General features: G+C 46.3%; 1 protein-coding gene across 1 annotated transcript; it reads right to left on the bottom strand.

The window, feature by feature from the left end:
- Positions 1-39670: 39670 nt before the first annotated feature.
- Positions 39671-140901, bottom strand: LOC138513018 (transcobalamin-1-like). The gene is made up of 9 exons (XM_069627733.1): positions 140766-140901; positions 110836-111024; positions 81370-81519; positions 79182-79331; positions 78767-78942; positions 74418-74607; positions 64890-65079; positions 54789-54904; positions 39671-39922 (listed from the first exon to the last, which is right to left on the bottom strand). Exons 1-9 carry the CDS (start codon positions 140839-140841, stop codon positions 39849-39851), a joined length of 1311 nt encoding a protein of 436 aa, XP_069483834.1. The 5' UTR covers positions 140842-140901; the 3' UTR covers positions 39671-39848.
- Between the last annotated feature and the right edge of the window lie 3278 nt (positions 140902-144179).

Below are 144179 nucleotides of genomic sequence, written 5' to 3'. Positions count from 1 at the left end.
CTTTGTGGATGGAAGTAGGGGCGGCTTCTATTTGCTTTTAGTCCCTATATATTAGTTGGGAGAATTGTTGCTCCTTATTTTATTTCATTGGGAGGAGTTGCCTGTTTTTACGGAGTAAAACTAGCTGGTGGATCAATTATCTGTGGTGGTACATGTGCATTTAGGGAAGGGTATGTTTAGGGTAGATAAGCATACTGTTGGGTGTCCTGACCCACGTTTGGACTATTATGCTGCAACAGTTGGTGCTGTGGGCTTAGGAAATCCAAGAGGGCGGAAAAGCCCAAATTTGCGCCAGAATCCAGGAGAACCGCACAGTTTTTGCGCACACCAGAATGGTCGCCTAACCTGCCACCCACCAGTGCGAGCGTGGTGGGCCAGAAGCGCCATGAGTGAAACGTGGTGCCAAAGGAAAAACAGCAGTGCCTGTTAGATCAAAAAGCGCTTTGAAATAACCTTTGTTTCTCTGAAATGCCGGCTAAAAATGCCTATTTTAAACATTGCAAGATATTCAAAAATCTCACTGAACACCAGCAGACATTTCGCAGGATGTAGTCTTGTGTGCGTACAAAATCTGGAAAGATGAAGAGCCCAAAACAATGTTTATAACAAAAGTGGCTGAGCTGTGGATGTCAGCAGCTGAAGTGAAATTGGACTTAAAGACACTAAAATCTAAATGTTTAAAATAAATGAGTGACTTAGTGTTGAGTGTCACATAGTTTGCAACTGTTAAATGTCATAGTTTTGAACTTAGAATCAGCGTTCTAGCTGCATGTGTAAAAATTGTAAGTTTGATTTGGATGAAGAAAAACTGGGAACAAAAGTGACATTTAGCTGAAGCCTGGCTTAAAGAGATTGAATTCTGCCTGACAACTACCCCCGACGGGAGTTGAAACTTGCTCAACAAATGTTCCCAGGCCTGGCCTGCATTCTCCTGCCCTCACCAAAAGGAGATGACACCTCCCTGATTGAATCAGGGGAGGAGCACCTAGGACTGGAGGGAAACAGAACAATGAGCCTTCATTGGCTCAGGCAAATGTTAAATTAGGTGGGGTCGTAAATGGCTTCCTCTTGAGAGAAACGGGGAGGGGCATTGCCTCTGTGAGCAACTTGAGTTGGAGGAAGTGGACAAACCAGAAATTCCACCATGTGCTTTGGGAAACCACACCCCTATGGGCCAGAGCATAATTTTAAAAAGATGGATAATTCATAGTACGGACTTGTCAAAATTATATAATTAATATCATTATTCTTGTGATTTTTCTGTGCACATTTTAAGAGGTATTAGGACTCTGTGGTATGTTCATGGGGATAGTAGCGGAAAATTGGTTGTTACTCCAAATGTATGTATGTTAAAAATCTGACACCTTATCATGTGATACCCATATTCCTTGTGCACATTTGTGTAAAATCTGGAAAAGTTTAGAGGTCGTTATCTGGATGAAAAGGGCAGAATTCTGTCAGAAGTGGACACGACATCTTACAAAGACAGGGATCGGATGGTTTGGTGCTACAGAAAATATGTTAACTGGACATATAATATTACAAAAATGGTACATAGATAAATATGTATTTGGATCAAAAATAGATTTGTGTGCAAATTGACCAGGGGTGGACCCTCTGACCCATAAACTACCTCATCACGATGACACTCCATTTCCTTCCCCCAATCAAGGGAGAGAGAAGAGCTTGGCCAATGATAAGTTGTGTGGGGCAGGCTTAGTTATGCCCACGCACACACCCACTTTCAAAACACATAAAAAGAGACTGCTTGGACAGGCGAGATTTTCACTTTCCACTTTCTTGCGACGCATTTTGCCGGACCAGACAATATCCAGCAGGACCATCTCCAGAACCAGAGACCAGACCGCTGTGAAGTACAGAGCAGAGCTGACCCAGAGAGCTGTGACTCCAGAACCACTCGCCAGGAGTCCAATCCAAACCTGATCAGACCTTGACGGCCTATTTCAAATTTATAGTGTGAGTACTCAGCCAGAACTGTGCAACCCATCTCTTAGCTTAAAATAATGTAATTCAAACCATTTCCACCTATCTAGAACTGCATCATAGAATTGTGTGTCCATCCTGTTGATCCAAAACCTTCCACAGCGCATCTGTCATTCTGAAACTTTAATTTCATTTCTGAAAATCTATCTCCACAAAATCGTCTGTATCTTTGGAACCGTGTGGGCTAGGGGGGACGAGATTTAACTTGCATTTGAAAGCTAAGATTCTAAACCTTCCAACAAGCCTAAACTTTCTACTCCTGATAGTTTTTCCGTAATCACGCTCGACACATTCGGAAAAATTGCCGCGAATTGAAAGATTAGCTCCTGTCAAAATAGCTGCTTTTGCTTGAACTGCTAAAATTCGTTTTCAACCTACTAATCCCTCATTGAGTATTGCCAGTGTGACTTGAACTAACCTTAAGTAGCTATCACCTACCCTGAATCTCCTATAGGGAATTAAAATCATTTTTAGCATATTTTAACTTCTTTGCAAACCACATTTAAAGTATTTTGCCTGTGTTTTAAAATCATCCCTGTGATCTAAGCTTGCTAGGGGGGAACTGAATTACATTTGATTGTATTCCTGAGAACTGTGTGCTCTCCTTTCCATCTTTTTATATTGCATAAGGGGGGGGGTGAATTTCCAAAAGGGGAAAAGTGATTACATTGTCTTTTGTTGAAATCAAATCAAGGTTATTCCTGTGTTGCATCTTTTCCATAATTGTTTTTCCTTGAAACCATAAAAGCATTCTCAGTTACCTTATCCTCCCTATACTAACTCTTAAGTAATTGAATCAGTGTGCTAGTGTAACATCACCCATTGTTGATCACTGTCATCTGCCTAAGTGTGATATCAAATATTAATTTATTATAAAAGTGTGATATATATATATATATATATATATATATATATATATATATATATATATATATATATATATATATGTTGTTTAATTTTTCCAATAAATCGTTTAAATTGCCAAACAAACCTACTTCTTGGCTCAGTGAGGTCAGGGGGATTCAAAGAGAGGGGTGTTATATAAGGGTTATTCATCCAGAGTATAACTTTTCATAAAAATATGTAAATAAGGGCTTCCCTTGGGCGTCCCAGACGAGGCACTGCCTTAGTGGGACTGCTGAATTGAAGTCACTTAACAATACCCTAAACATAAAAGCAAGAGAGGACGGTTTATAGATTGGGCACTTTGTGGTGATAAAATGTAGGTTCTCTGATGTTCGGTTATGATACATTTTGTTATTGGGCATAATATAACTCAGGTTTTACAATTTGCAAGGCCTCTGGGCACTTCTGGTAATACATGGGTTCAGTTGGTTTTACTTTGGGTGGGAAGTTAGTGGAAGTAAATTGTGGAGATCAAGGTAGATGTTGCTACAGAGTTGACACCTGCAGGTGGGAAGAATAGGTTCTCTCTGTGCGGATAAGCTTGTATCTGTTTTTGTGGTCATAGTGTTCAGTGAGACATGGCATAGACATACCCCGAGAAGGGCATGTTTAGTATCAAGTTTGAGTTTGTTTCATGGCCCAGTTGGTATCATTCATGCATTGCGTGTGCTTTGAGATAGTTGTCATGGGTATTAGCGTGGAGTGTGTTTGTGCTTGGGTGCACACAAACCCTATCACACCCCTCCACCCTTTCCTTTAAGGCCTCTTGCCTGGGCCATCTAACTATCTAGGGATACATGGAAAGGAAATCAATGTTGGACTGCTTGATCCGGCCTTGCATTCCCTAGTGAATGAGTAGGGCTGGAGGGCGAAGAACCATCAGAGGATACAAGAATTGGTGTCGTTGTTCCTGGCCATTTATACCAAGGGGACATGATCAGTGGCTAATTTGAATCTGCAACTTGTTAGATAATACTGAAGGCTATGTATAGCCCACTTTACCGCTATACATTCTAATACAACCTCCAGATAATTTGTATCTCTGGGAAGAGCTTGCAGCTAATTTACTATATGGCCTTCTCCTCGCCATCTGGGACCTATGACAAGATTGCCACCAAGTACCACTGAGGGGGCATCTGTCTGTAGTAAAAGCTCATTGGAGAAGTCAGGCATGGCTAACAAACAGCATTTATGAACCTTTCAAAAGCCATTTGGGCCTCTTGATACCAGTTGTCAGGGTTGGGACGGGTCTTTGCCAATTTGTCAGTTAAAGGGGCTGCCAGTTCCGAAAAGTTAGGGATGAATCTTTGGTAGTATCCCACCAGTCTGGGTGTTCTTTTCTCCACCTCTCTGTGTTGGGGCAACACCAATCCATTCCCTACTTGGAACCTGAGGTATTTGACGGATGACTGGGTCAGGTGACACTTTGCTGGATTGGCCATTAGTTGGTCCTTTCTCAGTTGGTCGCATACTGCTGTCAGATAGTTCAGGTGGTCACTCCAAATTTGTCTCTATACAATGATGCACTCCAGATATGCCCAAGCAAAGGTTCAACAGGGGGTCAAGGGCGACCCATGAGATGTTGTAAAGTAGTGGATGATCCATGGAGGCTAAACGGTAGGACTGTGAATTAAAGGCGCTGTTTGGGTGTTGAAATCGCAGTTTTTCGCTTAGCATCTTTATTATGGGGTACCTGCTATTACTCTTTTGTAAGGTCGAGCATTGAAAATAATTATGTGTGCCCAATGGTCTCATCTAGCCTTCTATTCCAGGCATGGACTATGCATTGAACGTAGAGATTTCGTTTAGCCTTTGGACATTGGTACAAAACCTTTAGCCATTGTCAGGCTTTGGCATCGGTATGATCGGAGAGGACAACTCACTTTCGGATCTTTCAGCTGTACCTAGATCCAAAATGTTCCTCAGTTCTTCCTTGTCCATTTTTTCCATCTTTTTCCATCTTGTTCTCGGAGAGTCAATGCTCTGGGTTGCTGTTTTCTTGCCAGGCTTTCAGCCTGTTGACATGATAGATTTGCAATGGTTTTCTTCTATCGGGCTGCTGAACTTCATATAGACGTGAGACACAACCCCTGTGTTTACGTATGGCCCATGCTACGTGATGGGGAGTAACACCATGAATGTGTCCTCTACTTGAAAGGGATGTAGTTTGACCTCTCTGCTGTATGCTTTCTCAGGATACGCTTCCATGTCTGGTTAAACCTCTGCACCAACACACACATTCTCAGGATCTCGATCTTCATGAGGTCCTTCATTTCCCCCATCAGGTTAGACATGAAGCTACTTCCTTGGTCAGTACGTATTTCCATCAGGAAGCAGACTTTGGTGACTAATGGAATAGGCATGCTGAGAATAGGCTTGGTGTTGTAACCCCTCTAGGAAAGCCTCTGGGTATCTGGTATGGTAATCCAAGATTACGAGGATCGATTTGTTCCCTGCCAGGGAGGGCTCCACGGGCCCCACTATGTCATGCCTCTCCAGCAAAAATTGGATTTTGATCATGGACAATGTTTGGAGCAGGGCCCTGGCAAAGTGTTCTGGCTGATAGTGCACACTGTGCAGAACTGTTTGACCTCCACCTCTGGGCCAGGACTGGTTTTGGCAAACACCCTGGTAGACTTCCTGTTTGAGAGGGGTACCCTTCCCCTCTTGACAGAGTTAGGCCACTGACTCTGTCACATATGTTACATGTATGTTTAGATTAACATTATAAAAATACATTCAAATGTTAATCTAAACGTGTACATCTCCCAGGGGTTGACACCCCCACCCCTATCCCCTGCCCATAAGAACGAGTCATCACTGTACAGATTCACAAAAGTATAACACATTTTAAATTTGTCTCTGCCAACTAAGAATTGCAAAACCTTACCAAATGCTACAGTATGTCAGTTATTCACTGTTTTGAGTGCCCTTGCGGGCTTAGATACTTTGGGAAGACAATCATTGTGCACATCACAGAACATAGGTTGTGCATCAGGTGCTACAACATGATGGTCCCCCAGCGGAACATTTTCTTGAATGAAAGCACTCGGAGGACAATCTCCGCCAGAGGGTTGCAGACATGGGGCCTCACTACGAGTTTGGAGGTAATCATTGAGCTATTAGCTCCACGGATGCCTCCAAACCGGGCTCCTTTACCGGGTTCCTGCAATGGGGACTTACTGGCTTACTCCGACATAGGAGGACCCGGTAAGTCCTCCTTGCGGGAACCATTCCCCATTCCCATTGAGGCCCCATAGGGCTCAATGGGAATGGGGAGGGAGGTAACAATGGGCACGTTATGAGTGTCCCGTTGTTACCTCCCTCTTCCCCTCGCGGGACGCAGAAAAGATGTCTGGTTTTGCCAGACGTCTTGTCCGGGTCCCGCGATGGGGAGCTCGTAATACGCGCTCCTGGAATGAAGGGGGCGCCCCCTTCATTCCGGGAGCGCAAGCCTTATAATGAGGCACATGGTCTGCAGTAACCAGTGGCGGCAAAACCTGGATCAGGCCCTCACATTAAAGAACAGCAACGTATGCACCTTATACGTGTATACACTAATAGCCTGAATGATCAATTCAAATGAGCGCAATTGTTATGTTGAATATTCAGCAGTGATCTGCCTCTAACCTCTGGTAAACCCTACAGCGGCGTGTAATGCTCAACTTCTCAATCAGGTCAATTTGAGCCATTCTTGTGGCTTCTTTCCGCCTCTATTAGATCGTCAGTAGTTACTCTCTACTAGGGTCACAAATTAGGTCAGGCTCAGCATGGATTGAGCAGCACCCCAGAGCAGTGCTTGTCAATACAAAGTATATTGATAAGTATGGGCGTCTATCTGCGACTATATATCCTATTTGTTCATTGTGCAATATTTTGTATCATGATAGTGAAGATAATAGACACCAATACAATATCCTATTTATCAGCAAAAAAACATGCCTGGCACATTTTTCAGGATACAATTGATAATCATTCCACTATTTTTTGCTCTGCTTTGTAAACGATCCATTAAGACAGTGGATCCTTGCTCCTTACATGATGATGCTTGGTATGACAACACCATGTCATTGTGTACATTTAAACAGACCAAGCACTTCATGACACCCATGAGATTTGTTGGTGCTAGCATGTAGTTCAGGCATATGGTCCAAAGGAACAGACCCTTTGAGCTATGACTAATGGACACTATGCGCATCTAGAAGCTGTACGTTCACTGTTGACAATAAAAGGATACATCATGTACAGTGAGTTACACCACAACTATCTATGTAGTCCAATAACCAGCGCCTTTTATCTTTCAAGTTAGCTTTGTTATTCATCTGTTTAGCAAGTTGTAAAATAATAAGGTTCACGATTCAGAACATCAGAAGTTTTCTATTTTTTGAAAACCTGTTCAGTTTCTGTGATTGTGATGTTTTTTTTCTGTGTGTTGTAGTTCATCTATGTCATTAAGTAAATTATGTATGTAGACTTATGAAGACCATTTTCTGCTTTTCTAAACGGTCTATATGATATATAATCTCCCTGTTTATATTTTGTGCACCTCTTTAAAATGAATTCTTGGTTCTTGTGAACTTTAATGAAAGTAAGTTCATTACAAAAATAAGTATGTTTTTTCTTACACCTATCGTCATAGGTAGAGACAGACAAAGAGAGAGATCGAGCGACAGACGGAGAGAGAGAGGGAGAGAGATAGAGAGAGAGAGACAAAGAGAGAGAGAGGTAGGGAGAGGGAAAGAGAGAGAAAAAGAGAGCAAGCCTTTATGCATCTTCTGACACCTGTGATACTCAATGAGGTGACTGGATGCCTGTGGGCCTATTTGGGAATTTTCACAGAGGCCAGCAGGAGTGACTATCCTTTGTTGGAATTTGAGCCGCAAGGACTGGTTCTTCTGAAGGAAGGATTGGCAGTTAGCTCAGGAGACATTTTGTAGCCAGATGCGCGTTGTCATTGCTGTCAGAATATTGCAGAGTTCCATTTCAAGAGAGACCATATACAGTTCCAAGAAGCATGCATTGAAGAGACTATCGCTCCTATGCTCCGGCAGACAATAGTCGCATGTACTCAGGAAGAAGCTGGGTAGTCAGCTATGCAACCGACACATATGTCATCACATTGAAGAGATATTTGCACTCATTAAAAGAGCAATGTAAAGAAAATAGCATTTGTCAGAAGAATTGAACTGAATTTAATTGATATTTTATTTCTATCGCTCGTCTACAAGTGTTTCAGTGCGCAACAAGTCAAGGGATGGGAACAGGGGAGAACAAAACAACGATCTTACTAGGCCCAGTGTCATTGAGAATGCGCAAGTGCATGGGAGAGAGGGAGGGGAAAAGTGCATGGAAGGGGGGAGAAGTGGAAAGTGCGGAGCAAAGGAGAAACAGATAAATAAATAATAAAGGCAACAAACAGTGGTAGTGCAGCCAGCAAGTGGCAAGTGCTGGGTTTAAGGCAGCAGACAGGTTAGGTCTTGATAAGTGCAGGAAGGAAAAGCGGGGGTGGGGGGCTGTATGGGTACAGATACAGACCCCAGTGCAAGGGGTGGTCCGGAGGCAGTGCGGGAGGGTGGCAGGGTGAGCAGGTACCTGGGCCCGGAGGACAGAGGGTGGCCAGGTGCACGGTGCCAAGAGAGAATAGATCAGCAGGCGAGAGGGGGAGCGAAGGCAGAAGCAAAGAGGAAGGTCTTGAGGTGCTTCCGGAACTGGAGATGATTCTCCTCAAGTTTTAGAGTGGCAGGGAGGCTGTTCCAGAGGGAGGCCCTAGCCGAAGACAGAGATCTATCCTTAGCTTGTTTCTTTGAAAAATGACTGACCCTGAACGAGTTAGAGGTAGAGGAGCAAAGAACTCGAGAGGGGAGGTATTTGGTCAAAGATGACCCCATGTTCTTAGCCTTGCAGGTGGGGGTAGGTGGAGGGCCAAGGGAGGCCGGCCAGAGAGGGAGGGGGAAGGATGGTGGAGGTGTGCCGATGAGGAGGCTCTCTGTCTTGCTGGCATGCAGACAAGGATCATTGGCAGCACAACAATCTTGAATGTCAGTTAGGCAATCAGAGATGAAAGAGGGAGAGGAGGTGGCTGAGGGCGGCCTGAAAATGAGTTGAGTGTCGTCAGCGTAGCACTGGAAATTTGAGCAGAATATGGCAATGCAGTGGGCGAGAGTTGTCAGGTATTGGTTGAAAAGCCAGGGCGAGAAGTTAGACCCCTGGGGAACACCACAGGTAGAGAGGGAGATAGATGATAGGAAGGACCCAAGTTGGACCTGGGAGGGTCGATCAGAGAGGAAAGAGGTAAGCCAGGCCAGAGCCTGATCAGTGATACCCAGGTTATCACAGAGACGGTTGAGCAGGTGTCGAAAGGCAGAAGAGGGATTAAGTAGGATGAGGACAGAGGGAATGTTAGAGTCAAGGTTGGAGAGCAGATCTTCATGGATGTTTAGGAGAGCAGTTTCCTTGCTTCTGGCAGCTCTGAAGCCAGACTGGTGGTCATGGAGACAGCCAACAGAATCGGAATGAAGGTTAAGCTGAGAGATGGCCAGCTTTTCCAGGAGATTGGCCAGAAAGGGAGTAATGGAAATTGGGCGATAGTTAGCAGGACAAGAAGTATCAGCTGTGGATTTCTGAGAAGAGGATGCACAAGGGAGTGCTTCAGAGAGGAGGGGAAGGATCCTGGGGCAAAGGAGTGGTTGCAAAAATTGGCAAGGGCCGCAACAATGGTGTCAATGTGGTCCATAATGGTTTTAGAGGAACAGGGATTGACCTGTTTTGATGAGGCTTTCATAGATCGGACTTGTCCAGGCGACCTCATGAGGGGAGAAAAGAGGAAAGGACGAGAAGGAGGGTGGGGGGGTGGGTGAAGGAGGGTCAGCAAGCACAGACAGAGAGGGGAGGGGAGGGGCAGGGGAGGAGAGGATGGACAGGATGTACTGGGTTTTTTAAGATAAAGTGACAGGCAAGGGCATTTTTAAAGAGCCTGGGAGGCAACAGGAGGGGTAGAGACTGCAGCAGGGTTGGCCAGCTCCTTGCAGATATTAAAGAGTTCTGCCGAGTTGTTAGATGCCAAAGAGACACAGGCCTGAATGTGGACTCTCTTCTTGGTGAGGACAGAGAGTCAGTATTGCCTTTGGAGCAGGCGACAGGCTAGTTTGTCAGAAGATGAACAAGAAGCCCTCAATTTCCTCTCAGCGACCCTACACTTATGTTTAAGTGTAGCTAGGTCGGAGTCAGACCAGGAATTGCACTTGGCTTTGGACTTCAAACGGATCCTCATGACAGGGGCAAGAGCATCAAGAGTATCAGAAATTGAAGAGTAGAGCAGAGACAGGGCTGTGTCAGGATGTGAGATAGCTAGAGGTGGAGGGGTGGAGAGAAGGTGGTGGTGAAAGCCTCAACTGACACACGCTTCATGGGCCAGATGTCCGAGAAGGTAGGTGGCAATGTTGGGGTAGGCTTGGCTTGGGGGGAAGAGAGGGAGAGATGAGAGGAGAGGAGGGAATGATCGCTCCAGGAGAGGGGAGTGGTCAGAGGGATGGAGAGGGGGAGGTCAGAGGAGATCAAGACATCGAGTGTGTACCCTGCAGAGTGAGTCGGGCCAGAGGAGAGGATGGACAGGGAGATGGAGTCGCAGAGGTCACGGAAGAGTACAGAGTAGGAACACAGAGAGTCTAAATGGATATTGAGGTCACCGAAGAGGAGGAGTTGAGTGGTGGAGGCTAGGAGGGAGGAGGAGAGGTCTGCCCACTCAGAGAGAAATGAGGTGATTTGACCAGGAGGCCGGTAGATGGTAGCCACAGTAAGAGAATAGGTAGGAGAGCGAGAGAGAGCCTGCAGACAAGGCATTCAAAAGAGGAGTAGGTCTGGGTGGGAATGATAGAGGCAGGAATCCACTCAGAAAAGATCAGGGCTACCCCTTCTCCCCCCCACCGGACCAAGAGGATCTGGGTGCAGAGAGGATCTTGTAGCCATCAGGGAGGAGATTGTCAAAGCTTGTGACAGAGCTGGCCGTGAACCATGTCTCAGTAAGACCAAGGATATCGAGGTCTAGTTCTTCAAGGAGGTGGCAGATGTCAGAGGAGTGTTTGACAGCAGAGCGAGAGTTGAGAGTGGCAATATGAAGAAGGTTGACAGCCTTAAAGACCTTCTAGGAAGGGGTACAGATCAGAGGTACACCCTGCGGAGGAGAAAGAGCCGTAGGAGGGGCAGAGGAGGAGGAGAGAGAGGGCAAGGTAGCCAAGGGGGGAGAGGAGGGAACAGCAGGAGATGAGAGGAAATTGATGAGACGGGGGAAGCGCTTATCAAAGAGGAGGATATTGGTCTGAGGGCCTTGGACCATGACAGTACCATTAAGGTAGAGGTTGACAGCAGAGCTAGAGTTGAGAGTGGCAAATAGTGAAGAGAATAGTGTCAGCAGGGGCTGTTGTGTGTGACCCTGATCACACTCAGCAGGGGCCGTGGCGCAGGTAGGCCACACTGCTCTGATAAAGACACAGACACAGTGGTCCCTTTACAGGTCCCCACTCGCAACTGCCTTGCGGCAAGCGTGGTGCCATATTTATCACGGCACACAGTGACGTGCTATGTCACTGCATGTCGTAACACCAGATCACACTCCTCCCTTTTTATACAGAGACAAAACTTCCAACAGTGCTCAACATAACATTTGCAGGTAACCAAACCTCTTGCCAGTGTTTAACATAATGTATGCCATTAGTTGCCAACTGGGTAATCTTTCTGGTCCCATGATTATCTAAAGCTTATGTGTTTGTATCATAGTCTTGCAGGTATACCGGTTGGCACCTGGATTCACGCAGGGGGTATCTATCGTTGTTCCCTTACCATATCCGGCCCATCTCCTACCACCTCACTGGGGGTTCCTGTCACCAGGTCTTCAACTCTGTCTGGAGGCGTCCATTCATAGCTGCCATTGTCACTGTTGCTCATCTCTAGGTGAAGGGAATGGACACTTGTTCTTCTTCTGTGCCATTCACTTTCTAGGTGTGGCGACTCAGACAGTTTATGGAAGAATCTGGAGTTTCTGGTGACCTGTCCTTGACTGTCTGCTGTTGTTACGTGGGATCTGTGTACTTCAACCACTCTGAGTAGTTTAGGTTTGTGGTTGAGGGACATCTCCCCCCAGGGTTCCCGGGGCGGATTAGCCTCAGGTCTCCCACTGCCAAGTCATAGCCTTGGAGGCCTTGGCGTGTGTTCTCTCTCTCTAAATCATAATTTCTCTATTCACACACACTGCCTCGTTGCTTATGGTGCCTGGGGCTCTTCCAGCTTTGGAATAATGCCTCTGCAGGAGCCGCTCCCATTGAACAGTGTGGGTTGGTGCGATATTGAAGTAGAAATTGAAACAGGGCCCTCCTTTTTTCGCATAGACCTTGACTATGGGTGATCCAGAAGATTTTGTTTAGGGTGCGCAATATTCGCTCAGCCTCTCCGTTTGCTCGTGGCCATGCTGGGGTGATCTTTCAGTGTCTAATTCCACATTCTGTTAGGAACTCCTCCAACCCCATGCTCTGAAATGGTGGTCCGTTGTTGGAACATACCCCTTTTGGGAATGCCTGGCAAAGATTTTCTCCATCACAGGCACAACGCCGTGCAGGGCCATAGATGCATGAACTCCACCTCTTGGTGCGGGGACCATTGGACCACCATCACAAGGAAGTGAGAGTTGCGGTGTGTGGAGCCGAAGTCCATATGCACACAGTCACAGGGTTCTTCGCACCGTGGCATGCATTGTATTGAGGGCTCTTTGTGTTTCTGGGCCATTGCCTGGCACCATATGCATGCTTTTATGAATTCCTCCACCTTTTGTTCGAGAGCGGGGAACCATACTTTCAGCCGGAGGCAGCTTTTCGTCTTCACTGCTCCTTGATGCATGGTGGGCAAGCCCGATTACTCTCTCGATAAGTGCAGTGGGCACTACCATGTGGGAACCCCTCAGGAGGAGAGCGTCTTCCATGAATGTTAGCTCATGTTTTACTTTCTAGAGTTGTTCTAGCATGGCTTTGGCCTCTAGAGTCTTATTTCCAAGGTTTTCTAGGGCTGGTCTTCCACTGCCTAGACACTATGGCTTTTTTCAGGAGTTAGAAGCAGCCGTCACTCATTGACGCTTCTCTCAGCTCGTTGACTTCCATGGATTTGGGTATGGTTTCGGCGGTAACCAGCCTTACAAATTCTTCAGTCTCCACGATGCTCTCTCAGTGCAGTGCTACTCTCCCCTTTGGATGTCTGGATAGGTAGTCAGCTACATTATTTGCCTCTGGTCGGTATATCAGATCCACACCGTACTCTTGCAGCACCAGCAACCATTTCTCAATATGTGATGGGGGGTTTTCTGAGCCGCCTGTCATGATGGGGATTAGTGGTCTATGGTCCGTTATGACTTGGACCGGCTTCCCATATATATATTGATAAAATGATAGCATCCCCAGAGCACTGCCAAGGCTTCCCTCTCTATCTGAGAATATCTCTACTCTGTTGGAGAAAGGGCGCAACTTGCGTATGCAAATGACCTTGGGGGTTTCATCTTAGCCGGCCTGGGTGAGCACGGCTCCCAGTCCAAACGAGCTGGCGTCAACGGAAATTTCAATGCTTCTGCCAGGGTCGAAGAAAGCCAATGTGTAGTTAATTGTCTGATAGAGCTGCATTGATGTCTTTGAACAATTTCTGTTCTGATGGTGTCCATTGCCACGGTGTGGACTGGTTCTGAGAGGGTCGCCAGATCCCTTATGAATCGGCCACAGTAAGTGACCATGCCCAGGAAGCTTCTTATCTCAAAGACAGTTTCTGGTGCCTTGGCCTCGCCTATGTCTCTTACTTTTGGCGGGGTCAGCTGATCTTCCTCCCTTTTGGAATATGAATTAGCCAAACTCTAATTTCCTCTTCGGAAATTCACATTTTCCGGGGTGGAGCATTAACCCCAGTGGTTGTATCCTTTCCAGCACTGCTCCTAGGCGTTTAAGATGTTCGCTCTCAGAACTCGCGAAGACCAGGATGTTATCACTCACATTCAATGTCCCTTGCAGTCCTGCTAGGGCTCCTCAGATGGTGTTCTGAAACACTTTAGCAGCTGAAGAGATCCTTAAATTTAGCCTTTTGTATCAATATAGGTCAACGTCAGTTGTGAACGTGGTTATGTATCTGCAGTCCTGGTGGAGCATAAGTTGCCGATATTCAGATCCAGCTTGGAGAAGAAAGTAGCGCCTTCCATATCTGCCACTATTTCATCGATCGTCAGTCAGCGTTACGTGACGCTCCCTCTTGATGGACTTGTTTAGGAGTCTCATGTTAACACAGATTCTCACACTGTCAGGTTGCTTTGGCTTCTGGGTGATGACTTTTAGGGATACCCAAGGTGTTTGTACTCCTACTCGTTCAATGATGTCTAGATCAAGGACATTTTGGATTTCTTTTTCAACTCGTTCACCTAGATGGAACAGTACTCGCCAGTGTTTTAGCACAACCGGTTGTATGGTCTCATCTATGTGGAGGCACAAGGGCTCCCCTGAAATGCATCTGATGCCTGTGAACACCTCATTGAACCATTTCACCAATGCTTCCACGTTTTCCACAAAGTCTCAGAGTGCAAACTGAACCAGCTTGAGGGCCTCTGTTGCTGCGCACCCATATAGAGTCTGGCCACCCACTTTGGACACATAGAACCATGCTCTGAAGGATTTCTCTTCGTATTTCACCTGGGTTATGAATGCTCCCTCTAGAGGCAACGGGGTCTTGCTTCCGAGTGTGAATATTTGTTCTTTTGTTGCTTGAAGGGGTGGTGGGTTGTGCAGTTTTTGGTAATGGGCTTCAGCCATCATATTTACCGATGCGCCATTGTCCAGGAGTACCGGGATGGTCGTGTTCATTATGGTCACCGAGCACTTCGTCTGGCACCTGCTTTTCCACCGATGCTCAGTACTGCCGAAATGAAAAAGACATCTTCGTCTTCCTCATCACCCTGTTGCAGTCCTTGCACTTCCTATCTTGGCTTGTTTGTGCCGGCCCTCTTGGGCGTTATTTCCCCAAGGGTACTGCGTTCGGTGTTAGTGCTCTGCAAACTCGTGCAAAATGATTTTGATTGCCACACCTGGTACACGTGTACGCCTTTGCAGGACAGTCTATGTCGTGAGGAAGGCCATAACCAGATTGCGGGCCTTGAGCTGGGGTGGAGCTAGCCTGCTGTTTTCTCTGTCGCCAGCTGCCTCTACCACCTATGCTCTTTGTGGGGCATTTTACTACTGCACACACTTCCTCCAACTTAACAGATTTCAATGCTGACTCCATTTTCGAAGCTCTGATATCAGCCAATTCGTGAGAGTGCACTAGTTTTAGGATTCTGGGAAACGTGATTCCAGGCTCTCTGAGAATCTGTTGACGCAGCTTTACAGAATAACACCCTGTTATTATTTGCAGTCTTATTTCTTCTTCTTCGTTTGTCCAGGTGGATGTGGCTGCTAGCTGCCGCAGACGGCTGTGGTATGCATCCAGGTTTTCGTCACTGTTTTGGATCGCTGTTCTCATTACAAACTTTTTGTAGTCATTGTTGACCATTGGTGCAAATTACTCTGACTGAGCTGCAACCGCTGCACCATACGAGTCATTTGTCAGGCACAGTGTTTTAAATAGTTTGTGGACTGCAGGGCTTGCTGAGTAGACCAGCGTGCAGTGGAGTAATTTTGCTGAAAATGTTGGGGGGGACATGACAAATGAAAGAAAGGGGGACAGTGGAGGAAGGGCGAACAGTGGCTATGAAGCATAACACTTAACTACTACACCGCAAGAGTCCATTGCTGACGCTCTGTAATAACTTCCATAAGACTGGTGGTGTATCTTTAAAATTACATTCTAAAGACATGCCAGTCTTCTGAAACTCATAACACCATAGTTGGTCTTTAGAATTCACTGCATTGACAACAGTAAAAAAGCCTGTGCCCCCTCTACTCAAAGAGGGCCTGCAAGCAAGCGGTAGTGTGCTGGTGTTTGATTATTGCCACTGGGGCAGTGACTCAAACAAGCATATATACATAATCCAAAATGGATGCCTGCAATATTTTTAAACAGCTAATTAGGTTGCTTATTCTGATTTCACTAATTACTTGCAACTTTTGGACTCTAAAATTAAGGTATGTTTTCCTGTGTTCAAATGACCCCAAGCAGTAGCGTACCGAGTGGGAGGCCAAACCGGGACAACATTTGTCAGTGGGACACCACTCCCGTTCGGCACCTCAAAGAGGGTGCATAATGGGAAAGGTGTCCCACTGGCAGGACAGTGGGCCTCATTATATGTTTGCTGGTCCGGTTACAACGGTACCGGTAAACTTGCCGGTACCGCTGTTACCGGACTGGCAAATTACGAGTTCTGCTTGCGGGTGCCTTCCCGCCCGCCAGGTCTGACCTGGTGGGCGTAACGGCACCTGCGAGCAGAGCATGTTGGATGCACCGGCACCATTCACGAATGGTGACGGTGCATCAACCTCCCCATTCCAATTGAGCCCTATGTGGCTCAAATGGGAATGGGGAGCATATTTTTCTGGCGCCCGCAAATGGCCAATTACCGGGTCTGGCGGGGCCGTAATGACCCAGTAATTGCCCATTCGCGGGCTCTGGAAAACAAATGATGTATGGTGTACAGTTATTTTACTATGAAATGCTAGTTTATTATGTAATGTGGTTTGCTTCCAAGGCATTGCCAGAAATAAATATTTAAGCACCTGAAATGTGAAGCAAAACATATCTATATCAACTAAACCTGGGAAGATCCCAAGACAGTTGCGTAAATTGTCCACATCCCAGTTTCACCATTTAAACAAAGTGTGTGATCCTGGGCAATTCATTTAATCACATTGGGCCTCATTACGACCCAGGCGGTAAGTTACCGCCTGGGTCGTACCTTTACCACCATGGCGTAAACTACGTTTACGCCATGGTGGTTGGCGGACTTACCGCCCCATTCCGAGGTTGGCGGGGCGGTAAGTCCCCAATCCCCATTTACCCTTCCCCATTCCCATTTTTGCCCCATAGGGCATAATGGGAGTGGGGAAGGCGTTAATTACGCCACCGTAAATTACGGTGGCATAATTAACATCAAGGGCCCTCATTAGGACCCTGGCGGAGTGGGTTTCCGCCAGCGCTAATCGCGGCGGACCCGTCCGCCGTACTACGAGTTCCCTTAGCGCCATGGAGGTTTTCTCCGCCTGGTTTTGCCGGGCGGAGAAAACCATGGCGCTAAGGGACCTCGTTGTTAATTACGCCGCCGTACTTTACGGCGGCGTAATTAACTCCTTCCCCACTCCCATTATACCCTATGGGGCAAGAATGGGAATGGGGAAGGGTAAAATGGGGATTGGGGATTTACCGCTCCGCCAAGGTCGGCATGGGGTGGTAAATCCGCCAACCCCCATGGCGCTATCGACGGCTTTCCGCCGTGCTTCGCGGTGCATTTAGCACCGCGAAATCCGCCAGGGTCGTAATGAGGGCCAAGGTCCCTTAGCGCCATGGATTTTAACACCTGCTAAAAGCAGGTGTTAAAACCTCCATGGCGCTAAGGGACCTCGGAATCAGGCGGTAAGGGTCGGCGCTGTTTACGCCGCCGTAAACCCCTTACCGCCTGAGTCGTAATGAGGCCCATTGTTTTACCTGAAGCTCTGTATGTGATTCTTATTAACTTCAAAGCTTATGTTAATATATCATGCTATTATAATAAAAAAAAGAATGTCTATAGAGTTGCATGCCCTAACAAGTTGAAACTGATTATGGGTGACAATTGTTTCGGTATAGAAAGAGCATGTACTGGTGGAGTAGTGTTAGGACCCTGTGTATGCGTAGTTCTAGGAATCCGAGATATTAAACATGGTTCTTGGAAGATCAGTCTGTGTACAACGTCCCATTGGTACATTCTATGCATCGCTGGATTAAACGCTGTGGAGGCCCCTAGGTATTCGAAATGTTCGCCCCCCGACCCCGCCCCCTCGCAAATGATGTCCTAATACGTTTAAAATGTTGGATATTTCGGGGTAAAATTATTGCCAAATTGTGCCTTTTAGCACGTATTGTACGGGCTGGTTACGTGCTGTCACTGCTATTGCACTTTGATAAGTGTACGTTTTGTCAAACGTATGTTGCAACCAAGTACTTTATTTCACTGCCTCGATGTGTTGAACTCCATTTCAGTGGCAATGGCATGATCATATTTTAAGACTCGCCCATTGAACAGTTCCCACTCTGTGGTTGTCTTCAAAACGGACCTTACTATATTGGAGCTGCTGCGTATGGAGTAGATTGCAATGGGCCTCATTACGACCCAGGCGGTAAGTTACCGCCTGGGCCGTGACTTTACCACCATGGCGTAAACTACGTTTACGCCATGGTGGTTGGCGGATTTACCGCCCCATTCCGACCTTGGCGGGGCGGTAAGTCCCCAATCCCCATTTACCCTTCCCCATTCCCATTTTTGCCCCATAGGGCATAATGGGAGTGGGGAAGGCGTTAATTACGCCACCGTAAATTACGGTGGCGTAATTAACTCCATGGTCCCTTAGCGCCATGGATTTTAACACCCGCTAAAAGCGGGTGTTAAAACCTCCATGGCGCTAAGGGACCTCGTAATTGGCGGTAAGGGGTCGGCGCAGCTAACGCTGGCGTAAACCCCTTACCGCCAGGGTCGTAATGAGGCCCAATATGTTCATTATGCTGCTCTTTTTTTAGTTATGCGTATAATGCGCACATTTCTAATTACAATAATTATTGACATTTGACACTGAATGTGCATACCAAAGATTTGCAAATAATCTCCACATTAGAACATTTTTGCACTCTGCAGCATAAAATCTTGAAAATGGTTATTTGAATAAAACAAAGGCCCTCATTACATGTCAGGCGGTGGACCATGGTGCTATTAGCACCATGGTCCATGCCGGATTCGGCCATGGTGGATGGCGGAATTACCGCCCCATTCCAAGGTGAGTGGGGCGGTAATTCCCCATTCACCATTTGCCCTTCCCCATTCCCATTTTTGCCCCATAGGGCATAATGGAGATGGGGAAGGGGCTAATTACGGCACCGTAAATTACGGTGCCGTAATTAGCACCAAGGTCGCTTAGCGCCTTGGACTTTAACGCCTGCAAAAAGCAGGTGTTAAAGTGTGAATCGGGCGTTAAGGTATAACGGCGCCGACAGCGCCGTTAAACCCTTAACGCCTGACTTGTAATGAGGGCCAAAATCTCGGAGCGTCTGTTGACACATTGGGGGTCATTACGAGGTTGGAGGTAAGGGATTACCGGCACCGGTAAGGGTGCCGATGCCGGTAATCCCTTACCTCCGTATTCCGAGTTCCCATTGGAGGTCCTTCCTTACCTCCTGCTTTTAGCAGGAGTTAAGTACGGGACCCGCAAAGGTACCTCAGAGGTAATTACGCTACCATAATTTACGGTGCCGTAATTACCTCCTTCCCCATTCCCATTGAGCCCTATGCGGCAGAAATGGGAATGGGGAAGGGCAAAAGGTGAATGGGGAATTACCGGTCCCTCCAACCCTGGAATGAACCAGTAATTACTCCATTCACCATGCCGGATTTGGGACGGTTTCGGAGGCAACCATGGAGCTAATTACTCCATGGTTAGCACCAAACCCGGAATGAGGCCCATTGCATTATTTAAAATATCCTTGTCATGAAGACAACTTTGCAAAGCACTACGAACAAAGACACACATTATACCACCATTCTGCAATCCCTTCCGCGACCTAAAAACGGATATGGGCCAGGCGTATTCGGTGATAACATTGCAGAAAAGGTGTTGTAGGAGCTTAGGCTCGGCCACTTACCAGATGTGGGTCGTATGTCCGAGTACCAGCGGTGCAGTAAACCCACCCAGGCAGGCCACACAAGGGAGGCTTTCACTGCGGCCCCTCAACCAGTGGGCCCGTAAGTAGGAATCCTACTGTAGGATGGCCATGGCCGAGCCTGGCATTGGTGAAGGCTGATGCCGCCAGCACTGTCAGGGCCTCTGATGACTTGACTACTCCTGCTGGTACTCATGCCTGCTTGCCCATGCGCACCAGCCAGGGTGTATCTTAGACTCACTGAGTCAGCGTTTGAGCCCTGACTGGCACGCATGGGCACGCAAGTAAAAAAAAGAAACTGAAAAAACTGAAAATGCAAGTAAGACTCGGCAGGAGGGCCCACACGCGGACACAGCGGGAGACAGACCGATATGATTTTGAAAAAAAGTTGCTATTCAGTGAGGCTGCCGGATGGGTGTGTCCAGCCTTGGGGCAAAAATACAAAATCCAAATTAAGTACTAGACGGTGCCGGGACCCCTAAAAGGTCTGGGGCCCACAGGCCGGTGCTACATGGCCTGATGGGTAATCCGGCACTGATTATATGGGTTATGATATGGATGACATGGCCGATGATGTCAACAGATGGTGTAGATGAGTTAGGATGTTTCCTGGAGGAGACTTTCTTATCACAATATAAAACAGGCTTGACTGTTGTGAAGAGATGTTTTTATCTAGTCGACATATGCCTTATCATCACAAGCTTGCCTTTCATTATTAATACACATCATGGCCCTGATTCATGGAATTATTCGCGTGTAAAACAGGGATGTGTGTGCCATTCTGCCTGCAAATCCCTTTTTGACGAATGGGGATTTGTGGGCAGAATGGCACTCAAATTCACGTTTTACACGCAAATAATTCCATGAATCATTGCACCTGAAATGTGAAAGTAAGAAAGTCCATTTGAACCAAGTCACACATTCCAGAACACCAGCTAGTAGCAATCACTGGAAGTTCACATCCAGTTCTGAGCAACAACTGGAAGGCATTGTGGGTATACAAATTAGCTCAAATGCAAACCGTTTTCTCCAGAAAATTGTCTTCGTCTAAGAGGGCAGTGCTTCTTTATACATAGATTAATAAACCTAAGATAGACATTTGCAAGGCTGCCAGGACATCTATATACTTGGTTTCACCCTTATTAGGGATCATCAGTTCAGTATGACAGTCTTGTGGTTGGAGCATTTGGTTTTTCTAGTTTGCGTTTTCTGATGTTTTTTAACTGGAATATTGAATGGAAACACAATACTACCATGCTGATGTATTTATTTATGTATTCTCCATTGCACTCCTCTCGCCTTTTCGTTTTCTAATGACCTATTTCTGGCCTGTCCTACTCTTTTTGCTTGTTTGTTGATTGTTGTATCTATTTCTTCCCTATGAAGGTATTTGGGAGTATATGCTCCCCACATCTAGAAGTACCACTGCCTGAACATACCTAAAAAAAACATAAAAGGCAAGGACAGGACTCCATTTGTGTTTCTACTTCACCAGATCATATTTTATTTTTTGTGACAATGAAAACAGAAATCTCCATAATGTTTATCAAGTGTTGAAGGACATCAAAGTTAAAGATAATTATCTTCTGACATTTTTTGGAGAGCAGTTGGATTGGATTCAAGATGAAACTACAGTTTTAAAGTTGGGCTCGCAAGGAGTTTATAATCTGGTTGAATCAAATAGATTTGTGTGGCAGCTGGCATTTAAAACTGGTTTGGGATACTTTCAATAGCAAGAAATGCTCAAAGAGCATTATAGTATTTGAATAATTATATCTTTTGTGGATATTTGGAAAATGCAACGTGATCTAATCTGAGGAACTATTCCAGTTACCAGTCCAAAAGAACAAGATCAAGAAATGAGAAAGGTGTTGCAGAGGTTATGTCTCTTTACTGAACTGGAAGAGTGTGAATTCCGGGACAAAAAGAACAACAGAAACCTGAGCAATCCAGGTACTGGAGGGATTCGGAGGGATAGAGTTCCTAGGACGCTGGCAGTGCGCCACACCTGATGACCGTGAGGTTTGCAGGAGCCTACTGGTGCACAGCAGTGTCCAGAGAAAGAAGGAAAGCAGTAGGCAGCCAGGAGCACCATTAGAGATGCAGGGAAACCAAGATGCCAGAGAAACCAAATGGAACGTCCGCCATCCCAGGAAGCCCCGGCAACGTGCCAAAACCCTCAATAAGGCAAAGGGTGACAAAGGGAGAACCAGAGGCTGTGCAGGGCAGTTTACCAAGAGTACGCATGCAGGTATCCCTAAGCCCCTTTGCAACAATAATGCTTGGGTGGCACAGCATGGGCAGAAAGCCCACACACCTTCTCCTCCTCATTGTAGTGGTGGAACAAAGCCTGTTGATCACCAGGAAAGCGTTGAGGATCCTGAGTACCATAAAGAAAACTTGAGAGGGAGAGGCCCTCCCAACAGTGGCCGGGATAAACCCATTAAACAAGATACAAGTCATCTTCCTCATGGCAGTGCTTAGCAGGGAAGTGAACCAAGTGGCCCAGCTCAAAGAAGAAGGGAAACCAAGGTCTGGGACCCGAAGCAAAAGAGTGATACGAGCCATCTAACGTATGGAAGTACTTGGCAGGGAAGTGAACCAAGAGAGCCAGTTCAAAGAAGAAGAGAAACCAGGGATTGCAGACCCTCCTAACACTCAGAGACCCACAAGGCTTAGGCAAGGGAGCCGTTCCCCGGGCTGTTGGTCAGGAGAAGTGAGACATTCTCCTGGTCCACCAAGAAAGGATTAAATGTAAGTTTTCTATCAGGGGAAGGGAGCCATTCCCTCTGATAACGTGTGTTGAGACTGGAGCTGATAATGAGATACCAGGAGAAGGGAGTAATTCTCCTGATAACCCAGACCGGCAGGAAGATCTGCAAGGCCTGGAGAAGGGAGCCATTCCCCCAGGTATTGGTGAGGAGAAGGGAGACCTTCTCCTGACCCACCAAGAAAGTATTGCATGGAACTTTGCTATCAGAGGAAGGGAGCCATTCCCCCAGACAACATGTGAGACATAAGACTGTTATAAGATTTTGGAACTGTTTCAACTAACCAGCAACCATAACCCAGGAGAAGGGAGTCATTCTCCAGGGGCCAGAACAGAACTGTCATATTCTTTAGTTTCTAGTGTAAGGTACAGAAGTAGGGTTTTCTTGACCTAGGACAGTGGACACTTTTGAGTTGGCAAGCCATCCTGACAGACCTTATCTTTAGTTGAGGCAGGGAATCTGCACCCCCCGTTAGGAATAGGGATAGACAGGGTTTCACTTCTTGTTTTCTTCTTTAATACAAGTCTTTAGACCCAAACATGCCACCTGTGTGTCAGTCTCCTTCTTCTGCACCCTTGCACGGTCTAATAATCAAACGTTAAAGCTGTGCAAGTATAGGAAGTTACAATGTCAGTGGGCCTCATTATGAGGTTAGAAGGGCATGGCTACCCCCAAACTCGGGTCCGGCTCTGGGTCCTGCGAAAGGGGAATTACCGGGCAATCTGACCTTGGAGGGCCCAGTAATTTCCCTCTCGCGGGACCCGGTGCCGGTACGCCCCCATAGGGCTCAATGGGAATGGGGAGGATGGTAGCAGTGGTACCATTCATAACGGTACCGTTGCTACCATCCTGTTCTGCTTACGGGTGCCGCTCTGCACGCCTGGTCTGACCAGGCATGCAGAGTGGCACCCGCGAGCAGAACTCGCAATGTGGCGGTAGAGTGATAACAGCGCCGGCAGCACTACCGGCGCCGTTATCACTCTACCGCCACTGTCGTAATGAGGCCCGGTGTTTGAAAGAGGAGATTACAAATTCTGATGTCAGGCTTACATGCTGCCTTCCTGAAAGGTTTCCAGGCAAAGGTCCTTCCTCTTTTGCTACACGGTTGGACGGGATAGGAACATAAGCTGTGAATATTTTAAATGTGTCCAAGATATGGTATTTCACTCTATACTGGGAGTTCAACAGAGCATCCTTGTGGACAGGTTGAGAAGACAAACACATTTGTCATCAATAAATAGGTTGGCAGCTTTAGCAGCTACTTGCTTTACTGCAAGCAACTGAAGTTTGATGAAGAGTCTCTGCTTTGAACAACATACACCACAGTATATTTCCAGCAATGCTTTCACAGTCTCCAAACTCACAAATCGAGCCCTGGAGAAATAGTGTAATTTACTTTCTGTGGTGTCCCTCATTAAATGATGCCTCACTCTAATTTGCTTCCACGAGTGCCAGTTTCGTTGTTGCCCCGCTGTCATTTTTCTCCATTATAATTCTGTAATTTTGCTCCTTGGTGTCCCAAATAAATTGTTGATCTACTGTGATTTAGCTCCTTACTTTCCCCTTTTACCCGTGTCCCAACTATGATTTGCTACATTTGTCCCATATTGATTATTGTTGGCCTGCTGTCATTTGCTCCCGACCTGTAATTTTGCTTCCTGGTGAAACCACGTTAAATGTTGCCTTGGTATGATTTTTCTTCCTGGTGCCCCACAGTGATTTCCTCCGTGTCCCACATTAGTTATTGGGCCTCATTACACGGAAGGCGGTAAGGGTTAACGGTCACCGGTAATGGTACCGGTGACCGTTAACACTTACCGCCTTACTACGAGGTCCCCTTGCGGGTTGGTACTTTAACGCCTGCTTTTTAGCAGGTGTTAAAAACCAACCCGCAAAGGGACCAGGGTGCTAATTACGGTACCGCAATTTGCGGTACCGTAATTAGAACCTTCCCCACTCCCATTAAGCCCTATGGGGCAAAAATGGGAATGGGGAAGGGCAATGGGGGAAGGGGGAATTACCGCCCAGCCAACCTTGGAATAGGGCGGTAATTCCCCTTTCCTCCAAGGCGGTGCCGGTATTTTACCGGCATGGACCAAGGTGCTAATAGCTGTGATTATGCTCCTGTTACCCTACTTGAGGATAAATACCTCCTTTTCTGAAGACTGAGCCTTGAAGGTAAAGGAACAGTGACTACCTCCAAGAATCTGTGTTATAACAGTACTTCCCTTGTAAAGATGAGACTGCAGTCAAAGGTAAGGTATGTAACTTCTTTACTACAGGTTCCAGGTTTCAGGTTGTAGGTAAAAGGTAAGTATATAAGGTTAAGGGATTCAGAGACATCCCCCAGCACCCTCACTATCAGACAGCTCACTTCCAACTGACATTCACAGAACACTAACAGGGAACCCCACAGTCAGCATTCCATGTCCCAACATTCCACAGGCATTCCAGCAGCTCACATGCTTACAGCCAGACACGAGGGGAGAAGTATGTCACAACAATCTGTCAGACCAGTCTACAATGTACAACTTCCAAAAACATCCCAGGTTACCACACAGAAATGCCACCCCATGGACACGGGATGAAATATACAAGTTGAGGAAAGGGACAGAAAAGCAAAGAAGTGTTTTTTTCAAGACACCAGAAAATAAACGGAAAAGGATTGCACTATCCCTAACAACCCACCAAAGGTACCTCATTAGATGCCTTACTGCTCCAGGTACTGATGGCCCTCATTAACTGCCAATAAAACAGCGGATGGAGGGCCACTTCAAAATAAGAGATGCTACACTGAGCCCCTAAAGACCTTTATCTATGTCTACTGGGCCTTTTTAACCAGACGGAATAACCAGAAATCCTTCTCTCAAGAATGAAAACAGTTTACATGAAACATCATCCCACCACCAACTGCCAATTGGGCGAAGGCGGCCAAATGACCACAAGAAGAATATTCTCAGTCTCTTCAAAGATTAATGCAAATAATTCCAGGATCCTGGAAGACGACACCACCAAGCAAGGAGCACCCCAGGAAAAATAGACAACATGGAGGGCTACAAAGTAAATACTGACTGCTCAAAACCTGTTCTATAGCTAAACACTCCTCATATATCTATGACCTTCTCTGAAAGGATAAAATATACCCATAATTCATAACAGAGACCTGTCTCACACAGGACTACTCAGCAGTTATAAATGAGACCGTTCCCACAGGTTATACGATTAAACAAATTCAACAGAACTAAGAGGAATTGCACTTGTACACACATATTCTACTGATGTTAAAACATCTCCACCTGACAACATATAGGACTGTGAATCAATTCTCCTACTCCTGTCCCGCCTTGTACAAGTCCACGCTGAGCTTCCTTCTCAGCTAAAGACCGAATTCATATAAACATATAAACACTTCTTTCACAGATAACCTGAAGGATGCACTCACTGACCTTTCGGTAGACAGCCAACACCTCACCTTATTGGGAGACTCCAGTATCTGGCTTGCAAAATCACTTTCTGCTGGTATTTATGCTGGTTATGGAGTAATTTGGAGCTTGACAGTTGACAGAAGATACCCCGAGGAAGGAGACCATGTAGCCTTTGTGCCAATTCCATAAAGACCAGCAGACACATTCTGACTGCCTTTGAGAAGGCAGCAGCATATTATCCCAAGGGTTATGAGCGCTTTTGTACATCACCACGAAGCATTAAATCTGACCAGTTTTGGTCTACGATTGTGTTGGCAGAATCCCTGGTGATTACTACTGCTGCAATGCACGTCCGGGAGAGGATCCAGCTCTTATTATTCCACAAGAGAAAGGGAATAAAAAAGGATTTTTAGGTTTCTCCTTTTAAAATTATTAGGTTGATCAGATCATCGGGGTCAACAATTTTGTGATTTAACACAATGATGGATTTAATGTGTTACTAATAGCGCAAAGTGATCTGAACTTGTTTTGGATGTTTGCATAAACCTTGTATATTTAATGTTTTTATCTTTTATATGTGCTGATGTTTTGTTAAATTAATTCATGTTGTATACATGCAAAAGGCTTATTTTTCTTTTCAGCCATATGCATTAAATACAACATTTATTTTTGGAAAAATCACTTTCTGCAAACCTTGGAGCCACATAACAAAAAACACATTGGATGGCATTTGTTGCAGCAAGATATTCACCACGGTCTCATCCCCGGTTATCCTACCTTTGGGAGACCACCTCTCAGTCCCTTTCTGCATCTACACCTAAGCACCACCACTATCAAAGTTGACAAAAGCCCACCGAATTCAATCAGATCCTCCAAGGACATCAAATTGGACATGCTGCATGCAAGACTTTAAGGCCCCAAACCACAGCCCGCAATAGGAATTCAGAAAGTATCACCCGAATAACTACTGATTGACATTCAGACCAGGATATCAGACACACCTGACATTATGGCCCAAAATAGGTCCTTCATATTTTCACAGAAGGTATAAATAGCCAATGGGGCCATCCCTAAATTTAATTACCTCCGGCAATAAAGCCAGAGCTTTTAGAAAATCCAGAGACAAAAGTTTCTACCAACAGATAAACTGACTTCCTGTCGACAGCTCCGGACCTTTAGAGCAGTAATGGTCAAAGCCTAAAAAGCCCATTAGGCTCACCAAATATGCAATACAGACAAAAGGAAACATTCAATGGTATCCATAAATTAAAAAACCCTGCAACACATCACCAATGCCATCTCAAGAACTCTGCGACTCCATTGCAGCACAATTCAGAGAAATAATTTGACAAATCCAGGACCACATTGATGAGAAAGTTCCAACACACTAATCCCAGTAATGGAAACAACACTGAGCAAACTACCTATTCCAGCACTGATAGCCTTTTGTCCTTCTTGATTCATGACATCCTAACCAGGGTCAATGGTAGCAACAAAGGAGGCTCTCTGGAACACCCAAGACCCCTAATGACTACAAAGCAATAACTAAGGAACTCAGACGAGCACCCTTCTTCCAAGCTCTCCTGAACACTTCCATCTAGCAAGGAATCGTCCCGTGTATTTTTAAAATTCCCTCCGGCAAAGCTTTACAAGAAACAATAAGCTCTGACACAATAAGCTTCTGTCAGTGAAGTGAAAATGGATTGGAATTTCACCTATTTTGATTCACCTGTGATAATTTTGCAAACCCCTACTGGCTGCGACAACAGTCAAAAACCTCAAACATTTAATGATAAGCATTTAAAAATTGAACCTTGGGTTAAAGCCACGATAGGAAGCATCTTCTCTCAACTCAGTCAGACCAATCACTGCTTACCTGACATTTGAACATAGATTCAAGAAGTGATTGCATTAGTACTATCAGGATTAGACTATGCCAATAGCTTCTACTTTGGGCTCCCAGAATCCACACCTAACAGGCTACAAAGAGTCCAAAACGCAGCAGCTAGACTTCTGAGATTTCAAATATATGCACATATAACCACAGGCCTCGGAAGACTCCACTGGCTTCAGATCAAATGGAGGATTAATTTGAAACCCCTATGCTTATCCTTCCATACCTTGCACAACCGGGGACAGGAATCCATCACAAGGAAATTCACCCACTACAAATCATTGCAACCTCTTTGATCCAGCAGTGCAGCCTCAGTAATGGTGCCAAGCTTCAATTGGAAATGCCACAGAGGATCCTCCTCCTTCCTCTCAATCGAAACCTGGAATTCAAGAGAGGAAAACCACCTGACCTTCAGAAAATCCCATCAAATCTGGCTGTTAAACTGCCGATAGTCCAAGACAGCACAATAACAAAAAAACAACAGAGGTCAAATATTGCTACCAGTGACCAAATTGAATCTGCCCAGTTATTTGAACATGCCACAAACCTACACACAACTCGCTAGTAAAGGAGGCAGGAGATTGGGCACATTTGGGTCAGCCTCCACCACACCGATTAAAGTAAAATGAAACAGCAATAACCCTCATCAACAGGAACAACAACCAAATGCTCCAAAATTGGACTAGCAATCTGAACACAATGGTCACCTCTCAGCAGCCCTTTCCCCTCAGCTCTAACCAACTCTCATCTCCATCTCCCTGCCCCTTGCACTACTTATACAACCAACTCTCGCTTACAGTAGTATGTTGCCTACAAACACATGTCATTAACGGAGTAACACCACTGTTCACTGCTTTAATTCTATCACCCCACTCCCACAGAGCAGCATTTAATTAGGTTGTCACAGCCCTAACTTCAAACAATCTATCTTGGGCTCACCCAAATACACATCCAAAGTTTCATGACCACCACCCACCTAGAATCGCATCAATACTCAAGACTCAGATACTTCTGGCCTGCAACCATCAACACCACAGAATTTGCATCTACCTTTCTCTCGATCCCACTAACAACCCTCCTCTGCTCTTGGAGCGCCTTTGTGCAGCAAGGTCACCAAAATGGCAGAGGTGTACATGCACAACCGATGACCCCCTCATAAAGATGTTTATTTGGAAACAATACTTTCTTCACAGTTTTGTAAAAATTATAATGAAAGCATGATTAAATCTGCTGCCATTTAAGTCCAGATTTTACAAAAGATTGATAGGGGACATCATGGACAAGTCAAATAAATGTGCAAATTGGGGTTTGGTATGTAGATGATTTTGAGCAATTCCTCCAATTGAACTCTGACTATTTTGACATCTGCTGAAAGAGTCTGACCATTCCTTCCAAAAGGGCACATCAAGGGGGGCATTACATGCTCAGAAATGTCAGTAAAACCAGTGGCATTTACAAAAGACCACCCATTTTAACGTTTTTCTCAATACAGGTCTGGAGGTATGTACTACTGGCAGCATTCCGGATGAAGAGTGCCATTGTTAAATTCCTCCAAATTACAGCTTGGATATCGAACTGCAAATCTGCCAATGAAGGTGAACGCTGACTGGACAAAAATAGAGGGAACAATTTGGAAATGGGCCCTCAACTTTCCTTCAGGTGTCCCTATGGCAGTCCTCAGATTTGAACTTTGCCTGTGATCTTTGCAAGCAATTGTCGATTCGCAATCTCTGTTATTTAATAAAATAATGAGCCCGGTAACATGTTACCTCCTTAGTACTCTGAAGAAGGTTTCAAATAACAAATCTATTCCCATTTTAAACAGGTGGGTATCGAAATGTGTGGATATATTATCTTAACTAGAAACGACAACTGAAGATCTACTTACCTGTTCATTGAAAGTGTTACAAGACGGGATTCCCACCATTGAGAAAACTTATAGCTATCAACTTTTTAAGCACTGTACACAAATTGATAAGCCTTTGGTTACCATTTTTCCTTATCAAAATTTCACAGTAAGGTATTGAGGTATCAATTCTTGAGGCTACGCCTTAATCTATTATCTACCAATGAGGTGATAGGCGCTCAAATAAGATCCCTCGACATCTTAGAATCTTTAGATTCTGCCAAGATCCTGCTGTTGTTGAAATATTGGAGCATATCTTTATAGATTGTCCAAAAACGTATGATATTCGTTGTCTTCATTTTTCTCATTATGTACATAATTGTGTTATTCTTTCTTCTTCCCAATTTTGGTTGCATATTCTCAGTGGTAAGAATATTTCTTTAACAATCTCAGATTTGCGATTTATCTCAACTCTTTTGGTTAATCCTTGATTTTAGAATGGCATAATTCTGTTTGGCTTTTTTGTACCTTGTTTGTAATGTACATGCAATTTGCATAATCTGCATTTCTTTCTTGTACTTACTCTTTTGCATTCAATGCTACTGTGAAAGGTTGATATTTTAACCAAATCACTAAAATAAAAAAAATTAAAAAACCTGCCAATGAACACTTGTACCCTGATCCCTGTCCATATGCCAAAGGCAGACATAAACATTTAATAATGCCCCAAAATCAAGTTTTGTAACCTCTACAGAAGGGTAGAACAAGCATTTCCTCTTCAATATAGGGAAAAAAGGTTTGTCACAGGGACACCGTAAGGGGGTAAGAATGATGGCCACCCACTGATCATCTGTCCCTTGTATTCCAGAAAAGGATCAGAATGGACACTTTTTTTGTGAATGTATAGCCGTGGTAAGAGCCACCATTGTACATTGTTCCTTTCCAGCTTCAGTATGAGAGTGGGAATGGATTCATAAAATGCAGAAGTGTGTGTTCACAAAAGGACAGTGATATTTATGTAATAGTGAGGATTTTTGGAATTAGAGGCCCTAAGACTAGACAATGCAGTGCTTATCTACCTTCTATGCACAACACATTGTTACTTTGCTTTGGCAGCTTAGATGGATGCCTCTCTTGTAAGGAGGCTACAGGGTGATATCCCACCCACCCTAGTGAAGAACTGGGGCATGTGCTTTTAGTATGTTAAAAAAGGCTAATAGCAGCAAGGCTGACTTAGCTTCTCTGTGTATCATTGTTATTATATACTTTGTACCCCCTGCCTTTTATGAAGGTGATATGGCGCAGATGGTAGTAAAATTCAAATGATGTTTTCAAAATAGTTTTTAATCAAAATGTAACTGTTTTTTTCTCTGACACTACTTAATTCCATTTACTATAAATAAAGAAATAAAATCAACAATTGCTAAAGAAAATATTATGGCCTCGAACTTAAGCCTTTAGCATCGCCACACATTTTAGAGAGAGACAAGGTGACTGCGTCGTGTCTCAGCGGCATTAAAAACATGTCATTTATTATTTTCATGAAATGACACAAATGGATGAATATGAACCAAACCTGGAAAGAAGGGAGTGAAGGAAGGAAGCACGAGGAGGAAGGTCAGTGGAAGCGATGGAAGCGATGAGGGCGAAGAGCGAAGAGTGAAAGTGCGTGCAAGAGAGAGTGTTGATAGAGCAGGAGGGAGAAAGACGATTTAAGACGATAGGTGTAAGAAGCGAAAAAAAACAGGGCTCAAGTCAAGGGTACACGTGGGTGGACGAAGTTCCCCACATCTAAATTGAGAAATATTAAATGTCCTCTTTGAATTTATGAAATGAAGCCGAACTCAGTCAGGTTTGCAGGCCGGACACTTCACCACTGCACTATATAACCTGAAAAAAATAACAAACAGCTAAACGGGGTCCCCGGGGGGAACGCCAAGCGTTTCCCCCCGGGGAGGTTTTTGGCGCTGCACACGGCCAGCGAGTGGCCGTGGGGGGCAGAGCGCCTCCCCAGGGTATTTAAGGGGCCAGGGAAGGTTCGGGAGGCCGGTGACGGTTGGACTTGGCGATTGTTCGGTCCTGTCCTGTCGCCTGCTCCCGAGCCTTCCCTGTTAGCCGTGCTCTCGGTGTGTCGAGTTAGTGTAGGTGAGGTGGTGTATAGTGCTGTAGTGGGGGAGGCTAGGCATAGTCAGTTATTAGAATTGCTTTTTATTGAATGTGTATTATAGTCGGGGCTACCGTACATAAGGTACCCCCCCCTTACCGGTTACTCTTTCCTTTCTTAGGCTGCTCGTGGCTGGTTTACTGCATCAAGGCGGGGTGTCCGTGTTTAAATACATCGGGTTGGGAAAGCGGTGTTTACGGGAGCGGAGCGCGTTAGTTCAGTCAGCACTCGCTCCTCCCAGTCGCGGGTCCTCAGTGTTCTTGGGGTGCTCTCCGCCAGCGTGCAGCATATCATAAAAGGCAGAACAAGCTGGGGGGAAGTAATTAAAGCTCTTATCCCACCGCGGGTGCCCGCTCCTCTTTGTGTCTTTTGGGCGCGCGGTAGCTGTCTATTGACAGAGGGGGGAGTGCAGGTTTCTTAAAGGGCCCGTTTAAGGCGGTTCCTTTTACCATATCTTGAGCCTGTGAGCACAGTTTTTGGTTTTTGGTGGGGTGGGTGGGCTATTTCTGAGTTAGGGAAGGGGCCTAGCAAGGAAAGGGTAATTTTAGGGGGGGGGGGATATATTAAAAAATAAATTAAAAAAAATTATAATAATAATAAACTTAAATAAAGAAGTAAAGAAATAATAATAATAATTTTGTGTTAGGACAACAATTTTGCTGTATTACATCTGGGTATTATAGAGTTAATTAACTCTTTACTTGGATATTACATTTTTATCCCATTTTCTTTCTTGGTTTCTCATTGCTAGGGGTATTGATGCACGGCTAGGTGCTGGCTCGGGGGCTTAGTTAGCTATGGGAGCTACAAGGGGCATATTTGTAGTGCACATTCAGAGTATTGGTGCACGATGGTGGGCCGGGGAGCCAGTAAGAAGGGGCTGGTTGATGCTAGGGCTCTGAGGGAGGCCCTGGAAATTATTAGCAGGGCATCTAAGGCCCAATTGGAAGGGGCGGTAGGGGAAGTAACGGGAGAAGGGGAGGCAGGAGGGGGTAGGCCGCAGCGTAGAGCTGCGGCTGACGGGGCTCTCGCGGCAGTGGTGCCTTGCACCCCACGGCTGGGAGAGGCGAGGTTTGGGAATCCAGGCGTAGGAAGATGAGTAGGGAGATAGACAGGAGGGCGTCTGGGGGAGAAATGATTTCGGGTGGGCAGCCGTGGAGGGAGGGAGTGAATGATAGCCCTAGGGAAGCTGGGAGTGCGCAAAAGGAGGTGGCTCAAGGGAACCACAGCGGGACCAGTGATGGGGCGCAGAAGGGGGTGATGGGGAGGAGGGGAAGAGGGGGTAAATACCTGCAGAAGAGTGCATGTGGGAGAGGAGGGAGAGGTCCCCATCAATGGAGGAGGTTAGGGTTGGGCGCGGAACGGCCCCCCCGGGTAGGAGGAGTGAGGGCGGAGGGCGCTGCGCAGCCCCCGCTGGTCAGGTGGAGGTAGAGGGTTTTAGAACGGCCCCTCCTCAGTCAGCGCATGGAGAGCCTAGAGGGTGCAGCACGGCCCCTAGCAATGAGGACTCCAGGGTGGAGGTCGGAACGCCTCACCCGAGAGAAGAGGACCAGGCAGGGGTTTCCGCGGCCCCGCCGAGAAGACATCAAAGGAGTGGCGGGGCGGACGCCCCGGGCTCGCAAGAGGAAGATCAACTCGACTGGGGCACAAGCTCACATCCACAATGGTATTTGAGGGGTGATGAAGTTGGTTTGGAGGATTATGTGGGGCAATGGGAGGTGGAAGGTTATAGGGCGGTAGGGGAAAGGGGGGAGGAGAGAAGAAGTTGGTGGTGGGATCTGGAAAGTCAGGTGCAGGGTGGTCGGGGGGCAAGAGGGCGGGGGAACTGTTGGCTGGGTGAGTCTGCTGACATGTTTTGTCCCCGCAGTAGGAGCCCTCTAAGAAAAGAGATGAGGAGCATTGGTGTGGACGCCAGACCGCAGACAGCAGGCGTGGAAAGAGGTGAGCGGGAAAGGTAATGGTCATCTGCATGGCAGAGAGGGGTCACAAGAGGGGGGACAGGAAATAAAGGGTCTGGATTGCAAGGGATAAGGAAAGACATTGGGGTACAGGCCATTGGAGCCTTGGTGGTTGAGAAGGGCATTTGCTTAGTGGAGGTCCAAACGGACAAGGTGATGGAGCCATTGGTGCTCGAGGGGCAAGCTGGGAAAGAAAAGGAGTTGGAAGTGAAAGGAAAAGAGAAAAAACTGCCATACATTGGGATAACAAAACCGTTGGGGGCGCACTTGATGGCAGCAACCAGGGAGAAGATTCAGACGGGGGAATTTGTAGATGTTTTTAAATTGCTCCATAGGGAAGTGAGAGCTAAGGAGGGGTCTAAAGAAGAAGAGAGGGAACTGGCTTCGCGCCCAAGGGTCCCGGTGACTATTGAGAATTGGACGTCGGCATTTATCATTTATGCCAGTGTTTATTGTGAAAAATTCCCGGAGCGTTGTGTGGCCCTGCTTAAATATATGGACGTAATTAGGAAGGCTTTCACGAGTTTTGGGGGTTTTGCCTGGGTAAGGTATGATGAGGAATTCAGAGCGAGAATGGCGGAGGACAGTCAGGCGGTCTGGAGGGAGATAGACATGGATCTTTGGCTGCAATGGATGGCCCCAACGAGGCCTGCCCCGACATTCCACACAGCAAGTGGGCTGCCGGTGCCTTTCCGGCCCTTTCTTAGTTGCCCCGCACATGAGGGGGAAAGAGAGGAGGCAGAGGGCATTCCTCAGCAGCATGTTGGGCGTTTAATAAGGACGGCTGCACAAGGACCCTGTGTAGGTTCAGGCATGAATGTAGCAAGTGTGGAGGAAAGCACCCTCTTACTCAGTGTTTCCAACAGGGAGACAGGGGGAGGGGGAGAGGTTCAGGTAGAGGGGTTGTGGGGAAAAGCTTCTACGCCAATTAAAGTGGGGTTGCTGCAGAAATGGTTACAATTTTATCCAGACAGGGAAGGGAAGGGGCGAAGATTTTGAGTGAGGGGTTTTGTCAAGGTTTCAGATTGGGGTACCAGGGCCCAAGGGTGCGCCGTTGGGCTGAAAATCTGAAGTCAGCCAAAGAAAATGTTGAAGTGGTAAGACAAAAATTGAGCAAAGAAATAGCGGCGGGAAGGATTGTAGGGCCATGATGATCTGCCGGGTGACTTGGTTATATCTCCACTGGGGGTGGTGCCCAAGAAAGCTCCGGGGGAGTTCAGATTGATACACCATTTGTCATGGCCGGAGGGCATGTCGGTCAATGATTTCATTGCCCCGGAAGAATGTGGGGTTGTGTATGCAAGTGTGGACCAGGCGGTGGAGCTGGTAAGGAAAGAAGGGCGAGGGGCCTTCATGGCCAAGTGCGACATTAAGGCGGCCTTCAGGTTATTGCCGGCGCACCCGGAAGACTTTTGGTTGTTAGGCTTGCAGTTCGAGGGCCGCATATACATAGACAAAGCCTTGCCAATGGGGTGCGCAATTTCCTGCGCTTTGTTTGAACGGTTCAGCTCTTTCTTGCAGTGGGTTTTCTGATTTAATTCGGGTAGAGAGAGTGTGCTGCACTATCTGGATGATTTTCTGTTCATTAGCGGGGCAAAAAGAGAGGGGGAGTGCAGGGAAATGCTAAAGTTGTTTCAGGAGCTGATGGAGGAGTTGGGGGTGCCTTTAGCTGAAGACAAAACAGAACGGTCGGCAGTGGTGTTGACATTTCTAGGAATTGAACTGGATTCAGTGGCCATGACCTCACACTTGCCGCACGACAAGGTGAGCAAACAGGTGGTACTGCTGGAGAAAACGGTAGGGGCCAAGAAAATGATGTTGGTGGAGATACAGAGATTGGTAGGGCATCTGAATTTCGCATGCAAGGTGGTGGTCCCAGGGAGGACGTTTTTTAGGAACATGGCGAGGGCTATTGCGGGAGCAAAGTGCCCACATCATCGGATAAGAGTATCGGGGGCAGTGAGGGAGGATCGCAGAATTTGGCTGCGTTTTATGGAGAAATTCACCGGGGTGTCAATGTGGTTGCAGGGAGATCCGGTGACATGGGAAGTACAGATATTTTCTGATGCAGCAGGAGGTTTCTGAGTCTTTTGGGGGGGAAAGTGGTGTGCGGAGAAGTGGCCAGCTCGGTGGTTGAAGGAGGGAAGGAGTATAGCATTTCTTGAATTTTTCCCCTTACTGGTGGCATTGGAGTTGTGGGGGAAGGACTTGCAGAACAAGAAAGTGAATTTCAATGTTGACAATGAATGCGTGGTCCATGTGGTAAACAGGCAGTCAGCAAGGGATCAGAGGGTGGCAAGACTCATGAGAGAGTTTGTGCTGTGCTGCATGGAATGGAATGTGGTGTTTAAGGCAACACATGTGCCAGGGAAGGATAATGGAATCGCTGATGCATTATCTCGTTTTCAATGGCAGAGATTCCGTGGATTGGCTCCAGATGCGGATCAGGAGGGGCAGCAGATTCCGGAGGAGCTGCGGAAGATAGGAAGATGAGAGCGCTGGCTTTGGTGGAGGGTTCATTGGCTGGGGCATCTAAGGAGTCATACAGGAGGGCCTGGGAGGATTTTATTGGAGGGGGAGCGTGTAGTTGGAAGGGTAGATGGGATGCGGAAGAGCGGAGGAGGGATGATGTCATGAACTTCCTCCTGAGGTGCATGGACAGGGGCTGGTCAAGAGCAACTATAGCAGGGAAGTTAGCTGGGATTGCTTTCTACGGGAAATGGTTCTGGGATTTTCAGCCGAGTGGGGGGAAATGGCGAGTAGGATGTTGGAAGGATGGGCAAGGGAGAGTAAGAGGGACAAGGACAAGAGGAGGCCGATATCAGCTGAATTGCTGCAGAGGTTGGTTAAGGCAGTGGGGGGAGTTTGCTGGTCGGTATGGGAGGGGGAGCTGTTTGCGACCTGTTTTACTTGGTTATTCTTCGGGGCTTTTCGGGTTTCGGAGTTGGTGGGGGGAAAAGAGGGGTATGGGGGATTGCAGTGGGAAGATGTGCAAATTACAGAATTGGGTTTGGACATCAAGATTAATAAGTCTAAAACGGACCAAAAGGGAAAGGGTTCTTGGGTTTTGTTGGGTCAAGGGAGCAAGGATTTATGCCCAGTGCAGACAGGCAGGTTGTGGAAGGAGCGGCGTGGGGGTAAGACAGGCTTGGTGTTTAAGCATGAAGATGGGACTCCGGTTTCAGCGGCACAAGTCTTGGGGGTATTGCGGAAGGCTCTGGTAGTGGTAGGAGAAAAGACAGGGGATTTTGGTACACATTCATTCAGGATGGGCGCAGCATCGGAGGGTAATAGGTTGGGTTTCTCTGAGGATAAGGTGAAAAGTTTGGGGCGTTGGAGGTCTGGGAGATACAAGGGGTATGTCAGGGAGTTTCATAAAGGGGAATTTTGAAGGAAGGTGGCAGAAGTTTTGGTTGACAACAGCATGTTGGGAGAATGTATTATGGTAGTAATTTTGTAATTTCTTTTTCAGATGCTGTGCGAAAGGCGGGGGAGTTGGCGCAAGTGTGGATTGTCGGCCATTCAATTGTTAAATGGGCTGGGAAAGAAGTGGAGAAAAGGGTTATGGGCAGGCAACTGGGGTGTAGCTATAAGGATGTGGTGATAAAATGGCTCGGGTTAGGGGGTCTGCGCTGGGACCAGTTGCTTCCTATGTTGGCAGGGTTGCGGGAACGCTTCGGGGCTCCAGAGGTGTTGATTATTCATGCTGGAGAGAATGACCTGGTAAGGGATACGGGGGTGGCTCTGCTAAGGAAAATGAAAAGGGATTTAGTCTGGGTGCGGGAAATGTGGCCTCAAGCAGAGGTGTTGTGGACTAAGTTGTTGCCGTGGAGAGTGTGGAGGGGAGCGAGAAGCGAGGGAGCGATAGAGCGGGCTAGAAAAGGGATCAACAGAGAGATGGTTAAGTTTTGTGCCTCTGTGGCGGTGCAGGTTATGGAACATAAGGAAATAGTGTATGAAGGTTTCATGATCTTTAGGGAGGATGGTGTACACTTGTCGATTTATGGGAACAATCGTTATCTGGCGGACCTGGGCTCTTGGCTGGGAGATTGGTTAAAGAGTTGGAAGTAAAGTAAAGTGGTGGGGGGGGTGGGGCAGAAAGAACATCTTGGGGGAGGGTTTTTCTGGTGCCGGGGGCATGGCCCCTTTTGATGTGGGGGGAGGGAAGCACAATGGGGGAATGACACGGGAAAGGATGGGGTGGTGCTGTTTGCACAAGCGGGCCACCCCGGTCGAACAGGTGTTGAGCCTGGAGGGGCATGGCCCCAGGGAGAAAGCGGGACACCTGGAAAAGGGGTAAGGAGACGGTAGGATCCAAGGGACAGTTAGGGAGGAAATGGTTTTATTTAATTATTTAACTGTTGGGGGAAAATGAAAAATGTGTAATTAGTTAAATGGTTGTTTAAATATTTCGTTAGTCTGTAAGGCCATGGTGCCAGGTAAGCGTTTAATTGTAAGCTTTGGCCTGTCACATTAAAGCGACCTTTTCCACTTTTAAATGAGTCTGGGTTTTTGTGCAGTAAACCAAAAGGGGGGCCCCGGGGGGAACGCGAAGCATTTTCCCCCCGGGGAGGTTTTTGGCGCTGCACATGGACAGCGAGTGGCCGTGGGGGGCAGAGCGCCTCCCAGGGGTATTTAAGGGGCCAGGGAAGGTTCGGGAGGCAGGTGACGGTTGGACTTGGCGATTGTCCCGCCCTCCCACTCCTTCATTTTGGTTTAGGTCCGGGGTATGGTTATTAAAAAGGGGGGGGGCACTGTATGTTGGTTATGCGGGGGTTTTTTACGTACCATGTCAAGATTTTGAGGGGTTTTGTGGTGTGTGTTAAGGAGCGATTGGCTGGTAGTTTTGTGTGACAGGTCAGGGCATTAGTGAAGTTGTGATGTAAACATTTCTGTTGCTGATGTGGCAGGTCAGACTGGCTGCAGGTCATAGGAAGGGGGAGATTGGTGTAGAGTGGAGCCTGAGGGGTATTGAAGTGGGTCTGGGCTCCGGGGGCATGGCTCCTTTTGATGTGGGGGGAGGGAAGCACAATGGGGGAATGACACGGGAAAGGATGGGGTGGTGCTGTTTGCACAAGCGGGCCACCCCAGGGGAACAGGTATTGAGCCTGGAGGGGCATGGCCCCAGGGAGAAAGCGGGACGCCTGGAAAAGGGGTAAGGAGACGGTAGGGTCCAAGGGACAGTTAGGGAGGAAATGGCTTTATTTAATTATTTAATTGATGGGGGAAATGAAACATGTGTAATTAGTTAATTGGTTGTTTAAATATTTCGTTAGTCTGTAAGGCCATGGAGCCAGGTAAGCGTTTAATTGTAAGCTTTGGCCTGTCACATTAAAGCAACCTTTTCCACTTTTAAATGAGTCTGGGTTTTTGTGCAGTAAGCCAAAAGGTGAGATGTCCCATGTTGGTACTGCAAATTCCAGGGAAAACATGTGTGTTGTTTATTGAAGTTCAAAACATGCACACCTTTTAACGTTTTCAAAAACACTATTAGAAGAACATATCCCCTCTTGGTTTGTGTGTGTTTTGAGTTTATGAAAGGCAAATGCCATTCGTCCTATGCAATTAGGGTGGTTATGCAAAGGCATTTAATTAAATGTGCATATTTCACATTGTATGCTCATTTCTAGCGACGTCACATCCCATTGCATTTGTTGATGAGTCCCCCACTTTGATTTTTAGGACTTGACCCCTGAACAAACATACAGTGTGACAAAGAGGTTCTGGTGAAGTAAAGTGACGCAGAGGATGAGAAGAAAGAGATGACGAGATGGGAGCATAATGAAACAAACTAAATCAAAGTTATCTAACAACATATTCAAAACGCGTGTGGGAGTCCCTCTGATGAGAATGAACGTACGTCAAACAGCCTGTTTATTATTTAAAGAAACGATGCATCTTAAAACCAAAAGTAACAAGCACTGGAAAATCACAAACTACAGTGTGTAAAGCATTCTCTTTGTAAGCTGCTCTGGCCACCAGATTAGGCCCCGCCCATCTTCGGAACAAACCACAGGGCATCAGATCAGAGTGGGTCAGCCTCCAGAAGGCAGACTTGTAAATATAGCCACCAGCTTCGCTCCATTGGCTGGCTTGTAGCTTCCGATGCCTGTAGGGAGGAAGGTAGAGATAAGAAGAGGTTATGGTGGATTGTGAAGGGCGCTGTGCATCTCTTTGGTTCCCTCTACAGCTGTGTCTCCCAATCTGCTCCCAACCCCATCCCTGCCCTCTGGTGTCTGCCTGTGTGCTAGGAAGAGCCAAAGAGAATTTCACTCAGACTCAACCAGGCATAACCCAGCCTAATAGAGCCTCAATACAGGTTTGGCAGTAAACTCTGGTTATTATAACCGCCATTGCGTATGGCTGGCATAGTTGTATGCATCCATACTGAAGATCTTAATTATTATAATCAGTGGAGACAGATCAATATTAAATAGCTACCTCGATAGAGCAGGCACTTGTGCGGTATTCCACATTCTACTATCCATAGTTGGGAACCATTTGGCGGGGTGTGAATATGTTCCCTGTGATGTGTCAGGAAAGATATTATCAGTGCTTAGCTTGTAACACAAAAAAGTGCCAGGCCCCAAATATTTTATCTCACACCTGTGACATGCTGGGGAAGCAGCTTGCCACCCACTACTGGCACCACGCACTGCTGCACCCCAAGGTGTCAATATGTTTGGGGTTGCAGTTGCAACTTCCACTAGCTCAATGGGGGTAATGAATGCACTTGATGTGTGATTTACAAATATTAACCAAAATAACATAAAATAGCAAAACATATTAATTGTGTTTTGAAATGGGACAGCAGATGATTAACTGCTTCTTCGAAAACATTATCCTCATTATATGTTGACCATATAGTCACAAAAAATAGAGCAAAGGTGCTTTATTCCTAAAGTGATGGACACATGCAGACGTCTTGTGTATGGAGCGGCACTCAGGAGAGGCACTCATCCTGGGAAATGGTCTTTTTCACGGCCTTGCCCAAGTGGGGGTGCTGCTGGCTGGTGACTGTCCTGCTATCCTCTCTGCCATATGCTCCTCTTCCCCACTAATGGCACTGGGGTCTGTGCAACAAGGATTGTAGTCACATTATAGGGGTGTTTAAACCCCTAAAGTGCGGGAGTGGCCCGAGCCTACAATGAATTCTTATGGGAATTCAGGACAAACATACACACCCGTAGCACTTAAGGGTTGAGTCGATGGCCTGGCAGATGTCTGAGTATCAGCACACCAGATGCTGGCTGCATACCAGAAGAGAAAGGGGCAATGCTCAGCATAACAAGTCCCTGCATGTACCCACTGAGTACCCCCACCATCAGGGGCACAGCGGAGTCAGAGATCTGCATGCCATTCACCTGCGATAACACTAACTATGGCATATCTATGTACATTCCTACCTGCCAACTGAAGTTATTAGTGTCTGACATATGCCCACACCACATGTCCAGGCCACCCATTCTACTGCGGCAGTGCTGCCAGTTATTACAATAACGACTCAGAGCTAATGTCATGCAGACTGACCGGAGCAGTGTGGAGGCATGAGCAGCGTGAGTGCCCAGCCCTGGCACCTTCTGGACGATTGTTTTTAATGAATGCCAGACGGGCTGATCTTTGTTCAGCTGAGCGGGAGAGAGCAGTCGCCGGTACCCCTGAGGAAACTGCAGGCCAAGTGAAGCCCTGCCTGGCCCTGCAGGCCTCCGTGAGTGAAATCATGAATTCCTTTGTTTATTTGGTGTTCGCGCTCTGAGCGTGTTGTTGTGCCTGCTCCCCCCTCCCACTTCCTGGTCCTCCTCTCCCTTCCTCCTCCCTGCCCGCCCACACCCCCCTCCCCTTCCTCTCCTCCCTCTGCCTCATAACTGCTCCCTCCTGAGCAGCCCCCTGCCTGGCAGCCCCCCTCGGCTAAGGGCCCCTTAGGCAAAGGGCTGCTCCTACGGCTGCGGCTCCCTTTGTGTCTGCAGGTGTCCGCAGGGGACACCAGGCACCACTCCGCCGTTCCATCTTGTGAGCTCCACCTGCTCCCCCGGCCCATCCCCCCCCACCTGTTCACTCTTTTGCAGGGTGTCCAACTTCATTGTGTTCTGAAATTGTGGTAAACTAGGGTTTTTCTCCCCTTGCAGGATTCTCAAAGTTAGGTGGCCTCGCCACTGGTACCTTACACGCATTACTGTGTTCTGAAATTGTGGTAAACTAGGGTTTTTCTCCCCTTGCAGGATTCTCAAATTTAGGTGGCCTCTCCACTGGTACCTTACACGCATTACTGTGTTCACTGTGTTCTGATATTGTGGTTAACTAGGGCTGCCGTTCTCTTCCTGTCCGCTTGCGCTCATCCTGTCTCCCTCCCCCCACTCCCTCTTATTCCATGGTGCTCTCTGTTTCTCCTATCTTTTCTAACTGCTTCTCCAGTGACTATCCTGCTCTCCTCACTAAATCTGGTAGGAAAAAGTTTAAAAAGGACATCCTGGTCTCCAACCCAGGCCTCCCTATCGCTGACACCTACACTAATGTCTCCTCCAAGGAAACTCTCACTGACATCCTCTTTTTCGGCCCTTCACCTGACCTATGGATCCTTCATATGGTTTCTGTGCTCTCTCCTTTTTCCTCTTCTCCCATTAATGGTGGCACCCGTTGGGACATCCTCTTGGCCTCCTTCAACTCCTCTAAGGCCATCATTAATGTCTACGCTAATGGGACTGTCTTGGTTCAAGGCCCTCAGGCCAACCTTCACCTCTTTGATAGAAGCTTCCCGTGCCTCATCAACTTCCTTTCCTCTCCTGCTGTACTCCCTCCTCTGTCCTCTACTACCATGCCTCTACCCTCCCTTCCTGCCCCCTCACGTGCTCCTTCTTCACCTCCGCAGTGCGTACCTCTGATCTGTACCCCTCCCCAGAAGTCCTTCAAAGATGGCAACCTTCTCCACATTGCTACTCTTAACTCTCGCTCGGCCGCCAAACATTCCTCTGATATCTGCCACCTTCTTGAGGAACTGTACCTTGACATACTCGGTCTCACCGAGACATGGTTCACGGACAGCTCTGTCACCAGCTTTGACACACTCCTACCTGACGGTTACAAGATCCTCTCCGTGCCCAGGCCCAACCGTGCTGGGGGGGGGGTGGCCCTTATCTTCCCTGAGTGGATTTCTGCCACTGTTACTCCCACGCAGACCTACTCCTCTTTTGAATGTCTTGTGTGCCGACTCTCTCTCTCTCCTAGCCATTCCCTTACCGTGGCCACTATCTATTGGCCACCTGGTCAAATTTCCTCCTTCCTCTCAGAGTGGGCGGACCTCTCCTCCTCACTCCTGTCCTCAACCACTCAACTCCTCTTTCTTGGAGACTTCAACATCCACCTGGATGCCTCCTGTCCCCCCTCTGGACTCTTTCGCGACCTCTGCGACTCTCTCTCACTCTCTATTCTCTCATCTGGGCCGACTCATTCTACAGGGCACACACTTGATGCTCTGATCTCTTCTGACCTTCCCCTCTCTGTCCCTCTCTCCACTCCTCTCTCCTGGAGTGATCACGTTCTCCTCTCCTCCCACCTCACCCTCCCTACCCCACAGGCAAAGCCACCCTCATCACTGCCACCTTCCTTCTCGGTCATCCGACCCATGAAGCGCGTTTCAGTTGAGGCTTTCGCTGCCACCTTCCTGGCCCCTCCTCCCCCTTCGGCTGACTCCCACCCTGACACAGCCCTCTCCACTCTCCACTCTGCTATATCTGATACTCTTGATATCCTTGCCCCTGTCATGAGAATCCGCCTGAAGCCCAAAGCCAAATGTAACTCCTGGTATGACTCGGATCTCGTCACCCTTAAACGCAAGTGCAGGGTGGCAGAGAGGAAATGGCGTGCTTCATGTTCATCCTCTAACAATTCGGCCGAACTCTTTAAAATCTGCAAGGAGCTGGCCAACCCTGCTGCAGTCTCTACCTCTCCTGTCCCCTCCCAGGCCCTCTGCACGGCACTGGCCGCTCACTTCATCTCAAAAACTCAGGAAATCTTGTCCTCACTCTCCTCCTATCACCTCCCCCCCTCTATTCCCTGCTCTACCTCTGGCCCTTCTGCAGCCACCCCTCCTCTCTCCTTCTCTGCCTTTCCCCTGTTATCTGCTGATGAGGTTTCGAGACAAGTCTGATCTATGAAAGTCTCGTCAAAACAGGTCCACCCCTGTTCCTCCAAAACTATCAAGAACCACATCGACTCCCTGGCTCCTGCCCTTGCTGACTTCTGCAATCACTCCTTCGCCTCTGGACTCTTCCCATCCCCTCTCAAGAACTAACTAGCGCCCAATCTCTATCACTCCCTTCCAGTGCAAGCTCCTGGAGAAACTGGCTATCTCCCAGCTTAATCTCTATGCTGAATCTGTTGGTAGTCTTCATGACCATCAGTCTGGCTTCAGAGCCGCCAGAAGCACGGAAACTGCTCTCCTGAACATCCGGGAGGACCTGCTCTTGAATCTTGACTCTAACACTCCATCTGTTCTCATTTTGCTTGATCTCTCTTCTGCCTTTGACACAGTCAACCATACCATCCTGCTCAACCGTCTACGTGATAACCTGGGTATCACTGGTCAGGCTCTGGCGTGGCTGTCCTCTTTCCTCTCCAATCGACCCTCCCAGGTCCAACTGGGGTCTTTCCTCTCTGACATCTTTTTCTCTACCTTTGGTGTCCCCCAGGGATCGAACCTCTCTCCTTGGCTGTTTAACCAGTATCTGGCACTCCTCGTCCACCGCATCGCCGCTCTCTGCCCCAACTTTCAGTGCTATGCGGATGACACCCAGCTCATTTTCAGGCTACCCTCGGCCTCCTCTTCTCCTTCCCTCATGTCTGACTGTCTTTCTGCTATCCAGGAATGGTGTGCCGCCAACGACCTCCGCCTTAATGCCAGTAAGACTGAGATTCTACTCATTGGCACACCCACTCCCTCCTTCCCTGCAGCTCTCTGGCCGGCCTCTCTTGGCCCTCTTCCTGCTCCTACCTGCAAGGCAAAAAACCTCGGGGTCATCTTCGACTCCACACTCTCCTTCTCTCCTCACATATCCGACGTCTCTAAGAAGTCAAACTACCAGCTCCACCTCCTCTGAGGTATCCTTCCTTTCCTCTCCTTCCCCCAGAAGCTCACTGTCTCACTCTCTCTGGTTCTCTCGAAGCTGGACTACTGTAACAGCCTCTATCTAAATCTGCCTGCCTCTACTCTCCGCCCTTTGCAACTCATCCAGAACAGGACTGCGAGACTTGTCCTTGGCCTTGGCCTCAAGCCCAGGGACCGTATCTCTCCAGGTCTAAAATCACTACACTGGCTCCCAGTCACTGCGAGGATCAAGTTCAAAACCCTCTGCATTGTCCACAAGGCCTTCTGGGGCCTTGGGCCAAAATACCTTCAACTCTCTCTTTCTAAATATCTTCCTTCTCGAGCTCTTCGCTCATCCGCCTCCAACTTCCTCAGGGTCAGCCGCTTCTCCAAACAACGAGTTGGGGGCAGATCTCTCTCCGCTGCAGGGGCCTCCCTTTGGAACAGCCTTCCTGCCTCCCTGAAACTCGAGGAGAACCATCTCTGTTACGGAAGCACCTCAAAACCTTCCTCTTTGCCTCCGCCTTCTCTCCTCCTCTCCCCTGCTAAACTTACTGAAACTGCACTGAATCTGCAACTGGGCTACTCACCGCTCTCAGTCCTTGGCCCAGCCACTCTCCCCTGCACTGCCTCCCTGGCAACCCCCTGCACCGCGGGACTGTGTCTGTATCCCTACAGCCCCCCTTCCCAGCACTTTTCTGCACTTATCTCGCACTTGCCACTAGCTGGCCCTTGTTATTTATCCTATATGCTTTTAACCCTGTATTGCACTCTCCCCTCTCCACCTCCCTTTTGCACTTTCCCTTCCCCTCTACCCTTGCACTTGCGGGATCTGAATGACACCTGGCCTAGTAGGACCATTGTCTGTCTCCCCTTGTTCACCCCCCCCCCCGCCTCGTCGCGCCTTGAAACACTTGTGTATAGGCGCGTTACAAATGCCATATCATATCATATCATGAATAATAATGAATAGTGCAGGGGCATGGAGGCTTGCGGCCCATGCTCACTGTTGTTACTAGCTGTTTTACTTTGACTGATGGACCATTACAATATTAAAGTTGATAAAACACATCATAATGGAAATGTCTGAGAGAATAAGCGCCCATGCTCAAAAATAAGCCTCAGTGGATAGCCCTGGCAAACACCTTTACAAATTAAGCACTGGATATGGGGCATTCTAAGACTGTATTGCTTACTCCATTATCCTGAAGTAATGAGATTAGGATGGGGTGGCCAATGGTATCAATGGTTTCAGAAAGATCCAACAGCACTAAAGCCCCACAGCCCTCCAACTAATTCTCCCCTCAGGCTGTTACCACTTCCTCGGTGTCAACGAGCGGGTGGAAACCAGCCTGTACACCATCTAGGTGACCTCTCTTGAACCACATGGCACTGCAGATGTATGCTGACCGTTTACTCCAATAACTATGCTGAGTATCGTAGGCTAGAGATAGAGTGACAACTTGTTGATTCATTTGGGTCACCCGTAAGTATTTTTCAATCGTAGACTTTTTGCCATTTTGAGGGCAGGAGCACTATGCCAGAGACCAAGCGGATGTTCAAGATGTATTTCATCTCTTTTTCTCTCACAGATGGTTTTACTGGGTTCTTGAAAATGGCAGGTGGACAAATGTCTCCGGGGAGCCAGAAAATGTACTTTCAACTCTTAAAGATGTGAATTAATCTTCATTATACCAATAAATATTTAAGTCACAGGATTTTATTTCACTTTAGGCATTTATGGCACTGCCTATGTTTCAAGAGTTACTTGTCTTGCTTTGCTGTATTTAATTGAGGAGTAAACCAAGGTTGTTGCTGTGGTTTAGGCATAATTTCAAAGCTAAAATGGTAAAATGATATGAAGGTCTTATAAGATCCAGTTGAAAGTTTTTTTTAGAGTGGAATCCATTCTGGACTGGCCGAAGACAGCTACTTTAGTAGAGTTAAGACCCTCTATGTATTGTTGTAGTTGGACGTCTTTCGTACAAAAGGCACTTTTTTGTTGTTTTGCAGGTCCAGCTGTGATGGTGGCAGTTTTCCTTGTAAGTAAAAAAAGAATTGCACAGTGGTCCATCCATCTAAAAGAGAATTGAGGCTTACATTAAAAGCCATCATCAGAGCAGAATTCTAAATGTTCTGGAAAAGTGAGCCAGCTTTGTGTGTACACCCAGACACTCTATGGGTTACATGGTGGTCTTCCTTACGCATGATGACATTCCTGCCTAGGCTGCAGTCAGGACCATCTATTAGAAAAAACTTAAATGGACCAGGACCACCAGTCATTAAAATCTCACCTCTTAAATCCATCACACATTATGCATGCTAAAAGAGGAATATGTGGAGGAGGAGAGGGATGATAAACCAGCAACACATGTAGATTATGTAAAGAGGACATTGTGCAAGATAGTAGAATACATTTGTATTTAAGTAAAGATGTTCATGTTAATAGCGTAAGCTGAATTTTTGCTGATGCAATTGCTGATAGACCTCCACCCAGGAGATCATTGGGATTGACAGTGATCATTTTAAACCGGGTGGGTGCGGGATTGGGGGGGAGGTGGTGCAGGATCTGCTTGATCTACCCATAGTCATTTCATTTTTAAGACTGGACTCTATTTTAAAAGTAAATTTATTTCATGGGTGGTTATAACCTCAGTGATGTCAATCCTATGTTTAACCATTGTGCTGGTATTAATAAGGGTGTAAATATGTTTATGAGGACCAAGAGTGTAAGAAGTGACTGTACCAATTGGCAATATATCCATCTCCAGAACAGAGTTTCAAAGTTAGGGTTTGGCACAATGTGCTGGTCATGAGATCATTCTCTTAGTTCTAATGAGTCAAACCATGTGAGACCAGGAGGTGGCCCCCGTGCCATGCTAGGTGCAGATGAGCGTAGACAGGATTGCCTTTGCCGTGCCTCTGGCGCGGACCATGTTTGCCCACTGCACAGTCTCTCCAACTGCTTACTCTAGCCTGGCAAAGATGGCAGCCACCTAAACAAAGAAGAAAGACTGAGGCTTTAGTCTTTTTCCAAGGATTTAAAATTCCCCTCAATAGGTTTACCCCAATGAAAAACTATATACATCTGAAGAATGCTAAACTGTGCCTCTGCCTTCATGGTCCAGGGAATTCTGCCATACAAAACAACAAAAAGAATGATTTCACTCAAGTAACTATCCTGTGTGCCTATTCGATTGATTTGGCAGGTAGACAAGGTTTGAATCTATTCCTGATGAGTAGTTGTAAACACGCAGATTTCACAGGAACTATAATCCGGTAGTATTTGTATTTATTTTGACATCTGACAAAGTGCAGGTCTAGCTCCAAAGCTCATTAGAGCGCTTTATCGCAGGAGCCTCTCATATATGACGCGCTCTACAAAGTAAAGGCAATTGTGCAGGGTCCGATCACAAAAATGTGATGGGTAACAAGACTGCAAACAGAGAATTAGAATCGTTCTAGATGTCTACAGTTTCATATTTGGAATACATTTATTTACCATTTGAGACAGAGGGAGCTAAATTAATTTCCCCAGAATCACACCAATTTAGGTCAAGCGACAACACTTGGGTTAATATCTAGATCTCCAGGTTCCAAGGTCAGCAGGTTAGCCACTAGACCATTCCTTAACAAACCCTGGTAAGATGGCAGCTGTTTGACTCCAGATTGAGAAACTTGGATACTTCCTGTGATGGTGCCAGTTTCAGAGGTTTGTTAGTAAAACTTGTGTTTGCATGTGATGAGGGTTTGCAAAGAGAGGGCTTTAAATGCAAAGTCTACACAATAGACTGTGAGAATGAGATACGTGGATCTCCTACAGAAATTCCCGAAAGATGCCTATTTATTTTATTTATTTTTACATTGATAGCAGCACACAAATCCCAGAAGCATCCAGGTTCTAGTTGCAGTTACAAGTGCTTACAAGTTACATGATTTCGAGACAAGAAAATGGTAGGCAGTTCAAAATCAAACCAAGTCAAGGATCCGATAAATGAAATGACTTTTGTTTATTTATGAAAGAGGCTAGGACATGCCCTGCCTACTAGGTCCAGGTAAAAACGAGGTGTGCAATCTTGGACCCGAAAGGCAGATGTAGGGAACAGAAAGACAAGGCACCTGCTGGAAAAGTGACACCCAGAGAGCTGGGGGCTACATCTGCAGTGCAAGCCGAAGGAGTCAAGAGATAAGCAGTGTAATGTTGTGAAAACTATAATGGTTACAGGGCAAAATGAGTATAGTGAGCAACGGTCGTCAAAGAGCGCTCACTGGGGAAGCCCTGAGTATGGGTATGTGCAGTCAGGTGCTTCCTGTTAATCCTGCAGTCATGCCCAGGAAAGAGATTGGGTGTATTCTCAATAACATACTGACTGATGAAGATCAGGGCACATACCTAAATGATAGTCATGCCGGGGACCCTCCTGGCCTGGACAGGCCCAGACAGAAGGGCCCTTTAAGAGAGGCTGGCTACACCTGTCGGCTCTCTGGGCTAAAATACATTATGCTTCTAGTGGCCAATCAGCACATGTTGGAGGCTGCTGCACAGGGCACAATGGATGCAGATTCACTCACGGCGGCCATTTTAGAGAGGAGCCGATGCTCCGCAAAGTCCATAGCTGGCCCCATAGGGCTTACCTTGATACGGTCTGTGCCTATGGCCAGCAGGTTGACCATGGCTTGGCAGCCAAAAAAGGGTTGCAGGGAAAGGGGCTGCTGGAGCAGCAGAGGCCCAGACAGGTTTTACTGAGGCCCTTAGAGGTGGCCCTTTGAGGGAGGCTGACTGAGCCTGCTGGATCCGCGGGCAGACATGCATCATGCTTCTAGTGGCCACTCCCCCACTAGAAGCATTCTTCACTATAACAGACTTTCATTGGGGACGAGTGTCTTACCTGAAAGAGAGTGACACTCGCCAACACACTTCTGTAAAAATATCACCTATTAGTCCAGAATCCCCCAATCCCACACCTGTGAGACAGGAATGTAAGAGCTCTGTTCCTTGTTTCTCCGAATCACGGAATGCTGCCTCCAAGTTTCCTGTGAAACTTAAACCAAGGTGGACGGTCCCTTCTGTGGTTCCATTCCCTGGAAATGCTATGCTGAAACTATAAAAGAGCAGAACACGAAACTAATATCCTCCATGTATGCTCTCACTCTAGAGCCTGACTCAGGAAGCCAACAGATTTCCATTTAAAATTGAAGACATTTCGCTTCGAAGCATGCATTTCTATTAATCTTTCAAAGGATTTTTACTTTTCTGTGTCACCATTAGGAACAGACACAGATGCATCAATGATGAGGTTTTAGTTTTTGTGGGAGGCTACACCACTTAATTCTTGTAGTCAGGTGAACGGGGCTTCCTGGAATAGATTATGCATCATGTGAATCTGGTTGTTGTGTTGTCATATTGTATATGTGTTTTGAATCCATGCTTTCGCAGATGTTCTGAAATGCAAGAGCATTGGGACCCAAATGGACCTGATCTCTGAGATGCGCTATGGGATGCATTTGGATGCTTTCCTTGTGCGACATTTGCACACTTTTGACAAGATTTTTTTTGTCTAACTCGTTTTATTTCATTTTGTCTTGTGAAACAACACAACCAGCAAAACGTGGTGCATATTCATGAATATTTTGAGACATCCCTGAAAGTCTTCATCATCTATCGTGGGCCTGCGAGAATTGTAAGTCGAAACTGTTTCATCATTATCTGGCCCGTAGAATACACATGAAACAAAACTGATAATTGCGGAGGATTCAACACAAATTGACAACTAGCCCTCCTAACTCTGCTTACAAAAAAAATGCTTGATTCTACATATTCTGAATGATCTACTGTTTTCGGGATTTGCTCAGCCGTGCCAATCCTCCACTTTTGTCTCTAGGCCGTGACCGTCCCTCCACTCATTCTAGACCCAAAAGAGTATTTCTAACACATGTGCATATCGGGTAAGACCATTCACCTTCCTTTAATTCCTCTCAGCTCAGTGTAGCCTGTGAGAAACCTGAACATACTCTCATCTCTACTCCCCTGGGATCCTCTGTTCAGGTGGCCAGGGAAGGGCCATCGCTGTTGGATCCCAACCCTTGGGGCGGACAAGCGAGGGAGGATAACCTGAGTGGAGGGTGCTTGGGGATTGGAGAGATGGTTCCTGAGGGCCGAGACACAGTATCTCTCCTCTCCTGACATTGACCTACCCTCCTTTAGTCTTCATGGGCTATTTTAAGGCTTATTCCATCACCCTCTTTAAGTCTCCCTTGAGTACTGCGAAGAAGGAGAGGCAACTAGGAGCAGTGCAGATTTACCGTTTTAAAAACCACTTTGGAACTGTGACGAAGAACAGAGGTTTAGACGCATGCAGGTATGAGGATCATGCATGTTCCATTAATATGTGTATACAAGGTCAGGCAATTGAGAATGATTTGGTCCACCTGCAATCCCTTGTTAATGAGGGAACATATAAAAGGTGGCATTCACAGAAGGAGAGAGGAGCGAGGGAAGAAGTACAAGTGCTGCAGAAGGTGCAGGAGGAGCAGAGAACTTGTGGAGTGCCGTGCAGAGGGGACGAAAAGCCGAGGTGCTGACATGCTGAGTTCCCGGGATTCTAGCCAGGGGAACAGTGTCGGTCTGAAAAACCCTTCTGGGGGGGGGGGTAAAGGGACAAAGCGTGACCACTGTGGAGAAGCAGAGGCAGAGTCCAGCACAGAGGCGGAGCAGGAGTGATTGTTTGGTAAGCGACTGTAGAAGCCCAGGGCTCCGGGACATTCCGTGAGGGGCTGTTAAGCCCGATGCACACAGTTGTGAATACTGAATGTAATGAAAAGCGGAACGCTTGAGTTTGAATGTAGATCATCCTGAAAAGTTGAAGGCTTGCAATCCTGAGTGCTGAATATAACGGAAAGTTGGACATTGGAAATCTTGAATATCACATGTAACAAAAAGCTGGACATTTGCCGATGGTGAAGATCGAATATAATGAAAGGGGCGAGTGAGCCTTCAACAGTAGCAGTGTGCTAATACTGAATGTAAACATAGTAGAAGGGCTACTTAGCCCATACAGTGAAAACCTGAACAACATTGAAATTGAATGAACATTTGTGCATTTGACTGACTTTGGCAAAAGGGACTGTCTGAGCCTGCACCACAGAAATTGCATAACATTATGTTTGCCGAAGCGAACACCTCAAGAGTAAAACCATTGAATACCAGCTGGGGGAAACGTGTGATTACGTGACCTGTGATGTGTGGACCATGCGCCTAGACCAGTGAGTTTCCCAGGATCAAATGTGTTAACATCAAGACATAAATCACAAGCAAGATATGTGGTTGCTGGTTGCATGACCAGTGATGGGTGGACCGTGTGGTCCACCAACAGCTAACTGGTATTCCATTCAAATCTTGTTGTTGCGTTCCGCCCCCCCTTTTTGGAGATTGGTTTTAAAGGATCCTCTGCCTTTTCACCATCCCAGAATATGTATTCCTTTTCTTTCCAAGTTTTTGGCAGGATTTTTAATTGGTGTCTTTCTGTTATCAGGAGCCATTGCAAGTGCTTAAGCCAAGGAAATTGACTCCCTTCTACTCCTCCCTAGGATAAGCCTTGGCCTAGCATGCACCATTATAGTAGTTTAGCTCGACTGACATTAATCGTTTTGAGAGATTTAACCATTAGAACGTATAACTCAATGGATCTTGTGTGTTCTTTCAGCAAAGTCAATTAGAAGTAACCATGTTTGTTTGACAAACATACTGTTAAGTCATTTTTATCATTAATTCGTTATCAATAAGAGAGGTCAGCGAGTTAAGCATCCGAGAAGGATAAACTGTATACATAGATAGACATATTTTAGACAGCTGAATAAAAACATTTTTAATTTTATAGAGACGTCTGGTGGGGTGGGGCTTATCACGATTATGGCAGTGTTTCCTAAAACATGCAGTATTTTTTTAACAAAGCCCTGCTATTAGAAAGCATACTCATTATGGGCTTTGTGGTATTTAAAAATACTGCATGTGGTAAATGCCACACAATTAGTTGATGAACTGTCACCTAAACATCAGAGGATGTACACCATCATTTTAAATCCAGCCAAAATGTAGAAGTAAAAAGTCTGTTCCCCTTGCATGAAAAATCCTTTTCTTCACTTAAGGTGAGTGCTAGAAGACCCCCATAACTTGCAACTGAAAAAGGATGAGGGGAGCCTCAAAGGGTGGCAGAATGTGGGCATCCCCTGCTCACACTCTCACCCCCTTTTTGCAGTGTGTAGGAGGGTGATTGCTCACACATCACTTCATTGTTTCCTAATGGACCAATGTGCTGCTTCTCAAACACTGCATGTCCTAGCATGTTCACTGTAAGAGGCATCTGTGAAATAGTGCATGTCTGGCATGACTTTCCCGCCCTGACAGGAAAGTCAGATTAGGAGGTGTGGTTGTGATGAGAGAAGAAAAGAATCAGACTCAAAACCAGATATAGGGCCTCATCACGAGTTTGGCGGTAACCCTTAAATGTGGTAGTAGCGCTATTACCGCCGCATTTAAGGGTCCACCAAATCACAGGTGGGGAATACGCCAAAAGAATAGGCTCGGTGGGGAATGGGCAATACCCGTTCCGCCAAATCCGTGATCCGGTGCTATTAGCGCCGGGGGTTTGGAGGCAGGGCTATTAATGCCGGCGCTAATAGCACCGGCATTACCGCCCAACTCGTGATGAGGCCCATAGTCTACAAATCAGCAATACATCTCTGTCTCCCTACTTCTAGTACTTTCTCTTTATTCTCCACTGAATCACCATTCTGCATCCTAGTATGCTCCTCTTTTTGTCTCCCTATCTCTCTTTCTCTCGTATTCTCCACTTTGCTCTCTTGCCTTTCCATTTCCTTATTTCCATCATTGACACCTCTCCACTCACTCCCCCATCCTCTCCCTGTTTCTGCTCCTTCCTTCAGGTCTTCTTTGTCAGGCTATCAGTCTATCTTTCTCACTCTCTTTCACTGTAAACACAGGTGGGCAGGAAGAAAAGGGTACAATGTTCCTCTACTTTTTGGGAAAATACACCATTGTTCCCTTACTTGATGTTACCCAGAGCACCGTCCTTGGACTGAAGGGCAAGGGAAGACCACCCTTGTTCTTTGCTCCCCCACTCTCCTGGAAATTCAAACCTGAGTCCTGGAGAGCTCTCTCACAGGTAATGGTTTTCTTGTTTTTATTGGAATAGCCTGCTTGAGGCTTGACACCTATTCCGGATCCGGTGTATAGTCCTGCACCTCATGTTAGAGGGGGAAACAGATTTTGGGCCCCACAGAAGCTGGACAGAAGCCCCTTTCTTTCTCGTGAGGTGGGGTTGCCAGTGGGAGACTTATGTCCATACTGTCCTCTCTCTGCGAGCTGGTCCTTTCTAAAGCGTTTGCCTTCTGCAATTGAGCAGGATTAACATGCAATTGATGCAGCACAGCTGTGTCTGCAGGTGATGGGTGGGTGGGAGAGGTGGCTTTAGTCTTTGGTATAGCCCCCTAGAGGTGTGGCTGGTGGGTAATTGGAAAGAGGCGGGTGCATTAAGCTGCTTCCGGTGGAGGGACAGTGACTGAAAGTAATAGTGATAGTTTAAGATACATTTTTCACGGTTTTAGTTTTTAGTACAGTTATAAAACACGGAGTTGAAGGAGGAAAGTCAGGACCTGGGTATCTGGTTTGTATTTGTGGGGGAGTGAAGGTGGGTAGATATGAACATAGTGCTACTGTGTTTTGTCCACGTTGTCCTCTCCCTGTAAATCATTGCCCCTCTCTCCCACCCTCTCTCTTTTTATTTTCACCTGACTGACTCTCCACTCTGTTCTTAGCTGCTGTGCCTTTAGCTTACTCCACACCCCTCCCTCGGTGCAAGCAGCCCCCAGCTCCTACCTTGGTTCAGAGGGATGTTGCCGTTCTTCAGCTGCCAGTAGGCCTCGTTGTTCACGGCAGCCAGCCCATTAATGGAGACTAAATATGGTCCGTATAAAGTGTCCTTCACCGTAAAACTGCAAAGAAATGCCAGCAAGAAGTGGTTATCAATCATAGGATCAACACAATACTAGCACAGCAGAGGCATCTGCACTGCAAACTCATCAAGCTACAGATCTGTACAGTATTTACCAAGCCATTAATTAATTAATCTTTTATAACACACTTAATACCAGAGACAGTTGCCCATGAGCTATCCTCCCAGCCCACCCGATTGACCTGGTGAACACATTCCAGCACAGTCATCAACCAAGGGATCTGCACGGCACCAACATTAGTGAGCATTGTCATCAACCAACGGGTTCACACCACAGTTCCCAGTACTTCAAAGGCATCACCCAATGGGCCTGCAGAGCACCTAACAGCAAAGCCACCCACCAGGAAATATTCATATTACATTCCAGCCATGTCATCAATCAACGGACCTGAATAGCACCTACCAGTACAGTCGCCAAGAAATAGTGTTTCACAGCACCATGCAGCACAGTGATGTGTCAAGCAAGGTAGTGTTGTGAGGAATTCGACCACCCACATGGGGAGTGTGCGCTCGCCTGGGCTTTTTTGAAGTTTTGTAATGAAAATGAATGATGGGAGATCAACCTCAGAAAATGTGTCGGACTATTGTGTGTATTCACTGTTCCTCCCCTTCCAACTAGCCTCCCCCTGTGCACACGCCGATACAGCCTCACTGAATACCGATGCTACGCGTGCTGCTGCATGCTACAATTCATGAATATGCACTGTTTAGTGATCCCATGTCTCAGTAAGTGCACAATGGTCAACCATCCAATGTTTCTGTGAATGCCCATTGAATATTGGGCCCAGATCACAGAGAATGCCAAATGAACATTGCCAATGATTGCCTTTGGGAACTGGTCCCATGAGCACTGTATGCTCTTTGTATATTGGTCATATGTCCACATGAATGCCCAATGAGTATTGTGCCTATGCTTCTGTGAATGTCCATTGTATTTTGATCCCAGATTACAGGGAACGCCTAATGAACATTGCCAATGATTGCCTGATCCCATGTGCACTGAATGCCCTCTGACTATTGGCCCTATGTCCACATGAATGCTCAATGAGTATTGTGCCTATGCTTCTGTGCCCCACACATAACACGACCCATGAGCACTTCCTGCCGCAACTATAGGCTATGCATAGGGCCATGAGCTACAAAGCAAAAGTCCCTCAGACTGGCTTTCGGCACGGGGGACGGACCAACCAAAACCTTTGTGGTGTGGACCGCTTGATAAACCAGAATAATAAGGAAATCCTGCCTTATAACTTGCATTCATGGATTTCAAATCTGCGTTTGACCTGGTGAATGCGGAACGCCTTTGGGACAAAATGTATGATTGGGGATGTCCTGGTTGGCTACTAGAAATCATTAAAGCCCTACATAAGAATACAACGGCCAGAATTCCATTGGGCAATGGCAAATCCTTGTTAGAGGGAATTGATATTGATAGGGGGTGAAACAGGGATGCCTGTTAGCCCCCCTACTTTTCAATTTATACCTGGCAGATTTGATCAGTTGTTTGGAAGCATCGGGTGTTTGGTCCCCGAAGAGCGGTAAAGATCATATCACTGCAATCCTGTACGCAGATAACCTGGTGCTTCTGAGTCACACAGTTCAAGGTATAAAAGCCCTCCTGGAATCCCTAGTTAACTATGCAAAGGAAAATGACCGAGTAATAAATCTTAATAAGACTAAGATTCTGCTGGTTGCGCCAAAACAAAGTAAACCGGGTTTGTATTCGGCTTAGCATAGGGCTGATCGATTATGTCGCTTACTACAAGTACCCAGGCTTAAACCTATCGGAGAATGGTAGGTATGAAAATATTATAAATGTTAAGATCACTAAGCACGACAACTTACCTTCTTGATAAGACGTTTCTCCAGGGATAATGCACTGTTCTCATTGAGTGGAATGCTTATGCTTTATAAGCAGTGGTTTTGTCCCACTATTCTGTATGGCTTAGATAGCCTGGAACTAAATAAGTAGGAATGGTTGAAACGGATTGAGGGCCTTTTCTGGCGCAAGATGTTAGACTTACCTCAAAGTATGCCAATTGAATATCTACACCTGGACTTAGGGTTAATTTCACTCAAAGCATTGGTGTTACAATGCAGAGGAGAACTTTATCTGCGATCTCAAAGTATGAGGAAGGAGTCCTTGGTGGCTCTGACAGCAGGATATGACATGGGAGAGAATATGAAGAATGAAACATTTTGGGAATCAATAAAAGATCTATTCACCGAAATAAACTGGTGGCCAGATTTTGCCAGTGGAACTAGTTATGTAAAGCTGAAAAAAGTACTATCTAGGAAAATAAAGCAATGGGACTGGATTTGTAACTATACTCACATGGAAACTTTGAATGGGTACGCTCAAGTGTCCAGGGTGTCCCATTGTTTTATGCGACCACAGTCATACCTGCTGATTTGCCAAGATCCTGGAGTTAGACGACTCTGACTCCTGACAAGGATCAATCGGCTTCACATCCATTCAACCATGGGGTGTCAACTGAAACTTAGGAGAATCGATTCTGCAGGATATGTAAAAACCCTAGCAATGCTGAAACAGCAAGACATATCTTCACAGAATGCCCCAGATTAGGCCCGTTATATATGGTAAGGTTAGGCCACCTGGTCCATAGCTATGAATCCATCCAGAGTGAAGATTTTTGGATCCACTGTCTAAACACAAAATCGACATCAACGCACATTGCGCTATACCAAATTTGGTTGAGTATTAAGAGTAACAAATATGTTACTGGAATTATAAGGAAATTGACTGAAACATTGCCCTTGTAAATGGGGTGAATATTTGTATGTTGGTATTTTATTTAATTGGTTCTTTGTCTTTTTACTATGCAGTATTGTCCCTGATTTATACTTCTCTTTAGGAAATATGAAATGTGTATTTGGTTAAAACTTATTGTGTGACATTAGGGTACATTGTAGATTAAATGAAGTACACAATGTATGTAATGAGAAATTTTATGTTCATACTTTTTAAAAATGTGTAATATGAATTTATATACGAAAGGTTCTATGAACTGAAACGTAAAATAAATAAATGACTAAATGTCCCTCACACACTCAAACCAAATCCCCAGAGCTCACTGAAGTCACAGGCCCCCACACCACTAACCGCTCCAGATCTTCCAAGCCCCCTCGGACTATGACCCACAGGCAGGAAACTGCTACCACAACTGCAAGTCATGCGGCTACTGAAACATACCTAAATTATGCCCTTATCAACGCCCGTTCCCTCCCTGCTCACGCAGCAGACTTACACGATCTGATCACCACCCACAACTTAGACCTATGTGCTATTACTGAAACCTGGCTTCAGGAAACATCTGCCCCAGCCCTTGTGATAGCGCTCCCCATGGGCTATACCATATTCCGCCAGGACCGCCCTCTCATTAAAGGAGGCGGGGTTGCGCTCATAGCTAAAGACTCCATTTCAATGGCGAAAATTGTTCATTCAAACACTGGCAACTACGATCTCTTATCTCTAAAAAATCACCACCTCACACAATTGCACCATCACTCTATCACCCACCCGGCCCTCTAGCAGACTTCCACTAATCCATCACTCACCTTGTATCAGACAACCTTAAAACATCTTCCAAGGTCATCCTAGCAGGCAATCTAAACTTAGGGCTTCATGACCCTAACGACACCCCAGTCAAAAACCTTGCAAATGCATTAGAAACACTAGGTTTCTCACACTCCATTACCAATCCTACCCACAACAAGCAACGCGCCACAATTTTCCACCTGATGTCACAGCCAACCTCCCTCTCTATGGACAGACCACCACCTCATCCTCTACACACTATCCACACCTGAGGTCCAAAAAGCCACCTCCATACCTACCCCTGTGGTCTCCACCAGAAGGGCACGCCTCCTCACCAGGGAAAGGTTAGCCCCTATCTCAAGGTCCCATCCCTTGAGGCACCATTTTCAAAAAACCCTGCTGCTTTGGCTCTCTCCCTCAAGACCATTTTCTCTGAAGCTATCAATGCCATTGCCCCCCTATCGGCCCGTAAAGCCAAATGTACCAAACACTCCAACACCTGGTTCACTCCTGAACTCTCAGCTCTACGCGACAAAAAGCACACGGCCCTATGAAAATGGCAAACTAGTCGACTTGCCTTAGACACACTTGAGTTCAACAAACTGTCTAATAAATATAAAAAAGGTATTGTCTGTGCAAAAGCCAACTCATTTTGCACTAGAATAGATAATGCCAAGTCCAATTGTAAAGACATTTTCTCCATCTTTAGAGAGTTAGAAACTCCTGTCCCACCACACCGTGAAGCCATCCTAAAGAATGAAGCATGGTGCGCCGACATACAATCAGCCGTGCTCCACATGCTCGACATCCCGCAGAACAATATCAGAGCGAATCAACTTAATCCATTCCTCTCCAATACGGCCCAAACACCCACTCCTAACCAGCAGACTACCAACACAACCCTCTTCTTGTTCAGAGATGTCAATGAGACAGAAGTTGCTGCGATCATGAAGAACATCAAACTATCCATGTGCAAAGGGGACATCTGCCCAGCCTCCCTTATCAAGCAATGCACAGACTTGCTCACACCGTTCATCATAGCATTCATCAATGCCTATTTTGCCTCAGGATCGGTTGCTCCTAGCCTAAACGAAGCTTGGGTTCGTCCCCTTCTAAAAGAAAACTCACTTTACCCATCCAATACCAATAACTACAGACCTATAACCACCGTGCCCTTCCTGCTTAAGATCCTTGACAAAGCAGCAAACCTTCAAGTCCAGGAATTCTTAGAATCAAAGAACATTCTAGGCGCCCCTCAATCCGGCTTCCGTCCTGGTCACGGCAATGATACGGCCCTACTGGACTAATTGACAACATCAGAAACTCAGGTAAACCTGCTCTACCCCTCCTCTTAATCCAGACACAATCCTCTTTGGAGTACCGCAAGGCTCCTGCCTATCTCCCACGTTGTACAACATTTTCACTATCTCCCTTTTCAACCTACTTGACTCGCTCAGCATCATGTACACCAACTATGCCGACGATACTCAAGTTCTAATCCCTCTCTCTGGCAACTATGAGGCTGGCTCCAACACTCTTAACTCCATCTACGCCACCATCCACACATGGATGGCTGAAAACTGGCTATGCCTTAACAGGGACAAGACTGAATTACTACTGCTAGCCCCCACTGACTCACTGATGTCACCTTGAAGCTAGCTCCCACCCCTCTGGAGGAAGGGCAGTGAATGGAATATCTAATGCAACAGTTTACAGTAGGCAACTTCTGCAGTGAACCCGCTTTCAGAGGGAAGAAGAATGTGAATTGAAGGAGACAGAAGTCTGTTCTAACCACCAACTTCAAAGGAAACATGCTCTTTGATCAAGAGTCATAGATAGCTGAAATAACCAGAGCGACACTTTGATCCACAATAGATAGGAAGACGGGTGGGACTTAGTAGTACATGTTGTCACCCCTTACCTTTCCTGTTGCAAAGCACTCTGGTTATGACCTCACACATAACAGAAGATTGTTGGTGGGGACTGAGGATTGGTTCATTAAGGTAGGCTTAGCCTACACCAACCACTGGGCCCCATTTGGCTATAAAAGAGGGCCGAGCCCCTCACTCAGCAGATCATCAGACTACTTTCAATGGAGTAAGAAGAAGAACTAATTTGGACCTTGGCTGAAGGTACAGTCTGCCTTACAGCTTCCACCAGTGCAGGAAGTCTAGGATTTCCAAGAAGGAAGAAAGATCCCTCCCCTAAACATCCCCCACGGAACAGAGGGAGATACCAGACTCAGAGGACCCATCCAGCAGCTCCAGAACCGGTACCTTGCCAGCACACAGAGTACCATGCTAGGTTCTGCCAGCAAGCTTCCTAGGTAGGAAGTGCCAGAGAGTCTCTGAACAAAGGACAAGGCTGCTGCCTACAAACACTCTTCTCAGCTTTGGTCCGTTCGCCTTAAAGGATGACACACGCCCTGCGAAGAAGCTAGGAGGAGAGCCACAACAAGCATCAACCAGCATCCATCTTGTAAGGACATTTTTGAGACAGTCGAGCCCTCGAACCGCGACCGGCTGCACCACTGACTGTTGTCATGGTGCAGTCACTAAAACCATCAGAGACGCCTCGACCAGCGTTCCAGATCCGCCAACCAGCACAGAGACAACAATTCTTGACCCTGAGCCACTGTGTAGCCAAGCCTGCAGCCATCCATCCAGCCTTGCTTGCCGAACTGCCTGCCACCTGATACCCACAGGTGTCTCCCATCTTGAACTCTATCGCAGGAGCTGCAAAGCGTCCTGGAACCGACTCAATGCAGTCGAGCATCAAGATCATCTTATCCACCGGGTACATTGTGGTTCTGTCCCTCTTGTCCTTCTACGAAGGCCCCTAGTGACATTTACGACCCCTTGCTCCCTTGGTGCTGAAACCAAATAACCTTGAACAGTTAAGACTGATTGCTTTACCGACTACCCTCCTGTCAGTATCCAGAGTGCATCCCTTTCCTTTGTGAAACTGTCTATCCTCTGTGTTGCTTTACAGGGTGGGTTGTATTTTGTAGTGTGCTAGAACTGTCTGTTGTAATAATAATAAAGTCGATATTTGTATACAACCTTGACTGGACAATACCTTCCTGCCCGGCTAACTATCGCCCAATCTCCATCACTCCTTTCCGGGCAAACTCCTGGAAAAGCTGGCCATCTCCCAGCTTAATCTTCACACTGAATCTGTTGGTTGTCTCCATGACCATCATTCTGGCTTCAGAGCTGCCAAGAGCACGGAAACTGCTCTCCTGAACATACATGAAGACCTGCTCTCCAACCTTGATTCCCACACCCCCTATGTCCTCATCTTACTTGATCTCTCTTCTGCCTTTGACACAGTCAACCATGCCATCCTGCTCAACCGTCTCTGTGATAACCTGGGTATCCCCGATCAGGCCCTTGCTTGGCTGACTTCTTTCCTCTCCGATAGACCCTCCCAGGTCCAGCTTGGGTCCTTCCTCTCCTCACTCTCAATCTCTGGTGTTCCCCAGGGGTCTAACCTCTCTCGCTGGCTGTTCAACCAATACCTGGCACTTCTTTCCAACTGCATTGCCGCTCTCTGTCCCAACTTTCAGTGTTACGCGGATGACACTCAACCCTTCCGCCACCTCTTCTTCTTTTATCTCTGTCTGTTTGCTACCCAGGAGTGGTGTGCCGCCAATGATCTCTGCCTTAATGCGAGTAAGACCAAGATTCTTCTCATCAGCATACCTGCTCCCTCCTTTCCTGTCACTGTCTGGCCGGTCTCTCTTGGCCCTCTCCCTGCTCCCACCTGTGAGGCAAAAAACCTTGGGGTCATCTTCGACTCCACATGATCCTTCTCTCGTCGCATCTCTGACCTCTCTAAGAAGTCACATTACCAACTGCACCTACTCAGAGGTATTCTTTCTTTCCTCACCTTCCCCCAGAAACTCACTGTCTCCAGAGCTCTAGTTCTCTCTAGGCTGGACTACTGCAACAGACTCTTTCTAAATCTGCCTGCCTCTACTCTCCGCCCTCTGCAACTCATCCAAAACAGGACTGCAAGACTTGTCCTTGACCTCAATCCCAGGGATTGTATCTCTCCAGGACTGAAATCTCTGCACTGGCTCCCAGTGGCGGCGAGGATTAAGTTCAAAACCCTCTGCTTTGTCCACAAGGCCTTCTGGGGCCTTGGCCCTCAAAACCTTCAACTCTCTCTTCCTAAATATCTTCCTTCTCGAGCTCTTCGCTCATCCGCCTCCATCTCCCTTAAGGTCAGTCGCTTCTCCAAGCAACCAGTTGGTGGTAGATCTCTTTCTTCTGCTGGGGCCTCACTCTGGAACAGCCTCACTGCCTCTCTGAAACTTGAGGAGAACCATCTCTGGTTCCAGAAGCACCTAAAGACCTTCATCTTTGCTTCTGCTTTCTCTCCTCCTCTCCCCTGCTGACCTCCTGGCTGAACCTGAAACTGCACTGGTTTACCGTGCTACACTCTGATTTGGGCCCAGGTCCCCTCCCCGCCAGTTGCACACCTGTACTGCCCCCCTGGAAACACTTGCACTCACGCACTGTCTCTGTATCAATACAGCCACCTACCTACACTTGACACCTGATGACTGCACTTACCATTGCACTTGCCACCATCTTGTAGCACTGTTATTTATTTAGTGTCTTATATATTTTACTCTTCTCCTATGCACTGCCCCCTCACCTTTCCCCCCGCACTTCTCCCATTCCCCCCTCCCCTTCCATGATCTCAATGTCACCTGGCCTAGTATGATCGTTGTCTCTGTCTATCCTCTGTTCCCCCCCTCCCTTGATCGTCGCGCCTTGAAACACTTGTGTGTAGGCACGTCATAAATGCCATATCATATCATATTGCATAATTGGGTAATAATTGTATTTTCACTGTGTTGCAACTAACCAATGATCCACGACCTTGCGGACATAAGCCTGCCGTTCCGTCCATGTTACCAAAATTGGATAAGGAGGTTTATAAGTTACTTGTGTTTCCAATCTGTTTGGATCCCTTCTGGTGTACGAGAGGTGTGGGGCTGATTGATGGTTTAGAAACCGATATTCATCCCTTGATCACTGGTGCCCCGGAAGTTGGTTAGTCACAGATGTACACAGATGTACACCTGCCTAGCAAAGGCTTCAATCACGGGGTTGGCAGAGCATGGCACATAAAAGGCATCATCCAGGGAGTCTGCACTGCACCTACAAGCACATCAAAGTCAGCTAAGGCATTGATCAAGGGCTCTGTAGTCATCAAGCTAGGGATTTGCACAACACCTCCCAAAACATCAGGAGCGTCAACTAAGCGGGGCAAGCATCTATCAGAACAGTAGGCATACCACCAAACCAGTAGAATGGACTGAAATATCGTCAAGGCACATGCAACAATTAGTACTCTGGCTGCAGAAATCAACCAAGTTTCCCACCCAGATATCTGCGCTACAGATGGATGGAATCAACAATCCACATACATCGTTATGTCTGTTCTAGAAATCAGCAAATTAAGCTCACAGATCTCTGATTGGTGTAAACCATAGCTCTCAACTCACATGCGTTTGGCTGGTGTCACCTGCCACGTAAAGAGCTGACCCACCCGCCAAAGCCTCCTGCATGCACATTCATTTAAATCGGCCCTCACCTGCCAAAAACAAAATCGGGTGTTTTCACCCGCCTTTGTGACACAAATGGTTGAGAGCTATGGTAAACAATTTGAAACTGTCTGGAAAAGCAGCCAGACTTCTCTAGAATCGGTAGTCTTACTATAGATATCAGTATGCCGTCTCTATAAATAGACAATTCTACTTAATGAAACAGTATCTATCAAGCTGCTCTGTGAATCAGAATGAATACTCTAGAACTCAGTAAACAGTATACCTCCTTTGGAGGTTCCATGTGTTAATATCCCCGAAAAAATATTGCGATACAAAAATATCACCATATTTTTGCGGCAATATTGAGGCATGGACCCTGCGGGGGACACCCCCGCAACCCCAGCATTATTTTTAAATGTGTGGGGTACTCCCCTGCAACCACCGCTCCCACAAATTATCCCCCCCAAAAATATCACCTATGGCGTTCCAGACGACCATATATACGGCGATATTTTTGGTGGGGATAATATTACCTGATACCCCTTTGGAGGTCAATATGCTTTCTCCACGAATCAACTTCGCTGCTTTAGAAATCAATATGTCTGCTCTAGAGATAAGCATGCCTCCTCTAGAAATGTCTATACCAGTTTTAGAAATCTATATGGCTGACCTAGAAATTAGTAAACCTGCTCTAGAAGTCAGTAGGCTCTATTACCAGCATCTACCGTCTAAGTACTACTGTATGCAGAAGACTCAAATACACCATGAATCATGCATGACATTGACATGCTCTTATAGGACTAGCATCAGCCCCTTTCACTTCCTTAACTATGTGTCACCCACCTGAATTTAGCTGGTTCCAGGCTCTGTGCTTTATTCAGGACATCCAGAAAGAGGCACCCCTCAGGCATTGTTAAATAGATGGAGTAGTTAAAGGTGTTTGTGACGCCATCAACAACCGTAAGAGAGACATTGATCTGACTCACATTGGACACGGGTGGAGGTGTCGGAGGAGAGATGATTGGCAAATTGTCTGTAAAAGTCCGGGGGTAGAGAAAACAAAGTTTCAGAAAGACGACAAGAGATGTAAGACCAGCCATGTCAAGCAGGTAGCAAAAAAATATAGTAGAGTAGAAATGAGACCAGCAGATGGCAAATAAAACGAGAAAAGCCCACGTCGAATTTGCAGATCACAAGTGAAAAGAGCAGAGCACTAATGAGACAAAGGACAGGTGAAACAAGCAGAGTATAGGTGACAAGCAGATCCAATTTTAAACAAGTGGAAGTAAGGTAAAACTGACAGAGCACATGTGAAACCAGCAGAGAACAAGTATAATGAGCACTGGCAAAATCAGTTGAGCACAAGTAAAACCAGCAGAACACAGGCAAAGCAAGCAGATGTAATGTGAGAAAATGGGCAGATTGCAGGTGGGATGAGCAGAGCACTTGTATAAACAGAACAGCATAGGTGAAACCCACAGGACACAGAACAGACCAACAGAACACAAGAGGGAATAGCAGACCACAGATGAGACAAGATGAGCACAGGCAAGACCACGAAAACCAGGTGGAACAATCAGACGTCCATGAAACTACCATATCACAGGCAGGCAAGCAGAAAACAAGTGAAACAGTCGGATAATAAAGGAAAAGCACAGATGAAACCAACAAATCACAAGCAAGGAGGGCAGCACGCAGGTGCGTCAAGAAGGTAGAAGGTGTTATAAGCAAATCATAAATGAAACAAGCAAGCACAGCACAGGTGAAACCGTCAGAGTGGAAGAGGTTTCAACAGGACACAGGTCACACTAACCAGACATGGGTGGGTTATGCAGAGGAGAGGTGAAATGAGTTCATTAAGAGTGAGACAATGCGGCCATAGCTGAAACCAGCACAGCAGACCATAGATCAGGCAAGAACAGGACAGGTTCAACCAAAAGAGCATAGCTCCAACCAGCAGAGTACAGATGTGGCAAGCGTGCAGAGCACACAAGAGACAAGCAGAAGACGTAAGACCCTCAAAACAGAAGTGAGACAAGCAAACCACAAATGAAACTAGCAGAGGGCAAGTGAGTCAAGCAGATCACTGACACAACAAACAGATCCCAGGTGAAACCAGCAGAATACAGGAGTAAACAGCACAGTACAGGTGGGAAAAGCAAATCTCAAGTGAGAAGAGTAGATCACAGATTAGTCTAGCAGAGGACACATGCAACAAGCAGATCAAAAGTGAGACAAGCAGAGTGCAGGTGAAACTAGGATAATATGGACGAGTCCAAGAAAGCATAGTTAGCCATTAAAAAAACAGGTCAGAAAAAGTGTAACAAAGGTGATTCTGACATGGCATGGGTGAGATATTCAAAGCACAGTTATAGCACGGATCAAACGGACGGGGCACATGGGAGGCAAGTAGAACACAGGAACCAACAACATAGCACAAGTAAGGCAAGCAGTGCGCTGGTGGCAACCAACCAAACAAAGGTAAGACTGGCAGAGGTGAGAGGAGTAGCACATAGGAGAGAAAGTCAGTGCAAATGTGAGGCTAAAAGTATATGGTTAAAACTGCTGAGCACAGGTGACACAAACCAATCGTAGGTAACATCTACAGGCAAACAGTGAGTCTGGCAGAGCACCGGGGATACAAGCAATGCAGGTATGTGGTAAGCTGATAACAAGGCAGAAGTGATGTGAGCAGAGCACAGGTGATGCCTTCATGTTACTTGTGAGACTGGCTAAGAGCATATGAGACTGACAGAACAAAGATGAGATCAACAGAGCACCTGGTGAGGATGGCAGAGCACCGGTGGGCACAAGCAAAGCACATGTGAGGCCAATATTTGTTATGGGAGAAAAAGAGAGCAAATGTGAGGGAAGCAAAGGACTTGTAAAACCAGTAAAAGGGGGAGGAGCACATCAGATGTGGATGGCACCTTAAAAGGACAGCTGAAACCGGAAGAGAACAAGGGAGACCACCATAGACCTGGTGAGATCAGAAGAGCAAAAACAAAGAGGTGATGGCTGGAAGGTTTAGAATTAATCTTAACCACTGGCAATGCTCTGGGCAACCCTCCAGACCACCGTTCTTCGCCTGCCAAGCCATTACAGAAGGGAAAGACCATATGCAAATCAGGCTTGGCCCCACCCCAAAAGGGGCAGTCCAGCCCGAACTGCTAGGCCACATCCCTTCTGCCGAGACCACAAGCATCCCCAAACATGTTTCGCCCTTGTTGGGGCTCATCAGTGAGGAGTAGCTTGGGTCTGATTTGCATATGGTCTTTCCCCTTCTGTAATGGCTTGGCAGGCGAAGAACGATGGTCTGGAGGGTTGCCCCGAGAAATGCCAGTGGTTAAGATTCAGTCTAAACCTTCCAGCCATCACCTCTTTGTTTTTGCTTTGTCACCCCGAGTGGGACGGGTATGCCCAGACGTGGGTCCCGTGCCTGCTGGGCCTAGAGACCCAAGCTACTCCTCACTGATGAGCCCCAACAAGGGTGAAACATGTTTGGGGATGCTTGTGGTCTCGTGCAGAAGGGATGTGACCTAGCAGTTCGAGCTGGACTTCCCCTTTTGGGGTGGGGCCAAGCCTGATTTGCATATGGTCTTTCCCCTTCTGTAATGGCTTGGCAGGCGAAGAACGATGGTCTGGAGGGTTGCCCCGAGCAATGCCAGTGGTTAAGATTCAGTCTAAACCTTCCAGCCATCACCTCTTTGTTTTTGCTTTGTCACCCCGAGTGGGACGGGTATGCCCAGACGTGGGTCCCGTGCCTGCTGGGCCTAGAGACCCAAGCTACTCCTCACTGATGAGCCCCAACAAGGGTGAAACATGTTTGGGGATGCTTGTGGTCTCGTGCAGAAGGGATGTGACCTAGCAGTTCGAGCTGGACGTCCCCTTTTGGGGTGGGGCCAAGCCTGATTTGCATATGGTCTTTCCCCTTCTGTAATGGCTTGGCAGGCGAAGAACGATGGTCTGGAGGGTTGCCCCGAGCAATGCCAGTGGTTAAGATTCAGTCTAAACCTTCCAGCCATCACCTCTTTGTTTTTGCGAGATCAGAAGAGCATCAGTGAGATCAGCAGAGGACAGCCAAGACCACTGTAGCACATGCAAGCGCAGTAAAGCACTACTGCGACCGAACTAGCACTAGGAAGACCGAGTGAGCGCAGATGAGTGCACAACAGCAATGGTGAGACCAGAAAAGTATAGGTAAGTACATCAATTCAAACATGGAACCAGCACAGTGCTGGGAGTGCAACACACCACATGTGGGTGAGACCATCCAAGCACAGCTGAACGTTCAGAGTACAGAGAGACCATCATCAAGGCACAGGTGAGCACAAGATGCGATATCAGCAGAGCACAGGGGAGTCCATCAGAGCACCGTTGAGACAATTAGAGCACAGGTACGAAAAGTGTAGCACACAAGAGAGCAGCCAAACACAGTTGAGACCTGCACAGTACAGCTGAGAGCAGAAGAGCACAGATGCTATGGCTGTAGCTGCCATCCTGAAAACACAGCTGAGATCAGCAAAGAAGAAGTAAGACCAGCAGAACAGAGGTGTGGCAATAAGAGCAGAAGTGCTACCTCGAAAAAGCAGCAGGTATGGGTAGCATGCTACATCCATGGCTAGCAGTTCACAGGTCAGGCCAGCGATTCACAAATGAGGCTATCTGTTCAAAAGTGAAATCATCAGCTCATACATGAGGCTAGGAACTCACAAATGAGCCTAGTGGTGCTTGCATGAAGCTGGCAGCTTGCAAGGAAGACAAGCAGTGCCCCTTTGTCCCAGCAGCCAACACGCAAGTTACACATTGCACAAGGGATGGCAGCAGATCACACACAAGGTCAACACTTTACAGGCGCTTCAGTCAGTTATTCTTACTTATAATGATTCACCTTTATAGCTATCTCTGCAATAACAATTTCCCATATAATGCAATGTTATGCGTGCAAAGCACGACCGCGATCCTACAATACTATACCCCAGATTGTCCGAGAGCTTCAAGACCATGCCTATCGCAGTTACATGCTTTACAAATGCTTCACACGTAAGTGATTCCAGAAGTTCACAAGCAAGGCCAGCAACTGACAAGTGACAGCAGCCGTTCAGGAGTAATACTAGCTCTCCATAAGGTATGAAGAGCAGCACTCCAGCAGTGGGAACACCGCCAGTTCACAAGTGAGGCAATCAGTTCCCAATTAAGAACAGTAATACACAGGTGAAATCAGTAATCCACACATTACACCAGCAGATGAGACCCTTGAATCTATATGGTGAATGGCAGTAGGTGCTTGAGACCAATGCAGCGTTTTAAATAGACGAAGTAGCAGGGGCGTTGCTAGGGGGGGGGCTAAGGGGGCTAAAGCCCCTGATCTTTTGGTTGTAGCCCCGGATAGAATCTCAGGAGCTACAGCAAAAAGACTAGCTAGCCCCCAGTCCCAAAAGTTTCGACATCAGCATAGCCCCGGGTCTTTTCCAGACCTAGCAACTCCCCTGCGAAGTAGCCTTATACATAAAAGTCCACAAGGTCTATAATGTCTATACAGAAAACTAGACATCTACCATGCTTGGGGCTAAGAAGTGTGACAAAGCCAGTACACTGGCCTTGTCAAACGGCGAGAGAGCGGCATGCCACAAGCCCTTAGGGGGGTAGGCAACTGGCAGGGACCCAATCCTCCCCCTTCCCCTTGTGTCAGAGTCATGTGGTGTAGTCTATCTGAGCCACCCACAAAAAGTGTGCATTGGGGTACAAAAGTGTGCATTGAGGTTACTCATTGGGTCAGTGGGTCTTGTGTTTATCACATAGTCCATCTGTGTCACATGCCATGCCTCAGTTCCAATATGCTCCCCTGTCTCTTTCTGTCTTTTGTAGAGCCTGTAAGCAGACGAGCAGCACAGAGTCAAACCCCAACCATTACCCCATGTCTACGTTAGAGCTACAGAGACTCAGACACCTGTGAGTGGAAGCAACCCTCCAAGACACTGTGAAGACAGTGTCCTGCAGCCGTAGCTGCAGCAGGGGGAGCTTGGCAAAGGGAAAGCAGCTTTGCAGGACCCACGCTGGCATGTGCCAATTATAGGCTTGCTTCGGCACACACCAGAGACTTTTGTTCAATCTTAAACCACTAGAGACATGAGAGAGGGACTAGAACCCCCTCCAGATACCATACTTATCAGGGAGGACGACCACCATGGACAGCCTGACACAGACAGGAACACTGAGCTGGCAGACCCGCCATGGTCAAACCAAAAAGTGGGCAGAGCTTAGCTCCCTATTTAAGGCCTTTTTAATGTAACACCTTCAGGAAGGGGCTTAGCCCCCTAGTAAAGATTTTCCCTCCACATACACCACCCAGGAGGGGAAGATAGATCATTAGCACCGGGCGTGAAAAAAAAAGAAAAGAACATACCTGTGATTGGCTACATTCCGAAACTTACTACACGGTAACTCCAAGTGCGCAACGGTGTGCAGCTCACTCTCGGTCCCGACAGCATTTTCATTCCGGAATGGCTGCCATGGAAAGGGAGAAGGGACCAGTCCCTTTTCTCCTTCCATGGCAGCCATTTTTTTGTTTACTATGGCCGCCATGGAAAGATAAAATGGACTACATGTACCTGTCCGTGGCAGAATTTATTTTTAGTTTTGTGACTTAAAAAAAAAACAACACCATTAGCGTCCTGGTCTAACGGACCGGGGAACTAATGGCAATAAGCTGCTCGACTGGGGGCAATTACTGCATCCGGTAATGCCCCCGGGTCCTTTGTTAAGGGCCCCGGGTGCATTACCTTATGCCACAGGTCTTCAAACTGTGGGAGGCGCGGCTGCATCCCAGTGGGGGCGTGAGAGCCCAGCATGAAATGTAAAAATAAAAAAAACATTTTAAAAATTATTTTTTGGAGGGGAGTTTAGATTGGAGGAAATGGGCAGGGGTCGTTCAAATGGTCGAACTGGGCCATAAAACTGTCTCAGGAACCAATTCAAAATTGGCCTGCAGTTGCAAATGGATATTCATCCCTTTAATCAGAGACTGTTTGAATAGTACACAAGGGGCTGTTTTCTGTGAAAATGTAAGCAAATTGTGATATTTAAAGAATATTTATTCAGCAACAATGGTCAAAGCTACTAGCTGAATAGTGAAGTAACACATCAAACTGGCACACATTGGCCAAAAAAGTGACTAATATTGACTGGCCTACACTAGCATTTTGCATTTTTGGTACGGGCATCGCCCTATTGCCCTATAGGCCAGTCCGAGCCTGGCGGCTCATCCATAATGGGCAAGGGGGCGTCCACCCAGTGGCCCCCTCACCCATTATGGAGGAGCCAAGGAGCCAGCCCAATGAAACACTGAGCACTCCCTCAGCTGCTTTTTCCAGTTGAGGGAGTGCTCCTGGGCTGGCTGAGCTGTCAAAGGGAAACACTTTTTCCCTTTATCAGTTCAGTTCCCCAGCCGCAGCCCACTGAGCCATGCAACACTGGGGGCATTTTGCTTCGCCAACCTTGCATAGCTCACTGGAAATGCTGGCTGGGGCATTGCAGGTCTGTATATGCGAGGGGGGCGCTCCTGCGCCTCCTCGCACATACGACAGAGCAACCTGGAGCACAGCATTTCTGCACCCACGTGTAGGCCCCTGCAGAAGGTAAGTTTATGTTAATTTATTTTTATTTAAATATGTGTATGGATGTGTCTATGCTTATGTTATGAGTGAGTGTATGGGGATGGGTGCTTGTATGAATGATAGAGTAATAGGTGTGTGTGTGTGTGTGTGTGTGTGTGTGTGTGTGTGTGTGTGTGTGTGTGTGTGTGTGTGTGTGTGTGTGTGTGTGTGTGTGTGTGTGTTTGTGTGTGTGTGTGTGTGTGTGTGTGTGTGTGTGTGTTTTTATGTTTATTTTGGTCCGTTGAGCTGATTTATTGAGTGGGGGGTAGAAGGGAGAGGGAGGGTTGTACAAAAAAGGCATTTTAAACTGTGTTGCACAATCCTCCTACCCTTCTGCCAAAATCAGCTTTCCTTCTAAGGCTCTGTGGAGCCCAGGGTACATGTTATTTTTTTTTACTAGGTATCATAGATGTCCAGTCAAAAATACCATGCTTTCCCACTTGTCCCCCCAGCGCCAATTGCAAACTGTTTGGCTTTTTACCCAATTCATTTAGTATGCTCTAAAATGCAACATTTGGCAGAGGGAAGGAAATGTAGGCAGGGGACAGAAAACATGAAGTTTGGGTTATCTGGGGAGGATCAGAAGTGGCGGTAGACCAAGAGACCAGTAGGAGGAAGGAAGGAGCGTGTGTGCATATTTGTGTCATAGATGTCTATAAGTCAGTTTAAGGAGTGAATGTGAAGTAAATCCTAGTTGGTGAAAGGATGATGTTTGTGTAGTGGAGTGGGTGAAGAGGAGTAATATTGAATGGAAGAAAGAGGAGGAGTAGTGGGAGGAGAGTAGTAGTAGTAGCAGAAGAAAAGTGGTAGTAGTAGGAGAGTGGTGGTAGTAGGGGAGGAGGAGTCATGTGGGAGGAGCAGTATTCATGTGGGAGGAGGAGTACTAGTTTGAGGAAGGAGGAGGAGTAGTAGGGTGAGGAGGAGTGGTAGAAGTAGAGTGGAAGGAAAAGGAGAATAGTTAACATCAAAGAGTGGAGAAAGTAGGACGGCAGAGTTAAACACCAGAGGGACAGAATGTTTGAGAGGAGCAGAAGAGTAGAACGGGGAGATGAGAGTGGTTGGTCTTAGGTGGGTCCAACCAAGTAAGTGCAAGGCACTATTGCCTATCTTCTGTAGAGTGGGGCTAGTAAGAGCCTGCATTTAGGGAGACCGTCAACAGAGAAGGAAGAAGATCGTAGGCAGTAGGGGTTACCAGTCAGTAGCACTAATAGGGGTTACAGAAGCCTGTGCTAGAGGGAACACCCCAAGGGAAACGAGAGTGTACTTTGGCTCGATACATTTTTCATCACATTTTATTTTTTAAATATATGTGTGTGTCGGCGTATGGGGTAGGACAGGCTTTGGGACTGGGGGATGAGGGAGTCAAGCGTGGGTTTGAGGGTGGATTTGGGGTAGTCCCCACAATTAAAAGAAAACATGGTAAAAAACATATGGAGCAAAAGTGCACAAACAATGTGCACACAATTAAACTAACAATGGAAAATAAATGTGGCACCAGATTATCAATCCGCAATTGTTAGCAGCAGTCCAAACATGACACCAGCATTCTAGACCTGAGACCAGCAGTCAAGAAATTCGAAGATAAATCCAAACCTGATGATTGCAGTCCTTGAGGAATTTTAGCAACACATAAAAGATATTAGTACCTGCCGAGGGACGATCAGTTTGCAACAAGCAATCTGATTGGCCTTCGCAGGGTCGTTATCACCCTGAAAAAGCTTTCATCGGGCTGGTTGCAGCTGCGTCCTGGCCACCATGGAAAGGGAGAAGGCACTACATGTGGTCCCTTCTCCCCGTTCCCTGGAGGACATCTTTTTTTAAAAAATCACATTTCAATGGCTGCCATGGAAAGGGAGAAGGGACCATGTGTGGCAGCCATCTTTTTTTTCAGTTGCGAAATGCCAAAGCTGTTTCTCAACTGAAAAAAAGACAGTTTTATTACCCTAGTCTAACGGGCAGGGGTACTAATACAATACGACACAAGCTGAGTATGCATTACTGCTTCAGGTAATGCCCCAGGGCCTGCGTTAAGGAAATCGCTTTGCTTGGGCCTGTGACTATGGGCCCTGGGGCATTACCTGAAAGGTTAATGCCCCCCAGCTCGGGGCTTATTGCTTAATTAGCAATCAACATGTGACCAGCAGTTCACAACTGAGCCAGAAGTTGACAGATGAGACCAAATCTCATCTGAGCAGTCCAAATCTGATGCTGTTAGTCTATAAGTGATACCAGCAATCCACACCTGAATCCAGTAACCCACACGTGAAATCCTCAGTGTACATCAAAGACCAGGCATCCGCAAATGTGAGATCAGAAGTCCACACCTGAGACCAGCAGTCCACAGTAAGGCTAGCAGCCCACACCCGAAGAACAGCAGTCCACACATGTGGCCAGCAGTTAACAAATGGCATAAACAGGGACAGGGATCTGATTTATCCTCTTACCTTTCACTACTGGGAGCACTATCATGAGCTGGCATTCAATCGGAGATGCTCGGCAGTGCCCCAGAAAGAGGTATTGGACTGGAACCAGTTACATATTAAGCAAGGCTAACACTCAGTTACGTTGCAGATTTGCCTGACACGTGACTGACCCTGCTCCAGCCTAGAACATCTTTCAGAGGCACTGGTTTTCCACAATTGCCCCTATGGCCATGGGTGCCTCTGGGAAAAGCAAAATATTAGCACAACGCTACTACAATGTGAAGTCTGCTTACCTGTGTCGTTGGCGCAATCAAGGCCTTTGACTTCCAGATATGTCCGGCCACCCAGGGAGGGAGTGACCTGGGATGCTGCCATAGGAGGATTATCAAACGCGCCCTGAGGGATCGCATTTAAGACAGCCTCCAGAGTCTGAGTACAGTTCCACTGTGACGGGGTGTAGTAATATCCTGACACAAACAGAGCCTGTGGAGTGGAAAAAGGAAGACCAGTGAGAAGACCCTGAAAGAGAAACAGCAGAGCCTGGAACAGGAAGTACTAGGTAAGAAGGTGAGCTTCCGGGTCAGCTAAACAATAGTTTTGCTACAATTTACTTGACATGTACATTGATTTGGAATTCATTGGTCTGCATTGCAGTGCACCCCGTGAAAGCCATATCCTAAACAAATGTTGTGCAAATGTCTAATGTTTGGAAATTGCACCAACTCCTTTGTGAAGATTACACTGAAAGTTCAAACATCAAATGTTACAAGAAAGTTTGACCTGTTGCAACAGATTCCATAGAATACTGTTCAAATCTTAAGACGTTTGTGATGAAAATGTATTTTTTTTTTGGACAAATAGATGTTATAATTAAGAACAGTTAAGAGTTTAAATGAGAATCATTGTTGTGAGTGTGGGTTCAAGATTGAACAATTCTTTTAATTTCATCAGTGAGGCAGATTGCCTCAGCTTGGAAGCATTAATCACAGTTAATAGGGTACTGCAGTTTTTTTAAAGGTTTTCTTATCAATTACCAACATAGATTATGATATAGTATTTATTTATTTATTTCATTTATAAAGCACACATACAGCCCTGAGGCATTGAGGCGCTGAGCATTGTGCATGTGATGTTGTCCTGTTATAGTATGTTGTTGTGTTGTCACTGTGACATAATGACTACTGTTCTTTAGGAGTACAGGGATGAGGAGTGAATAAAACTCCTACGCTGCTGCCTAACTCTACTACTAAATCAGCAGTGATCTCATTCGTAAAGGTGAAACAGTCATTGGCCAACCAGTATACCTCATTTGCCTCTTACGGTAACACAGGCTGAAGGTAGAATCTAGTCCTCAGGAGGGGTGTGAGCTGGCACAGAAGCAACCAAAAAAACAATAGTACTGTGGCACCAAAATAAAAGAATGTCCAACCAAGGTTCTACGAAAATTGGATCTTTCATTAAACTAACAAAAATGTACCCAATTTATAATAACACTAAAGACTTATCTCTGTAAGAGAAAACGCAGAGAAAGCAGTCTGTAGAAAGGCACTCTGGGTTTGTAGAGAGGGGTGTTCCGGCAATGATTCCAGCAGCAATTGTCAAAGTTATTGAAGGTGTCTTTAAAAGGTAGAGAAGGGGGATTTACAAGTTACTAGGGTCATTTAAGGTGGAGGGAGACAGAACCACTTCAGATACCATAAGCCGCTTCTCTTTGGGGCTCACCAGCATGAAGCAAGGCTTCTGGGGACTTTACTGCAGTGGAGTGTTGAGACAGTTGAGTCATGTTTCCCAATGGCGAGTTGGCGTTGAGACGTATCTATTTGATGGCTTCCAGCATGTAGTGTCAGCATATGAGTTGGATCGAGATAATGCTTTCGTTCGATCGAGTCATCGATGAAGATGCTCAGTGGAAGCCATCAAATCGCTGGTCGAGATGCAGCAAGTTGATCGCTTCACTGAGTCCAGTAGGCAGTCGAGTCGAGGGGAGATGATTGGCTTGAATGGGTTGAATTGGCGTCAGGATGTCTTAAAAAGCAGGTAAAGCACTTAGAGGGCCAAAGTCTGCACCGCAGATCCTGGCGTGGCTCAAAGTAAGTCGAGGAGGGTCGAGCTGGTTTGAATGGTCACTCAAGGTGAGAGACAGGCTTTGGGCTGCTTTTGGGCTTCTGAGTTACTGGGAGTACCTCAACTGAACTCCTTTCTCCTCTCTCTCTTCTCTCTTCATTGATGCTCCTGTCCTCATCTTTGTGCAGTGCTCTGATTCCCAGCTGCATTCACAACATAGAAAACCCTATATGCACACGCACGCTTGTGAACACTGGGATGTTAGTGTTAGAGGATGACTAGAGTGCACTGGGCCTAAGGAACAAAGTTGAGTTGGATTGGCATTTTCCTTGGAGAGTTGAATGCCAGATGATGGTGAGAGGGCCGTTGATTTTATCAGAACACTGGAGAATCTAAATATTTTGAAATGTGTTTACATTTTTTAAACAATGTATTGGAGTAAAATATTTTGTAATTTTGAATAATAAATAATTAATGTTTAGATTTTGAGGGAATTTTAAAATACACTCTTTAGGTTGATTCTTTTTCTGCTGCACAATTTGTAATACTCAATAACATGTTTTTTACTGTTCTAATAAGTTACATTGCTTTTGCCATTATTATTTTCACTTTTGCACTGTTATGGATAAAAAGCATGCTGCATGGAGCTATTCAGGCTGCAAAAGGCTCTGGGGTCAAGTTAAAGGTCAGAGGACCGGTTTATGGCGCCTGTAATGTCCGCTGTCAGCTGCTCCAGTGGGCTTCATTGCTATTAAACTGAGCCGAACACCCAGGTGCTTTTCTTTTTTAAATGAGGGAAGTTGTAAAGTCCTCTGAGAATAAACAAGGTACCTTCAAAACTAAAAACATGCAAAGATGGCTGGAAAGAAAAATGAAAGAAAGTGTCTTCAGAAATGAGGAAGCCATTTTCTATTCGATGGCGCCCACGTAGAGCAGAAGAGGATGGAGTCACCAGTGAGGAAGAACGCGCAGGGAGCACGGCAGGATAAGTACATTAGGAGAAATGGGACACAGCTGGAGCTGTGGACAGCTGCTTAGGTGGCTCAGAGCTCTGGAGCAATACTTGCAGTTACCGAAGAGGGTGCGAGCCAGCCAGATTACAGAAACTTTGCACTGGTGCAAGTGCAACTTTTCACTATATTAGTGCTGGAAAAAGTTTCAATGAATTTTTGCCCCAGGGCAAACCTTGCCCTACTGTTAATACTGTGTCAATGTTCCCACGCGGCAGTGCAGTTTCTGAATCTCGCCCTGGTTGGTTGGCCAGCACTCCCCCGACTGTTAATATACATTACATGTGTGTGTCTTATTGGGGTTGCACATGTTTTTTGGATCATATTTATTTGTTCATTAGAACCTTCAGACGTTTGAAACGACCTAGTTTGTTTTAGATATTTTTTGCAAATTATGACTATGTTGCAAAAGGGGCAGGGATTACAACAGCTGAGTAAAGTAGTCTACAAGGCACCCATTTTAAGGCTTGCAATGTAATAAAATCTACTTGCAAAATGTCTTTCGCCATAAATTGTACTCCGCCCTATATTTGTATGCATCACTGCAGGGAGAACTACTGCAGCTATGCTCATAGCCGGAAACACATGTGGTAGCACTTTTGTGCAGTAATGCATAGCAATTTCAATAGCATTAGCATTGGTATAATCCGACAAATTGCACTGGAAAGAGAGTAATTGTTAAACTGGCAACCGTTATTTCACATATCCGCCACGCAAAGAACTAAGAGTTACGGCATGTGTGCGGTAACATACCCAGATCATCAGCTGTTCCTGTATGCATGTAGTTACTCCAAATTGATTCCCTATGGACTGTGGAGTGCGATCCGAATAACCCCAGGACTAGCCAAACCTCTGGATTCAGTATGCATGGATCTATCATGTGGTGTCCCCGCATGGATGTGGTTACTCCATATTGCATTCCCATGGACCGTGCAGCATGATCAAAATATTGCAGGACTAGCCAACCTCTAGGTCCAGTATGCACACTTTATCACGTGGTTACTCCACATTGCATCCATGGACTGTGGAACATGACTAGAATACTGCAGCACTAGCGGAACCTCCTGATCTGGTTTACCATGGATCTATCATGATGTGTTCCTGTATGCATGTGCTTACTCCATATTGTCTCCCCATGGACTGTGCAGCATGATCAGAATACCAGAGGGCTAGCCGAAACTCTGATCTGATGTGCGTGATTGTATCATGTTCCCCGCACGCATATGGTTACTCCCTATTGCATCCCCATGGACTGTGGAGAGTGTGATCAGAGTACCGCAGAGGTAGCGGAATCTCTGGATCCGGTATGCATGCATCTATTTGCCAGGAATATTCACTGCCCATCAAAACCAGGCTTTTAGTATAGAGCGTGATTATATATTTATTGATTCTTTCTTGATGATTTGTACTGCGATCAGTGACAACAATAGCCACTTCTGAGCACCCAAATAGTAGTATGCGTGAGGAAGGCAAAATCATATATCATGAGATTATTAGTCTGTTTTCTTGGAAGGCCGATCGGAATCAACCAGTCCTCAGGTGATCTTGCATCCCTTTTGGCGTCTCACCTGCATGGCTAGCCCGGTGCTGTAGATATTTCCAATCACTCCATCGCTTTTTTTCCCCCGAAGAATTTTCCGTACCAGGGAGCGCAAGGTTTCTTTGATGGCTACAATCTCCTCAGAGGTCAGAGTCCCTGTCTTCTTCACACAGGTTAATCCCAAAACCACGACGGCAGCAGTGTCTGTAATTGAAGAACACATAATCCTCAAGAAAACAACTTGCTGTTAGTAGCATCGATTAGGCTGTTTCTTCCCAACATTGTAAGCCATCATTAAGTGTGTTCACTAGGTAGAAACCCCCTAGAATCATTCTAGTTCTGAATGAAGATCTGAGCAAGAGGAGCAGTCCCTCGTGACATTTAATTCTTCTGAGGAAAGCACACACTGCACACCACAAAAGTATGAAACAAGCCTGACTCACCGACCGAAAAAACTTTGCCATGCCCATATTTCAAACTGGCACAGGTAGTATCCAGAACAACAGAGACGTTTGCAATCACATTCTGCAGGCACAGCGCAAGGATATCCAACCCAAGCTGGTAGTAGTTGGTGAGCGGCTGCTGATGGTTATCTGTGAGGGAAGAAGACCGTGATTAAACACTCATTGAGGCTCTAAGCAGAATTATCTGCCCAGTGTAAGTGGGTGTCATCTACCGTCAGTGCTGCCACCATGTTGGAGCGATCAACGTACCTACCTTGATCTCACAAATCTCTGAATGGCTAGCCCAGCCGATACCTGTGGGATACATTTTTTGTGTCGGATTGGTGTAGCACTACTTTTAGGGGACTTTCATGTCTATTCCGGCCCTAATGAAAGTGAATTCTTACACACTCATTTTACTTTTTATTAATTTTAACAAAACTATCACAGAGGTAGGTGTCTATTGGAACTGCTTGGAAACCTACAGGAACAGGGATAGTGACAGACGTGTGTGTCATTTAGGAGTAACTAGGAGTAACATTTGCTTCCCCTCTGCTAGTGCTTGAAGCCCTGGTAGATAGCTTTGCAAGTCCTGTGATATTTTGTGTTTGTATTTGTATTTATTGTGTTTATATAGCGCTTTAATCCAAAGTGCTTTACATTATAACAACAGAATACATATAAACATTATAACAATAGAAGCAATTTACAATCATAAATCAAACCAATAAAACAGTAAGTACAGCAATTAATCTGAGAGGGAAGAGGGAAGGGGTGAGGAAGGGAAGGAGGAGGGAAACAGAAGGCGTATAGGGTGAAAATGAGGGAGGCTAAGGGGAAGGAGGAGGGAAGAGAGTGGATCATAGGGAAGATTCGAGGGAAGGAAAGAGAATGAGATGCAAGTCTGCAATCAGGTTTTCTAAGTTGTAGTAGATGGTTCCTTGGGGAAACTCTTTCTTGTGTTCCACATTTGCACTTTATTGGACCAAATTCCTGGTACCAAGAGGGATGGAGGATGGCAAATCCTCTCTTTCTCTTTCCCCTCTCTATGCAAGGAATCGGCCCCTGGATTTTTTCAACTATGTGGATGACACCAACATTCTTTTGCCATTACAAAGCCCAAACAAAATCTCTGTCTAAAACCGTTCAAACTTCTTTGAACCATATTGCTACAGGGTAAACCAATACTCTGTTAAAACTCGATCCGAGTAAAACAGAAGTTATTGCTTATAGAAAGGAATATAACTTTCTGAGCCATGCCATGTAGCCTCCTGCTTTTGGCCGATGCTGCCTTCGGGATTCATGGTGCTAAATCTTGGTTCCTTTTTCACAACACACTGTCCTTTGGCCCCCACATAATCAATGTGGTGCAAACTGGTTTAACAGTCTGTGCATAATCCATAAATCACAGATCGGGCTGACACCTTCCTTTATTACACCTAGTTTTCAGTTGTTCAAATACTTTTGGAACTTCTCTTTTGGACCAAAGTACAGATGCTCTCATCTCAGCTGATAACCTTTTTCATACATAGGTGCTAAGATATGGAATACCATCCCTCTTGCACTCAGAAGAATATCCTCACATGCTACATCCAGAAAGCACCTGAAAACACATCTCGGAACAATCATTACCTAAACTAATCTCTTTGGTTCATCGTCTCTTGGGGTCTCTCAGACTGGTGTCAAGATGCCCACGTTGGGAGAATACATGCACTTTATAAATCACATTAACATGACATACAATTTGTGCATGGTGACTCTTGACATGTATACAGAAGACTTCACTGTTATCCCATTTAATTATTGGAGCCTTTTGCATTCATTGTAGACATGGGGCATTGAAAATAAAACTGAGACTACAGAGATAAGAGATAACAAAAAAGCAAGAACATGAATGAGGTGAGAAGATAGACAGACAGTTTACAGGAGGTGGGGAGGGAAGAGCGGGACAATGGTGGAGAAAAGAGTGACTGATTGGTCAAAGAAAGGAGCTGAAGAAGAGACAAGGATGGACATGGGAGAGACCGAGAAGATGAAACAAGATACAGCTGTGCAATTGGGTGAGACGTAGGTGGTTCAGAGGAGACATTGGCAGACCTACAAAAAAGAGAGAACATCAGAGAGAGAGAATGTTACTTAGACTGCAAAGCTCCCTTAGTCGAGCATACGGCAGACAGTCATAGCTTACCAATGTTCACCAGTTCCTGATGGTACTTCTCTTCCAGAAGCTGCACCAGGTCGATGGTTGTGTTCAGGGCAGAGACGTGCCGGGGATCCTCGCAGGATGCCTGAAGCGCCATCACGTAAAGGGCGACCAGCCCTGAGGAAAAGTCTGCGCCTGGAAGAAAACATGTTCATGCTTTTACCTGCCTATCACTCCATCAGTTACTTACGCATTCAAGACAACGCCACATTTCAAATTGAAATGCATCACACCATTTATCACTCACCGGGCGTGGTTATAGACCATTATACCGAATGGTATCAAAGGTAATCGCTTTGTAAATACATTGGCTCGCCAACTGCAGTGTTTCATCATCCATTGACTAGGAAAAGGAATTTTAGCATGCTCATAATTAAGGGCATGAGTTGCTTCGAATAAGACACAGGGGGTGAAGCTGGTAAAGGTTTTTGGAGAACAATAGGGGCAGGACCTTAGAACTAAGGTGTCCTTTGCAAATGCCCATTTCTGTATCAAACTACTCTCCAGTGATGGGGAAGCACTTCTACTTCTCCCAAAATTAAAGGCCCATTGGCCAGGTATAGCTTAAAATGAAGTGATGCTACAATAGGGCCCCATTTAGACCAGTTGAAGTGCTGATTCTTCATGATCACTCTCACTGGTAACCTAAGTCGGTCTGGAGTCATGCTTAACTATCAAGTCCTTTTAGGTGAGAAAGATGTTTAGTCCCATTTATTGGAGCTTAGATATTAGCATGTTCCTATTGGTACAATTACATTTTGGTTCAAGGCAAACTAAACAATCCCACTGCACCTGCACAAAGTTGCAAAAAGCCTTTCTTTAATTCTTCAATCCAGTTTATAGAAACAGACCTTAACGCAATACAACAAGCAGGCCAGGGGATTTGCTAGGTCTGGAAAAGACCCGGGGCTACGCTGATGTCGGAACTGTCGGGACTGGGGGCTAGCTAGCCTTTTGGCTGTAGCTCCTGAGATTATATCCGGGGCTACAACCAAAAGATCAGGGGCTATAGCCCCCTTAGCCTCCCCCCGCCCCCAGCAACGCCCCTGAGGCAGGCAACCACAGAGCTCGGCATACATTACTTCTGAAACAATTTCAAGGGTGTATACTGGGTTATTTAGGCCAGTATTCAAATACTAATTAGACATTCAAAAAAACAAATGTAAAACAAGAATGCTAATCAATCGGTTAGATTCAAATACATAAAATGGTTCTTTTAGTTTGATATGTAAGCATTCTTATATGAATTTCACATGCATGAATCCTAAAATTGTATAATCTGTCATTGTTCAAATGAAAAGTCAAACAATTTCTAAATCATAAGTCCTCTGAGAGCTGTGGCAGCTTGCATGTCGTTTAGAAATACTATATACTACTAATATATTTCTTGATATCTCTTGAGTGGTAATGTAAAGTAATTTGACATGTGATAAGTCTCGAGTCACCAGTCATGCCAGATAGTCAATAGATTGCGTGCCATCTTGTCTAGATAGATTTCTTATCAATTCATCTTATGAGCAAACGTTTAATTTCTTGCAGTTTATCTAAACATATGGAAAAGTGAACATAGCACCCACAAAGAGCACTTTTCCCATATTTTTAACAAGAGAGGTGTGATATCACATTGTTTCTGACACTTTAGACCATCATTATAAAAGATGATGTCCAGATTCACAATTAGTGCCAATCTCTCCGAAATGCAACTTCTTTGATCCGATTGATGGTACTGAATTCACCAACCACAGTGCGATAGAAGGGGAAATTGGCAATGCTCCCATTCAAACCTGTGATCTGCCAGAATCACTCAGATCCCAGCAGTGAGTGCTTAACTCAATGCATTATGTCTCAGGGTTTGATTGACCAGATTCTGTTACCAAAGGCCATGGCCCCAGCACAGTGGCAGCAGGTCACGTCTGTAGGTCATGCCCAGCATTCATTGCAGGTATGCAGGTAGGTCCAAGGGCCATCCCTGGAGAAACCACCGGTCAGGAACAAATTGATACAGAGTATCATCAAAATAACACAACCATTCACAAAACATCCCTGTTAAAACCTTTGTTATAAAACACATCCACTGAAAAACTTTAGTTGAAGGGATGTTAGTGTTACAATGAAAAACCTAAAAGACCCTGAAATGTGTCCGCCATGGTGAGAAAATCAACCATAACTTGCTCTGCTATACACAGCTCATGCCATCTCAGATAACACTGGAATTAGAACAAACCCTAGACACATTAGGGCTTACCATAGATGAATGCGGGTACAGTGAGGGGGGGGGGCGAGGGGTGTGTGTGTGTGTAGTGTACGTATATGTAATGTGCGTATATCTATTCTGAGCATCTCATCCGTGCTAACATGCAATCTGATTTAGTGTGCACTGCATACCGTCTGTGTGTGTGCATATTAGGTATGTCTTATGTGCGAGTATTGTGCTTATGTGTAATGGACTGTTGCATATTCTGAGTGTCAAATAGGTGCATCTTGAACGTAATGTAGGTGCATATTGCTCTTTGTCCCGGTATATTACATGAGTATTGTATGTGCATATTCTGCTTACATATGTACGGAGAGTATTTTATGTGGGTAAGCATAGTTGCAGGGATGCCTATGTGTCTGTGTGTGGTTTGTCTGTCTATCTGTAGCCATCTATCTATCTGCCTGTCTGTGCACCGCTCTTTCTATGTATGTATCAGTGTGTCTTTATGTCTGTTTGTCTTTCTATAGTCCTGTGTGTGTATACCTGTGCCTGTCTATGTTTCTATGTCTATATCTATGCTTTTAGCTGGATGTCTGTCAGTCTGTCGAGTTGTCTGTCTGCAACTGAAGAAAGAAAGAAAGAAAGAAAGAAAGAAAGAAAGAAAGAAAGAAAGAAAGAAAGAAAGAAAGAAAGAAAGAAAGAAAGAAAGAAAGAAAGAAAGAAAGAGTATTCAAACATTACTGTCACAAATGTACTAAATGGGAAATCAACCCTTTGGTAGAAAGCGGCAGAGACTTAATTCATTTTTTTGATCTAAGTGTGCAGATGTTTAAGGTGAAAATACAGGCTTTGGGGGAAATACCTCTTACAATAGGAACGAAAACTAAAGATGCAACTCCGAGGCAATTTGGTTGTCAATTGATGACATTTACAGACATTGCTGAGAGTCATTTATCCCATGTGTAAACAGGAGGCTTCTCTCCCAGCACTGCCATCCTATCAACAGGCCGCCACAATAAGCACATTTATTGGGAGATTTCTTATGACATCTTCTGAAAATGAAATCTAGTCAACCACACCAAGGCCACTGGTTGCCTTAAAAACTATTGGAATGTCATCGTAGCCCAGGCTGAAGAGGGGGCTTTATTCCTGGTCTGAATGACCTGTCAGTTCCATTCGACACTGTAGACCACAAGCTACTCTTTCTATGTTAGTTGATAAATGTTTTCTAGATCCCCCTGTCACTGCAGGAATGGTATCAGGGTTCTGGAGCCATCTCAAAGGTACCTTACCCTCACACCCGTCAAGGAGAATGCTTGCCATTGATGACGCTAAAGGACAACAGAAACCTATACCTTCCAATGATAAGGAAAGCCAGAGGAGATGCAGAGTTCCTGCAGTCATTCTGGAAGCTGACAAGGTGTTCATTAGGAACAGGCACCCCACCCAGAATCTTAGCCTGTCATTTGTACCCATAAACACCCCAGTGAAATGAGAACATTGTATGGCTCTGGGAATTCGGATCAAGGCTGCGGTATCTAGAGTTTAGTTCCAGCTCAGACAAAATGTTGGTTCCCTGAATGTCCGCTATAAGGCCATCTACCTTGGACATGGGGTGGCATTCCCTCTGGAGTACCTTTTTGTGGCGTTGCCTGGCAACACACATTCTCGGTGGCATGGATTTTCTTTAGCTCAGTCACCATGATAATGGAGATGCCCTTGGGGTGGGATCAGACACTTTCTCAACCATGTCCTCCTTTTCCACCCTGTCCATTTCCTATTTTTTCTGCAGATAAAAAAATGCTTGTCTATGACATAATGCTCTTTGTGTATCTATCTAGATGAAACACTTGGCTTGTAGGTCACCGTACTCTTGGAAATAAGGATTGCTACCTGTGTAGAAGACTGGAGGTGCCCTGAATGTAGACATCCAATGTGAGATGAACTACCTGCAGGGCCTCAGCAGTGGCACACTCTATGAGCATGTCCCTTGCTGCTATGGTGACAGAGAAATGGGCTCTTACTGGCTTTTGTCCATGATCTACACTGGTTGTAAATACTCCCTCCAGCGGTAAAGATATTGAGCCTCCAAACGTGAAGATTCACGCTCTTGACAGGAGCAGCTACGATCTTGGAGATATTGTCGGGAACTGGGTATCCACCATGGCATTTACCAAAACAAAAGTGCCTAGAAGGACAGACACTTCTTTGCCTCCAATTGTGATGCAGCAACATGGTTGCCTCCTTCTTTGTGATCCTACGCACAGTATTGTGTAAGGAAAAAAGACGCTCACTTCCTTTCAATCACCGGGGCAACTTCCACTTTGGCAATCCTCTGTTTAGATATTGTGAACGTAGGGTGTGAGCGAGGGGGGAACATGGAGATTTGTGGCCTTCAGACCCTGTTAACATGTTCCATTTTGTCACACCTGCTGTAAAATTGCCCTTTTTCCGGGCATCTTTCATTATGAGGTACGGATCCCCTGCATGAGTCACACAGATCAGAAGGCATTGCCACTGAGGGTTCAAGCGCAATATGGGTTGCACTCATTGCTCAGGAGCTTGGGCCTCCTATGACATCTCTAACTTCTTCCAGATCAACTGTAGGAAGATCCTCCTCCATGTGCGTGGCTCTTGCTTCCGTCAGCTTATCTGACCGTCCTTGCTCCAAAATGTTATGCAAAGTAATTCCTGGTTATCTCAGAATGGTTGGCGAATAACAACCCTGGATGAGTTAGGCCCTCACCTCATCATTTTCGTCTAGCAAGGCATAAGTGAACACCAATTGGATTGGCGCAGAAGGGCTTGCGAAGTGTCCAGTGGTGGGATAGCCTCCTGACGGACTCGGTGAAGCTGAAACCTATCATAACGGCAACGACCAGAGGTTTTATGTATGCTCTTAGGGCCACCCTAGCAGCAGTTGTTGGTTGTGCCAAGTGCTTAAAATATTTTGTGGACCTCACCCACTGCCATGTAGAGAAGTGTAGACCTTTTCGCCTAAAATCATGCATTTGTTGTAATGAAATATACGTGGTATGTTCTTTCGTAAAGAAATGATCTACGAATAGCATATTTTTCAAATTTTTGTATGTGAAGTGTTTTAAATATTGATCATAGAGATTGTATGTAAATAAAACAAAGTTTTTATATTTTGACTGTGGAGCAAGGAATTTATTCCACAAACCTGGTGTAGGCAGGAAGTCTTGAATGCTCCCCAGGTGAGGGGATTTTCTTCTTTAAATGGACCTTTGCGCCGCGTCATTATCTTCTCATATATTTCTAGACTTTTCAGCCAACGGGTTCACCTTGGACTCTGTTTGAAGGGAAGTTCGGGAATATCATATTCCTTCATGGGCAATATATGGAGGTTGGACCTCTTACCACAGCAGGCGCGCTTTGCCAGCGAGATGTAGTGGAGTCAGGCAGGTCCTCCTCACTACCATATGCTACATGCTATGGTGACTTCTTATTCATCTGCCGTAGGGACGGGTCAACAAAATCAGAATGGTCGATCCACATGAGGACCTGCTTTGCGCGGGTTGCTGGCTCCAAATGGACCCTCCCCTTTAGGAAACGCTGTCTTGCCACTGCTGTAAAATGGCTGCAGCAGTGCCTATGGATGACATGATCCCTCGGACAGTCACCTTTGATGAGGGAGCCTCACTTCTGGCCCCAATGTCAGGTGTCAGGTGCGCTGGAAACACACCTTTCTCCGAGGTGTGCAGCACACACAGGTTCCTCCCTTGAGGCTGTGTTTCCGGCCTTGACGTAACAGGCTTCTTATCACTGGAGATTGAACTCGCAGTTTGGCGGTCTGGAAAGGGTGCTGGTACGTTGTTACCGGCACCCTTGTTTCCACACTGCCAAACATATAATGAGCCCATGTGTTTTTTAACAGGAAAGTTGGGAGATTTCTTCTGAAAATCAGCTGATCTTGAGTAACTCTTAAATCAGTGTGAATAGACTTCCAAAGTTCAGCAGCAGTATAAAAGACTGCCAGACCTACTAGTCTCACTCATCTAAATTCAGATTGGGCCAGGAGACATGTGTTGTGGACTTTTTAAGACGACTTGGCTGTTCAAGATGAAACGGCTATACTATGTGGCGCAGGTGTTAAGCGCAGCCTCGACATGGTTTTGATCTTTTTTTCCTGATTGTGGATAGAAAGTGTAATCGGGGGATTTACTTTAGTCCTAGGTTGAATGGTGGAGCAACTCAAGGGTAACCACTATCCCCTTTACCTTTCAATCTTTACCTATGGCCCCAACATGACATCATAAAAGTGCAAGGATTATGCTACTACTACTGCTGTGCAGATGACCTGCAAATATGCCTGCCTGTGGTGGACAGGGGAGCTCAGAGAATGTTACTAATGTTACCATCCTTTCTGATTGTCTCTGAAGTAGGGAATTGTTGAGAAGTGTCTTGAGTTGTGGGGTGCTAAGGCAGGACACCATATATGGGTTTAGTGTTTTTGGGGTGGGAAGGTGGGATGCATGGTGTGGGTCTTTTGCCGGCTCAGCTCATATTTGACTCCTAGAATCAACCCAGATCCCTGGCTCCCCTCTGGCTCAGCTCCATGTTTGAATTCATTGGCACCCTCACCCCTACTGCCAGTCCATATACACAACTCTACTGGAGGAATCGTAGAGTCGCTGACAGGACTCTTTATTTACGGCTACATGACACTTTACAGGAAAATGGGAACACGTTTTTGTTGTAACTTGTATTCTCGTCCATGTAAGTTCACCAAATTTTGAAGCAACTGATCCAGGCAGATTCAAAAGCTACTAAATGTTTTCTAATCCAAATACAATGCTGAAACAATCCTTGGCAATGCCAACAGTTTGGGCCTTTGTGTATGCACGGGAAAGCCACTTGCCAAGCATTGCACAGTGGTATTAACTGGCATTAATTGCAGCAGGTGCAAAATGGTGTGAGAACCTGGGCATCTAATGCCTGGCTAATGCCTAATACATATATACAAGCCATAACTATTGGCTTTGCCAATGCTTGTTTTACCAGGACTTCAGTGAAGGACACGTATTGTGCTTACAAATCGCATGGCTGAAGGCAGACCTGGTTAAGAATTTTGTTTTAGGAGGGGCGTGACCAGCTGCAGAGCAATGTAGACATGAGTCCCTAAGCTCCTGAGGCCGCTGCGCACATCCTGATAAAACAACCTGTTATCTGTGATGAACCTACATTAAAATGACTCAGTTGAGAACCGAGCACTAGGAGATCAGATGGGCGAAGTTTGAACACTGTACTCGACCTCCTGGCTGTTTCCTGACCATCGGAACGACCCGCACCAGAACGGGGAGAAGGAGACAAAATGGCCGTGAGGCACAAAACGAGCCTGCGGTGCCGAGTGTAAGACAGATGCGCAGTGGAGGTGACCTGGGTGTGGCCTATGTCCAGCAGGAGGGGACTGGCAGCATCTCAGTGTGCTGCCACCCGGAGGACTGGCGGATCGCCCAGTGACCGCCGTGGTGTTATCCAGCGCACCGAGGAGACCTCGCCTGTACACACTACACGGTCTTCCGCCTGAAAGCGGTAAATAACGAGCGGACTGAGCCACCTACACGGAACAAGGAGGCCGAATGCTGACAATCGAGACCAGAGACCCAAGAGTGGCGCTGACACACCAGAGAGGGAGCTGGTAAGCCATCCAGCTGGAAATAACCGAGAATGGGCCGGTCTGAGGTGCTTCGGAGGACCGCCGGCCCATCAACTGACCCCTGTGGAGTGATAGTACATATCGCATAGACCTCACCGACGAATACCACACAGGCTGAGCCCGAAAGCGGCAAACTACAAGAAGGCAAACCCGCCTGCATCCGGTGACGACCTGGGCGTGTGCATGGCCTGCCCAGAGCGAGAGTTGAAGCCACACCTGCCCCGCCCAACTGTTAAGATGAATTTCTGAACTCTGACCTGGTGTGCAGAGGTTCAGGAGGCCAGCCTAGTTTCTTGGAACAGGGTAACCTTCTGGACAAGCCAGACCAATCAAGTTAGCTTGGCGGCGGTCAAGACTAGGTCTCAGGAGGGGTGAGGGTGACTGAAAGACCTCAATGAGCACACATAGTAAAGGACACTTACAAATCACTCCCAGTCAGGTGTAGATATATTAAAAATACAAATACATTTATTTCAAGGCCTTTGAGTTTCAACACACAAATCAAATCACAGTATACTATTAAGCCAACACAATCCTATCTAAATACATATATACAAGACCAATGGGGTCTAAAGGGTTAATGCACAAAATGGATCCAAAACCTAAAAGGGGAAGGAAACAGGCAGAGCAAATAGTATTTAGTCCCTTCAGCATCCAACACACTCCTAAGAGGAAGTCCAATCCCTAAGAAGAGTGGAGCCTAATGCTCAAATGTACATGCAATGCTGGTGCACGCGGTAGTTCAAATGGGCAAAACAGGGTTTCTTCAAGGGTCTGTAGCAACTCAGGAAGGTGGGTGAGGCGAGGAAGAATAGGTTCCCACTATTCGAGGAAGGTCTCCACTTGAGGGCAGACTCGATTCCAAGAGTTGGGAATAGTTCGCTAGCTCGCACTAGCAGTGGAAAGGAGAGGGGCCCCCAGTGGCCACTCGTGCATATAAATGGATGGAGGCACTAGGGGCCAACAGTTAGGGTTGCGATTACTCACTGACCCCCGGCGCACTCTGAACCAAACTTCGGCAGTCGAGTCCACTTTGGTTGCACGTTCAAGTGTGGCAATTTGATGACTCTGCGGCTTTCAGCGACGAATTACAGCAATGATTCTCAAACGGGACAGTGGTGATTTCTCCGTTCCTGGTGGATGGATCAGGCCAGTTTCACCTCAGCAGACTTCAGGGGCAGGAAGGGCAAAAATGCAGCGCACCTGCAAAGTTTGTCACCACGGCTGGGCGACACGGTAACCGCGTATACTCCGGTTAGGGTGCACTCACTTTATTCCAAACCTGGGAACGCCAAGTGTACGAAATTCCATGTTAGCGTGCTTGAACACAGAGCTAGCGACGTACCAGGTTTCGAGAGCCTCCTTGAAACGACGGCGGTATCAGGGCAAAGAGTCTGTGTAAGCTGGTCAGCCCACTGGTTGATCCCAGGGACACTTTCGAGAAGGCTTACTTGCAGGGTTTGATGAAGGTGCCACTATTCCAATGGGTCAAAGCATCTTCACAGACCTTCTAGGATGACCAGATGCAGATGGGTCCCACGGGATGACAGTGGGCTCATGGTGCCAAAACTTCCAGCGGGTCACCAGCGGTTCCTTGACTTGGCTTCTTAGTTTCAGTATTCTTGGATCCCATCCTTCGTTCAGTGAGCACTCCAGAGATCGACATGGTATTGGTGTTTGGGGCCTTCTCTTATCCAGAACCTCCTTCGCGCCAAAACAAAAAGGACCCAATGGGAGATCTGCTCACATACAGGCATGCAATACGTGGACCAATCACGGACCACGGTGGTCCCAGTCATTCACAGCACTCCAGACTCTATGGCACCCAGGATGTGTATTGGGAACAGACATCCAAGCCCACATCCTGGATGAACACAAGGCATGCAGAAGCCCGCGAAAGTGTTACGCTCACCTGGCTCCCATAGGGGCGTCGATCGGACCCGGACAGCTGAGGTCTCCTTCAACGTGAAGCGTAGTGCAGAGATGACAGACTGGACTGGCCTGCGTAATCTCGTCCGCTTGACCTGTAGAAGTATTCTCCTGCAAGTGGAGAAAGGGATTTAGCCACCCGTGGATTCTAGTAATGGCACCCCACTGTTCTCCCCACTAATCACCTCCGATATTCCCTTTCAGTAATCTCACCTTATGTTTTTGAATGATGAGCTCTCTATCCTGCGTGGAATGCAGGGGCGTGTAGATACCAGTTACTTCACTGGTTCGAAGGCGTTGGAAGAGGTCCTGATGAATATTGACTCCGAGGTTCCTGGCGAGAACTCACAAGTATAAAGTCCAAAGAGTTCAATATGTCCTATGTTCACTCTTGTCCCATTCCCTTCTTGTGTTGCAGCTGGGTGCAAGAGAAGATTGTCTTGTGGCAGCTGATGGCGTTCAGGTAAGTGTCTGTATTACCCAACACTGTCCGGTAAAAGATGCGTGTATTTAACTTGTTGTTTTCGCTCTCCTTACAGGTGCGGCGTAAGAAGTTGCGGGATGTTAAAGAATAATGCCTCCGGTGGTAAATCAGGTAAGTCTATGGTGATAAAAAGAGATTGTATTTGTTGGCCCTCTCGGCTCACCTTATATTTCTTTTGTCCCCTAGATTCTGGAGTTCGGCGAGGAAAATGATGGAGGCAGCGCTGAATCGAAAAATGCTGTGAGGACTGGTGAGTATGGCGCGGCGCTGCAGCTGGCGATGCGAGGCATGCAGACATAATGTCCTTTCCAAGTTCAAAGATGTGATGGATCCGGAATCAGGTAAGGAATTAAAATAATGTCCCTGTTCTAACCTTTCCTTCTTCTTTCCACTTTTTCTAGGAGCTCTGGATTCGAGGCGGGCGTGGCAGAAGACTGGATGCTGACTGCAGGCACGGTGAGCTTTACGCTGCTGGATGCAGAATAACGCGAAGCATGTGCTGCTGTTCGGGCGTGGTTTAAATAGCCTTCAAAGTAATCCCAGGTAAGAAGTTCCCCCAGAACCACACCCGAGTCAAAAAATAGTCCCTGAAGTAAAGTAGTCCCATTCAGGCCTCATGTTGGCTTGACTTCATTGCAACATGGTCTGCATGAGGTAAGTAATGTACATGAGCCTGGCGTCTATGGCGACATGACTGATTTCCTCTGTGAGCCTGGTGCCAACGCTTTTAGTAAGCACCTGGATGCCTGCTCCCAGCTGATGGGCTTGGTCCGGATGCCCGGGGGTAGGCATCATGACAGAAAGCTTGGCGTTTCGCGGGAGAATGCATGCCCAAATAAGGACTGACCCGGGTCAGCTCGACCTGGGGAAGGTGAAGGTGCAAGATGGCCAAGGACAGCACAAAGCACCTCGTGGCATGGCCATTTTGGAGCCAGGCCAACTATTTGTGCCAAACACGGTAATCGTGGTTTACCTGGTATGAAATGATAAACTGCCACCAGTCCTGTCCAAGGCACATACGCACTTCTATAAAATCCTTTGAGAGTATCTAGGGCCGTTTGGGAATGACTAATAGACCCAAGTGTACTGTACTGGAAGGTACATTGTACACTTGTTACATGTTGCAGAAAAGTTGCAACATTGCCAACATTGGCAGTCTCCCAGTACTGACTGTCTTAAGGGCATGTCAGTTTCCCCATAAGAAGTGAGTGAAAAGCCCAGAGGAGTGCAGCAGAAGGGTGGGCTCGTCTGGTAAAGTTAGAGTATGGTGTTTAACAGCAGCAAAAAAGTTAGGGGGTGCACAACTGGAGGGAATATTACACATAAATGGGAATCTTTCCTAACACCGACACTCTAACGCAGGGAGAAGGAGCGGATCCCATGCAAAGCCTGCGAACCGCCCATACACTGTTAGGCAAGCAGTGAACTGAAAAGCCTGCCCTGCCCTGCACTACACAACGAAGAACAATCCACGTGGCCAGAAGGCCACCAGGGCTCGAACCGGCCACACACACACAAGAGGGAGTACCCTGCGGTGATCCCCAGGGGCGGACCGGTGACCAGAGACAATCACCTTCTCCACAGGAAAAAAAGGTGCCGGATGACAGCGACTCTGAACGAGGTGAACCCCCGTTGATACAAGCTGCCTTGAACAACCACTGGAGTGCGGGGGAGCAACACTCGGCGCAATACAAGCTCATCAACACTGTGTGTGGTGCCTGAGAGGGGAAATGCTGCACCCATAGTACCACCCAGCAATTTCCCTGCCCAGAGTCGGTCTGGACCAGGTGCACCCTGAACATCAACACAGGTTTAAGCACTGAGCAGAGCTGCAAGGTATTGCCGAGCACGAAAAAGGAAACACTGCCGTGCCAATGTGGGAGCGGTGGTGCGAGGGGGGGACAGCCCTGGTAAGTGCTCTGCCCACGAACCCAATGTGTTTAAAACACAGAACGATAACTTATCTTTGGCAAAAAAGTGATTTGGTACATATGATTCTATTGTTAAAATGCTAACACGGTGTGTCAACCAATATGCAACCATGCTTCTCACACGGGAAGTTCACATACAGAGCTCTCTTACCTTTGTTCTGGGAATGTAAGATGTTCTCGCACCAAGTCCAGTCACCCACAGGAGTGATTCACATTTTAATTGTACCATTCATTCCGAGGACTGCTACTGTTGTTTCCATGGACTCCGGACACGATCTAGCCTGCTACCCCAGCTGGCGGGGCTCAGCGCACACACCACCTGAGGGAGCACACACGGCATGCCCTGATTGGCTCCCCTTTTAGACATGCCCATGTGGGCGTTTCTCCACCGGCCCAGCAATGGCCATTTGCTTTCTGTAGAAAGCGATTACCGTGGCAACGGCTTTGTTTGTTGCATTCAGTGCATTCGCGAAAGGCTGAACGGTAGCTGATCACAGCGACGTGGCACCGCAGCCCCGTTTGTGAAGTAAGTGCTACGTGCAGCTTCCAATACGAACACATTTTTGTTCAGACCAGCAATAGTTGTGGAAAATGGGGGCACTTTTTACACTTTTGAGTCACCTGGACCGTGTGTGATTGTATCAAAATCATGACCGCCGCCAATAGTACAACCGCCAGCTTCTGTATTTTCTGATACCACATGTCACTATCTCGATTGCATTGCTTCAGCAAGATCACACGGGCACCCATCCCGACTAACTCTGGGGATGGCAATTCGTCCTGAGTGAGACGTGGGAGTTTTTAAATGTGGTACTTCAACTCACCCGACTATTTATACACACTCGTTGAAGTTGTGCACACTGGGCGTTCCAATAACGTTTATATAACCGTGTGCACCTAAGCTGCCATAGATAGACACCCATATCGTCTGGTACTCTGCTTTCACTGCAGTCTTTGAAAAATAACATCGGGGTATCGAACCAGCCTATAGGAAACTGCCATCCAACAAGTACCTTACTGAGTACAGGCTCCAGTCCCCAGAGGTAAGATTTTAATCATACCTTTGTATCTTGATACCTCCACTGGACCCCTGTTTCACTAGTAGCCTCATGGGACATACCCGTGTCTCTTTGTCATTCTAGGTAGCCAATCTCCTAATACGATCATCTTTTTTTGCTGGTGATTCATACACCTTCCCCCATTTACATAAGAGTGGGGAAAATTGGGAGTTACCGTAGCACAGGATAGTCTATGGTAAGTCATACTTTATGTTACTGCAACATATCGTCCTTTCCTTAAATCAAAGCATCTGTTGAGCTTATCAATCGTGTACTCGTTTTTCCAAGATCACACCTTTTCTAACCCACACTTCTGCTATTAATAATTGTAGCTAGAGAACCCAGGACTCGGCTACACCATCTACCACACGTCCCGATGAAGGCTTTTATACATAAGCTCCATCAAACAGCTTTTCACTCGGCCGAAACACAATAGTGCCGATGACTTGTTTACCAATTCAGTGTCTATTCTGTACACTGATATACATTTTTTCTGTTCACTGAAATGTATTCTGTTCTGCGGTCACATTGTATTTGTAAAGCAAAACATATCGATGAACAAAAGCAAAACATGTTGTTTGATCGCTAAAATCTAGTCCAATTGACTGGGTTGTACTCAGCTGTATTGTATACAAAAGTGTAAATTGAAAGCGTCTTTGGGAACTCTGTTCTCTACAGATGTGAGAAATATATGTTAATTAAAAATTCAAGGTCAAAACATTCTCTGATTGACTTTTATGAAATTTGAAAAATATTGTTTATCTTGTGTAGGAGTATAATATGAAATGTATGCGTGATTTCTCACCCTGATTTTGTGTGACTATTTAAATAACATGTCTGATTATACACCGATAGAGAGGAATATAGGCCTTGATTGCATTGCCACCAAGGTCACCTCTGTAATGTATAAGGCCATTTCCTCCTTCGCAACGCTAGCATTTTGTAGCCTAAAGCTTAAATGGGAAAATGACATTGGCCCAATACTGCCTGAGGATTCATGATCCTGATGTACCCATGAGAAACAGCCATCTCAGCTAAGCTCAGACTGATACAATTTAAAGTGCTACACAAAGTGTACTACCCAAGGGTGGCTCTCTGTCGTTGGAATAGAGCCACAGATCCCAACTGCTTACGCTTGTTACGAGAGGAGGGTACTTTCTTCCACATAATATAGAATTGCCCCTGATACAAGTATACTGGCAACACTGTTGTGATAAGCTGTCAGCGGCACTAGGTCGCACCATCCCCAGGTACCCCAAAATGATGTTACTAGGTGTTGAAGAGGAGGGAAGTATGATACGCTTTGAAAAACTGTTCCTCTCAACGACCACAGGACTGATTAAACGTAATATAGCAAAACTGTGGGGTTCAGCTACAGTACCGCAATGCAATCAATGGGTGATAGATGTTGACATCTGCGTAGCAATGGAACAACGTATTTACATGACATGGGGTTGCCCTGGGAAGGCCCAGAAAATATGGCAAAGGTGGGGTTGATGCACAATGAATACAATATTAGCTGTATAATAGCTGAGTGTGAAGCTTAATAGTATGAAACCAACACAATTTAATGTGACTATTGAAGGTGCTCAATCTGTGCCAGTTGTACTTTAGTTCTTGATCATTTTATTTTAGTTTGTGCATTATGCGTGTTCGTACGTTATGGAATGTATAAGATGTAAAATCAATAAAATGAGTTATCAAAAAAAAGAATTTTGTTTTACACCAGTGGCGTGTTTACACCTCCAATAAAGCCATTAAATCTCGAAAGACTGTTTTGAAAAAACACTTGCCGGCACTTTGAGTGCATAGTTTGATGATAAGGCTTGATCAAAGCGAGCTGAATGAGTTCCCACAAGGAGGTGTTTTGGGCCAAACAACACCTGCATGTTTTGTGTCCCTCCGCGTATGCCATTTCCCCTGTATTCTAATGCAATAGTTTATAGCTCAAACTAAAAAGGTGGTCTTTGGACTTGTTTTTCCCACCTTTAGCAGGAAGACCCAAAGCTTGATGGATGGATAGATTGATAGATAGATATAGAATTAGAAAGATAAATAACTCTATAGATAGAAAGAGATAATATGCACAGAAAATACATACAGAATTTGCATATGCACAAATAATAGAAAATGCATGCATGCAAAATATTTGGAATGTACGTAAACAGAGACTATATGATCTGCATATGCAGAATGTGTGTGCGTGAGTGATTATTCATATTGATGCTCATGCACACATGTACAGCACACACACAAACCCCATACTCCCCGCACAGACCAGTATCCCTCTTTTTGCACAAACATACAGTATACTCTGAACACATCAAAGCAGAATACACACATGCAATACGCAAGTAATACCCATTCACATGCAGATCTAGATACAATAGGCACATACAGTAAATTCGGAATGCATGCAAGCATGGATGAGATGCTTGGAATATACATAGACACATTACAGATGAGCACTACATGCACATACAACAGGCACTTAATATTAATTTGCACACACAATAGTCACACAAGTACATTTGGAATGCACATAGGCATTGATGATACACTTGAAATAAGCAAAAGCACGTTACACGTAAACAAATTATACTGACTGAAGTTGTGCATGTCTATGGACCCCTGACAGAGGTCACAGTGAGCATATAGTCTGAGGCTGCACGTTTTTTAGTATTGTTCATTCCTTCAGTTATTTTTACTGTGTATCATATACATGTTACCAGTGATATTCATTTGGGTAGACAAATGTATTAGGTTTGGCTGGAGGCCATCTTGGATTGGTGTTAACTTGATAATAGGTTAAGCTCCAAAATATTTCTATAATGGGTCCTGTGAGGGTCTCTAATCTCTTTGTCTAATTAATGGTTGGCAAGTGGGGTACGATAGTCCCAGGCCCCCAAGAGGTTTCCGAATGTGCCAGAGGCCCGAGAGTGTGCTGTAGATGCTTGGGAGGTTATAGGGGGCACGGGCACCCCATTAGAAACTGGGTTCTGAGTAGACTAATACGTGACAGGGCTTAGATTGCACTAGAAAATGAAACTCCATCTTAGAAAATAGCAGCCATCTTGAAATGGAGGCCTGGTGCTGCACTGCAGCCAAGACAGTAGGCCCAGGCCCGGAACATAGAGATACGCGTGTGAATGTAGGAACAGGTTGCACCCTGGACAGCAGTGGGAAAGGCCGAACCAGCAGGGACTCATAAACCTCTCATTGTCCCATACTATTAAAAGGTGTAGCCCAGAAAGAATGAGCCCTGCAAGGCCATGAAAGGACCAGGAGCTCCCTGAGCACGGTTATCCCACGAGAAGGAGGGCTCAAGCCTCTGACCTACCCAAGCACCAACCCTAAGATACAGTGTCCAAATGCCCTTCTCCCAAGACCCCAGCATACCAGAGTACCAGCCAGCCCAAGACCACCAACCATAAAACTGTTAGAAAACCCATCTTTCCGAAAGATCATAGCGGAATATCTTGGGCCCATGGGATTTGTGCTGCAAGGTGCCGGGGAGGGAAAGTAACACATTTAAGCCCAAAGTGGGAAGAGTTGGAATGGCGCAGACGCGTCTGGAATTGAGCTGGGGTTTGTAAGATAGTGTGACCTCAAAAGTATCCTCTGCACCCTCTGTCTGCAGTACCCGGTGCACATTAGGCCACAGATAGGGCATGCTATGATTTGGACTCTTAATTGCCAATTAATGAGCTATGCGGCCCATGACGTGCTAAGAAGAACCCCAAGGGGAGTGTCTTTTTTTAAACAAAACTTTGTTCTCCTTGCAAGAGGTGTGCTGAGCCTTTTTCCCCAGTGGGTTGTATTTTGTCTGGTGTGAGTGTCGATGGGCTTCTCTAGATTAATGCGGATAAAGAAAGATAACAATATGATAGTCAAATTACATATTTTGTAAACCACTAGAAAGAAACTAGATGAAAACATGAATGTACTAAGGTGAAGGATGTCCTCTTACATGCTTAAGTGCGTGTGTCCCAGTAAGGTATTGGTTCACTCTATACATTAACTATTAAAAGAGGGGCAGATATAGAGTAATACAGAGGAAGAGAAAGAGAATGTGAGAAACAGATAACAGTGTGAGACTACTATCCTAGTAAATGGAGAGGAGAATGTGGAATCTACGGGATCATTTTTAATTTAGTGAATAGTGCACAGAGGGCCCACGAATGTTAGCACTCATGTGCTGTGGAGTCTCCTGCATGCAATTGTTATATTTCCCAAGGTGGAAAGGAAAATGAAAGAGTAAAGTGAGGCAAACTTGCTTTTACTCTTTCATGTTCCTCTCCATGTCATGAAAAAGTAAACACTGCCTGCAAATTATGCTTTGCAGACCGGGTTTACTAATGGATTCCTATGGAATCCGCCTGGTTTTAAGCAGGTGCTAAACCAAGGTGGAATACCTAGGAATCCATTCCTTTCACGCCTGCATGAAAATGTCATGAAGTCATGAAAGAAAACTGACAAGATGAAGGAGGAATGCACCAAGAGAAGGAAGAATGCACCACGGAGATCTTATTTCCACTCCCTGCCCCTCCCCCACCTTATCACTGCATCAAAGTGGCATGGAGAGATAATTCAAGGGGTCAAAGCATCACCCTTCACGTTTACTCCCTGATTCACCACTCCACCCCATTTAAACTTAGGCTGCTTGTCACACTATCAATGCCTGTTTGGCAGGCACGGCAATTGAGCCGCTCAACTCATATTGCAGCGCATCATTTCCAAAATGCTGTTTACCTACTAGTACCTGCACTTTCCCCTCCCCCTCCACCTGCTTTCTTGCTACAGCCCTTTCAGGTGAATGTCTCATGGCCTAGTAGGAATGTTTTTGCTTTGTTTCTGTTTTCCCGATCCTTGTCCCCCCCCTCTTTTGCCCTGTTGCTTTCTTGTTACAGCACTTGCACAAACCGAATGTCTCAAGGCCTAGTAAGAACTGTCGAAAGAGAAAGCATATCGTGCCTCCTATTGTAATAAATATATTAATATTGGCCTACGCCAAGCTGCTCGAAAGTCGCTTGCGAAAGAATCTGCGTCGCAAGGTCCTGACCTTAAAACAATGTAAGCTGCCATTTTAGGTCAATCCGCCATTTTAGGATTCGCTTTGTAAATGTCACCCTGTGAGTTAAAATGGAGGACAATGTCATTCCAGAATACAACATGGCCGTCTTGACCTCTGTACATAGCTAATATGTAACTTGCCTGCAGGCCACTTGTTGAGGTCGTGAACTGAGACCTTGTCCTTCGTTGACCTGTGTGTAGAAGGATTACTTGTGCAATGAAACTAATCCACAAGCATATGTTGAAACAATGTATTCAAATACTGAACGTAGAACATCTGTGTAACTACATTGTATTCATGTTTGAGAAGGCCTGGATGGAAAAACTTAGAATACACAGTTATTGCATAGGCTTGTTGATACATGTATTAAAGGCTAACCAGTTATATGCGGTTGTTCGAGACTTGGCACGAACCCTAGATCGGTGATGTATTAAATGGAATATTAACCCGAAGTGGGGCTGGACATCGTGCCCACCAAGTGTATAAAAAGCGAATGCATTCTAATGGACAACGTCTCTCACTGAACACACTGAACCACGCTGGAGTTCATTGTGTTGTACCGAGGGCCGATAGCTATCTGATTTTGCTCTGTTTTTTGTAACTGGATTCAGTATAAAATAAAGTACTTTGTATGTTCCTTTGCAACCCGTGTTCGGTGAATTTCCTTTTGGGGTACTCAGCCTCGATATTTTGACTTTGTTTTCACAGTTGGCGTCCGAATAGGGACCCTCAAGATTGATGCCGGATTGTTGAAGGTTGACGCACGCTATCGGACCGGGATCAGACGGTGTGACATAAGGGGCCCCCCTGAAAGAGACGCGACACCTCAGCAGCGTTGCACGACCCAATCCTTGGACGATAAGCGTGTGGTCCGAGACGGCATCCTTGATGAGGGTCCACTTATCGAGGCGGGCAGATTTGCCGAAATCACCATACACGAGGTAAGATTAGTTAGGTAAGATTCTTAGAAATCCGATCGGACCTCCTTAGGTTTGGTCAGGTGAGTCATGACCCGATTCTTAATTTAATCCTGACACTTTGAATTTTGGCGCATTGTATCTCCAGACACAATTATTAACCAGGTAACAATAAGAATTTGAGATATGCCTGGGAAATTGTCTACCTGCTTTAGGGCATTATTCCGCAGTGATAGACAATCTTTGGAATTTAGCCGTCCGGCACCACAGGAGGGCTCACCGGCATGTACTATGTACTATAAGCATGGCATTGGAAGTATAGTATTTAATGACATTTGGCACAGACAAACCAGACATGCCTCCGAACTTCAGTGGCCAATCAATGGTAGTTTTGAAATCCCTCGTATTGAGTATTTAGAGTCAATTCTATTAAAGAAAAAGGCTAGACTTGCAGCATTTGATGTTTTGCAGAATTGGAAAAAAGAAGCGTTGCAACAACTTAAAAGTAGAGAGAAACATGCACGCCGTCATAAAACGAACGCTGAAAAAGCGTTGTTATATGATCCGGACAAACAGTCTGAGGCGACTAAAAATATGGATAGGGCTTTCTATCCTTCTAAAGATCTTCATATTTTTGATGAGTTTATTGTCAAATTATTAAATGAACGAAGGCCTGGTGCTTCTGCGCCCCCTCCGTATGTTCCTCTTCCTGCTGCTTTGCCTCTTCATCCTGTTATTCCTGCTGCATCTGTTGTTGTTCCTGTTGTTCTTGCTCCGCCTAAATTTCCCCATCTTCCAGCTCCCCCACCTCTTTTTATCGCACCAGTTATAGTGCCGCCATCAAATTTGCCTGCTCCCTCTCTTCCAAGTGGTCCTGAGCCGCTTGTAATCGATCGAGGTGCAGGGTCAAAGGTTGTCACTCTCAATACTGTACCACCGGAGAAGAAACGTGAGTTAATTGCATGGGCTAAGCATTGTATGGAGAAGGATGATCAAGCTAGCGTTTTTGCCACACTTTGTAATATGGATAATTTTCCTGAGAAAAATGTTTTTATTGAAGGTTTAGGGATTCAGTTATGCGTAATGTGGGGAAGATGAAATAATGCGGATCTTCCGCAAGGGTTAAGGGATCTAAATACTCTAGCGCTTTCTAGAGACACTGTGGAGAAGGTAAATGAGCATGTCGAGAGGTTGTTTGGGTATAGAAAGGAGTTAGAAAAGTTACAGAATGAGGATAACGAGGAGGAAAATATGTATGTACAGAAACGGTTCCTTCCGTGTCGTAAATCGATATCTGAGGAAATGCGAATTTGTACGAAAGACGCAATTAGATGGATTTCAGACACATCGATAACTCCTGTTGAAGTATATGACACGTATAGTCAATATACGCTAGAAATGCAGAAGAAAGTGATACAGGTAATGGTAGAGTACCTGCAGGATGAGTGTATAAATAGGAAGATTAGTTGTCCCACAGAGTTATTGAGTATTTACAAGAGAGCTTTTTCACTTGATACTTCTTCGACTGCTTTAGCGCTCGATTTAGCTCTGTTGCTTCGTAAGCGTTCGGAGTCACCTACTTCTCAGCTGCCTATGAGTGAGGTCCCTCCGACCTTTGTCCCAAAGGTCGAGGTTGCGGCCGATGCTGCACGGGGTATAGTTGCTGTGGACATTCCCGCACATTATGTATCACAGTTTGTTCACGTCCCGTTTTCACGCCAGGAAGTGAACACCATTAAACAGTCTATTCCTGACAGACAGTCCGTTTTGCAGTCCTCAGTGTTCACCTTAGGCGACATTGATTTGTTGTTTCCTGTACTCCTGCCTGTAGATTTGTGGAAACAGGTTGGAACTATAGGCGACGTACCTGGGTTGGGGGAAACGTGGGTTAACATAACTAGGCTTGACGGAGAAAGGCCAGCTGGAGAGAGACCGCCTCAGGTGATACTAACTTTGCCTGACAGAATCGTTGCTAAATTAAAAACTATAATTCCCGGAAAGATAATTATTTGGGACAAGCTTACGGCCTGTGTCTAAGGAAAGTCTGAGGGTGCTACCGAGTTTTTTAATCGGTTCGAACAAGTATTCTCGGATTTCAGTGGACAAGACTTAGGCACAGAGTCTGGGAAAAGATTATTTGTGGACAAATTTGTGCGTGGATTGCTGCCTGACACCCAGTCACAAATTATTTCTTCTGAGAGCGCTTGGCAGGCGAAATCACAATCAGAAGTACTGCACATGGCTCAGTACTATGAGAACCATGTCAATAATGAAAAAGATAGGATTGAAAAACGAAAAGGCGATTTGAAAACTAAAGTGCTATTGCAGCAAATTGTTAGAGGCCCCAGAGGGGGTAGTTCTCAGGTTAGAGGTCAGTACGTCCCGCAGGGGAATGTGCCCTTGGGTCCTGTGAACATTAACCAGTGCGCTTATTGTCGTTGAGAGGGTCATTGGCGAGCACAATGCCCCGTCCTTCAACAAAGGTCAAATAATACATTTGGTAATATGGGTAGGTGATCCAGAGGTCGCCTGGTTGTAGGGAGCCCTGGTAGAGGTCAGTTTACACAGGACCCTCAGCAACCTTTCTCGCAGGACAATCAGACTCCGAGTGTGGACACCAGGAACATATTTGATCATCCTTCTGCTGCATATTTATCTGAAGAGCTTCCTTTTGATGATATTTTGTTTCGTTAGGATTGCCCGAAGCAGGGTTTGGAACCTACACCTATTCCCGTCAATCAGAAAGGTCTCTACGTCGAAATGGTGGTGGGAAATAGGAAACATCAGTTTTTGATAGACACTGGAACACAGAAGTGTTCCATTGATCATTCACGGGTTCCAAACATTCCACTGCCAGGGCAAACCAATGTTTCTGAATGGTTTTCTGGTACACCAGTTGTTTGTCCGGTTTCTATGCCGGTACCTATTTCTTTGGGTCCCTTTACGGACCATTGTCCATTTCTGTTAACTTCAGATTGCGGAGAGAACTTGCTGGGGTTGAATCTGTTAAAAGAATTTAATGCAGTGATTTATTGTTCTTCTGATGGAGTGCGCTTGACGATTTCACCACAGCAATCTTTTGCCTTGCAATTCTTGACTAGACCTTTGCCTCCAGGATTCATTAATGTACCAGAGAACTTGTGGGCTGTCGATGATAATGATGTCAGCGTTTTACAGATTGAACCTGTCAAGATAGTTTTAAAACATGGAATTGAGCTGCCACGCATTCCCCAGTATAAGATTTCAGTTGAGGACGAGCGAGCTTTGAAATGCATTGTTTCCGATTTTGTGCATCGTGGGGCGATTGAAGAAATTTCAGGAAGTTTGTGCAACAGTCCGATTTTACCCGTGTACAAGAAAGGCAATAATGCAATTCCATTCCATTTCATAATTGATTTACGTGCCATTAATAAAGTTGTGGCACCACAGTTTCCAATTGTGCCTGATGTAACGAAAATCCTAACCATGATTCCAGCTACAGCTACTTACTTTAGTGTTGTGGACCTAAAGAATGCTTTCTTTAGTATTCCTATACACAAGGATAGTAGATATTTGTTCGCGTTCACCTTAGGGAGACGCTCGTTCACATTTACTCGTGCACCTCAAGGGTACACAGAGAGTCCTAGCATTTATAGTAGGGCTTTGAAAGAACAACTTGATACCCTTGAATTGCCCTCTACCTGTACTTTGCTTAAGTACGTTGATGATTTGCTTCTAGCTGCTGACTCTGAGAGTGCCTGTAAGGAGGGCAATGTGTTATTGCTTATCCATCTAGCTAAGCATGGTCACAAAGCTTTGCTTAAAAAAGTTCAATATTGTTGTCAGGAGGTCGCCTATTTAGGCTATCTCCTGTCAAAGGAGGGAAGAAGATTGACACCTGAAAGAATAAAACACATTTCTGGCATGTCTGTCCCAAATACACAGAAGGAAGTTAGAGCCTTGATAGGTATGGCTTCTTACTGTAGGTTGTGGATCCCAAGTTTTTCACTAGTGATCAAACCGATGTTAGCTTTGACAAAGAAGGGCATTTCTTCGCCATTGCCATGGAACGCGGTACACCAGCAGTCGTTTGACTTGTTTAAGACTGCATTATGCTCTGCACCAGTTTTGGGCACACCAAACTATGAAAAGGCCTTTGTGCTGTTTGTGCATGAATGTGATGGATGTGCTTGGGCTGTATTAACGCAGGAACATGGAGGGAAGAATAGGCCGTGTGGTTACTTTTCTTCCGCCCTTGACCCTGTAGCATGCGCTTTGCCAAGATGTTTGCGAGCTGTCGCTGCTGCTGCCGCGTCTCTAAAGCAGAGTATTGGGAATGGTCCTAGGCCATGATCTAACCCTGATGGTGCCTCACTCTGTAGATGTTCTACTGAACCGAACTCAAACGCAACACCTCACTTCTGCATGGTTGACAAGATATGAATTGATCTTATTTGCTCCTCACATTCAAATTAAGAGGTGTTGTGTTCTTAATCCGGCTGAACTCCTACCTTTCCCGCAAGATATTACTTACGGCGATGAAGTGCCGCATGATTGTTTGTATACGACCGAACAAGAGCCAAAGGGTAGAATTGATTTGAAAGATACTCCCTTGGATAATCCGCAAGGAGAGCTGTTTTGTGACGGCTCCTGCTTCAAACTTCCGGATGGTACATCCACAGCTGCTTATGCGATCACTACATTGAGCACGGTTGTGGAAACTAAGAGAATCACGCATAATTCTGCGCAGGCCGCAGAGATTATAGCATTGACCCGAGCTTGTGAACTTTCCGAAGGGCTTTCAGTTGATATATATACTGATAGTCAGTACGCCTTTGGGGTGGTTCACAACTTTGGGAGAATTTGGTCAGAGAGAGGGTTCCTAACTTCGCATGGCACCAAAATTCAACATAGCTCCATAATAGTACAGCTACTCTCAGTGCTTGCGCTCCCTACACAGTTAGCAGTTATGAAATGTGCAGCACATTGAAAGATTACAGATGATATAGGGAAAGAGAATGCTTTTGCTGATCAGATAGCTAGAAAAACTACTACTGATCGCCTTACGGAGATGTATGGTTCAAGGGAATCTGTAGATGCTTATGCAATAGATGAGGGTGTTGGGTCTGTACGGGATATCCAAGCTGATGCCACGTTAGAAGAATCAAAAAGGTGGGCTGAGGGCTTGGGGAAACTTGATGATGACGGGCGTTGGGTGGACATAGTAGAAGGGAAATGGTTACTCCCTGACGCATATGTCATGATGATGGTCATCATGGCCCATGGTCCTACGCATGTATGTGCCCAGAAGATGACAAAAATGTTAGAGAAAGTTTGGGTAAATGACAACATTTCAAAAATTGCCCAGCGCTACATCCGGGAATGCATGATTTGCCTGCAACACAATGTGGGAAAGGGGACAGTAAATCCAAGGGGTAGTTTTGGGCCACCCTCTGTCCCCTTTCAAGTGATCCACTTTGATGTTATTGAAATGGAACGACGCGATAATAAGAAATATGTACTGGTGGTTATCTGTGCTTTTAGTGAATGGGTTGAGGCTTTCCCTGTTAAAGATGCTACATCCATGACTACTGCAAAAATCGTGTTAAAAGAATACTTGCCGCGGTTCGGTTTGCCAAGAGTTATCTGGTCGGACAATGGTCCACATTTTGTCGCTGCTGTAATTCTGCAGATATGTACAGCATTACAAATTGACAAACGGTTCCATTCGGCCAGACATGCTGAGAGCGCCGGACTAGTAGAAAGACACAACGGTATCATCAAGAACAAGCTTGCTAAGATGTGTGCCGGCACCAAACTAAAATGGCCGGACGCCTTACCGATCGTGTTGTTATCGATGCGTACCACCCCTCAAACTAAGACTGGGCTCTCTCCATTTGAGGTGGTAATGGGGAGACCTGCCAATATTTGGAACCTTCCTAAATGTAACTCATTAAGAAATGTTGAAAATGTATTACTTTCAGACTATTGTAGCCAGTTGACTAAAAACCTGTATTTGATTTATCACCAGGTATGAGAAGCTTTACCTGTGCGACACGAGGGCCCAGGCCACAGCATACGGCTGGAAGTTGGGTGCTCGTCAAATCTTTTGAGCACTCCTCTTGCCTCACGCCTCGCTGGCGTGGGCCATTCCAAGTCCTGTTGGTCACCCAGACAGCGGTGCGGGTCGCTGGGAGAAAGAACTGGATCCACGCGTCCCACATCAAGAAACTTCCTCACCCTGTGCCACACGTTACAGAAGAAACAGAACCCCTCGCTGACACTGCAACTAACAATCCCGAAGCAGTAAGTAGCCCTGAGAGTGTGTCGGAGAATATCTCTGAGCCCGTGAGGCTTGGGGAAGCTGCTATTTTGTCTCCACACTCTCCACAAATTTTGCATCCGGAAATTGCTATTTTGAATTCAGCACCTTCACTTGTTTCCGACACGTTGCTTCCAGCAGGAAGTGACGACATATTGTTTCCGATCAATCAGTACCAGGAAAAGTAAGATATAATCTATGACCACGAAGACTTACGGCACGGTTTTGCTGTGCATCCGATAGACTTACGGCACGGTTTTGCTGTGCATCTGATAGACTTACGGCACGGTTCGGCTGTGCATTCGGAAAGGGAAAAGAGTCATCGAGAGCTTGCTTTTTTCCCAAATTTGAGAAAGGGGATTCTGTTGGCTAGGGTTGTGGAAGGACTAAGAAGTCGCTCGACCGGGAGGTCGCCAGCAACGAACTTTGGAGTATCCGTTTGAAGACTACAATGCCTGCTACCGCTACCGCTCGTATGGGACTTGTAAATAAGGGGCTGACCAACCGAGACGATGGACAAGATGCCTGGGCCCCGAAAATGTATTGCTGTATTTTTATAATGATATTTGGGTTTTTAATAGTTGCTGCTTTAGGATTGTCTTACCTCGAGGAAACTCACTCTTTAGAACTTTTGTTGCCTACTGAAAGTGCACCTATTGTTCCTACTCCCTTTGTATATTTGCATACTCCATCCCCTAGGGATTCTCAGCACAGACAAAGGTACCACAATAACACTCTATTGCTTATCATGAATGCTACGCATGCCATTTTTAAAAGATCTAACTGCTGGGTTTGCTCACATTTACCGCAACACTGGGATAAGGGGCTAGGTTGGTATATTCATCCGTTACCTTTGACAACTGCTTGCTATGCTTCTCTTATAGCACTGTTCTTTGGCCGGTGGAATGATAGCATCTCAGGGAACTTTGATGGCACCAATTTGAATAGTTTTGAGAAACGTGTTTTGACTCCCCTGGGATGCTCGCTTTTCGCAAACAGGAGTAGACCGAATGTTGCTTCTATTAGGCCTTCTGATAAACTGTCTCGTCCTTTCCAATCTTTGATTTCCTTTAAGGTGGCTCCAATAGGCAATAAAGATGCCATGCCTCCTTCTTACACTGTTAAAGCCCGATTCAGTTTCTTTTTGCATACAAAGGAATGGAACTCAGTCAATGGGAAATTTTCTAGGTTGTGCCAACGTTGCAAATTTGACTGGGGAAAACAGACCTTTGTATGTAGGCGAACCTGTCTACTTTGTCTGCGGTAATGTAGCATTCCCATGGTTGCTCAGGGATTGGCAGGGAACCTGTTATGTAGGGATCCTGTTACCACAACGGGACGAGAATGGTGACACCCCAGCACAAATCTTGGGATATATAGCTAAATCAGTTGTGCCATTTTGGGGGCAGATAGCGAATTCAGAAGATATCAGAAAACTAACGAGAGTACTAGAGAGGACCATCAACCAGATCACGGACATACTCTACAATATGACGTTAGAACAAAAGGCGATAAGATTAGTAGCACTTCAAACCGAATGGCATTAGATATAATTCTGGCTGAGCGTGGTGGAGTGTGTAAATTAGTGGGGTCCGCTTGCTGTGTTTTCGTACCAGATTCCTTCCCAACTATCACAAGGCAATACAGAATCTGCACGTCCTTATTTTAGAAGTGCATGTTCCCGAGGGAAACTGGGATCTAAGCGCTTAGTTCTGGGACTTCTTGCGATCTTGGGGTTGGAAGGTACTCTCGGTCTTGCTAATTATTTTGGGAATCCTGTTGTTTCTTTGTTGCTGTATTCAGTGTCTACCTGGTATGTGTTCGATGCTAGGGGGATGTTGCGCACAAGCGATAGGTTCGATAGGACATAAAGTGTATGCCTCGGATAGAACTTCCAAAGAATATTCGCCTCATTACACGATAGGCGGTAAGGGTTTATCGGTACTGGTATTTTACCGGTACCGGTAAATCCTTACCGCCTTACTACGAGGTCCCTTTGCGGGTTGGGGAATTTAACGCCTGCTTTTTGCAGGCGTTAAAAACCAACCCGCAAAGGGACCAGGGAGTTAATTACGGTACCGCAATTTGTGGCACCGTAATTAGCGCCTTCCCCATTCCCATAGAGCCCTATGGGGCAAAAATGGGAATGGGGAAGGGCAATGGGGGAAGGGGGAATTACCGCCCCACCAACCTTGGAATAGGGCAGTAATTCCCCTTTCCACCAAGGCGGTGCCGGTATTTTACCGGCATGGACCAAGGTGCTAATAGCACCTTGGTCCACCGACATCCGTGTAATGAGGCCCTATGTGTTGAAAGATATTTTCGCAAATGACCTAATGGCAATAGATATTTCCGATAGTGATTCAGGGTGCATGGACGATGATGCATGGAGTTATTTGCAAAGAGATCCAAAGTAGTTTTTAGCACTTGGCATAGGCCAAAAGGAGGGTTTGTCGAAAGAGAAAGCATATCGTGCCTCCTATTGTAATAAATATATTAATATTGGCCTACGCCAAGCTGCTCAAAAGTCGCTTGCGAAAGAATCCGTGTCGCAAGGTCCTGACCTTAAAACAATGTAAGCCGCCATTTTAGGTCAATCCGCCGTTTTAGGATTCGCTTTGTAAAAGTCACCCTGTGAGTTAAAATGGTGGACAATGTCATTCCAGAATACAACATGGCCGTCTTGACCTCTGTACATAGCTATTATGTAACTTGCCTGCAGGCCACTTGTTGAGGTTGTTAACTGAGACCTTGTCCTTCGTTGACCTGTGTGTAGAAGGATTACTCATGCAATCAAACTAATCCACGAGCATATGTTGAAACAATGTATTCAAATACTGAACGTAGAACATCTGTTTAACTACATTGTATTCATGTTTGAGAAGGCCTGCATAGAAAAACCTAGAATACACAGTTATTGCATAGGCTTGTTGATACATGTATTAAAGGCAAACCAGTTATATGCGGTTGTTCGAGACTTGGCACGAACCCTAGATCGGTGATGTATTAAATGGAATATTAACCCGAAGTGGGGCTGGACATCGCGCCCACCAAGTGTATAAAAAGAGAATGCATTCTAATGTACAACGTCTCTCACTGAACACACTGAACCACGCTGGAGTTCGTTGTGTTGTACTGAGGGCCGATAGCTATCTGATTTTGCTCTGTTTTTTGTAACTGGATTCAGTATAAAATAAAGTACTTTGTATGTTCCTTTGCAACCCGTGTTCGGTGTATTTCCTTTTGGGGTACTCAGCTTCGATATTTTGACTTTGTTTTCACAGAATGTTTCTGTTTTGTTTTTCATCACCCCCCTCCCCCTTCTGTCTTGATGCGCCTTGAAACACCATTTGCTGTGCTGTATACGCGCATTATAAATACCCACTAAATACATAAATCTCGGCCTAAACTTCTCCAAAGACCTCTAGACAGACAAAGCGCCTCTTCCCAGGCTCCAGGCATATGGAACTCACTTCCAAGCCATCGTTCAAAAGTAAATGATCACCTAGATGTTTGCTTCAGGTAATAATATTGATAATTATAACTGTATAGAACACACTACAAGTGTTAGAATGCTAGGCGTTATACATAGATAGCTGAATAAGAGGATCAATTGGCCCTTGTCGGTCTGGAGCCTGTGACGTACAGGTGTTTGGGCGGAGAGGGCAGGCGCTCAGTCCAGAAAAACTCAAGAGATTTCAGGGTCTGACAAATAGAATACGCACAGAGTGTCGCTGCATCCATATCATTGGCACCATGTGGCAATAAACACCGCATTGAGGCAAGGCCAGGGAACGGCAGGCATAAGAGGGGCCGTGCCAAGTCAGGGGTGCTGAGGTTATGGAGTAGGAAAGCTGTAGCGGTAAAATGAGTGACTTACCGGTGTTCACTCGTTTTACCGCATCCTCCTTCAGCTTCTCGGCCAAGGCCCGCTCTATCGTTCGGTTGTGCTCCCTGGCCAAACGCAGGGCGATGAGGATGCTGGGATTCGGTGTGGCTGTGGCGTTGAAGGACCCAATCATCAGCTGCAGAAGACGGATTTCTAGAGGTTTCTGATCTCCGTTCACCTCTAGAAGGGGAGAGAAGAAGAACCTTAGTGCCGGGAAGACTTTCTAGCACATGACAGTAAAGGAAAGGGCAGGCATCGGAAAATTCTAGGTTATACTTATGCTTGCTCCACTCTCTGAATGAGCTTCAATGTTCTGCCCCATTGCAAATTAAACACTGCAGGACTACAGCCACTGCACTACCCACAGCGTACTGCAGTCTTGGAATAATATCTATCTGCCCTGCTGCCTAAGCCACAGCCTACTAACTCGTTGGGACAATACACCTCCCACCACTCCACAAACAAAACCAATACTGCACTTCCCCATTGTACAATCACTAGGTACTGCCTTGCTGGTATAACTCAAATTCTGGCAATACTCCACACAGGACCCTCACTGCACCCACTGCATTACCCGCATGATGCAAACTCATGGCACAGCACACATTGCACAGCTCATGAGCACAAGGCACTTCCCCTTGTCCACTTTACTGGCTCCAGAGGCATCGAACATTATGGGCCCGATTCATGGAATTGTTTGCACGGTTCAAAGCGACTTTGCACCGACTTTCCACTGCAAAAATACACTTTGCACGGTTCCATGAATCAGGGTTTGTGTCGGCGGTGCAAAGTCACTAGTGCAAAGTCACTTTGAACAGTGCAAAAAATTCCATGACGCGGGCCCTATATTGTGTCTACAGCACCATCAGTACAGAACAGCCTCATTTCACAACTGCATTATACTGTCCCAATGCACAGCCCAAACCTTACTGCCTTATGGTTTAATCTGCACTGCTGCATTACACCCATCATTGCATTGTCACACTGCATAATCAACACTGAACTGCTCTCACTGTAAAACCCATACTGTACTGCTATAATTGCACAGACCATGTTAGACTGCCCCACTGGACAAACCACACTTTACTGCCCCAGGTACAGCTCCTACAATTTGCTGCCGGACCCTTAATCCTCAATGCAGGACATGCTGCACTGCCCAGCTAGGCACCAAACCTGCACTTCTGTCACAGTACAACCACATTTACATTACCACCATAGGCAAAACCCAGGCTGTATTGTCACCACTGAACAACTCACACTATTGTCATCGGAAACTGCTCTTTTGCCACTGATGCACCTATACACCCTACTAGCACAGGAGGCAACATCCATAATGCTGTGCTTCCATGGCATCATCAGCCTGTGCTGTACTGTACACGAAAAACAGGCAATACTGAAAAGTTACAAACCCAATACTGCATGGGTCATACAATCAACATACATATGTAGAGCTATAATTTGAGATTTCCACTTTGAAGCAATCTATCGTGCATCTGAGCTTCCGCCCAGTAGCTAAGGATTATTGGAGGACTGTGGTAGTCCTTGGGAAGCACCTTTGGACGAAAAGCTGTCACTGTATGTGTTGACATTTCTACTGCTCTACAAGAATACATGGGCGTGCAGTGGTTTCTGACCTCCTGCTCATTCACACACTACTAATAAACCAGCAGGGATCTCAGTCATAAAGGTGAACAGCACACAATGAAGGGTGCACTTCCTTAAAGTAACATGGGCGAGGTCAGGCTATAATCTTCAGGAGGGTGTGAGCTAGCAAGAATGCACCCAAACAACAATAGTACAGTAAGTACCAAAATAAAAGAAACGTCCAATCAAGGTTCGATACAAATAAGACTAAAAGGAGAAACAAACTATCAAAAATACTAACAGCCCACCTCTGTAATAAAACACACAGTGAATGCAGACCTTCGTTGAAATGGGCACTCTCGGGATGAAGGTAACAGTCTTGCAGGAAAGTCAACAGATTTGAGAATGTGTCTTTTAAGGTATAACGTGTGGTCTTTGATGCCCTTGGGCTCATAGAAAAAGACCAGGGGGTCAGAACCACAGTGGATACCTTGATGTCTTCTTTCAGGAGCATGACAGTGTTGAGCCGGGCTTCTGGGCACTTTTATTTCAGTGAGTGGAGTCATGGTCGAGTCAGTGGAGCTCATTTGACGGGATTCAGCAACTCGGTGCAATTCAGCAAGGGGCAACGGTTCAATGTTTGAAGAAGCTTTAGACAAGCAGCAATGTGCTGTTCCGCATATATCAAAGGCTCGACAATGGTTGCAGCAGCCATTCCACTTTAGCTGCCAGCTGGTTGGACTAGGTTCAACAAAGCATCATGGTTCAGCAGTGGCAACAACTCCGAAGTTCAAAGAAGCTGAGAAACGGACAGGCAATGTTGCATCAGCGGACTTGAAGGTGCTCAAAGTGGTTCAAAGCATAGAGTGCCATAAGCAGCTCTGATGGGTCGTTACAGCGACTTGGGCAGTCTCAAAATTGCTTAAACCAGCTTTCAGCTGCTCAGTGATTTAGGGATAATTAGAGCTAGCTTCCTTTGTTCCTGGGATGCTGAGACCCTGTCGAAAATCTCTGAGGAAAGTGGTGTTGGTCTTGTGCCCTTCCCACCCAAGAAGGTTGCCAGGGGCATTTAATGGTTTGCAATTTCAGCAATTAGAATTGTGGGTACCAGTGTTCCAGCAGCAGACAGGCTTTCCAACAGCAGGTCACTTCAAATGTTCCCTTTAAATGGTTACGGGGAAGGCCTGCCCCCTCCTTGAACATCGTTATCCTCACCCCAGTGGCTGGGAGCTTTGGCCAGTCTTTACTTCCTTGCTGGTATAGCAAGGGTTTTGCATTCTGATGTCAGTTCCAGAGTGCCTTGTCTGCAGGAAGTTGGGAGGGGTCAGAGCAAGAGATGGTGGCATGCGTGTTTTCAAGATGGTGGGACCTTTTCTTAAGTGTTCAGACCCCTTCTCAGCTACACTATAGTTTCCCTGCTCCTGTCCACATGAGATCAAAAGACTTCAGTAATTATTCCCCTGGTGAGACCTCTCTATTGAGCTGCAGAGAGCTGTACTCAGCCCCCCCCCCACCTCCTCTACTGCCTGGGACATACCCTACTATCAAACATCAAGTCTTTGCAGCAGAGAATGAAGGGGCATACAGGACTGGGCCCAACTTCTGTTGTGGGTGAAACTCCCAGCCTTAAACGGCAAAATGCAAAGGGCTCTGACAGCTGCAGGAGTCCCAGGAAACCAACTTTTAATTAAATTACATCCAATGGCTTCAAACCAGATATAGTTACACGTAGAGTTTTATATTTCTAATATTTAACCAAAGTTGTGCCATCGGGCTATGAGGAAAGCAGTTACATACAGCTTGAGTCATGGGTGCCCACTGTTGAAGACAGCCTACTGCTGTTGAAATTAACTTAGTACTGAAAAGTTACCACTGAAAAGTGCTCCGTTATCTATCTGTAATGTTGTACACCTCAATAAATACCATAATAATAATAATAATAATAATAATAATAATAAAGCTGTAACAGGCTGTTCCAGGATTGCAGATGTTATTCTGTGGCTACCATGTTGCCACATCACATTGCAGCTGTTGGTGTGTCAAACAGGACCCAGCAAAGTATACATGAGCAAGCTATCCTTTTCAGCATGGGGCATTTGGAAAGTGAGGCCTGCTTAGCAGAGCTCGCTTTCTGAGAGAGAGAAAACCAGCATAATTTTGCAGAGCAAAAATGTAAACAGCTCAGGATAGCAACCCTCGCAGATGGCAGTCTCTCCCTCTATACCCAATCAGCTATAGTCACTCTTTGAGTCCTGAAGCCAGGCTGCACAGTAGCAGCCCCGGATGTAAGAACCACAGTGCTTTCTAAAGATAGGGGCACTGAGTCTCTACATTACTCCACTGCCTTATAGAGGGGTGTTGCTAGGTCTGAAAAAGATATGGGGCTATGCTATTGTCGGGACTGTCGCGACTCGGGGCTAGCTAGCCCTTTGGTTGTAGCCCCTGAGCTTCTATCAGGGGCTACAACCAAAAGACCAGGGGCTAAAGCCCCCTCAACCCCCCCTAGCAACGCCTCTCACCTTAAACAAAGCAACGCAGTAATTAACAGCTTTTAAACTGTCAGTGCTGCTGCATCCTTTAGATGCAGGAGGTGCAGTGACTGTCTTGGATTGACTACAGTATTGTAGTCCTGGAGATATGAAGCATCAAGCCCACACTCACATTGTATTAATATCAGCCATACACACCCGCTAAAACCATTCTCGCACCCCGTTCAGTGGACACAAGCAGCTAGAGGTAATGATGAGAGGACTATTCGCCTCCAATTAAAGTGCAGTGTGCCGTTGAACTTGCCTCCAATTCTCTGGAATAATCAGCGGTTAGCTGATAGTGTAAGACCCAGAGGGACCGATGAGGAAGCAGTTTCCCTTCCAGTTCATATAAAAGGTGCTGAATCACACTCCAAGGGCAGCACAGCTGGTGCACATGATCTCCTCATCGCTTTGATTACAGCTTCCAATGTAATGCAGGCGCTGTAGGTAGAGTGCAAGGGTCTCTACCCAGCAGTTTTCCAGATGCTTTGTGCCCCAACGCCCATGATCCCTCACCATCAAGCCTGCTGGTTAGGGTTATTGGAAACTGTAGTCCAAAACATCTGAAGGGTCAAAGTTTGCAGGTAAGGCATTTCTTCTTGCACCAATTGTATTGTGGGACTTAGGTTAGGATTCACATAGATCGCTAGGTGTGTCCCCCCAGAGGGAGACAGATAGAAAGGGCATTTGCCCTTAGACCATCACAGCAAGCCAGCCAGTGATCAGACAGCAGGGGTTACCTATCTCTAGCTTTCATCCTAGGGAGGGAACTGCCGGGGGAGACAAGAGAGAGAGGGCAGCCTTTAGTCAGCCCCTTCTCAAATTCTTCATTAAAAACCCTTGAACTGTCTTTGAGAGTTTGTGTGTTCTCGAGTCTGTCTCTGGCAATGGGAATACTGACAATTTCACATCATGTGAAGATTTCATAAACCATGGCGGAGGTTTGGCCGTCCAGTCCAGCAGAGGGATTGCCGAGACTGATAAATCTGCTGGCAGACTGAGCGAAGGATAAGGTGATAGTGGGTGCAGTTCACACACAATGTAGACATGCCTTATTTATATGGCAAATCAAATCAATTGGCTATCTCTTTTGGGAAATATATGTGGTGGGATGGCAATTCCTACTTTGCATTTCATGATTCAATTGGAAAATAGTTTTAAAGCCTCTGTACCAGACAGAATGACACCCTGTCTGGTTAATAACGAATAAAGTTCTTCGATCTGGATTCCCCCATTAGTCTTGGAATGGGACTATTACTCTTCCGAGCTATGGAAGAGTCTCAAATGTTGATCGCCCATCCACAGATGGATTAATGTCCCTCTTGATGTTTTGGATAAACCTTTTGCTAAATATAATTTCTATTATTTTGTGAAATAATGTTGTGCTAAGTTTCAGGCCAATGGTATGTTTGCCTTGCCAACACACTTTCTTCACATCTCACCATTGCAAGGCATCAAGTGTCTGTGTCCCCTGCTCCAATGCTCTTCAACTGTCCCAGTCCTGCCATATGTATTGCATTGAGAAATGTCTCTTTTATAACTTTGGTCCCAGGAGGGCGAGTGGAAAAGTGAAACACATGGAACGAAGGCAGGATAATAAGATGGAGTCAGGCACAGAACTTCGATGATGGCACAGACATGTTTTGGAATGGCATGGATATTTTTTGTATTTTTTTTTAATGCATTCTTCATTTATTACAAAACTTTTAGCAAAGAAAGTTTTCAAAAGCCCAAGAGAGAGAGATGACATCCCTTTAGGCATCCAGTGTCCAACCCAATATTCAGGGTGCTTTTCTTCATAAAATTAAACGATTAAACAATTTACTGTTCCTTAGTTAAAACTATACGTCAACTATCCAGAGGTGAGTTTCTGCCGCAAACACTCCTTTAAAAAATCAACTGCAGCAATATTAAGTCCCACTTGGTCACCTCTCAAGACCACTGACCACCATTCTGCATCTGATAAGGACGGAGTAGCCTCCACAAACCTTCCAAAGAACTTAGATCTTAGTTCCGTCAGTCCAGAACATGCCTTAAATAAGCGTTGAAGGTTCTCCACTGACGCTGGTAACATGCAGAAACTACATGAGGGTTTTGTGGGCATCCCCTGAAGAAGGCGGACTTGAGGGATGTGAAGCCTTATCAAGTGTCAAAACGACGGGTGTTATTTCTGGCGTTTGAGAAGATGGTTCGTGATTTTTAGCCAGCCCAACCCCGGTTTCAGTAATGTAGGGCATATTTCCTAAGTCAACAGGGTTTCTTCATCGTGGGAGTGAGTCACCAGGCCCGTCCTCCCTCAAACCCTCACCTACATGGGATCTGCAGCCCGAATTGGGAGTACTGCATTTAGGTGGGGGAGAGATGAGGGTTTTACATTTCCCTTTGTTGTAATCGTCCTCGAGTCGCTCCTCCACTTCCCAGGCCAGGTTGAAAGATGGACGGGGCAGAAATGCTGGCTGTGGCATATTGATTGCTGCAGTAGGGGGCGCCACATAACACCACTGCCAGAGGTTGGGCAAAGAAGATTGCATTCCTCACCACCTCCGCCTCTGGCCTGCGAGTATCAGACCTCATATTGTCATTAGTAGCCTCTTCGGCCTTGAATGTCTTGTTGGTTGAGCCCAATAATGAGGTGTAAATGGAAGGAGACATACTCGAGCATCAGTGGTCACTACATTTACTGACTTGGCAATCTTTTTCTTCTTACACGCTTCAATTGGAGCCTCCGACTTCCTCTGGTGTCTCGGCGATGTTGGGGGAGACTTGAGAGGTTGGAGAAGGGGGATGCTGAGAGGGCTAGGGGCCCTGATTCCTTTGGCCCAGAGGAGACACTGCACTCAGCATGCCCGTGAGTGCCGCACTGCGCAGAGTCCTGGCCCCCTCCATTGCTTCCGAGCTCACTTTCGGCTCTCTAGTAACCCTGACCCGATTCACCGTCTTCCGAGTGCCCGACCTCAAGTTAGAGTCTTTGTCCATTGTCAACTCGCAGTCTACCTGACATCTCCTGACGGTTGACTGCAAGTCACTGGACTCAAAACAGTACTCCACGCAGGCAATCCGCACCATGCCTGACCAGATATACTTTTAGTTAAAGCTGCAGTAGGACTTTTCAAAGTCTACAGTGCTACGATATAAGGAATGGTGTAGGTGGCAGACTAGGAGACAAAGGACAATTAAGCTGCTACTAGTCAATGAAGGGGTAAGAAAAGAATACCTGGCCAGATATACTTTTAGTTAAAGCTGCAGTAGGACTTTTCAAAGTCTACAGTGCTACGGTCTGGAGTCAGGAAAAGCAGCAACTTTTCTCAGTCTCAGTCTCTTGTAGCGTGACTGGACGCAACGCAGGACTTCAAACAGGTGCTCCGCTCCATGCCTGGCCAGACATACTTTTAGTTAACGCTGCAGTAGCACTTTTCAAAGTCCACAGCGCTACAGTCTGGAGTCAGGAAAAGCAGCGACTTGTCTCAGTCTCAGTCTCTTGTAGAGTAACTGGACTCAACGCAGGACTCCACGCAGGCGCTCCACGCCATGCCTGGCCAGATATACTTTTAGTTAAAGCTGCAGTAGGACTTTTCAAAGTGGCATGGATATAAGGAATGGTGTAGGTGCCAGACTAGGAGACAAAGTACAATTAAGCTGCTACTAGTCAATGAAGGGGTAAGAAAAGAAGAACAGAGAGGAGAAAGGAAATTAAATGAATGTGTTGTTGGTAATAGTGAAGACCGATGTGATGGGAGAAGAGGGGCGTTGAAGAGATACTGAGGCTGTGGGGGAAGGAGAGAACGGCACAGAGAGGAAAACAGGGGTGAGACATACAAGAGGAAGGAACCATAAAGGGGAAATAGACAATGAAAGAGGTTTGGAATGTGCTACGGTCACCTGCTTATGGCCATTACTTGAGAGAGGCATGCAGCTGCATGAAATGAAGCAAGTACTCCAGACCTGCAAGAGAGAATGCACGCTTTGCTTGAATTCCGTGAAGACCCAGTGACTTTCATACACATTTTAAATAAAAAGAGGGTAAACTGCAGCATAACTTGTGTAATAAACGGTGCAAGCAATTTAACTGAAGCTTTTTTTAGAGTGTTGGATTTTGTTATATCATGATGTTCACAAATCGGGATCTGCAAATGTGATTGCCCTATTCTAAAAATAAAGTTTACAAAAGCTAGCCAGAAACGGAGGAAGCTAGCAAGAAAAATATATATAGTGTCAAAATAACAGTTCTATTAAGAAACTCGATTCATTTTTTGACCCTTTATGTACACTTGTGTGCCCCCTTCACTTACTTTGATGGAGTGCACATAACCGTATCCTCACTTCTTCAGCATCTAACTTCCCCTTCTTAATGCTTACTCCCAATAGCCATGTACTTTTTGTCAGGCTCGTGAAAAACCAGTCGTGAATCAATCATTGTAATAAGTTGGCACAGTTCAGGTAGAGCAATGTCTGCTTCTGTGGCTCTCCTTGGATGAGGTTTGTATTGTATTGTATTGTAAAGATATTTATGGCTACAAGGATTAAGTTCAAAACCCTCTGCATTGTCCACAAAGCCTTCTGGGGCCTGGGGCCTCAATACCTTCAACTCTCTCTTCCTAAATGGCTTCCTTCTCGAGCTCTTCGCTCCTCCGCTTCCAACTCCCTCAGGATCAGTCGCTTCTCCAAGCAACAAGTTGGTGGTAGATCTCTCGCTTCGGCTGGGGCCTCCCTCTGGAACAGCCTCCTTGCCTCACTGAATCTTGAGGAGAACCATCTCCGGTTCCGGAAGCACCTCAAAACCTTTCTCTTTGCTTCTGCTTTTTCTCCTCCTCGCCCCTGCTGAATCCCTGGCTGAAACTGCATTTGTTACCTGGCCACCCTCTGATCTCAGGCCCAGGTCCCCTTCACTGCCAGTTGCACACCTGCACTGCCTTGCTGGCAACCCCCCACTGTCTCTGTATTCCTACAGTCCCACTACCAGCACTTGACACCGGTTGTCTGCACTTACCCTTGCACTTGCCATCAGCTGGCCGTACTTTACTTATTGTATTATTCTTTTATCCCATGTACTGCACTTTCCCCTCCCCCTCTCCCTCGCACTTTCCACCTTCCCCCTTCCCATGCACTTGCGTGCTCTGAATGACACCTCACCTAGTAGGATCGTTGTCTGTCTTCCCTCTGTTCCCCCTACCTTGCCTCATCGCGCCTTGAAACACTTGTGTATAGGCGTGTTATAAATGCCACATCATATCATATCATATCATAACAAAGACCGGTTGGCATCTCGGCGCTAACGGGACCAGAGAGAAGATGAAGGCAACAACCTCTAAAAAACAGTGTTTTAAGCTGTTTATGGAAGCTAGATACAGTGTGGATGCTCCTAATATAATAGGGAAGAGCATTCCACAATGACAGGACCAGAAAAGCGAAGGATCTGCGGCCTGCCCGGGCACGCCAAAAGCGGGGAACACATAGCAGAAGTTGGTTCGATGAAAGAAGCGATCTTTTGGGTTGGTAGAGAGATAGCTCAGTTGAAGAAATTCGGCTCCCATCGAGTGGATAGCACGATGGACTGTGCATAAAATCTTAAAGTTCACCCGGGTTTTAACAGGCAGCCAATGTAGGCGTTGAAGAAGGTCATGAGAATGAAACATTCTGGGCGCGTTAAGAGCAAGCCTGGTGGCCGTGTTTTACAGAGTCTGAAGCCGCTGAAATAGCATCTTTGGTTGGCCGAGGTAGATGCCATTACAGTAGTCTATTGCCCCCATAATGGAGACAGTCACACTCTTAACCCTAGCCTCATCAGGAAGAAAGGGGAGGACCTTCTTCAGAATCTTCAATTTAACAAACCCTGTTTGACAAACTGTAGAGATTTGTGCTTCTCTGGAGCCAGAAGCCGTGACCTTAATGCCAAGGCTCTTGATTAACGCAGAAGGTCTCGAGCAGGGCCCGAGACAGTAGTTGGAGGTCCAACAGGGGCTGGCGGAGTCTTGAAAAATTACCAGTACCTCCGTCTTCTCTCTGATTCATTTCAACCAATTTTCAGTCATCCAAATCCCCACCGCTGAGAGACAATCTCTCAGAAGCTGGGGAGGGTTTTCTTTAGGGGAATTAAGATGGAAAAGGATCTGGGTATCTTCGGCGTATATGAAAAAGTGTACACCAAAACACAAGATAAGTTTGGCCAGTGCGACTTATATATATTGAAGAGTAGTGGGGAAAGTGCCGACCACTGTGGAACTCTGCAGGCAAATACCATAGGAGGAGAGGTGAAAGAGGGAAGAGACACCACCTGAGTACAGCCAGGAAGAAAAGATGAGAACCACATCAGAGGTACTCCCATAACTCCTGCATCCGAAAGACACTGCAGAAGTCTTTGGTGGTCGATAGTATAGAAGGCCGCAGAGAGATCGAGTAAAATGAGAGCACACGTCTCTCTGCGGTCTAGTAACCCTGCAATATCATCATGAAATGAAAACCAGCCTGGAGAGGGTGGATAATGTCATTGGCGTCGAAGTAGACCGAGAGCTGAGGGGAAATCATAGATTCTAACAGTTTTGACATGGCTGGAAGTAAGGAAATTGGGCAATAATTTTCAGCCGCTGCTGGGTCAAGAAGTTTTTTTTTAGCAACGGCAAAAACCACTGTATGTTTGAGGGCATTTGTAATGAATCCAGTGGCATATGAATGTTTAAGAGTCTCAGTAAGGAGAGGGACTAAATTCCCAGAGAGGTCCTGAAGAATGTGAAGGGCAATAGGATCAGCAGGAGAAGCAGATTTCAATTTTGACAGTGCTTCAGTAACCAGAGCTTCAGTAACTGTCACAAACTTAAAGATACTGGGACGATATTCCATTGGGCAGTTAAAAGAGTTCAGACTATTAAGAGAGGAGGACCTTTCCACACAAATCTCTCTCAAATGGTGCAAATCTTTTCTTGAAAAAAAGAACCGATAAGATCACAGTGATCTTGGGTGTGAATAGTCATCGAAGGTGGCTGAGCAGGGGTAGATAGCTCTTTAGCCACCGAAAAAAGCTCCTTAGAAGAACATGGTGCCGTTAGGATCTGATTAGCATAGTATTGGGCTTTAGATGTTTTTATAGAACATTGATAGTAGTTCTGTGCTTGTATATAGGCCAACTTAGTGTTGAGGTCAGGAGAGAGACGCCATTTTCGTTCGGAGAGGCGACATTTTTGTTTCAGTAGCCTCAGATCCGAAGAATACCAGGGGGCTGAGGGCACAGTGCGAGTCGGGAGCAACTGGGAAGGGGCCAAAGTGTCGGCCGTATGCTCGAGGGCAGAGAGCAGAGCATTGCAGATGTTCATGCCCTTGCCTCTGTTTTGTTGAGTTAAAATTGTAGCAGGCATGGGTTTTCGATTTTTCTTGGGATGAGTGTCCCTTCTTTGATAGCTGCAGGACATCTCACACCACTGTACTTTGGACAATGCTGGAGAAAATTGTCTCTGTTTTTCCAAACCTCCATCTCTCCGGGTTCCCACTTCTCTATATATTCATCAGTTTTGAGCTCCAACCGTTTGCCTTCACTGAGACTGTAACTGGTGAGCACCTGTCTGTGCTGAGGTTCCTGTCAGAGGTGAGGTGGTCTATTGGGCGGTGGTTCCTTTGTAGGATTTAGAACAGGCCAGTTTGGTGTTTATCTCTAGCTGTCCTTCCCAGTGGATGATAAATTGGCTTTCTAGGGCTGTCTCCTGAGCTAGGGTGGTGATGTGATATTCTCAAAAACGTACCACATTGTCATATGCATCTATTAGTGTGGTTTTGCTTTGTGTTCATTATGTCCCTGGTGGAGCGGTGAGTTCTTGTCACTTTTTCTCAGAGACAATTCCTTTCTGGGTGCTTACGAACCGTGTTTGTAGTGTGCTTTTTCACCAAGCTGAAGTTAAAGGGTTTCTGCTATTGTTTTGTCGCGGTATGGGTAGTTTGGGGTGAATGTCGGCCCTCAAATGTCACTCCTGCACGCTGGTGCTGTCTGAATAGATCTATCAAACAGTTTATACAGTAGATGCATTGCTGCCTGAAGTTGTCCAGGTGCTTGTTTTGTGACACAGAACACACAATTTACTGTTTTTATGAAGTGATGTAAAGCTCCAAGAAGCACGTATAGTGAGGCTGAGGTACTCTATGTTAAAAGTATGCGCCTGAATTTATTTGTTTGGCTTCATTTTGGATTTTTTGTTTTTACTTTGTAGATTGACATACAGGCCTGTGTTTATCATTAGGCCTGTGCCTCCTCTACCCAACTCAGCTTTAGTTCCCATCACTCAGTTTGGCAAGATGCTTTTTTTGATAGAGATGATGAAACAAAAGTCCTTTATGCAAGTTCCTGTAGCACAAACAAAGTTCTGTGGGTTAGAGTTTCCTTGTTAGACAAACCGCAGAAATGGTGCATAAACATTGATTGCGTATCTCAGGCAGGGAACCTCTGAGGTCGTTTGACTCATTTCTAAGTCAGAGGCAGTGATCCCCCTTACCTGAGGGCAAGAGGTATATGTTATGTTACTGGTAGTCATACCTCGCACAGCTGCCATTTACACGATCTCCAGGTGTTCTGGTGGATCTGAAACAACTGGCAGGTGGAAATGCCTAGACCAACACAGGAGACACCTCTCAAAGGATACACAGATCTAACAAAGGGAAAGAGAACGTGTGGCTTTAGTAGGTCTGAAGATACACCCCCAAAAAGTTACAGAGTCTCCCCAGCCCAAAACAAGCGGCACTCCATAAAAAGCTGCAATGGAGCTAAAGCTTAACATAGAGATATTATTTACTCGAGGTGAAGACTCTGGGGAAGTCGATTTACAAAAGAGACATCCACGATAAAGATTTACTGAGTTCTCAATCAACACAAGACACTCACATAAGAGGAGACTGAGGGCCCTAGCACAGCACAATGAACACACACTTAAGGGAGGAACAGGGGGTTCTCTTGCCCAGTACAAGAGACACACCTTTAAAGAAGGCAATGAGACCTTAGTAGTCCTTATACCAGAATCATCTCTGCAAGAAAACGCTGCTGACCTACCCAAGCAAGAGACACCATGGGAGGAGGGTGGGGGCCCAAACTAAATGAGAGACACCCTGATAGGAGGCAAAAAGGCCCCTAAAGAAGCTCAACACAAGAGGCATGCCCTAAAAGCAGCCACTGCAGCCCTTGACAAAAAAAGGAGGCAACCCTGGGAAGAAGGAGGTGCCGAATGTAACATAAGGGACATTGCCAGAGAGAAGGCCTTGTGGTCAAAGTTCAACACCAGAGATACCCCCTAATTGGGACAGAGCTAAACAAAAGAAATCCCGTCAGAAAAAGCTTTGTTAACCATTCCCAACCCAAGGGTCACCCTACTAGAGAAACCACTGGAACCCTAGCGTCACCCCCTAAAACAACATACTACTGGTCAAATAGTTCTGTTATCTGTTCTGAACCGACCACCGACTCTACAATGTCCAATGTACAATTTCCCATCTTTGGGATGCTGCTGTTACAGTAAGTGTTCGATGAAGTGAGTTGCTTCTCCTTGAAGCAAGATCCTTACTATATCAATTATGTAAACTAAATTTAGGAGGTGACAGTATTGTCATAGCTCACGAGAGATGGCATCCACAATCGGAGTTACAGAGTCTGAGGCTTTGGGACCCTAGTAAATTCAAATGTAATCCACTGGGGACTACTGTTGGCATCACAAACAACCACAACAGACCCCCCAAAACAGTGACACTGCAATTCCCAAACCTGAACGGACACCCCGGGGGCTAGGCACTGGGCCCGAGTAAAGCAGAAACGTTCATGCAGGCAGGTGTTACCGAGAACTATCGAAGGGAAAAGCATTGGACCAGACTATGAAAAATCGCTATCTCCATGAGGAGGCCCTGAAGAACCAACCAATCAGAAACAATCTCTCGGAGAACTGTCAATGCAACAATAAGTAACTACACAGGAAGCCCTTGGTAGGAGCTTAGAGTTCTAATCAACCAAAAGAGACCTTACAGCTTTAAACCAGGCTTTCTGGGTTATGCATGGCCAGTAACGTCCTGCCTGCCGAGTGATGGAGGCACTTGCGCAGTGAGGGCCTTGCAAGTTTCAAGGTCGAGGCCCAGAAGAGATGAAGGGATGCAAGAGGATGAGAAGGGCAAGAGAGGAAGCTATTGAGAGAGGATTCCATTGATGGTGGGCAAGAGGAGATATGAACAAAAGAGGGTGAGTGGGAGGGTAAAAAAGCAAGGGTGTGAGTTGAAGGGTGAGAGGAAAAGTAAGGGCTGCAAGCACAGATGAGAATTGGAGAAGATGGAATGATAGTGCAAAAGGAGATTTCTTCGAGGGTGCTTGGGTGAGAGGGAGGGTAAGGGCGTGAGGAGTTAAGGTGGGAAAAGAGACAGAGCAGCAGCAAAAGGCGAGTGTGGCAGTGCATGGTGAAAGAGAGAGTGAAAGTGCACAGAGTGCGGGGAGTGATAGCAAAAAGAGTGAGAGAGACAGTGCAGAGAGAGAGAAAGAAAGAGACTGGAGAGGGACAGAGAGTGACAGCGCATGAAGAGAGTTCTGCTGCAGCCCCCTCTCCCCGCTATACATGAATCTCTGGTGCACTGAATGGCTAATGAGACTATGGGCCTCATTACAATAGTGCCGGTCCGGAAACAACGGTGCCGGTAAGCCTACCGGCACCATTGTTTCCGGAACAGCAGACTACAACTCGGCAGGCAGGTGCCGTCCCACCAGCCAGAGTCAGACCTGCTGGGCGCGACGGCACCCGTTTGCAGAGTTTTCACGAGAGCACTGGTACCGTTGTTAACGGTGCCAGTGCTTCCGTGTCCCCATTCCTATGGGACTCCATGGAAATGGGGACTAACAAAATTAATGGCGCCTGACTTCCCAGCCACCGGACTTGGAATAGCCCGTTGGCACTCGGAAGTCAGGCGCCGGTAATTTTTTACAGGTCTGGCAGCAACCCACCGGTATCACTGGCAGGGTTATCGCCGGACCCTCAATGAGGCCCTATATATTTTCCTGTTAAATCAAGTGATTTGAGACTGAGGGAGTGCCAGTGGATTAATAATGCAATTCTAGGTGATGGCATTGGGGCCACTGACAGAGGAGCCTGAGGGTACACCATTTGGTCCCTAAAGTCCTTAAATTTGCTTCATTGTTAGGGTGCCTTTTGCATGTAGTGTGAATTTAATCACTTATATGGACTTGTGTGTGTAGTTAAGTCAGAATGAGATTCAATATTTTGCCCAGGATCACACACTTTGTGTGTGTGTGATCCACACACAGGATCACACACTTTGTTATCCAAGCATGGATGGCCATACATAGGTGGTCATTACGAGTTTGGAGGCAGCCATGGCGCTATTAGCGCCATGGCTGCCTCCAAACCCAGGTCTGGGTCCAGTCTGACTGAACGGGGATTTACCGGGACATTCTGACCTATGCGGACCCGGTAAGTCCCCATTCAGTATACCATTCCCCATTCCCATTTGAGCCCCCACCCATAGGGATCAATGGGAATGGGGAAGGCGCTAATAGCGGGCCTGCAGTTATTAGCTCCAAGGTCCCTTAACGGGTTCCGCAGAGAACGGCTGGTCAGACCAGCCGTTCCTGCTGGGACCCGCTAAGGGACCCCGGAATAGGGCGGTAATGGTTTACCGGCATCCTTAACGGTGCCGGTAAACCCTTACCGCCCAACTCGTAATGACCCCCATAGTCTTTGTCTTAACGATGGGATCAACATAAAAGGTTTGAAGGAAGTGAAAACTCTGGGAATCTATTTTGACTCTGCCTTAACCTTAACTAGACAAGTTAACGCTACAGCCTCTGCCACGGCTTACACGTGCAAACTAATCAATGCGTGTAAACCATTTGTGTCAACAGCAAGCTGCACTACCTTGGCAAGAGCTCTCAGTTTGTCTAAAATAGATTATTGTAATGCCTTGTACCTGGGGATTAGCAAGCGCAATGTAAAAAAATTGCAAATAATACAAATTAATGCGTTATGAACGGCGCTCAACATCCCGGGAACCCAGCACATACCAGCACTAAGACGCAACGCCCAATGGCTCTCAGCCAAAGACAGAATTGCATTTAAAACCTTAACAACCATTCATAAATGCCTTTCCAACTCAGCTCCTAAATACCTAGCTTGCAAATTCTCCAGGAACACATCAGACCGACCTGCAAGATCCCAACACCTACATTGTCTCAAAATACTTAGATTCAAGTTACAGAAAGCTGGTGGTAGCAGCTTCCCTGTTTCATCAGCTAAACTTTGGAACTCTTTGCCTGAACCATTTTACTACAGATCCTGAAAAATGTAAAAACCTGGCTCTTTTCCAATGAGGCATGACAAACGCATGACCTGCTGATATGTGATATATCTGAACTGCAGTTGTAATGAATTCTTGTTAACCTTGTAAATGTTTTATCTCTGCTCTTGTAACTGTATTTACTATGCTGCATTGCGGCTACATGCCTAAGGGTTTGGTGCACTAAATAAATAAACTAAACAAAACACTTTGGCTTAACAGCGAAGCAGGGATTTTAACCCACTCCGTAATGTAGGCAGTTGAAACACATCTTCCCAACTTTACTTGGTAGAGGTTTGGAGGTCTACATTTTTATGTATAATGTTAATATTTGACCATGGACATAAAGCAAAACTGTTTTGCATGTCAATCTAGTAGACATCATGGGTATAAACAAACGAATCTTTAAAAGGGGGCTTAATTCAGTCACCCATTTTAACTGATGTTGAAGTGGGTACAGATTTGCATGATAACTGCTGCTGGTTTGCGATTTCCGAGTTGGAAATGTCCCATCACGCCTAAGAAAGGCATTGCTGCTGATAACAAAAGAAATTTTTTGCGAGGTGATTGAGGTGCTGGCTGCAGAGCCATGAGGCTGTTTGTGTGTCTCAGCCAGGCTGTGACTTGGTAAGTGGACACTTCTTGCTCGTCTAAGCCCCCAAGCAGATTCTAAATTTAGAACGAAAATGCGCCCAGGACTCTTTTTTTTTTAGCCTTTGAAGTAAAGATGTGCACTTCGAACATTTCCAAATAAACTGTTGTGCTGAGTACCCCAAAAGAAAACAACCCACACACTCCTGTAATTTTCAGCACACATGGTTTTTCAGTGGCCCAACTCTGCGGGAAAATAGCCCATTGGCAGTGACGGCCCATACTTGTTCCTTCACAAACATAATTCCTGGAAGTTTAACCATCACTTAAACCTGATCAAAACCCCTCGTCCTCTGCACCTTTCCCAGCTTCCCTCACCAGCCTGCGAGTTACATACACACAACGCATCAGGGTGGGTAGAAGGCAGGCTGTAGCTGCTTTATCCGGCGAGAGTCATCTTACAGGCGATCCATAACTTAAGCATCACTGCTTTAGGGTTCTATGCTGAGCTGACATAGTAACTGCACCCCAAGCAAGCAATGTGTTTCTATTCCTCTCAAGGGGTCTCCTCGATCTAAGCCTCTCTAAACACACCTTTCTATACGTCACTTTGTTTATGTCACGCAAACCTCACATTTATTTCCACTTTCACTTTCTTTTATCTATTTACTTAGATAAGGTCAGATTTTGTTTTCTGTGACACTTCTGCCTAACTTCCATCCATTAGATATGGGGCTGGAAGGAGTTTCAGGCCCCCCTACCTCCACCTCAACATCCTGTGACCTTACAGAGGTCTAGCATCCCTGAGCGCTGTGACTAAGATAGTGGCTGTGCTTCACCCTTGGGGTTTTTAATAGCACCGTGTAACTTCGCCAAGACTCTCTGGAGACTAACAACATGAGAGAGTTCCTCGCTCCTAGCTTCGGCATCATGGGCAAGAGACAGGATATTAAGAAGTAAAATGGAGACACTTTACTCAAAGCATGGTGAACAAGCATTGGCAATGCCAACAGTTTGGGCTTTTATCTAGGCATGGGAATGACATTTGACAGGCACTGGCATAGTGGTAACACCTGACCCTTGATGGTAGCAGCTATAAAATGGTGTGAGTACCTGGGCATATAATAGCAGTTCCAGACAAATGCCTATTGCTTATACACAAACCAAAACTGTTGACTTTACAAATGATTGTTTTTAAAAGGATTTTAGTGAAGGACACGCAGAGTGCTTATAAATCAAGTGGCATAAGGCAGACCTGTTTAGAGAAACACTTCAACTCTCACACCAGAAAAAATACAACCCGCTAGGGAAAAAGGAACAGTACACCTCTTACAAGGAGAACAAAGTTATTAAAGTTTTATTTCCACAAAAATAGAAGGTGCGCCAACAAAGCCCTTTGCTGCCACAGAATCTTCTGGCGAAATCGCAACAAAGAAGACATTATAAAGGCATTCATCGTCATGAGTGACGCAATTATATAATGTACAAATCCACGTGGCTGGTTGGTCAAGACTATACATGGATACCTGCTCCATAATGGATGCCATGCCATTGGACCCAGCCTCTTCTGTCCATTTTTTTCCACGTGGGCGCTTCTTCATGCGTCACACTGTACAATGCGTTGTCTAATTGGCCATTATGTTCAGAAAAACAATACTAGTTCTATTTGTATCCTAATGTGCACCCGGTACTGCACACAAGGGCTAAGGGGTAGTTCGAGATCATCGCTTCTGACGAATTATGGCTCGATTCCGACATGTTGACACCCCACCAAGGCTCCCCACCCTCGTTTTATCTATGTGGTTTTAACCCTCCCGGCACCTCGCCGCACACATCACATGACCTATGGTGAAGACAACTAATCCCTAGTTTCAGATCTTTTCTGATCAATTGAGAGTTTAACAGGTTTATGGTGGGTGGTCTGGGATTGACCAGTACCTAGGAATGCGGGGGTCTTGATGGGGGCCGCTAAGGGCCATCACTTGGAGCTGGGACGTGAAGAGTTGGAGGCCTGTGCCCTCCTTATCTTGGGATCGCTGTTCACAGAGAGGTCTCAACCCCCTTGTGACCTTGCAGGACACATTCTTTCTGGGATACGAACACTGGCAAAATGAGTTAATAGGTTTATGGATTTCTGCAGCTCTGGCCTTTCTCACCGGTGCCCATGCTACAACCTATTCCCACAGGCAATCACCTACTCCCCAATGTGTGCCTTGGGGCCTGCAGCCCTAACTGCAGCACAATGTTAGGCCTTGATTGTAAAATGGCTACTGTTTATCCAAGATGGTGTTTGATCCCCCATGTATACCAGAGTAGAAAAATAAACTACCCAACCTGCATAATGGTCCCTAGCAAAATTCCCCCCCCCCCACTACCCTCCCTGAACCCCTACTGCACAGACCCGGGCCTCTACCTCATCCAAAAGCGCCTATGCAGCTTGGATTAAGTCATTAACTTTCAGAAGACTGCCTCAAAAAGACACTGGCAGGCACTTCGAGCTTAAAGTTTGAATGTATGACTTGATAAACCAAACTCAAAGAAATCCAAGGAGGATGTGTTTTGGGCAGAGAGGGCAGGAAGTGGGTGGGAATGGCCACATGGATTAACAGTCAATGGTTGGATAAGTAAACAAACAACACCTATAAGTTGTGGATCCCTCCACATATGCTATGTTATGTTATTTGATATCTGGATAGCACCTGCTGCCATTGATATGGGTTCAAAGTGATATGGGGTGGAAAGCCCGCTTAGGTGGCCATTCAATTACTAGCACTAGTTTAAAACATTATTAAAATCATGTATATCATTGTGTTCAGGGGCAGAGATGGCTGCTATGTCAGTGGATATGTGACAGCTGGGCCACATTTTCCATGGAACTCAGCTGTATTTTATGAGTTGCAGCGCAAGAGGGGGAATGGGTATTATAGTCTATCAACCCCTAGGGTAACTGTCTACAGCTGACGGATCTGTTATGCTTAACATGCAGAAGACGGTACAACGTCCTTTCATCGTGGATGTTTTTTTGCAGGTTTTTTTACCACGACTTTTTTTTCTCACAAAAACCCAGCCATTTTTTTAGAAAATTGGGTGTTTGCGGGGATTACCCCCCCCCCCCCAAAAAAGTCGATGTATTTTTCTCGTTAAAAAAATCACGGTAAAAAACCCAGTGAAAAAACATCCTTCGATGAAATGACATGGTCTGCAGAAGACATACACACTGAATAACATACTTGCAAAATAGCCTGCAACTCTTACTCCCACCACTGGCCTATTGCAAAAAGGTACCATCTAATACTGCACCTGCAGTCGATACTCCCCCACTCTCTTTCTCTCTCTCTCTATCTTTCTTTCTCTTTCTCTATCTCTCATACACACACACACACACACACACACATCGATACATTGAATCCCATGTGCAGCAAAACAAGCATCTGTGAGTTGGCAGATGAGGGGGAAGGGTTAGGCACTCTGCAAACTTCAGTCAATTACTATAAGCAACAGCTAAAGCTTATGGGAGGCAAAAAGCTCTGGTTCAGTGAAAGGGCTACTTAAAATGTTGCCTTGCTTAGCAAGCTGGTTGGCAGGCTCAGAGCTGCCTCATGCTCACTCTACCAAGTCAAAGGGCTGTGCTTAGTGACCTATTGGGAATTCTGCTCATCGAGGCAGGGTCTGTTTTGGGCTGGGACTAAGGCATTTGTTAGGCGTTTGTCAGGCATTGGTCTGGCAGAGGCAAAAATCCCAGCTCATTTCAGCCAGAGGTGCACCTTGCTGTCTCCCTCAAGTGCCAAACTCTTCTCACGCAGTTCACAGTGAACCCCCCACCCCCTCCACTGTCACCAACAGACACAAGCTCACTAGGTTTTGTCATAGCACCAGGCCTTCGGTATCAGTGCTGATGCAACCCTGCAGGGGATTCTTCATGATGAAAAATGGAGCAGAAAAGATTGAGGGTGGGGTGTGGATTCCTCAAAAATATCCTGCACCCTGGATTAAAAAAGGGGATGGAGAGGTGCAGCAAACACAGGATGGTGAAGAGCAGTGTGTTGGAAATGACACACAGGTGTTATGGGGCTGGGGGATATGATGGACTTTCCAATAAGTATGCAAACTCGAGTTTCGGTCTCTTTGGACCCGTTCTAGCTAAGGATCTCAGGAGATTTCCTTACTTATGTCACAGCTAAAATGAAAGGAGCATGGCAAAGACAGCCATGCTTCATTCATCTGTCATGACCCTTGCCCCTGGCCCTCACTGGCAAGTCAGCCTTCCAGTTAGGGCCAGGTCAAAGGCCTTAAAACCTCATCCAAGACTCTCTTGGAGTCAGTCCTGGTGCCTTTGGCGCCAGGCTCATAACCATCATGAAGACCAACATTGGAATGGGACTATTTACTTGGGACTCTTTCACTTGGGGGGGGGGTTCAGCCAACATGGAGGCACACACATAACTCAGTTACAAGGAACTGAGCTATGCGGTCTAGACCTTTGGGTGTGGCAGGCCTGGGACTACTTTACCTGGACTACTTTGGGTGTGGCAGGCCTGGGACTATTTTGCCTGGACTACTTTACCTGAGACTATTTAAACAGCACCCAAACAGCAGAACATGCTTTGCGTTATTCTGCTGTGGGCAGCGTAATGCTTACCGTGTCCAGTTCTTTGATGCCAGCTTACCTGAAACCAAGGGCCTGCAGAGAGAGAAAGAACACTACGAAACTTACCTGCAACAGTATCCTGTCTTCAATACATCGCTGACTTCAGTTCCATTCACCTGAAGGTATGAACTCCATCATCCGGCACTGCATGCATCCTGGAATACCATAACCTGAAAAGAGGAGAAAGAAAGACGGCATTAGTAAGCATTTCCTCCCGTTTCCTCCTGAAGAAAGCCACACAATTCTTACCTGGGTAGCCATCTCCTGGTCAGTATCATTGCTGGAACATTACGGCGCTCGGCGAGGAACATCGCAACCTGCAAGGAGAGAAAAGACACAGGTTAGCAATATAAAAGGCAAAACAGTGCTGCGCAACGCGCATTACTCACTGGACAGCATCGCGCACACCGCGCTTTCGCCTACCGGCCTATGCTCATCTTCATACTGCATGACAACACCAAAATACCTAAAAGGAAAGAAGCAAGACATTATTATTCAAACTAAGAGGAACATAAGAACTGCATATAAAGACTGTAAAGCAGCAAACCTATGGAGTCGCAGCAGGCCTGGATTCCCACAGGGGGGCTTGCACCAGTGAGGTAACTTGGTCGCTGCTCACCCCCCACATCTACGCCACGAGGAGCAGGACAGAGAATCCACCTTTTACAATATTAAGGTAAGGAGAAGGCCCAAGGGGGAGGAAGGAGGTGATGCCAAGGGAGGAGGGAAAACATAAAGACAATCTGGTATTGAATCCAGCTCTCCTATATTGCTGACCCATCTTTAACCAGAGGCCTTACCAAGGGACCGGGAGAGGGTTCGAGAGTGCAAATCATCCAGCCAGGGCTGGGTGGCATCCCCGTGGATACCAAGTGAGCGTAACATCATCCTTATTCTAAGGGCTGTCCTTCCAAGGGTAGGGAGGGGCTGTCAGGGATTTGCATATGCACAAGGTGTGAGCTGATCCCCACACGGGGGTCTCCTGAAGCCAGGCACGGTTATGTTTTACCCATTTAGAGCTATTTATACTACAGAAGAGAGGAATGGAGGAGAGGAGTTGTTGGGCTGTCTATTTGAAGTACTTGGTGTGTTGACTGAATTCTGTCTGCTCTTACATTTAAAACTTTTACACAAGCTGGATAAGATGTCTTCAGGAAATGACAGAGAAGGCAGCAGAAGTACTCCACACTCCTCCTAAACTGGGAAGCTACTGTGTGTGCCTTTTGTGACTACAAAAGCAATGGTACATTGCCTTCCCTCGGTCTCATGCTAAAACGACTAAGACATTTTAAACAGGGGATGTGCAACACAGAGAAGAAGCCTGCAGATCCATGAATCATGGGTTCGTCTGGTATACTCTCCTGCCAGGACTTTCTCATGCAGTTTTCTTCACACAATTGCTTTGTCTGGAATACACTCCTGTCGGGACTTTCTTATGCAGTTCACTTCACACACTTGGCTTTACCTGGTATACTCTCCTGCCAGGACTTTCTTATGCAGTTCACTTCACACACTTGGCTTTGCCTGGTATACTCTCCTGCCAGGACGTCCTTATGCAGTTCACTTCACACACTTGGCTTTGCCTGATATGCTCAGTTTCTTTACACAGCGTGTGCCCAGTTCTCTTAATTTGTTCATTCACTGTGATACACAAAATACCTGGTATACTCTCCTGCCAGGTTCTAATACCCAACGTTCTTCTGGTTTTCCCTTCTTGGTTTTCCCCAAGTTCACACTGTGGGTTCCAGACACCAGTCCCACTGTCTAGGGCTTCCTTTACTTTGCCCGAGAGTTCTTCGGTGTCCCAACCCTTTCCTGGGGCTCACTGTTTTTTTTCCTGCCGTCCCTCTGCGTTCCTGACTCTGAATCCGGTGCTTTGTGGCTCTCTCTGACCCTGCAGGCAGCTCTGGCAGGCGTTAGGTCCTTGGTCAGTGTCCCAGATCCCTCAGCTCCCAGGAAGCACGGCTTCTTTCCTTCTGCTTTGCCACAGCCTCTGTAGAGCTTCCCAGAGCACATCGCTCACTGGGCTGCCTTCTCGCTTCGTCTTGCCACCCTGTCGTCTGCACTGCTGCCAGTCTCTGCTCTCTCGGATTCTCCTCTTGCCTGTCAATGTGACAGTTTGGGTTCTCTGGCATTGCCTAGCCGGTCAGATCTCTTGTCCTCACAGCGTCCTTGAAGTGCACCAGGATAAAGAAGACAAACTCCATACTTGTCTTCCCGGCATGGTTTTAAACTGTGTCGAGCCAAGTGGATTCTTCCAGCTATTAGACTGCTGGTGTTGGTTCTCATTGGGAGTAATTATCATTGCTCCTTGCCTCTTTCTCGTCACGGTTTTTGTCATCTTGTTCATTATCTGATATTGAAGAGTACTGTCAGTAGACTTGGCAAGTTGTTGAAGAGGATAATGGCAGTATTCGATCAAGGCATGAGGAATGGAGGGAATATCCCTAAAGGGAAAGGGGGATGCCATGTCTCGCCAGATTATGTCATGTCATCATCCGCCCAAAGGTCGCCTCACCCATGTGGTCCTCTTTCAAATAGCCACCCTAGGATCAGGATCAGGTAGCGGCTGCCGTCCCCTGGCCACACGAGGAGATGCTACCTCAGTGAAAAGAGTGATGATATCATTCAGATTCCTCACAGTGTACATTCACATATAATTCCACATACATTTTCAGAGCTCGCTTAGTTGGTATGTTAGTAATTATTCATAGATACATGATCTAATGAATTATTGAACTTATACTAACTGTAACACATAGACAAAGACTTCACAACTGTGCAAACCATATAGCAACATACACTTTACTTCTACTCTATGTGTAATTGACACTTGGCATAATGTTCGTCTGTTATGCAGGTTAAGCATCTTTACTCTCTCAAACATCAGGGCCCAGTTTAGGAGATGCAACACCTATTTCTATTTGAGACTCTCTCTCTGGGGACAGTCCTCACTAATGACCACAACAGACTTCCTAAAATCAGAGCTGTGGTACCGACCACTGGCATGAGCTATTCCTAGGAAAGAGCATGCTACTGGGCAACAGCAAGATGGTTTTGTTTGTCCCTTCGCCGTTCTTAGAAGTAGCTATCTGATTAAAATATATATATTAGCCCACTGCACTTCGGACCCATAAAAGCAACATCAACAATCTACTGAGGATCACATGATCACCTTTGATAGGTTTTATGACATCATTCACTGGACAGGCCCACTTTGTTCTTTAATCAGGTGTTCGAGTCATGTTCCTTTGTTAAAGGTTCCAGCTATTTTAAAGGGCCCATCTAGTGAATGGTGGCCCCATAGGTCTCCAATCCCAACCCAACTAGATTTCGTCAAACAAAGGGATTTTCTGAAGCCCCTTTGCTGGTCATTGTTGGTGGTGCAGGGATGGATAAAAAGCTCTGGATGTTTTTCCATTTACTGCATGGCCCCTTTAGGTGCAACATCCAAACATGTCAGGAGATGCAGGACAGCCCTCCCACCTGTACCTTGATGGGACCCTGCATGGCAGGCCAACCCTCCCACCTGTCCCTTGATGGGACCCTGCATGACGGAACTGGACATGCTAAGCCCTCTTCAATTTCCTCGTTAGCATCTGTAATTAATTTACTATTAAAGTGAAGATAGGCCTAGTCCACAATCTGCAAACATTGTCAGTGAACCAAGCACACGGCCATTTAAGTACCTTTTGCTCTTATTGCGCAGTGTCGCCTAACTTTTCGCTGGCCTCATGCTCCATTTCCAACCATCGGGAAACCAACAATAGCCATAGATTTAGCCTCACGCATCTCACAATAACTCCATACACAGCTTTTGCCTGTAGCTTAATGGTATAATTATTGGATAGCCTTAGTTAGGACTGTCTCTCAATGCTGCAATTAGGCTGCATTAGGTATTCCGTGTTATGTAATGCTAATGTTATTTGTACTGCACACCACTGCCATTTGCATGGTCTCCTGGTGCATCTGAAAAGGAAAACAGGAACAAGTTTGTTTGTTTATGGGAGGCGAGAGAGAACGCACTGGAGCGTTTGCTGTTGTGATGGTAGTTTCAGTTCGGAAAACCAAGTGGTCGAAGTGAGCGGAGGCGTTTGGGAGCGGTGCTTCTCTACTCTACTTTTATAATGAATTTCTGCTGTTCCTATACTTTTATTTGAAAAAGCAACCGTTCCGGAATGGTTTCGCTTTAAAATAAAAGTGTAGGAAGAAGCTGAAACTTGCACTTTCAGTGCACTGCGCTGAACGTTCCCTTAAACAGCAGGGGCATGTGTTTGGGGGTTTGTATTGTGTGTGGGAGGGGCATGGTCATGGGGTTTGTGGGAAGCGGGGGCAGGAAAGTAGCGAACATGGTTTTGTACACTTCACCCAATGTAAAACCTGGCCAATGTGTGTGGGTTTTGCTTCTAGTTGGTGTGGGTGGCAGGGCATTTGGGTGCTTGAGGTTGGACGGGGGGGGGGGCTTTCTGGGCTTGTGGGGTGTGTGTGCTTTGACTGTGTTGTAGTTGTGTTACTGGAGGAGGGGAGATGGTTTGCTGTTTAGTGTTGGTGTGACTCTGGATCGTTGTGGTTGCCATGTGAAGGTGGCATGGTTGTTGTGTGTGCAGAAGTGAGGAGAGTTTAGCAGGGATAGTGGAGCGGATCATGGCAGTATGGTTACAATCATTGGAGCATCGGTTGTTTGTAGCTTAAAGCTGAAACCCATTGTGTGGAGGATTATCGAGGTTGTGACTCTCTTTTCCCTGCCAGGGCAGTCCGGTAGTATCACATGAACGGTGGCTCCCAAGTTTGAGACCTGTTAATGTCCAGTGCCACGAAATGGGGTACCCATGCAGCTAGGAGGCACATGCACTTCGTCTAGGGCGGAGGGGGCATAACCATTGCCTTACAATTTTCAAAAGCAGAAAGGGGGAGGGAGCCACCCCATCCCCCCCTTTTCTTCCCACCTTTGTTTTCCCACCGTTGTTCCTGCGCACAGGCTACCCCCTGATCCCCCCCGGGTAGAAATCACAGTGTAGCTGCCACACACCGGACAGGAAACATGTCACACCAAGGTGCCAAATGGTTCCTACCTGCCAACAGCCAGCAACAGGTGTAGGCAGGGAAGAAGGGACAAAGAAAGAAAGACAGGTTTGCCACACCGAAGTGAGGATGGTCACCGGCGCCAGCTGGCCGACGAGGACAACCAAGCCAACAGCCAACTGCATGGCCTCAGGCCATGTTTTACAAATAAAAAGGGAGACAACTGGAGCAGATTTCCATTCCTGCTTAGCACACCGAACGAAGCGCAAACGTCATCCCGCGAACACAGGAGACTGGACTTTCTTTACCCAAGCACATCCACCCAGAATAAGGAGAAAAGAACAAGAGAGGAAGAAACAGAGAGGAACAAGACAACGAAAGTCGTGGGAAGAAGATAGCGGCACGGGCCAGGAGGATGCCCCCTGGAATATGTGCCCAAAAGTATAACCAGAGATGAGACTTGTTTGTTGGTTTCTTTATTTGTCACGCGCGCCAGACCCGAAGGTATCAGGGCGCGGAGATAAGAATGCTTTAGGCTTACATGTTACAAAGTTTCATAGGCATCAAAATACAAATACGTTCGTATACAGTAAATATTACAGGTGCATTACAAAAATGGAGTCAGTACAGCATTCAGGTAATACAGGTGAGGAGTCGTCGCAGTGGGAGGCACGGGTCCAGTAATTTGCTAGGTCAAGTAACTCGTGCAGCTAGGTTATGGGTCATTTTCTTTGAGCCATTTGATCATGTTTAATCTGAAGAGTGGGTAAGATTGATCAGTTCTTAGAGTAGGTGGGAGGGAGTTCCACAGTTGGGCTGCTTTGACAGGGAAAATATTTCCGCCAGTTGTAATTTATTAATGATGGAATTTTATAAATAAAATTACAAATTTGTTTATGATTTATGTATTTTGCAATAAAATCCACTGTGTTTTATTGCCAACACTAAATCCAACGTCTCAGTCATCTGAAGGGCAAAACCCAACGGGTGGGTTTTGTGGGGCAGCGAGCAATCGTGGCCATCTTTGCTCCTCAGCTTATCAGTGTTGTGTATCATTATGTCAATGTGCGCAATTCTCTTCGACCATTTGCCCACACTTTGGCGAGTCAGGTTGGCAAATCAAAGAGCCACATTTTTAGTGCTTTTTCCTGAAGGTCAGATGTTCCTCTATTGTGCGTATTCCCTTCGGTATCTGCCATGTTGCAGATTACGATCTAGCAGAAAGACAGTCCAGTGCAGGAATGCTGTGCTGAGCAGTCACTTAGCGAAATGAGGCCACGCCTTTGACAGTTTAGCTTCATAAATACCAAATAACATGTAAGCAGCAAAGAAGCATGTTCATTATCTGGATCTGATAGTGGGTGTGGCTCACAATTAGGCCTTCACAGACACTAAGTACGTAAAAGCCTGCTTATCACAATAGAAAGACAGGATATGGGTCACTGTAGCGTTTTGGTGGGATTGCCAATGCATTTGCCAAGTGTCAGCCGGCAAAACATGGAAAACCAAAAATAGGTGTTTTTCACGGAATTATGAACACTGGCATAGACCGTTCTTTGTTTACTGGGACCTGGTATACTTATGCAGAAATTGGTGATTTTTAGATACCTAACTCGCTAGCACTCTGTCAACAGTGCATCGAAATCACAGGTTCCAAACCAAAAGGGGCATACCTTTCAAATGACTGTCACCCTTTCAGGTCTACACTCTGGGAGAGGCAGAAAGCCACATACGAATATCCGAAAGGCTTGCAAACATCTAAAAGGAGCAAAGACAATGATTGGATAATAATGGATAATTAAAGAAGATATGTTTTCAAAAATCCAAAGGAACACTATCTTATGTGATGATAAGAAGATATCCAGGGAAGGGCATAGAGCAATCAAAGATGTAGTGTACCTGGGCATCACAGTCTCCAGGGTAACCACCTGCAATGATGAGAGTCACTGGATCATGATAACAGGTGATAACATTTGACATTTGATAGTACTTTACATAACATAATGTTTATATGGGTGTGTGATGCAATGAAGTAGAGCCCAATGGGCACCAAATGACCTTTGGTTTTGAGCCAACAGATGTCATCGGCAGTCCCAACTCCTCTACTACCATAAAGCCAATATTCCCAAGAAAGGGCTGGCAGCACCATCTAAGCAGCCCAGGCCCACAGGGGAAATAAGGCTGCAGGCCCTTAGTCTCCAGGGTACTGTCCAAGGTCTCATCAGAGAGCATTGTCTGCATCTTTGACTCCAACGTGAAGTCGGGTTTTGCCCTCCTCTGGGCTTCTTGAGATCTGCCCTGAGGATGGTGGCACATTAAAAAAGTTCAAATAAATAAATAAATGTCCCTCAGTGCATATGCCCTCACAATCTATTGCACAGTGGAAACATTGACACCATCTTGTATAGTTTTCTCATTGTGGCAAAGCACCATACAGAGGAGTCCTCTGATTTGCTTCCCTAGAAATGAACAGTAATCATTTGGTATGCTTGCATCCCCTCCCCCCCGCATGGCGCCTCACCGCGAGACAATGCACAGTGACCCTGCAGCGTGCAGTGGGCTAGATGGGGTGGGGGTCCAGGGAGCCCTGTATGAGGAGAGTGGCAGAGGGTCAGAGGGCTGCTGGAAGAGACAGAGGGCAGGTAAGTAGTAAACAGTCATTGGGGTGTGAGTGTAGGGTTAGAGGTTATGGGGGTTGGACTGCCTTTATGAGCTGTGGGGTAGGGGCTGGGGGCTGGTAGTAAGAGGGAGGTCATGGGCACTAGACCCCACATTGAGTGCAGGGGATGACAGAGGCACTGGGCAGGGGGTGCAGTGAATTGGCTCACGCTGACGTGTCACAGATGTTATCATTTTATGATTGAACTACAACCTCCTAGTTTCTGATGGTTCTAAGACTTTATGGCCGCTTCATAAAAGGGTTTTCTAATGATGGGCTCCCATAGGAAAATGCTCTGTGAATCAAAGCCATATAACACACAAGAGACTGTTATAGCTTGATGAATGCCAGCAGCTTATCTTCTTTCTTAATACGAAAACGCAGTGACATCACATAACGCTTCTAACAAGATGGAAAGCTCACAGATGTAACATCTTATTGCAGCCGGCCAGTGATGGCACAATGCCCCCGAAAGCTCCAGCAGCTTGCTCCTACCATTGACTGACAGCCGAGTGTGACAGCTGCTGCTCAGCTGCAAGAGCTAACCCTTTAAAGCAGTGGGGTGGTAAGTGGGTTTGCAACAGGTGGTACTCACGGCATCGCTCTGAGTGCAGCCCTGGAAGGCCGAGAGAAATGAGGAGGGGGATCACCAGAAGTCCAGGGTGAGCCATGCCTGCCTGCTACAGCCTTCTCCGGGAGCAGGGCGTCTCGGGTGATGGATGGTGGATGCAGGTGAGGGAGGGAATGATGGGAAGGTCCAGTGAAGCAGGCTTTCGTATAATCCTCGAGCCGACCGTGGGCAGGGATGAGGCAAGCGAGGGCTTGAACAAAACGCCCTGGTAATTGCCTTGCCATTGTCATTTCTGAAACGTGGACCGTCATCCTGGAACAAGGAAACACAATTGTTCTGCAATATAATGACTCCCCTTGCCTGCTACACGGCTCCGGTTTTTTTTTCTGTATTCGGATACAAACCTTGGGCAGCTCACAAAGCAAAGCCACGCACACCTGATAGAAAGAAAACATCTGCACGATTGGCGACAACATCAACGATAAAACAGCCATACACACATACAAAATACTTTTTTATCACCAACACAAGTTGTTCTGCAAACAAGGTGCAAGGTATTGCGACTCGATTTGGGAGATTTTGCTCTGTTAGCCACTTTGACACCCTCAATGTCCGCCATTTGCATGGCTTTTTGTCGCTGACAGGTCTATAAGCAGAGCTATGCCTGCTCGTTGTGCAGTTCAACGTGGGGGAGGGAGTTGGATTGTACAACCTTCCCCAATACCCATGTATGCGTCGTCTATTGGTGGTGTGCTTTGATTGGTGGGTTCATTTAAAGTGCAACCCCAAAAGGTTTTTGGTCTGAGGATCTTTCCCCAGAACCCATGTATGTGCTGGTATATTATATTACAGTGTGGGCTGAAACATGGTTGGGCAGTCAGTACCCGCTAATTGCATAGGTAATATGAAGAAAACATGGTAACCCTGAACATTAAAGGGGATGCTGATGGTAAAGGTAAACTATGTCTTGGTAAAATGACAGAATCTGCAGTGGAAGAATATATGTTTATTGCATGGTGTGGGGAACGGCTATTTTGTATAATTTCCATATGTGTTCCATTTTTTATGTAATGTTGTTCAGTTAGGCAAAGAACCACCACACAAGTTTGTGTAATATACAGCAAAGAGATTACTTCATCTCTCGTTTGTTGACTCGTGGGGCCTCATTACGAGTAGCACGGTAAAAACGGGGTAATTACCGGCATGGCAGAACGAGCGGGTCCGTGCTCGTATGACGCCGATAATAGTGGGTGATTACGAGTGCGCGAGCATGCGCGAACCCTCATGCCGGTAATGGCCATACCGGCATGCCGCAAAAGGCCCTCCAACCCCCGATAGCGCCATCACGGGACCCGGCGATACCGCCACCGCCTAGGAGGAACCCCTAAATACCGACCCGGCAATACCAAAATGCTAACACCGGGCTCGTAATACCGGACCCGGAAATAACGTCATCGTGTCGGAACAGGAAATGGGCCAGCGGCCATCTTTAAAAACACAATCCATTGCAATCCTCCCAAACCACCATTTGTTTCCTGGAGAGCTCTGTGCCAATACTTCCATAATGTCCAAGGCAACCCGGAAGACCACCCCCGGCTGCGGAAACAGCACTTTTCCGACGCTGAATTAAATATGCTAGCGGACAACCTTGCTGCACATGCAGATGTCAACAAATCCCAGAACCTGAAGCGTGAGGTGCAGCAGCAGAAGAAGGACATCTGGCAGGAGGTAGCCCGGAAGGTGTCGGCTGTAGGAACCACCCCACGTAGTGTCAAGGACTGCAGGAAGAGGTGGGACGACCTCTGATTGAGGGTCTGTAACATCATGGCAAGCAACAGGAGGGAGGCCATGGCCACAGGCGGGGGTCCCCACTCTCCTGCCAAAATGACCACCTGGGAGGAGACCACAAGCACCTTCATTAATCCAAAGACCATCGAGGGATTTGGGGAGATGGAGACGGGTGCAGCATCATCACCAGAAGGAGGTGAGTGACCCTGCAGATCCCTGTAGGGGAAACCATGACGTAGCACAATTGATGTGGAAGAGAGTCGAGGCAAGGCAATGCATGTCCCAACACCCACATTAACACATACAAGTCCAGATGGCGGGCCAAACCCTGCCAGACAGAAATGCATGCTGAGTGCCAATCCCATAACCAACACACAGCCAACACACATGGACCGTGCCCATGTAATACATCACACAAACCCCAAATCAACGGCATGCCATCTGCCATGAAGCAAATGCCAAAATGCCCCCTCAGACTACCCTGTGTGACACACCTGTAAGACATGAATGCATGATTACATGAATAATGAACAGCACCATAGTATGCTTCTGGCATGTAACACCACCACTGATGCCCTGCATCTCTTCTACCCCCCCAGGCACCGATGGAAAAGATGCCAGCCAAGACACCACCGCGAGGGCATCCACGGCCTGCACACAGAAAAGGGCTACCGCCACCACCACCTCTGGGGCAGCCAAGCAGGCCACACCTACAGCCAGTGTGCCTGACATAGCCGAGACACAGCTGACAACACCTACTGCCAGTGTGCCTGACACACTCGAGACCCAGCAGCCCACACCCACACCAGTGGAAGGGGAGTCCTTACAAGCACTGGCCACCACTGAAGATGACTTGGAGGAGAATGTGGACCAGGAGGGAGGCACGGAAATGACATGTCCACCCTCCCCAAGCCCCGTGTCCACCCCCCCACCCCAAACTCAGCCCTCACCCACCTACAGCAGTGCTGATCCCTGCCTGCATGATTCGGACCTGAGCCCCTTCGAGGAGGACAGCACTGAAAATGTAGGCCCTGTGAGTGCACCAACCACCACTCCTTCTCCCACCAACACCCTCGAGTCACGTCTGGCGAGGGTGGAGACCCGACAGGAGTCCATGTTGGAGCTCCTGCGGCAATACATAGCAGATGGCGAGGACACCAGGCAGGAAATAGCCACTGCCATAGCGGGGACCACTGCCGCTATTACAGCCAACACAGCCGCAGTTAATGCGTCGGCAGTGCTGATGAGGGACTGTCTGGGGGCAATAACACAGGTACTAACATCCATCCTGCTCCACATGCAGCGGCCACGCCTTGCAGCAGGTGTCGAACCTGCCACCGACTCCTCATCAGCCACCACACCTGCTTCCTCAGTCCCCACCAGCCCTGTGCGTCCTACCAGAAGGAGTGCAAGGCACAACGAAATCTGCTCCTGGACAGCAAAAAGTCCCGCAAGTAGTGTGGGCGGACAATGGGAGTCGGACACATGGTTGGGGGTGAATGGGAGCATTTGGTGGAGTTTATTGGGGGGGGTTTGGAGTTAACTGGAGGGGTTGGGGAGTTCACTGGGGGGGGTTGGGGGGAGTTGTCACATTTTTGCACTTTGATTCAATACACCCGTTGTGAGAAAAAACATAATGGCTGGACATTG

The sequence above is a fragment of the Ambystoma mexicanum genome, chromosome 12, assembly GCF_040938575.1.
Source record: "Ambystoma mexicanum isolate Mex_15411 chromosome 12, UKY_AmexF1_1, whole genome shotgun sequence".
In the NCBI taxonomy this organism is placed as follows: domain Eukaryota; kingdom Metazoa; phylum Chordata; class Amphibia; order Caudata; family Ambystomatidae; genus Ambystoma; species Ambystoma mexicanum.
Note: the sequence above shows the minus strand (reverse complement) of the source record. Positions and strands in the feature narration are given on the sequence as shown.

What these genes read in the sequence shown, in the direction of transcription:
- LOC138513018 (XM_069627733.1), bottom strand. Translation starts at nt 140,841, where the DNA reads ATGGCTCACCCTGGACTTCTGGTGATCCCCCTCCTCATTTCTCTCGGC. An exon ending in GGTAAAACGAGTGAACACCG is followed by an intron (nt 81,520 to 110,835) that starts GTAAGTCACTCA and finishes GTTTTCTTCCAG; the next exon opens with GCGCAGACTTTTCCTCAGGG. An exon ending in GCACCGGGCTAGCCATGCAG is followed by an intron (nt 74,608 to 78,766) that starts GTGAGACGCCAA and finishes TCCACTCCACAG; the next exon opens with GCTCTGTTTGTGTCAGGATA.